The sequence below is a fragment of the Phacochoerus africanus genome, chromosome 16, assembly GCF_016906955.1.
Source record: "Phacochoerus africanus isolate WHEZ1 chromosome 16, ROS_Pafr_v1, whole genome shotgun sequence".
Lineage (NCBI taxonomy): Eukaryota > Metazoa > Chordata > Mammalia > Artiodactyla > Suidae > Phacochoerus > Phacochoerus africanus.
In genome coordinates, this window is record NC_062559.1 from 50,560,124 (window position 1) to 50,669,310 (window position 109,187).

A 109,187-nucleotide genomic window follows, 5' to 3' on the forward strand; every position below is an offset into this window, starting at 1 on the left:
CTGCTGGCAGCTACCCCCAGGTGCACACCCGGGCAGCCGAGGCTGCCATGTTGTGGGCTCAAGGCAGTCGGGCACTTGCCAAGGGAACACATGGCCTCATGAAGGCTCTGCTGGCAAGGCTGGCTCCCTCCAGAGGTGCGATGAGCTGCCTAGGCTTCCAGAGGGTGCTAGCATGCCCTAGGGCGAACCTGCCATGAGCGGGTTGGCTCAAGCCCAGACTACAGGATCCTCTCTGAGGTGGAGGGCACTGGGGGACCTGGGACAGGCGACACTCAGAAACCAGCATGCACCAGATGTCACCTGCAAAGATGACGACAGAGAGGCCAGAGGCTCAGCCACCTCTGCGCAGTCCTGCGCATGCCTGCGGGCAGAGCTTCCCAGGCAGGGTGGATGGCTGGGGAGCAGGGGGAACAGAAAGAATGACACCACACAGACGGGCCCAAGGATAACTTAGTTTATGGGTCAAGCCAAATGCAATGCCAAGTTGTTTCTATTATTTTTTTTTTAACCAAAATAAATAAATCAGATTTGTCCCTGTGACGGGTCAGGGGGGGCTGGCCCCTTGGCCCAGCGCTGCCCCTCACTCCTGCCCTTCCTCTCCCCCTTCTGACCAGCTTTGGCACAGCAGAGAGAAGAATGCTTCAGTCTCCTTCGTGTGAGAGGGAAAGAGGAAAGGAGGCGGAGCTGGAGGTGAAGGGAGAGCAGGACCTGACCAGCGACTGGCACCCTGGCCCTGGAGCCCCGGTGGGGCTTCCTGGCCATGCACAGCCCAGCCCGCCTCCCTGCCCAGCCTTAGGCGGGTGGAAGCTGCGGGGCCCCCCCCACCGCCCGGGACCCTCGAGGGGGGAGATGGACTCTGCAGAGAGCGGACCTGCCCTCTCTGTGCAAGGTCAGCCTCAGGCCCTCTCCCGCCAGCTGCCCCTCAGCAGTGCCCAGGGTTCGCTGCACGCGGGGGTCCCGCCAGAACCCGGCCCACCCCGCCAAGCCTCTGACAGCGGTGGCTCCTTTGAGAGGTCTGGGGCTGGGATGGGGGAGAGGAAGCCACCCAAGTCCAGGTGCGGGAGTCCCCCTGCTGGGTGACAAGGACGGCCAGCACCTGGGGATGCCACGTGAGGCCCGTCCTGCTGGGTGAGCTGGGGGGTGGGTGCAGATCTGACCCCCCAGGACACCTGCGGGGGCTCCCTCTCCCCTGGCTCCCCAAGGCCTCCCTGAAGCTGCTCCACTGGACAGCAGTCACGGAGCCTGGGGAGTTGCTGGCTTGGGGGTGGCCACGCACACGAGGGGGCCGGCAGCCTGATGCCTAGGTGAGCGAGGGGGAGTGTGCGGTGCAGCGGGCGGGCAGAGGTGCGGGCAGCGCCGAGGCACTATTCTTTAGTTGAGAAGCGAGGGGCAGTGGAGACGTGGAGGCGGCCCCCGCAGCCCGGGCTGCGTCTACGAGAAGTTCTTGAAGGCGTCCAGGTCGAAGGCCGTGTCCAGGAGGCGCTGAAGCTCTGTGAGGTGGGTCTTCTTGTTGCCGGTGGCCGGAGCCGCCGCTGGGTCCCGGCCCGCATACCTGAGAGGGTGACAGCAAGCGGCGACGGTGAAGGCCACTGCCCGGCTGCGCGCCCCAGGCCCCGGGGCACCGCCCGAGGGCAGGGCCGCATGCTCACCACACGGGCTTGGCGCGGCTGATGGTGGTCCGCAGCCTGGGCTTCACGTAGTCGTAGTAGCCCTGGTTCTTGTGCTCCTCCTGGCACCAGGCCAGCTCGGCGTTGGGGTACTTCTGCACCTCCTGCAGCAGGAGGTCGAAGGGGAAGGGCGACAGCTGCGGGGAGATGGGGCCCCTGTCAGGAGAGGCGCAGGAGCTGGGCGAGCCTGGCTCCAAGGGGCTGGCGTTCCGGGCGGGCAGCCCAGGGACCCCGGCTCCCGGGAGAGGGTGTGCCAGCGCCGGCCTGGGCGCCGGCTACCCTCACCTGCTCGAGCCTGGTGATGGCCACTTGCTCAGCCATGCCTCGTGCTTTGCGCTCTCGGGTGAGGTCGTAGTACACTTTGCCGGTGCAGAAGAGCAGTCTCTGGACGTTTTCTGGGTTCTGGGCTGCAGGGCCGTCTTCTGGGATCACCCTCTGGAAGTGGGTCCCTAGGAGAGAATCCCCATGGCCGGGGGCTTCGCTCGGGACTTGGCCAAGGACACCCAGGGCCCCCCTGCTGTGGCTGTGCACACGCGGGGGCCCGCAGATGGGGCTGTGACAAGGCGGCCACCAGAACACGCGGTTTCTGAGGGTTCTGGCTCCCTCCCTTCCTCCAGCCGGCCATGCCCTTGCACGAATGCACACCAAGGGAGCCTGAAGGGCACAGTAGGCAAGGCCAGCTGCGGACAGCAAGGGCTCATGCTCTAGAAGGACCTGTCTTAGACTTCGGGGATAGCCATGTCTAGAAGAGCATCCCAGGACCACTCTGCCAGACTCCTCATGAGTTTCCAAACACTAAAACTTTCCGCACAACTGCGGCAAATGTTCAGAGGCTCATGGCCAGGACCATTCCCCCAGGACGGAGGCGATTTGTGGAGGTTGTGTTCAAAATGAGGGGTTCACTCAGTGACACACAAGCAACACGCAACATGCTCACACTCATGCCACACACACAGATGCTAGGATTAGAAGGCAAGCACCTTCCCACGATAGGGCCAGATGTGAAAATCCCGCTGTAAACATCGCGCTCAGTGGTGAAAGACTGTAAACGAGGCAAGGATGCCCGTTGCCCCCCCTTCTATTCAACATAGAGCTGGAGTCTCCAGCCAGAGCAATTAGGCAGCAACAAGAAATAAAAGGCATCTAAATTGAAAGGGAAGAAGTAGGGAGTTCCTGTCGTGGCTCAGCAGTAACGAGCCCGACCAGCATCCATGAGGATGCGGGTTTGATCCCTGACTTCGCTCAGTGGGTTGGGGATCCAGTGTTGCTGTGAGCTGTGGTATAGGCTGCAGATGTGGCTCAGATCCCAGGTTGCTGTGGCCAGCAGCTCTAGCTCCAATTCGACCCCTAGTCTTGGAACTTTAATATGCTTTTTGGCCGTAAAAAGCAAAAACAAAACAAAAACAACAACAAAAAAACCCAAAACAAAGAAAAAAAAAAACAAAAGGAAGAAGTGAAATTACCAGTTTGTAGAGCTTATATGTAGAAAACCCTAAAGACTCTACATGCCAAGAAACCCTATAGAACTAGTAAATGAATTTAGCAAAATTATAGGACAGAAAATCAATACTCAGAATTAATTGTATCTCTATACAGTAACAATTAATAATTCAAAAATTAAGAAAAAATATCCCATTTAAAATAGCATCAAATAGGAGATCCCGTCTTGGCACAGAGGAAACAAATCCGACTGGGAACCATGAGGCTGCGGGTTCGATCCCTGGCCTTGCTCAGCGTGTTAAGGATCTGGCGTTGCTGTGAGCTGTGGTGTAGGTTGAAGACTCCTCTTGGATCCTGCATTGCTGTGGCTGTGGCATAGGCTGGCAGCTGTAGCTCCAATTTGACCCCTAGCCTGCAAACTTCCATATGTCATGGGTGTGGCCCGAAAAAGACAAAAAAAAAACAAAAAAAAGGCATCAAATAAAATACTTAATAATAAACTTAACCAAGAAAATGAAAAACTTGCACAATGAAAATCATAGAATGTTACTGAAAGAAATTAAAGACAGCAGTAAGTGGAAAGCCATCTGTGTTCACAGACTGGGAGACTTAGGACTGTTATGTTTTTACTAAGAAAGCAATCTATAGATTCAATGGCATCCTTATCAAAATGTCAACGACATTTTTTGCAGATAAAAAATCCATCCTAAAATCCATGGCATCCCAAAGGACCCTGAAGGGCCAAAACTATCTTGCAAAGGACAAACAAAGCTGCAGGACTCATGCTTCATGATTTCAAAACTTACTACAAAGCTACAGTATCAAAGGGTGATACTGGGACCAAGACAGACACGGAGGCCGATGGAAGAGAACGGAGAGCCCAGAAATGAACCTTCACATGCGAGGTCACGTGACTGGGACAAGGGAGCCAAGGCCACTCAATGAAGAAAGGACAATCTTGTCAACAAAAGGTGCTGGGGAAACCGGACATCCACACAGAAGTGAAGCTGACCCGCACACCACACACACACAATAACACAAAATGGATTAAAGACTTAAACATGATGGCTGGAATTATACAAATTAGAAGAAAACCCGGGGCAAAAGCTTCATGACATTGACTTTGGCAGTGGTTTCTTGGATGTGATTCCAAAGGCACAGGCAACAAAAGAAAAAACAGACAAGGTGGACTTTGTGAAAATCAAAAGACAACAAACAGAATGGGAAAAAATCATTGCAAGTCATATATCTGATAAGACATTTTTTTTTAAAAACATACATTTAAATGGATGCATCTTACTGCATGTAAGACCTATCAATATAGTTACATTTTTTTTTTTTTTTTTGGCCAGGCCTTCTGCATGCCGAAGTTCCTGAGCCAGGGATCGAACTCACACTACAGCATCGACCCAAGTTACTGCACTGACAATGGCAGATCCTTAACCCACTGAGCCACCAAGAAATCCTGATAAGGCATTACTATCTAGAATATAGAGGAGCTCCCGTTGTGGCTCAGTGATTAACGAATCCGACTAGGAACCCTGAGGTTGCGGGTTTGATCCCTGGCCTTGCTCAGCGGGTTAAGGATCTGGTGTTGCTGTGAGGTGTGGTGTAGGTTGCAGACGCGGCTCAGATCTGGTGTAGCTCCGATTCGACCCCTAGCCTGGGAACCTCCATATGCCGCGGGTATAGCCCTAAAAAGGACAACAAAAGACAAAAAAAAAAAAAAAAGGTTAGGCCGCCTAAGGCCACCTTTCATTCTAAAATGCGGAGGCAGCCAAGTGTCTACTGACAGATGAGCAGATAAACCAAAAGTGGTACATACATACAATGGAATATTACTCAGCCTTAAAAAGGGAGGACATTCTGACACCTGCTACAACATGGATGAACCTTGAGGACATTATGCTGAGTGAAATAAGGACAAATTCTATACAATTTCCCTTATATGTGGTTCTTAGAGGAGTCAAACCCGTAGAGACAGAGCAGAGTGGTGGGTGCCAGGGGTTGGGGGAGTTGTTTAATGGGTGCAGAGTTTCCGCTGGGAAAGATGAAAACGGTCTGGAGATGGATGGGGTCTGATGGTTGTGCAATGACGTGAATGTGTGTATTGATGCCACTGGACACACGTAAAAATGGCTAAGGGGGTAAACTTTCTATTATGCATACTGCACCATCGTAATAAAAAAAGGCAAAAAACCCAAACAAAGAAGGGGTTTACCTTGATGGAAGACTACAGGGAGCTCTACGGCTGGGAGCAGGTGGGCTCCCTTGGCCCCGTCAGCCTGGCGGTGTGTGGGGCTGCTGTGCGCTGTGTCAGCCACCTGCTGTCCGGGTGGAAACCTCAACACTGTGGGCCTCGCCTCACACCACAGAGCTGGCGGGTTCCTCGGCAGGGCCTGCTCACCCGGTGCCTGTCCCCCGTCCCGGGCGGCCAGCTGCCCTCAGGCTCCAGCAGCAGTGCCCAGGCAGCAGGGTGGACTCTAACCTCAGACTCACTGCCCTGCCCCTCAAGGAGACCGGGAGGGTACTGGCCAAGCCTGCGGGCCCAGGTGGCAGGCGGGACAGGCTGTTTGACCAAACCGCACACGAGCACATACGTCCAGGCTGTGACGTTCAGCGGTCTTTACCCAACGACAGACGTGTGGCAAGGATCGCGGTGAAACGGACAAGTACGAGCCCCCAAGCCCCGCAGAGTTCAGACCCCTCACGCCTACCTGGAAGCATCTCGTCGAAGCTGGTTCTGGCCTCAGGGTGCCGCAGCAGGGACTTGGGGGTGAAGATGATTAACTGAAACACAGAAGCACAGGCTCATGATGGACCAGGTTCTAAGGATCCCAGGAGGAGGACCAACAGCAAGGGGCTGCCCGGGCCTTGCCTTCTGAACGGGCACCTGCTGCTGCCCTCCCAGCTCTGTGGTCAGGAGGAGCCGAGGGTCGGGTGAAAAGAGGAGGAACCAGGTTGACGCTGTTCGCCCTTGTCCTCTCCCTGAGGGCTGGCCCGCCCCAGCCTGCTCTGAGCCCTGGGCGCCCCCCACCCTATACCTGGAAAAACCCCTGAGCCTTTCCTCGGCGTCCCTGCCTGTGGCCAGGGCCGTCCTTGCAGAGGCCTGCTTGGCTCTATACCATGACCGCCAGCAGCAGAGGGCACTGTCCCTGTGAGCGCCCCCGCCCCACACTCTCTCTCTCTCTCTCTCTCCCCTACTCACCCTTCAACACCCTTCCCAGGAACCTGCTTCCTGGGACCCTCGGCTCCCGTGGCCCCTGTGGGGCTCACCTCTCCTCAAAGCTCAATGCACCACCTACCACCACCCGCTCACACGTCCATCCTCCCACTGGGCCGGGGCTCTGGAGTCCTCAGGCCAGGGCTCTCTGAGCTGGGACACCCCCAACTGACCGGCTTCCGGAAGGGCAGGAGAATCTGGCGACGCAGCACATGGAAGAAGTTGCCGGGGGTGGAGCAGTTGACAACAACCCAATTGCAGTCATACAGCTGATTTATGTCGAAGTTGGCTTCTTTAAGGTCCTGCAGCAAAGAGGGAAAGGGCCAGAGGCCAGGGGGCACTGAGCACCTTGCTGCAGGAGGCATCAGGGCAGAGGGCCTCAGAAGGCACCACTCCTTTGGAGACCACACACCGGACACAGACGAGCCAACCCCGCCAGCCCCATGATCTGAATGGGATTCTCAGTCCCACGTAGTCCCTGCGTCTCTGTAAACCACTGCCTCTACCTGAAACCAATTCTGATTTTCCTTAGAAACTGACTTCCAGGAGTTCCCGTCGTGGCGCAGTGGTTAACGAATCCGACTAGGAACCATGAGGTTGCGGGTTCGGTCCCTGGCCTTGCTCAGTGGGTTAACGATCCGGCGTTGCCGTGAGCTGTGGTGTAGGTTGCAGACGCGGCTCGGATCCTGCGTTGCTGTGGCTCTGGCGTAGGCCGGTGGTTACAGCTCCGATTGGACCCCTAGCCTGGGAACCTCCATATGCCGCGGGAGCGTCCCAAGAAATAGCAACAACAACAATAACAACAAAAGACAAAAAGACAAAAGACAAAAGACAAAAAAAAAAAAAGAAACTGACTTCCAGTAATTTGCTTTCAGGTCTTTTTATTCTTCTGGCCATGCCCATGGAAACACAGAAGTTTCCAGGACAGGGACAGAACCCAAAGCACAGCAGAGACTCCAGCCACAGCAGTGACAATGCCGGATCCTTAACCCCCTGAGCCATCAGGGAACTCCCTCCTTTTGAATGTTCGTTTCACTCAAACCCAAGAGTTTTTTCCTCTAAACATTTGCCTGATGAGTTCCCACTGCGGCAAGGCAGGTGCATCCACTAGAGGCGAAAGTTTGATTTTTGGCCGGCACAGTGGGTTAAGCATGCGGTGTTGCCGCAGCTGTGGCTCAAATTTAATCCCTGGTGCAGCAACTTCCAGATGCCTAGGGTGCGGCCATCGAAATAAATAAATGAATAAATGAATAAATGAATAAATAAATAAATAAATAAATAAATAAATAAAATGCCGCCTGACTCCAAGTACACAGTATCACACTCCTCAACGCTTCTGCTGCAGCTCTCAGCTTCCCTGCTTCCCACGGCGGCAGGAGGCACCTGGCACTGCCGTCGGAGCTGTGAGGGAGCCTGTCTTTCAGGGAGACCAGCAGGCACAGGGCCCACCCATGACAGCCGAGAGGGACAGCGTGGTGGCATCTCAGAGGGCCCACAGATGCCCACTCACCGGCAGGACGTCTGGGTCGTCGTTGCACATCTGCAGGAACCGCTCGGGCCTGGCGGAGGAATGTTCGGGGCCCTGGAACCGGACACACAAGTTACAGGTCGGGGGCATTCCCCGTGCTGACAGCCCCAGTCAGCACTCCTCTTCCATAACCAAACTGCTCTTTTCTGGTCTGGAAAGCACCCAATTCTTTTCTGCGGGCAGTTCAGTTCCTTCTCCTCCTGCCCACGGGGCGTGGGGGAGCGTTTACATGGCAGGACCGGGCCCTGCACTCCCACTCCTCGTGGTTTCCAAAGCCGAGTCTTAAGACAGGCCCCCCGACCCGGCGCCTGGGGGAGGGAGCAGGGAGGGTCTGAGCCTGGGAGGGACCCACCCGCACCCTTACTTCTTCCAGGGGACATGGGGAGCACCAGTGGGGCCTGTACCCTGCTGTCCCTGGGCCAGGGTCCAAGGCCGGCCCTTCGGGGGCCCTGGGTGGGCGGGGAGGGGGCTCACCATGCCCTCCATGCCGTGGGGCAGCAGCAGCACGATGCCGTTCTGCCGCACCCACTTGGCTTGTCCCGGGCAGATGAACTGGTCGATGATGCACTGAGCCGTGTTGTGAAAGTCACCAAACTGCGCCTCCCAGAGGACCAGGGCGTTGGGACTGGCCATGGCAAAACCCAGCTCAAAGCCTACAGAGCAGGAAGCGGGGAGACCAGACAGCATCAGCTGGTGGGCAGGGGGGGGGCGGGGGGTTGGAGAAGGCGTGCCGGGGAAACTGTGGGCATTGGCGGCGGGGAGAGGAGGGTCTTGGGGGCGGGGGCGCTCACCCAGGACCCCGTACTCGGACAGCGAGCTGTTGCACACGGTGTAGGGGGCCTGGTTGGGCCAGAGGTGGTTCATGGGGATGCAGGTTCTCTTGTCCACGTTCTGGTCGTGCAGCACGTGGTGGCGGTGGCTGCGGCAGAACAGCACAGGTGAGCAGCAGGAGCCGGCCCTGCGCTCTGCTCAGAGGCAGACCCCACGCCGCAGCCTCGGGGAGCCCACGGCCCCTGTCTTAACAGAAGCGCCTCATCGGGGCAGGGAAAGGGTGCTCCTGGGCCCCAGATGCAGGGCTCTAAGGACTGTTTACTGGGCAGCGATCTTCTGGAAGAGCAACACCAGCGCGCTGCCTACACGTGGGAGGGCCCACGAGCCCGGCAAGACCATCACCTGAAAGTGCCCCGCTCCACGTCCTGGCCGCTCAGGCGGATGTGGATGCCCTCCTTCAGGAGGGAGCCGAAGGCCATGTACTCCGCCAGAGCCCAGTCCACGGTTCTGTTCTTCACCAGCTCCCCGCGTGTCTTCAGGATCCGGCTCAGCCCTGCGGAACCAGGGTGCTCACCAGCCGCCCCGCACGCCTTCCTTCAGTCCCAGATTCTGGGAGTCCTGACTGGCCGGGAGCAACTGGGGACCAGGCCAGGGAGGCTGGGACCTCCTAGCTGAGGACCACGCTGGGCCAGGGGACGGTGAGGAGAGGGCATCCCTCATCCACCCGCTCCTGGCTTGACTGAGGTGGGATCTGAGGTGGGTGGGGCCCGTCTCACGCTGGAGGCAGGTGGGCACTGGACCTGCCTCTTGTCCACCACTTCCAAAGGCCTGGGTGGGGTCGTTACCTCCGTGAATGGTGAAGTTCTCCACAGGCACAGAGCTGGCCACGTTCCCAATGTGCGTCAGGACGTCCTCCGTCAGGCCCGTGGAAGGGCAGGACATGCTCCTGGGCTGCCCGTCCAGCGTGAAGAAGCCTGGAGAGAAGGGCTGGCTGACGCGGGGGACCGCAGCGAGGGGGCCGGCACTGCGTTCCCCGTGGGAGCGGCTGTCGGGGGTCTGGTGCTGGCGGGCGGGGAGAAGGGGCTCCCCGGCGGCCCTCTTCACTCACCAGGCCAGGGGGAGTCCAGCCAGTGCTTGATGTGCAAGATCTTCTCGTCCTTGGACCTGGCGAAGGCCTCCTCGCAGATTCTGTCGTACTTGGAGATCTCCTCCTGGGGGGTCGGGCACGGCACAGCCGTCAGGACAGCTCTGCAAAGGGCAGGCGGCCACACGGCCGGCACACACGGCCCGCCGGCCCCAGGGCAGAGGCCCTCAGCTTCAACACGCATCACCTCTCTGAGATCTGTGGGAAGCCTACGTTTGACTGGTTTTTTTTTCTTTCTTTCTTTTTAGGGCCACACCTGCAGCGTATGCAAGTTTCCAGGCCAAGCGTCGAACGAGGGCTACATCGGAGACCCAGCCCACCGCTTATGGTTTTCATCCCCAGTAGTTCCTTCCACACAGTTGCTGGCTCAGCGCTTCCTGAAATCTGGAGCCCCTGTCCCCGCCTACCTCCCCCTATATTCTTTCTTGGGAACTGAGCCGGTTCTCACGGCTCCCAGCACAGCCCCAGGAGGACGGAGGTGCCGCCTCCGGCTCTTGCCCTTGATCTTGGCACCACCTGCACGGCTGTGCTTCCCGCTGAGCTTGCTCATCTCCCTCCATCGCCATCGCCCTTCCCGTTCACGACCGGCAGACGGCTCTTTGCCAGATCAGAGAAGGCTCCTGACCCAGTTGGACCCCGCATTGACCTCCGAGCCTCTCATCCCTGTGCAGCGGACTGTATAAAACGAGGAGGCCACCGCCTCGCGCCAAAGGCCCCCAGGCCCTGCCTCCTTCGCGGGGCTCCTCGGTAGCTCGGGCCCTCCGAGAGGTTATGCCCTGAAACACGGTAGCTGTAAAATCTCGCTTGCGCCCTTGGATCTAATTCCTCTACAACACGGAGCACTGGCCCTGTGCTGGTCTTCTCCATCTCTGCCAGCTCTGGAGAGGCCGCGTGGGACCTGAGCCCGGGGACGCACCTCGTACTCGGGCTGGTTGACCACGCCCTGCGACACCAGCAACTCGGCGTACTTCTGCAGCACGGGCTTCTGCTTGCGGATCTGCTTGTACATGAGCGGCTGCGTGAACATGGGCTCATCCATCTCGTTGTGGCCGTTGCGCCGGTAACACACCTGGACACGGCAGGGAGGTCTCAGCATCAGGGACCATGTCGGCGGGCACTCGGGACCCGCGAGGACCTGCCTGTTTCTTCCACGTGACGCCTCAGTTTACCTCCTCTAGAACTGGTGTCCTGTCTCTCCTCACACATGAGAGAGGCAGTGACAGTGACCTGGGAGTATCTGGGATAGGACCCCAACTACCTTCTTCCCCAAGTCAGCTCATCCAGGCTGAAGACGCAGGAGCTCGTGGGAGGGCGGTGAGGTGACCCCCGACCCGAGGGAGCCCCGACCCCGCTCTCCGGGCCGCGGGCTGAGGTCACTCACCAGGTCCACCACCACGTCCTTGTGGAAGGTGCTCCTCCACTCAGCGGCCACCTTGCACACGTACATGACGGCCTCCGGGTCGTCTGAGTTCACATGGAAAATGGGGGCATTCACCACTCGGGCCACATCTGTGGGGTAGGGCGAGGAGCGGGCCATGCGCGGGTCTGTGGTGAAGCCGATCTGCAAGGGACACAGAGCTTGGCCAGGGGGTGGGGGCAGGCTGCTGGGGGCAGGGGTGGAGGCCAGGGCGGAGCCGGGGGTGGGCCTGGCCAATCACAGGGCGGAGCCAAGGGCCCAGCAGGATGAAGGGGCGGGGCTTGGGGCAAGAATGGATGTGGATGAGGATGAGGGCCGGAAGAAGGGAGCCAAAGGCCGCTTGTGGGAGGTTCCTCTGCCACACTTGGCCTACTCTAAATAAACCCCAAATGGCTCTCTATATATTTTTGGCTACGCCTGCACCATGTGGAAGTTCCTAGGTCCGGGACTGAACCCATGCCACAGCAGCAACCTGAGCCGCAGTAGTGACAATTTGGGATCCTTAACCCGCTGTTTGGAAGATAGTATGAAAAATTAAACAAAGCCACCCCTAACTTCAGTGTAAATATTTAGATGTTTCCTTTCCAGACGATTTTCTTTGAATGCATACACATGTAATATATATTTAAAACATTCTAGATACTGTTATCTCTATATTTTGCGTTTTGTTCATTTAACACAAGCCTTTTTCATTTTTGTCTTTTTAGGGCCGCAGCTGCAGCATATGGAGGTTCCCAGGCTAGGGGTCGAATTGGAGCTGCAGCTGTCGACCTGCACCACAGCCACAGCCATGCCAGATCTGAGTCAAGTCTGTGACCTACACCACAGCTCACGGCAATGCCAGGTTCTTAACCCACTGAGCGGGGCCAGGAATCGAATCTGCGACCTCATGGATACTAGTTGGGTTCGTTGCTGCTGAGCCACAGTAACACAGGCGTGGGGAACGCCAAGCCTTTTTTCTTTAAAAGAAAATCTGAAGACTTCATAATACCCCTCACCGCTTAAACTTACTTGCATATTCATAATTTGATAACCTGCGTTTAAAACTTCTTTTTATGAACTACTTCAAACATGCAACAAGTATGACAACACTACAATGATGACCCATGAGCTCACAACCCAACATGAACACATCTGAAGTTTCCGGACTTTTCACACCTCTTCTAATGAGACATTTCTGCTGTGGCTGACTCTCACACAGGCAGCACGGCCCTGAAAGGAGAGGACTTAACTTCCATGTGTTGCTACATGTATCCCATGTATCCATGAACGATACACCGTATCTCTCAGGCTGATGGATCACTAATTTTAGACTTAGGAAAAGGCTGAAAGAATACAGAGAACTCCCCAGTTTACTTGGATTCACCAACTGTTTCCATTCGCCTCTTTTATTAGTCACGCTCTTTCCATTCTACATGTGCACAGACACACGTTTTTCCTAAGCCATCTACAGCTAAGCTGCGGACCGTCCTTATTTCCTCAAACACTGACGTCTCCTTACCAGCCAGAGTGCAGTTCTCAGCCCGAGCAACTCACTACGAAAGAACACGGTATCTGACCCTCAGTGTACATGCTCCAGCCACTGTCCTCATGATGGCCAGTCTTTCTCACCTGTATCCAATCCCGCACAGGAGCCTGCGTGAGCTGCCATCTCTCTCTACTCCCCGTAAATCTGGAGGGTTCCTTGCTCTTCTTGGCCTTGCAGAGCACAGAGTACTTGCATGCCTTTTATTTTTTTTTTATTTTTTTATTTTTTTGTCTTTTTGCTATTTCTTGGGCCGCTCCTGCGGCGTATGGAGGTTCCCAGGCTAGGGGTCCAATCGGAGCTGTGGCCGCCAGCCTACGCCAGAGCCACAGCAACGCAGGATCCGAGCCTCGTCTGCAACCTACACCACAGCTCACGGCAACGCCGGATCGTTAACCCACTGAGCAAGGGCAGGGACCAAACCTGCAACCTCATGGTTCCTAGTCGGATTCGTTAACCACTGCGCCACGACGGGAACTCCCTGCGTGCCTTTTAAACGCGAGAGCGGGACACTCCATGTGCCTTGTATACGGTATCGGCCTCTACCTGCTGTGCAAGTCCTTCCCAACCTGCTGTCTGTTCACCGTCTGTATTGATGCTCGACCAAGACTGAAAACATGCACCTCCTGGTCCTGCAGCAGCGCCTGGCAGTGCCGTCCGGGTACTGAATGGCATTCGGCACAGTGCACGCATGTCCTCTCCTGCTGCTGCCCTTCCCGCTCGTGATTAATGCATTGTTACTGCACACCTTCTCACACAGGTGCTCTCCTGCAAACACTGAGTTAATCTGCGGTGGACTCCTAGGAAGGGAAATCTAGGCCGCAGGGTACGGGCGCCGCACCTACCTACCATCAAACTGCCTGCAAAGTGGCTGTGCCACGCGCCCTCCTCCCAGTGGCACGAGAACCCTGCATCTCCACTCACCACGCTGTTACCCCTTCCCCGAGAGACTGCATGTTAGTGATTATACAAGACTGCTTCCTGTGCTTTGCCAAAATTTATACTAAGACTCCTCCGTATTGGGCATACGGCTTATTTCCTAACTTCATAGGAGTACAAATACAGTTTTGATAAACATTCTTCTCCAAAAATATTTAGCGTCTGAGGACTCCCTTGGGAGAGAAGGTTGGAAGGGGAAATCTTAGGTAGGTTCTGAGCCCAGGAAGGCAGGCCTTTCTTTTCCCGCTACAGATCTGACTGACCCCATATGCCGTGATCCATGGCATCAAAAACAGTAAAAAGATTAAAGAAAACATTAGCAAAACTGCAGTTCGTACAGAAGCCTGAGATTCCTTTATTTTTATTTATTTGTTTTGTCTTTTTAGGGCCGCACCTGTGGCACGTGGTAGTACCTAGGCCAGGGATCGAACCTGTGCCACAGCAGCAACCTGAGTCACAGCAGTGACAACACCGGATCCTTAACCCACTGAGCCACCAGGGAACTCCAGTCTGAGAATCCTTTATTTCTGATGAATTGCTTTCACATAATCTCTTTTATCATACATACTAAAGGAAATATTAGAAATAATCAGAAACTGATGAGAACATGAAAAAGTGATATGCCAGGGAGAACTCTGGTGAACACTTAGAGAGACCCTGAACCGTCCCATGGCCCATCGGGCTTTCTCCACGTAGGGAAACGAGGGTAGAGACCTGGTAAGACAGTGATCATGATACGCTTGGTTCAGCCAGAACCTTACGGAAAGTGCACTGCGCTTCAAGGTTTGAGACCTCAGCCTCCCATCGCCCGTCCCAGTATTCATCCTACTGTGAATGACTTCTGCATCTTTTACTGTTTTTTGGTCTTTTTAGGGCCACACCCACGGCACATGGAGGTTCCCAGGCTGGGGGTCCAATCCGGGCCCCTGCTGTGGCTCAGCAGTAATGAATCCAACTAGTATCCATGTGAAGGATCCTGTATTGCTGTGAGCTGTGGTGTGGGTCTCAGACATGGCTCAGATCTGGCGTTGCTCTGGCTGCGGTGTAAGCCGGCAGCTGCAGCTCCAATTTGACCCCTAGCCTGGCAACTGCCACATGCTGCAGATGCGGCCCTAAAAAACACAACCAAACCCAGAAAACACAATAAACAAAGATCCTTCAACTTTTGTGCTTCAAAAGACAACATCAAGAAAGTGAAAACCACACAGCCCCAGTTTCCTTCAGGGAAACACAGAGTAAGCACAAGGAACACACCACACGCCTATTACATAATCCAGCAATTCCACTTCTAGGTATCTACAAAGAGTCAGAACACCTGATGGACACACTCAAATCTGCACGTGAACACACTGGCTTTAATCATAACGGCCAAATGCTGCAAAGAATCCAAACTCCCTCTGATGGCTGAATGACTACACAAACTGGCACAGCCATATAGTGGAACACTACGCAGTCACCAGAGGGAACAAGCACAAGAGATCACGGATGAAAGTCAGCCGAGTTATGCTGGAGGAGAGCAGCCAAACTCAATGGGCCACAGGCTCTAGGGCTCCGTTTATTGGGCATTCTGGAAAATGCAAAATCATAGTGTTTGCCAGCAGGTACGCTGAGAGGAGTGTTTTCTGCAGTGATTAAACTCTAAGATATTGGAGTTCCCGTCATGGTGCAGCGGAAACGAATTGGACTACGAACTATGAGGTTGCAGGTTTGATCCCTGGCCTCGCTTAGTGGGTTAAGGAAGGATCCGGAGTTGCTGTGAGCTGTGGTATAGGTCACAGACGCGGCTTGGATCTGGCATTGCTGTGGCTGTGGTGTAGGCCGGCGGCAACAGCTCCGATTCGACCCTTAGCCTGGGAACTTCCATATACTGCAGGTGCGGCCCTAAAAGACAAAAAGACAAAAAAACCAAAAAAACCCCCCCAAAACCCCTCTTACATGACTGCATGCATTTGTTAAAACCAGGAAACTACACAACACAGCGGGTGAATTCTACTGAATGTAAAGTATAACAAAAAACGCTAATGAAAAAGTTTAATGTTTGATATAATACTTGTCTCTAGACTTAATCCTTGTTGGCTGCGCCTCAGCACCCTAAACGCTTGAATCTTGAATCCTGATTCTGAAACCCTGGCTCTGGGTCGGCTACAAACGTCATTCTCTGTGCCTCCGTGTATCACCGACCAGGTGCTGAACCTGTCAGGCCATGGGGAGAACCACGTGTTGCTGCCACCGACTCATTAAGCAGGGCTTTCTGAGTGGGCATGTGGGAATCAGGCGAGAAGCCACACGGCCGCACCACTGTCCAGATCACATTTCAGGACCGTGTGCACAAAGACGAAATGAAGGACCTGACCGAGAGCCTGGGTGGCATTTTGTGCCAGGGACACCTCAACTAGGCTGAGAATCTATTCAAGTCTTTTCTCAGGGATTAGAAGTTATACATTTGATTCCTTGAAACAAGATGTAAAAGTCTCTGGTGCCTCAGATCGGATCTGAGCCTCAGCTGCGGCCTACACCGCATCCTTTATGCAGGATGGGGACTGAATCTACGTTCTAGCGCTGCAGAGGTGCCACTGACCCTGCTGACCACAGTGGGAACTCCTAAATCTCTTAAAGAAAGCTTTCCTGTGGTGTCTGAGTAATAGCATGTGTTATAGATAACACAGCCGAGTCACTCTAAGCGAGACCCATGTGAGCACGGAAGCCTCGGGAAAGTCTTATCGATGCTGTGGGCTCCGGAGCCCAGGTTACCTGGTTGTTGACGACCACGTGGACAGTGCCGTGAGTTGTGTAGGACGGCAGGTCGCTCAGGTGGAAGGTCTCGTAGACGATGCCCTGGCCGGCAAACGCGGCGTCCCCGTGCAGAAGGATGGACATGACCTGCAGACACGCAGAGGAGACCTCAGCCCCAACGCGGTCCCGGTCATCACACGCACCAGGCACGCTGGAGATTAAGTCACAGTCTGCTTTTCCAAGAACGACGGGCTCTGAGATAATTTCAAATTACAGAAGAAAATGGCAGGAAAGCACAAAGACCCCAGGCCCCTCCCGGCCCCAGACGTACCAGGAGCCCACGTCTGCCACCTGCCACCCTGCTGTCATTTGCTGCAGGGCCAATATCCACTGCCCCTGAACCTGCCCCACAGGACCCTCGCATCTGGAAAGCAATGCTGCCCCAGACCCCAGGTGCGCGTGCTGCTAGGGCCACGTGCCCTCAGCCCCTCCAACCCGGGGTAGCCCCTTGACCCTCCTGTCTTGACACCCTGGAGGGGCCTTGGGCCCCGATGGCCTCATGACCAGGCTCTGGTGCAAGGGCACACTCCACAGCAGGAGAGGCCGGGCTGGCCTGCTCCACACGAATGGTTCTGTGGATCAGCTGGAGAGCAGGCTGTTTCTCCCTGTAAGCTCCCCCCTTCTCCTTGGTGAGGAGAACAGCGAGGAGAACTCCATTCCCTGCTGCTCACCACACCCCGCCCCCAGCAGCCTCCGGGCACCGCTGGGTGCTGCCAGGGCTCACTCCTCCCCTCTGCGCACCTGCCCGCATCCCCTAACGCCTCCTCCTCTTGCCTTTTATTAATTTGTGTTGTATGTGCTCATGGATTCCTGTTTTACTGACAGACTGTAGCTGACCAGTATCAGGGCTTGTTTTGATGCGCACATTATCCCAGACCTGGCGTGGGAGCCCCGTGCTTCATGTGGGGCCTCCTTGCTTTCTGGTGCAAGCGCTTTCAGTCTCCTGCTGCGCTTTTCCTGCCCAGCCCTGGAATCTGCCGTTTCTCTAAGGAGCCTGGTTCTGTCGGGGGAGGATGGCCTTGAGGACTACTGCTTGTGTGCTCGTTGCTCCCGGAGCTCATTGCTTCTAGGCCCTCTCGGCAGAGCAGGATGTACAGGTTCACGTGCACAGCTAGTTCTAAGGCTCTGTGCACACGCTGTGTGACTGTGACACCTCCGACTCCAGTCCTTTCCCCGTGTCTTCCTCCTTCCAAACCTATCAACCCTCCTTCACTGTGACCCACTGTGCCCACTGCCCCTCTGCTTGGTACCCCCATGTGCCTGCCGTCCCTCCTCCTTGATGTCCTCTTGCTGTGTGGGAGCGGGTCTCCGATTGTGGCTGGCCCCCTGTGGCACCGGGGGGCTGCTTTCCCACATAAATGTGGCCAGGTCAGCCTGGAGCCAAGCTGGGTCAGGCTCAGTCTTGCGCCAGGCTGTGGAGCAACCTCAGCCACCATTTATAGAAATTACATAGTTTCTCTGAAGTGCTGAAGCTTAAGTGACAAACACACCAGCTCCCTGGGTTCCAGATTTCAGAGAAATAGGATAATTGCTAGAGATGTGCGAAGAGTCGCACAGAGAGCAGGTGTGATGGGCTGGTGGGCTCTGGATCTGCTGCTGAGCACAGGCAAGGCGGGGGCTCGGATGGGGGGGGGGCTCAGAGAGGGGGTGGGGTCGGGGGCCTGGAGCAAGGCACACTCATGGACGGGGCCCCTCCTACAGACAAGTACCAGGCAACCACACAGCGCCAACCAGCCTCTCCTGGCCTCACGGGACCGACTGGTGGGTCGTCTGCTGCACGTTAGACACCCTCCACCACTTGTCTCCAGTCATTTCCCTCCCTTTCAGGATGTTTCCAGCAGGTCTCTAGGACAGGCACATGGTGGACACAAGTGTGGGGTCTGGCTGTGGAGCCTCAGCTCCTCAACTCCTGTCCCCTCCCTGGGCCTCAGCACCAGGAAGGGAAGGTCCATGTACTTTCAAGGATAAAATCTAGATTTTCTCTTTTTTAGCAGATCCCCAAATGCCCTGCCTTGGTGGGTGCGGGGACGCTTTCTCCAGGGCATTCCCAGGCCAGACGGCCTCCCCCACCTGCCTCCTCCCTGCTCTGCCCACAGCATCTCCCACCGCCTCCATCTCTGCCCATCTTTCACCTCAGGGAACTTTCTTTCCTTCCATGTTTCTTACACGACTAGCTGCTCCATCGACGGGAGCTCTGTCTTTCACTCCTCTCCCTAGGCCACACCTGTACCTCCTTCTTCTGAAGTTCTTTACCAGTTAGCCTGCAGCTTTACCCACAATGTGTATGTTCTTTTAGTGTCCTGACATTGGACCTATTTCTAGAAAGAACAAGAGATGCTTGAGAGCAGGGCGGTGACGCTGATTTCGGATACTCCCCAGCACGCACAAGCAGACACTACAAAAACCTGGTTTTTCTGATTGCTTGGCTTTGAGCGTATCAGTAAGTAATAAGAATCATGTAACTTGTTACAGACGGACTTCTATTTTGAGGTTAAAAAAGAACAAACAGTTACAACCCATCGGGGACGTCTACACACAACCGGACTGGCCGGCCAACGCTAAGCACCACCATCACTCGCCTGGAGCGGGCCGGGCCCCGGGCCCCGGGCTGTCCTCCGTCTCCAAGTGGGGCCACCCCGATATCTATTCGGCCACCTCTCCCCGCATCTGTCGGTTTTACAATTCCGCCCACGGGCTCGCCCACGCCTTTTCCGTAAGACTCTCTCCTCGTGTTTAGTGACAATGCCTCTTTGTCCGTCATGCCGTCTTGCAAGACGGGCTTCTCCACCTGTGCAGGGGCAGCGCGGGCAGACCCTGCCCACCAGCCCTGGCAGCGTGGGCGAAAGCGCCGTCTCTACCTGGGCCTATTTTACTACCCCTCCTCTTCCAAAGTCCACTCAATCTTCTGTTACCTTCCAGAAACATGAGGTCTGGGGCTGTGCGCCTGTCCTGGACCCTCTGGCCTCAGGGCCCCCGGGGCCTTACCTTCTTCCCCTCTGTGTCCCCGCAGTAAAACTGCTCCGCTTTGGTCTTGCCCATGACCACGGGGTCGGCGGCCTCGAGGTGGGACGGGTTAGCCACCAGCGACAGCGTGATGTTCCTGTCGGTTACACGGTTGATCCGCCGGTGGTACATGCCCAGGTGGTACTTGACGTCGCCAGACCCCTGGCAACACAACAGCGAGCTTTACCCTGAACAGAGAGGCTCACGCTCCACGACAGCCCAGTCCTGCATCCCGTCGGCTCCCAGAAGCCCCACTCTGGAAGGACGGGAAGGCCTTTTCCAAAACGGGTCCCAGGGGCACGTCCCCACCCCCAGCACGGAGGCCCGTGGGAGCTGCCAGGCCTCTGGCCTCTCCTGGGGGAGGTGCCCGGGGGCCGCCCTGCTCCGTGGGCAGCACGATGACCCCAGGCCCTGGTTTTCCCCGAGACCCGAGCGGAGCCAGGGTCTCACGTGGGCTGGGGCTGCACATGTTTCTAAAAGAAATCAGGGCTCTCACCTCATCCGCTGCCTCCAGCTTTGAGTCGAACTGGCAGAAGATCTGCTCCAGCTCCTTCCTGATGACATTGGCCAGTACGTTCAGCCGCCCCCTGGGGGACACGATGCGAGCAGGGCCTGAGCTGCGCCGAGGCAGTAGGCGATGCCAGTCTATCCCTGTCGCCCCCAAGGGACAGGCAGTGCCTCGGTGCGCAGCCCGAGAGCAGCTGAGGCCAGGGCTGATGGGGACTCCGGGCCGCTGCCTGCCTGGCACCCAAGGCCGCGGTGGGCGGGAGAAATCGGCAGCCTCTGCTGCCTCCCCCGAGCCGAGGCCTCTGCTCGTGTCACCAAGCAGCCTTCTCTCCAGGTTCACCTCCCTCAGTGGTGACCCTGGCAAGGGCAGGAGGACAAGGTGCCGGTCTGCAATTGCTTGTGGCTTGAGTGTGACAGTGACTGCCCGGGGGGGGGGGGGGATGGTCGTCCTGGGGCAGGGGTGCCGCTGCGGAGCTGTGGGTGCGGGAAGGGCAGCCGGGTACCTGTGGGGCATCCCCATGATGACGTAGTCCACCCCGTTCTCGCTTGACTTGTCGATGATGGTCTTGAGGGCGGGGATCAGCACCTCGCAGCCTTCCAGACCAAAGCGCTTCTCAGACGACCACTTCCGCTGCAGGAACTCCTCAAACCTGGACAGGAACCGAGCCGCCCCCAAGAGCCGGGTCACCAAGCCTGCTCTCACGGGGTGGCAGCCACACCCCACCCGCCGCGGTCCACAGGCTGTGCCACGCCACCGGTACCAGGGTGCCCCGTACCTGGTGGACCGCACGAGCCGGGCCAGCAGGGTCCGCTTCTCCTCGCTGGTGAACTGCATGACCCCAGGCGTCTCGAATTTCCGCCGGATCCACTGGCACTGCTCCAGGTCATTGATGAACATGAACTCCACCCCGATGTGCTGGCAGTAGGCCATCTGTTCTTCACACGCGCACACACACACACACACCACACACACACACGCACAATCAGGGGATGTTCATCCACGGATGTCGACGGCTCACTTAGCCAGAAATCAAGCCTGGCACCAGGTCTGGGCCCGCAACCTCCTCTCACTGGGAACCCGGCCGTGAAAAGCCTCCTGCATGTTGCACAGAGCCCATGGGGCAGGGAAGGCACGGGGAGAGCCGCGGGACCACGGCACGCTCCCTTCACAGCAGGAGGACAGACATACTGGCCCAGGGACTGGGGAGCTCTGGGGGAGGCAGCTTCTCTGACCTCAAGGTCAGACTGTGTCCAGCACCGTGAGAAAGAAGAGCCTGAGGCTGCTGGTGGTTCACAGCCACTTAGGGTTCGCAGGCTCTGAGAGGCTGAATTCTACTTTTAAGAGCTGACTCCCCTAGGAGTTTCCGTCGTGGCGCAGTGGTTAACGAATCCGACTAGGAACCATGAGGTTGCGGGTTCAGTCCCTGGCCTTGCTCAGTGGGCTAACGATCCGGCGTTGCCGTGAGCTGTGGTGTAGGTTGCAGACGCGGCTCGGATCCCGTGTTGCTGTGGCTCTGGCGTAGGCCGGTGGCTGCAGCTCCGATTTGACCCCTAGCCTGGGAACCTCCATATGCCGCGGGAGCGGCCCAAGAAATAGCAAAAAAAAAAAAAAAAAAAAAGAGCTGACTCCCCTTGAGAACCGCGGGTCCTGTGGAAGTGTGATCACGCATATACAAAAGAAAGGGCCCTGGAGAGAGCAGACACTTCCCACGCTGGGGAGGAGGTCAGGAGTCCTGCTGGAAGCCTACGGTGACCCGCGCAACGAGCTGGCCAGGTCTGTGCAGGCAGAAGCCCAGAGACGGGCAGAACTCAGTGGGAAAGGAGCTAAGAGTGAGAGAGGCAGGGAGGCCGCAGGAGAGCCCGGGGCGGGGAGGCGGCTCTCTGGAAAGCCCCCGGGCGCTCTCGATGTCTCTCCTGACTCCCACCAGGCAGAGGAGCCCGCTGGGCAGCCTTCGGCAGGGGCCCGAGCCTTCCCAAGCCAAGCGCTCACTCTCCACTCCCTCCTGCGCCTGCCAGCTGACCTGGGGGCGGAAGGAGGGGCTGCCAGCCAGCCTCACGTCCCACTGGAATTAAAGAGACGCCCTGGTGCGGCAGGACATTTGTGAGCCTCCCAAGGCCTTTCATCGTCTCCACTGCAGCCACTGAAGGTCGGGTTCTGCTCGGCGCTTCTGTCCCTGCCTTTGGTTTTCACAAGAGACATGGAAACGGCCAGCCCAGTGCTGGGTGAGGATGTGCCGGGGATCCCGCCTTCCACCCCAGGGTGGGCACCTCTGCACGTGCGCTCCAGGACGATGAAACCCTGAACTCAGAATCATGGCCGGGCTCAGGCTCTGCTGTCAGCCTAGCCGCCAGGGGACGAAGAGAGCACGGAGGCGGAGGAAACCGCTGGCCCCTATTCCCCAATGAATCCTCACACAGGCAGCTTCTAAACTGGATGACAACAAGGCAGGGATGGGGTGCGCTGGCCTCCCTGCCTGACCTCAGAGCCAGCGCGAGCATCCTCTGAGCTGCACGGTGCCCTGATCTACTGACCTGCAGAAGCTGAATCTCTGCACAGACAAATCTGGGAAAGCATGGTGTCTGCTACGTGAACCTTCACCCTTCCATCAGTTACCTTCTCTGGGACCTGAATCTGAGCTGCAAGCCTGGCCGGGGGGGGGGGGGGGGGGGGGGGGGGGGGGGAAGGGGGGGGGGAGGAGAGGGGGAGGAAGGAGGAGGAGAGGAGAGGAGGAAGGGGGAGGGGGAGGGAAGGGGGAGGAGGAGGAGGGAGGGGGGGGGGAGAGGGAGGGGGGAGGGAGGAGGGGAGGGAGGGGGGGAGGAAGGGGGGAGGGGGAGGAAGGGGGGAGGGGGAGGAAGGGGGGAGGGGGAGGGAGAGGAGCTCTCGTCTCATCTTTCCACAGGGAGGCAGGAGAAACGCAGCAGCCCGGGTTCCTTACGCCTGACCTGACAGGCAGTATTACTATTACCACTGTTACTATGCCCGACAGGGGGAGTACTACCATTACTACGGTTACTATGCCCAACAGGGGTAGCATTACTATTACCACTGTTACTGTGCCTAACAAGAGTGGTATTACCAGTACTACTATTACTACGCCTGATGGGGCAGTACTACCATTACTGTTACTATGCCCAACTTTGTCACTACTATTACTGTGCCTAACAAGAGTAGTATTACCAGTACTACTATTACCACTGCCTGATAAAGGCAGCAGTATTATTACGACTGCCTGACAAGGGCAGTATTACCATCACCATTCTTGCTATCGCTATGCCTGACAGGGGCAGTATTACTATTACTACTATTACGACTGCCTGACAAGGGCAGTATCACCATCACCATGCCCGACAGGGGGAGTATTACCATTCTTGCTATCGCTATGCCTGACAGGGGCAGTATTACTATTACTACTATTACCATGCCTGACGTGGGCAGAATCTTGTTACTATGCCTGAGAGAGGCAGTATTTCTGTTACTGAACAATTAAAAGCTCAAAAACACAGCATGAATTCAGCGATTAACTTGGACACACAGTTCCTGGGCCCCTGGATCATGTTTTGTTTTTCCTGTTCTTGGCTCAAGCCCCAGGAGAAAAGGGCAGGGAGTCTGAGGTGCTGATTCTCGGCTTCTCCGTCTAGCGAGACGAATGTTAGGAAGCCAAGAAGTTGCACGTGCTCTAACTTTCCAAAGAGCTACAAGCTGATCATGGTATGTCACAGGACCAAGGGCATACCTTAAGCCGTCAGAGGATACAGCAATTGAGTGCACGCGCATATCACGTGCAAAGGCGCATACATCTAATGTGCCATCAGATGAATTTACACAAGTATCTGTAAACCGTGAGAATGAGGTACTCCAAGCTGGCACAAGCTAGAACAGGAGGCTCCTATGGAAGAGCCCTGGACGTGGGGCCCCCTAGGGCTAAGGGGCACTATGGCTGGGGCCCCTGGAGTCCGTCAGAGCCCAACTCCTTGGCTCCGGCACGGGCCTGGCTGAAAAGAGAGCCGCACAGGGCTCTCTGTCCCTTCAAATGCTGGCTCAGGACGATCGGGGACTCAGGCAGTCACCTGCAAACACAGCCGTGTATCCCATCTCTGGGAGATTTGTAGAAACGCCTATTTGCAGGCTCCAACACCAGAACTGCCTCAGTTGGTCCTGGGTGGGCCAGGACCCTCCCTAGTTGGTCCTATTCAAGGTGGTTTGGGAACAACGGCCTTTATTTACCTAATACTTTAGGACACATTTATTTTTTTTTTAACTCTTAGAAGCAAACTCCACTTTTTTGGCGGGGGGCTGTGAAAATTCCCAGGCCAGGGATCAAACCTGAGCCACAGCAGCGACCCAGGCCACTGCAGTGACAATGCCAGGTCCTTAACCCACTGTGCCACCAGGGAACTCCCCAATTCTACTTTTTTTTAATGGCTGACTATAAGGATAAAAACGGATTTTCATCAAAAGAGCAACAACAACAAAAAGATTCCCTTCTTACATCAATATACATATATATACACACACAGGATCAGGAAAATAAACGACCTCGTTTGGCGGCCTCCCGCCAACACGAGGTTTTAGCAGGTCCACTAGAGTTTTCTGGCCATTGTGTGTTTTCTCACCTCCAGCCGCCGGATGATCTCCCGCAGAGGAAGGGCCGACTCCTGCCCCCCGATGAAGGTGGTGGTGGGCAGGTGGAAGACCTTGTCTAGGTCAGACTCGTCCAGGCCGTAGAACCCTGCGGGGGTGAGGAGAGACGGGCACAGCCACACGGGGGCCACGGTTCAGGCAAAAGGGAAGGGACGCCCCAGGGGAGAGAAAAGAGAAGAGAAAAGGCATAAAAACCTCTGCTGCATAGGAAAGTCAACACTATTGTCACAGCCAGAAACACAAACTTTAGCAACAAAGAGAAGCTGAGTATATTACTGGCATCATAGGTAAATAAGAGTAAAATTCATACTATGCATATATTAGTCCAGTGCACCAATTACTCATCATTTAGAGAAAAATGTATTCAAGGCCCCAAAGACACAAAGCAATGTAGGTTGGAAAAGGCACTGGGTGAGTCAATCAGAGAGCAGATGAAACGCAGTTAAGGAGAGAATTCGAGTGGAAAAGGAGCTGGATTAGAACAGGTCTTAGAGATCTTAATGGCCAGAGCGTCTGTACGTGGTGAGGGAAGGAAGCCAGGAGGCGAAGTGAGGGACGGACCCCAAGAGCGGTCTGCTGGGCAGAGGACCCCACGGCCATCTCTGATGAAGGGCGGCAGGACGGCGTCCTTCTAGAACACCTAGCTGCCCACGAAGACCCTCGTCCAGACGGCGCTCGGCAGTCCCAGGTCTGATTCTCGCTCTGCCCGGTGCAACCCTGACCCTCGTTCCTGACTAATCGCTAAGAACCGATCGCTGCCCCATCAATGCCATTAGCACCACGGACACGGCGCCACCTCGTCCGCCTCAGGCTGCTAAGCATGTGACGGAGGGGCTCCTTCTTGGGTATCACAGGCTTGTCCCGGGCTGCGGTAATTATCAAAGAGAAAGAGACTTGGAGGAAAATCATCAGGTGCCACCACAGGTTAGGATCCAGCCCAGCTTGAAACAAAACAGCAGCTGCAGGGAGGCAAGGTGTAGTTCATGACCCCAGGCGCCCGGATGGACGGTGAAACTCTAAACCGGGCACCCCAGGCTCCTGCACCTGATTGTGCAAGATCAGCTTTCTCCTGTTTCTTGGCCTAATTAAGTGTGTAAATAAGACCAAAGGATCAGTACGGGACTCAGGCAGCCGCTTGCTAACACAGCTGTGTATCCAAGTTCCGAGGAGGGGGGATTGGGAGATTTGTAAAAATGCACATTTTCAGGCTCCAACACCAGAACTGACTCGGCTGGTCACAGGTGGGCCCGGAACCTCCTCCCTAGCGGCTCCTACCCAAGGTTGCTTGGGAACGACAGCCTTCATCCATCTAATGCCTTAGGACACTTCATTTTTAAGTTTTAAAAGCAAATTCTACGTTTTCAACCCTTTTTGTTTTATTACAACAAAAGCAATCTGGGAGTTCCCATTGTGGCACAGTGGAAACAAATCCGACTAGGAGCCATGAGGTTGTGGGTTCGATCCCTGGCATCGCTCAGTGGGTTAAGGATCCGGTATTGCCATGAGCTGTGGGGTAGGTTGCAGACACGGCTCGGATCTGGCGATGCTGGGGCTGGGCTGGGGGCTGGGGCTGGCAGCTGTAGCTCTGATTCGACCCCTAGCCTGGGAATCTCCATATGCTGCGGGTGGGGCCCTAAAAAGCAAAATAAAATAAATAAATTAAATAAATAAATAAATAAATGAAGCAACCTGGCTTTTTTCACCTGGGGGCAGTGGCGATGGTAGCAGAGCGGCTTGGTGAAGCTCTGCACCCATGTCCTGTGGCTGTTCTATCGTCACATGGGCCTGGTAAAGCGCATGGCTCTGGCTAGTCACAGCCTGGCTCTCAGGGCTCATGAAAACAACTGAGGTTCTCTGGGGGGCACTTCTCCTTGCTGGTGGAAAGGCTCAGGTAACCAGCGTGTCCACAGAGCGCACACTCTGCTGGGAACCTTCTGAACGTTGTGACTGTGGGGTTAACTGGTGGGGTGTTTGTGGCGGGGCCGAGTGTGGGCTGATTGTGACCTTTCAGCACAAAGAGCCTCGGCCTCCCCCCGTGTGCAGTGCTTCACCCCCACCCCCCTGAACTCGAGATGCCTGGGCTGCACCACCAAACCTCACGACCAAAGCTCAGAACTGCTCGCCTTGCCTCAGTTCGCCAATCATCTGGGACCGTGAATTACAGACGGCTGCTTCTAGCAAAGGTGGTACAGACATCTCATCTCTCTGCCTATCCCCCACTGAGTGCAACTAAAAGCCCCAGAGATCATACAGAAAACAAGCATGAGACGAGGCTGAGAAGCAGAGAAAAGGCCAGACAGCCAGGGAGGTCCCTGAGGGTCCTTTTGGGCTCCGGGATCCCAGACTCAGAGTAAAGAACTCAGAAACTTCTACAGGTGTAGACAAAAAAAGCCCCAACAAAAGCTGCTCTTATTAAAGGACCGGGAGAAGGGCAGCCTCACAGGACAGAAAACTCTCAGACCATCACTGCTCTGTTCTGCCCAAACACACAGGACACACCGCAGCCCCACTGATGCCCCTGCCAGGCTGTAATGCACCCTGACTTCCAACCCTGCCCCAAGGTTTCAGAGAAGGCCCAAGAGGGAGCCAGAACTTTCACTCCCTCTGGGAAGCAAGGTCCTAGCCCACTCTCCAACCCCAACGTCAGGGGAGACCTTGGGGCCCAGGATGTCCATATCCCCACGGAGTAACCAGGTAGGACCCTCCCCACCAGAGTAGTGGTTGAGCCCTGCTATAAAAAAGATCTAAGTGAGATCCCAAGCCTGACAATTCTCCAAATGTCCTGATACATCATAACAAGAACCAGAAATATGTCAGACTGAATGAGAAAAGACAATCATTAGACACTAACACCCAAACGATACAGATGTTAAGAGTTATCTATGATTCTCGTTATTAAATGATTTCAGTGAGCAATTAAAATATCAGAGACGTGGGGGGAAAAAAAGTCTCAGCAAAGAAATAAAAACCTGCTGCAAAAACTGAAGACAGAAAAAAGGACCAAGTGAGAAATTGTGAAACTGTAAAATACAACTACAACTAGTAAAACTAGTAAACAGTCACAATGCCATTATCAGGGGACAGAGGATTAGTGATCTTGAAGACAGAACAAGAGAAATGAACCAACTTGAAGGACACAGGGAAAACAGACTAGGAAAAAAAGCGAAGAAAGTCTTCGGGACGTGATGCTCTAACACAAAACTTCACATCTGTGTTGATGAATCCCAGAATAAGAGAAAGAGGGAGGCTGAAAACGTCCCAAATAGGGCAAAAGACTTATTAACCCACAGAGTCAAGCAGCTCCGTGAACTCATAAAATAAAGCCAAAGAAATCCACGTCAAAACACGTCACAATTAAACTTCTGAATTCAAAGACAGTAAAGGAGTAAAGTGACACCTTGCTTAGACAGCCAAACAACTTAGTAACAGTTGATTTCTTTTTTTGTCTTTTTGGGGCTGTGCCTGCGGCATATGGAGATTCCCAGGCTAGGGGCTGAATTGGAGCTGTTGCCGCCGGCCTACACCACAGCCACAGCAATGCCAGATCTGAGCCGCGTCTGCGACCCATATCACAGCTCACGGCAACGCCGGATCCTTAACCCACTGAGCGAGGCCAGGGATCGAACCTGCCACCTCCTGGTTCCTAGTCAGATTCATTTCTGCTGCGCCACAACGGGAACTCCAAGAGCAGATTTCTCAACAGAAGCCATGGAGGCCAGAAGGAAGCGGCACTGCGTTTACCAAGAGCTGCAAGAAAGGAACTGTCTTCCCAGAATCCTATATGCAGTGATAATATCCTATAGCAATGAAGGCGAAATGAAATCGTCTTCAGAGGAAGGGAACTGAGCGAATCTGTCACCCTAAATGAAGGGCTGAAGGAAGCTGTTCTCTAAACAGAAAGGAAATGATATCGGAAGGAATCTCAGGAGGAAGAAAGAACATGGGAATTAAAAAATAGAGGCAAGCAGACTTTCCTTCTCTTGGGTCTTCTAAATTATGTCTGACGGCTGAAGCAAAATTTATAACACGGTCTACAGCAGTTCCATCCATACGGAGAGGAACCATTTAGGACACTCGAATATTCTAAGCGGAGAGCGTGAAGGGATGTGAAGAGAGGCCAGCACGCTCCGCCTGAACTGCTGCAACGACGACACCCGTAGATTGTGGGGAGTTCAGCATGTGCCGTCACACCCAAACAATCACTAGGAAGGCTAAAAAGCGCCAAAACACAAAGAGATCTCAACAAGACTATATCTAAAGGAAAGTGGAATTAAACCAATTGTTCACATTTTATTTATTTATTTATTTATTTTTGTCTTTTTGCTGTTTCTTGGGCCGCTCCTGCGGCATATGGAGGTTCCCAGGCTAGGGGTCTAATCGGAGCTGTAGCCACCGGTCTACGCCAGAGCCACAGCAACGCAGGATCCGAGCCGCGTCTGCGACCTACACCACAGCTCACGGCAACGCCGGATCGTTAACCCACTGAGCAAGGGCAGGGACCGAACCCGCAACCTCATGGTTCCTAGTCGGATTCGTTAACCACTGCGCCACGATGGGAACTCCCCAATTGTTTACATTTTAAAATGAAAACTTTTTAAAAGTACAGACTTAAAAATCCAAGGGAAGTAAAAATAACTAACGAAATAAAGCACAGAAATGAAAAAAAGGCCATAAAATGGCAGCCTTAAGCCCTAACATATCAATAATTACATTACATATAAATGATCTACATTTATCACTTAGAGATTGATGGAGTGGATTTTAAAAAAATGACCCAACTCCATGCGTGTCTACAGGACTGGACTTCAAATACAGTGATTTAAGCAGACCAAAAGAAAAAGGACAGAAGAAAATATGTCATGTAAACACAAACAAAAGCAGGAATAGCTGTATTATCAGATAAAGTAGACATCAGATCGAAGACAATTACCAGAGACAGAGTGGAACGTATAATCATATTATAATGTATAATAACGAAGAAACCAATCCATACAGCAGACATGGCAATCCTAACTGTGTGTGTGCATCAAACAGCAGAGATGAAAGTATGTGAGCCGAAGAATGAGGGCTGAAAAGAAACACAGAAGAAGACCTACAGTTTGTCTGGAAACTTCAAAGCCCTTCACTCAGTAATTGACTTAAAAGTAGACAGAAAATCAGCAAGGATCTAGAAGGACTCAAAACCAACAGGATTTAATGGACGTTTATAGAATACTTCACCCAATAGCAGGATATGCATTCCTTCCAAACGTTCATGGAACTTATGCCCATTCAGATAATACACTGGGCCAGAAAAACACCTCAACAAATTTAGCAGAGATGAAATTATGTGGGGAATTTCCATGGTGGCTCAGTGGTAATGAACCTGATGGGCATCCACGAGGATGTGGGTTCAATCCCTGGCCTCACTCAGTGGGTTAAGGATCTGGCATCGCCATGTGCTGTGGTGTAGGTCCCAGATGTGGTTCAGACCCCATGTTGCTGTGGCTGTGGCACAGGCTGGCAGCTGTAGCTCCAATTTGACCCCTAGCCTGGAAACTTCCACATGCCCCAAGTGTGGCCCTGCAAAGCAAGCAAGCAAGCAAGCAAACAAAATTAATTAATTAATTTACATGGAGTGTATTCTCAACAACAATGGACTCAAACTAGAAATCAGGAGGAGTTCCCCTTGTGGTGCAGTGGAAACGAATCTGAATAGGAACCATGAGGTTGCAGGTTTGATCCCTGGCCTCGCTCAGTGGGTTTAAGATGTGGTGTTGCTGTGGCTGTGGCGTAGGCTCTGATTAGACCCCTAGCCTGGGATCTTTCATATGCCACAGGTGCGGCCCTAAAAAAAAAAAAAAAAAGAAAAAAATCAGTGTGAGAGAGAGAGAGAGAGAAAAGGAGAATCTCCAAAGTCTTAGAAATTAAACAACACCTTCTAAATAATCCATGGCTCGGAGTTCCCATCGTGGCGCAGTGGTTAATGAATCCGACTAGGAACCATGAGGTTGCGGGTTCGGTCCCTGCCCTTGCTCAGTGGGTTAACGATCCGGCGTTGCCGTGAGCTGTGGTGTAGGTCACAGACGCGGCTCGGATCCTGCGTTGCTGTGGCTCTGGCGTAGACCGGTGGCTACAGCTCCGATTGGACCCCTAGCCTGGGAATCTCCATGTGCCGTGGGAGCGGCCCAAAGAAATAGCAAAAAGACAAAAAAAAAAAAAAATCCATGGCTCAAAGAGGAAATATTGAGGAGTATCAAAAAAACACACTGAACTGAAAGGAAACAAAAAATACAACCTGTCAAAAGTTTGTGGGACAGCTAAAGCGGTTCTGAGAGGGATATTTACAGCAGTTAAGTGCAAACATTAGGAAAGAGGAAAGGGCTCCAATCAGGAATTTAACCAGCATAAGAACCTAAAAAAGGAAGGAAAAACCCCACAAAGAAAGCAGAAGTAAGGAAATAACCCAGATAAAAGCAGATCAAAGAAATTGAGAACAGCAAAACAAAAGAAAAAAAAATCAATGAAAACAGGTAGCTGGTTCTTTGGAAAGATCAGTAACATCGACAACTTCCTGACAGGACTAACAAAGAAAGAGACGATATGAATTACCAGCATCAGGAACAAGATGGGCATCAATGCAGACCCTGCAGGTACCAAAAAGACGCGAAGGGACACCATGAACAGCTCTGTATGCGTACACTTGACAGCTCAAAGGAAACGAACCATTCCCAGCACAACACAAAGGGCTGTTATCCATCCAGTACCAAACAGATCATTTGAATAGCTCTCTAACTATTAAAGAAATTTGATTTATAAATAAAAAGCTTCTGAAAAAGAAATCTCTAAACCTTGACTGTTTTGATGGGGAATTCTACTGAATATATAAAGAATAATTAGTACCAATTCTACGCAATCTCTTTCGGAAAACAGGACAGGAAGAAAACTTTTCAGTGTACTATATGAAGCTAGAATTACCCTGATACCAAGAGCAGAAAAAGGCAGAAATAGAATACAGACCAATATTCCTTATGAATACTGATGCACTATCTATCTGTCTATCTAGGTGGGGGAGGAGGGAGCAAGATGCAGCAATATGCAAAAAGAATTACACACCACGACCAACTGAGGTTTATTCCAGCAACACATGTTAAATTCGGTCTGGTATTTGAAAAATCAATCAATGTAATCCACCACTGATCAGGAACAAGGCAAGGACGTTCATTCTCATGATTCTTATTCAACACAGGGCTGGAAGGTCCAATCGGGGCAATTAGGCAAGAAAAGGAAATAAAAGGCATACAGATTAGAAAGGAAGAAATAATCGGTTCTATTTTCAAATGAGATGACTGTCTACCCAGAAAATCCTCAAGAATCTACCAAAAAAAAAAAAGGCCTAGAATAAGTGAGCTTACCATGGTCACAGGACACAAGAGAAGCACTAACATTTTTTTTTTTTTAAAGGAAATACTATAAAACTCTAACAGAACATGTACAGAACTTGTATGCTGAAAACTACAAAAAGCTGATGAAAGAAATCAAAGATCTAAATAATGAGACATACTATGTTCATGGATTGGAAGGTAACACAGCAAAGATGTCGATTCTCCCTAAACGGTCCTACCAAAATGTCGCCAAGAGTTTCTGTAAACATAGACAAGCTTCTTTTAAAATTTACATGGAAAGAGACAGGCCCCAGAACAGCCAAGGCAATTCTGAAAAAGGAAAATAAAGTTCAGTAGCTACTGTCATCAAGCCAGTGTGGTACTGGCGAAGAAATATACATCCGCTAAGGGAAAGGACAGAGAACCCAGAAATAGACCAACGGATTCTTGATAAAAGTCCTTCAATGAGAGAAAGACAAACTTTACAGTTAACAGTGCTGGAGCAATTTGACGTCCACAGGCCAAAAATAAACTTTGATCTAAACTTTGTATCTTACAGAGAAATGAACTCAAAATGGACCACAGATTTAAATGTAAAATGCAAAACAATGAAACATTTAGAAAAATACAGAGGAGAAAAATCTTCAGGATCTAGAGCTAAGAAAAGAGCTCTTAAACGTGATGCCAAAAACATGATTCATAAAAGGGAAAATTGATACACTGGACTTCATCAGAGTTTAAAACTTTTGCTCTGTAAAAGACCCTATTAGCCAAAGAACAGAAACAACACAAAGGTCTTTCAATGAGTGAATGGTTAAAACAACGATGGGACAATTATGCCAAGGAATGCTACTCAGCAATCAGGAAGGGAAAAACTGGTGTTAGAAAACCATGCTGATTAAAAAAATCACAATTCCAAAATGTTACATATTGTGATTTGTATAACATTCTTGAAATGACGAAATTATAAAAGTGGAGCACAGAACAGGGGTTGCCAGGGGTCTACCACAGGGGTGAGAGGGAGGGGGGGTGAGTGTGGCACGGGGGGCAGCGGGAATGACCCCTGCAGTGATGGAGACGTCTGTGGCCTGACCGCTGACAGTGTCGGCATCCTGACGTAACGTTATCACAATTTACGTGATGGTACCACTGAGGAAACTGGCTGAGAGGCATGTGAGAATCTCCCTGTTATTTTGCACAACTGCATATGAATCTATCGTGACGTCAACATAAAACGTTTCATCCAAGCTGGAGTCTCACAGATTATCGTGCGTAAGATGGAGGAAAAAGAGGACTTTTGAGTGATGCCTGGCATGGAAGACTGGCCGCTGCGGTGAGCGACAGCAGGCAGATGACCCCCGGCACCCCACTCTGGATTCTTCGAAGAGGCTCGGCCCAGAACCAGGGGTCGTTAAATAACTTTGTGTTGATATTTTGGTTGTCCATCAAACACGGGCAGATCAAAAGGGAAATCGTGTCAAAAATGCCCAGGAAGCAGAACCTGAAAGAATCCAGAGTCGAGTCACATGTGCACAGTGCAGAATGTGCGGGAGAGAACGTGCCGACATGCAGGATGCGGCGCGGGCCTCGGGTCCCGCTGGCTGCAGCAGGAGCTGGGGACCGTCTCCGCCAAAGCCGGGAGCCCAGCAGCGGGACGGTGAGACACACGCGACGGTGAAGGTGCTCTTCTGAACACAAAGGAACAGAAACAAAAATGACAGGGCAAGGAGCTCTACCGGCTGGCTAACGGCTACGTGACAGGAACAATGTATTTCAAAACAGTGGACAAACGGCAAAAAGCACTGACGGAGCCGTGTCAACGTTCCCCACACTGCATGCTGGGGAAGGGTGCACGTCCCGCTCAAATGAAGTCCTCGGCTCCAGAAAAGGGAAAGGCTCGCGACGTTCGTACCTCCTACGGTTAGCATTCGAAGTCGTTCCTTGAAAACTGCAAGGTCTGAGAGGCAGAGTGGGAGCAAGGGCGAGCGGAGAGGGAAAAAGACAGGTGAGAGTTAGTTAACACCCCGCACGCCCACAACCCTGCACCATTCCCGCAGCCACGGGCAGCACGACACCGTCACACAGACACGGACACTGAAGGAGAACACGGTGGGTGACGTGGTCGGAGAGCTATGCGGGTGCTCATGGAAACGGCACACGGACACCTGGGAGACGGTGAACCTGACCGAGGGCAAGGCCGCTGCCTGAAACCCGGGCGCCCCCGAGGGGTGGCGGCGGCAGCTGAGACCGTCACCTCCCACCCGTCCTGCAGAAGTGGCCCCGGGAAGTCAGATCCACGCAGTCTAGACCGCCTCGGCAGGGAAAAACTGGGGGGAAGGCAATGTAAAAGCCTCATTTCTAGAGTCCTGTTCCTCAGAACTGGAGCCCCAGGCAGCAGCCTAGACCCGAAAGCTCAAGATCCTGCTGGATTCTGAAGAGTGGGAGAGGGTCCCTGGTCTCCCCTCCCAAGAAGGCAGAGCCACAACGGAGGAGCCGTGCCACGCACAGCTGCACCCGATCCTGTCCCAGGCCTAGAAGCGTCTCTGGTGCTGAAAACCAAGATGTTGATCTGGACACACAAAATCCCCTCCGACCCTGGTTCCCTGGGAGCGTGGGTCTGATGGCCGAGAGGTCAGAGCATGGTCACTGTGACTGCAGCCTGGGAGGGCAGCAGAAAGCTGGCCAGTGCATCCTTGGATGCTGGTGGCAAGAAGCCTGACCGGAGAAGATGCAGGGACTCCTGCTCTGGGTGGTAAAGCTCTCCTCACCCTCAGAGCCAGTGGCTCTTAAGACAATGGAACTTCTAGGTTCTGCGCAAGAGCATGGCTGCTTTGCTTAAGGCAGGGATGAAGAATCTTCGTTTTTCTCCTTCAATCCTTGTAATCAAAATCATGCCAAGCAACCACCAGCGCTGCCTGTGGAAACCTCCCGCTCCAGCCTCAAATGGAACTGCAGGCGCACATCTGTTCAAAAATCTAAAGGCAGTATGACAAAATGTTTACATCTGTTCACTCTGGGTACTGGGTATGAAGATGCTTTTATTTTTGTCTGCATTTTTTTTTTTTTAAACAAAATGCAAACAAAACACCCAAACCCCAGGAAAGTGGAAAGAGAAGAGAAGATATTCTGGCTGTCATTTAGAGAGAGCGCACAGGAGTCCCAGCACCGAAGCACTTTAAGCCGTCTAAACAATCACTCCTTGATGAGCACAAGATGCTCTGCTGGAGAGACAGAGCAGGTGGGATGTGGCCGTAGCCTCCAAGCCACTGCGGGCCAGAAGCAGGGATGTGACGCTAGCCTGGGTCTGCCTCAGCCTGTGGGTTCCTGGGTGCCCAGGAGGGAGGACACGCCTGCAGAGGGACTTATACCAGGACCGTGGCTAGGCCTGCCCTCCGGAGTCACCTGGGGACCCTGACCCCAGCGTTTCACTCAGTGGTCTGGGGGCACCACACCTGCACCCCCCGTAGCCAGTAATGTCAGGTCAACTGCTCTCTCTTGCTCTGAAATCATGAAAGTTGATGAAAATTCAATGCTATTTTTTAAGCTCAATCTTCCTAGCTGGCAAGGGTGCAGAACATGAACGGAAAGAATGCTCTGAAAGGTCGGAAGGGTGGGGATGCACTGCCAACGAGCCAGTTCACTTAGAGCAGCTAAACTGCTGCCTTAATTTGGACTTTGGGATTGCCCTTTGACCTATTAAACTCAGGTTCATTTCCTACCACTGACAATCTGCAAATACTAATGGTAAACAGAAGTTTCTTGCCTTCCTCCCTTTGATTTAAAGAACTTATGTTTTGAGTTCTCCTTTAATTATGTTGAAATGTCACATTCAAGTACATTTCAAACATTTTTGCCCCAGGCATAGTTACGCTACAGAATTTATACAGAAGCCACAGACGATGGCATTTTGAAGTTCAACTTGAATTCAAGCTGCACTTTCAGAGAGGAAACGGGGCAAGAACTAATGAGAACTTTCTCCAAATCTCCACGGGGCCAAGGGCAGCTTAGCTCAGGCCACAAACAAGACTGCCTGATACCCCTTCCCCACGAAGCAAGGACAGGATGCCAGCGCGGGATGGGACCTGAGAAGGCGAAAGAGGCCACAGGCTGTCGGCAGTAGATTTGTTTCAGCTTAAGAGGGCAACAACCCCAATCCCAAGGGACTGTAAAAAGCCACACCTTCTTTAGGGCCAACCAGGAGAGGCCTCGCTAGGAAACCCAATCCCGCCTGGAGCCTTCGCCCGCCTCCCTGGGGAGGAATGAGGAACGCGTGCCCAGGCATCTCAGGGTGGCCTCCCAGCCCTCCCCTCCCCAACAGGGTCAATGGCACGGCCTGGCGTACCTCAGAGGACGCGCTCTGGTTCTGCCACCTGGAACCTGGCCCCCAACAAACACTCCCTGGGAAAGGCACCCCCGTACCTAGCAATCACCCGCACAGTTAGGAAGCATGACCCAAAGCTAATGGAGAAACTGTTCTAATATTAATTTTTTAAAACTGCATTACAGGAGTTCCCATCGTGGCGCAGTGGTTAACGAATCCAACTAGGAACTGTGAGGTTGCAGGTTCAATCAGTGGGTTAAGGATCCGGTGTTGCTGTGAGCTGTGGTGTAGGCTGCAGACGCGGCTCCGATCTGGCGTTGTTGTGGCTGTGGTGTAGGCCAGCAACAACAGCTCTGATCAGACCCCTAGCCTGGAACCTCCATATGCCGTGGGAGTGGCCCTAGAAAAGGCAAAAAGACCAAAAATAAAAAATGAAATAAAATAAATTTGCATTAAAATCATCACTAAGCCCACCGCTGCCATGATATTTCTGCTGCACTTGCAGTGTGATCTGTGTGCACGTCTGATGGTGACCCTGACAAACGTTCTGGGACCATCCAGAGCTCGCAACTCTCTCTCCACCTGTTAGGCCAGGGGCTGGGGCTATTTCTAAGATGTTAGGACAGGACCTTAAGCCAGCATTTCCCAACCCTCTCTCAAAATTGGTCGGGAAAGGGCAAATTCTTTACATTTGGCACCTTAAACAATTCTGCAGGGACATCAGGACGGCTGGCAGTGCAGACACGCCCTGGCCAGCGCTGCCCTGGGATGGGCTTCCTGCCTTCTCCCAGGCTCGCAGCTGCTCCTCGGGGAACAGCAGGATGTGCTCTCAGGTGTTCGGGGAGGGAGCTGCAGCTGGGCCTAGGCTTCCCTGCAAGAGAACTGCCTGCGTCCACAAGCAAAAAGGACGGATGGCTCAGAGGCACCATGAGAGGGACGCAAGCGTGGGGAAGGCCGCTGTGCACACGGGCCACGGCTGTGGTCACATGCTCACCCCAGCCTACACGTGGGCCACGCCGACCACCCTGTTCGGGCAGGTCCCTGCGACCGAGCTCCCTGGCTTCCTCACTGCTCAGGCTGGGGCCACGTCCTCTCTACTGTCAACTCCTGTGGGTTATCTGTGGGTTATCTGCGGGTCACCTGTGGGTTACCCGCTCCCTCTCGCAGGTTCTACACATCCATCTTTACCAGGAAAACTTAGCTCAAAGCTTTTACCAGAAAGCTGCATATCTCAAGAGATTAACCACCACAGCAGCTCAAACCTTCCCGGGGCTTAGTCAGTTCCAGGCACTCTTCTAAGGCCAGGCCCTGAGGTTCGGAGGAGATGGACAGGGAAGTGCCTTAGGGACTGTCCAGTGTCCCCCTAAGCAGAGGGGTCCTGTTGGACCAGCTGTTTTCCTAAAGGCCTACATGCAAGGTCTTGAGAAAATTCAAGACTATCTCTCCTACAGATTCAAATACATGCTGGGTTTACCTTACTTCATTTATCAGGACTTTTATGTCCCGCCATTTCAAATTCTCAGGATGAAATGCACTTCTCTCCTGCAGAGGGGGGGCTGCTCCCGACCTTCTCCTGGTGCTTCTGAAGGGCTCCCAGCCAGAGGATGCCGCGTCCTCCTCACATGAGCTCCGGAAGCTCCGAGGCCACCTCTGTGTGTCTCTGGTCTATAAGGTCCCCCTGCCTGTTCACTTGCATCGTGCTGATGCCGAATCTCATAGAAGCACAAACACTCGGGAACACTGCCCCACGGTGGAACTAAGGCAAGAAAAGCACTAGACAGGACGACAGAGGCCTTGCCTCTGGCCCAGCTGACAGCTGTGAATGGACCAGCTGGGCAGTGTCAGCAGGTCTGGGGGCTCTCAGCCTTCAGCCTCTGGGTGGGATCGCCTGGGGGGGCTTCTGAGAAACCTCTGCCTGTGCCTGTTGGCCGCGGCGCTGTCCTGACCCGACCAGTCTGAAGCGGGCTGGAGAAGAACCCGAGGCTCCCCAGGTACTTCTAAGGGGTCAGGAACCACCAAGGAAGGTCCATTTTGATTCCAAGACACTGCCAACCAGAGATGCCACTGCAGAAAGGAACAGGGGCGGTGCAGTTTCGGCCAGGAGAAGGGGACCCCGCCGCCTCTGAGCGCCTTTCTTCCTTCAACGCCTTCCTGTGCACAGGACACTAGCCTCCGGGGCCCGTCGCCTCAGCAGCCAGGGCCCCTCTGGAGAGAGGGTCCCAGGGCGCAGAACCTTGTGCTCTTCACTGGGCAGCTGGTGCGGGGGAAGGGGGTCTGTCTTGCAAAGGTGGGGTCAGGCCTGAGTGCTGCAGGAGCTACGTGGGAGGGGGAGGAAGGAGGTTCCACGTGCCCGGGGGACGCAGCAACGAGAAGCCCGTCTCGGGGCTGCGCGGAGCTGTCCCTACTCAATAAAGCAGCAGGATTCAACTCGTGCAGACGATCGGACCTGGCCCTGCTCAACTGGACTCAGGAGTCGTCTTTCTCCCCCAAGGAAAGAACAACGTAGGGGCACCCTTGCGTGACCTGGGCTTGTTTCTGTAGTGAAGACAAAGCTCCAAGAGCAACCCCAGAGCCACGGCTGCCTGGGATCTAGCCTTACCTGACTAGCGCCTGGCCTACACGTCACAACTCGGAAAAGCCCACAGCGCTGGGGCGGTGCAGAGCGTTAGAGACGGTTATTCGGGGGGCGAACGGCGCCCCTCCCCGAGAGCGGCATAGGCAGAGAGGCAATCAGCAGTTTGGTTAGCATGCAGAGTGTTTCTCGTGAACGACCTGGCCGTTTTAAAATTAGTCACGTCATTTCTTTAGCACGGGTTAGCAGCCGGTGACCCGGAGCAGGTTAACTGGAGAGCGCGGCCGCAGGGGTGAGCCCAGCCGCGCCCCTGTGCTCACAGAGGAGGGTGTGGCGAGGGGGACAACCCCCGCCTGGGTGCCACCGTGTGCCTCCCTGCACGCCGGGGACGCCTTCCAAAGTTTCCTCAGCATGATCACCAGCACTTGAGCATCGAGACACCACACGGCACCTCCTGCTCTGGAGATGGCCCTGTCACAGGCAGGCCACACCGCGCCTCGGAGCGGACGGCGTGTGACAGCGGTTCTGTGCGAGGCCCCGCCTGGGCGGAGGCAGCACTGCCCTGAGATTTGGAACCAGAAGCCAGACGAGCTAGTCTCTGCAATGTCTTCTGACCCGCCTGCCCGGGTGGGTCGTCTTTTTCTCTGGGCCACACACCTTTTCCGACCCCAATTTTACTTTCCGATTTTGAGACTCAGACAACTGAGCTCATGCAATCTGGCTGCAAAGCGGAGATAAACATCACGCACCCCAAACACGCTAAGGCTGCATGACCGATAAATGTCAAGTGATCAGAATGAAGGAAACTTAAGCGCCTTTCCCTTCCGCCTGTGGACGTCCTGGCTGCCACAAGCTGGGACAGAGAGAGAGGAGCCAAGCAGCGCAGCGCTGGCTGCTCTCAGACCCTCACCAAGTTTGTCTGTGGATGAGATAATATCAGCGGGCACGGAGGAGTCCAGATCAGCATCCAAAATTCCCAGGGGGTCCAGCTGTGCTACATGATGCCCTCGTATCTACGAATGGGCCAGCGATGGAGAGGGAAGGACACACACAAAAGGACAGGAGAAAAAAAAGAGGGAAGGGGTAAAAAAAAGTAAAATTACATTAAAATTAGCGTTTACAGATTAATTCTCACCCACGTTTGAAGAAACAGTTACTGGAGCATCATCAAAATTTACACAACTAATTCCGAGAGGATCAAGTTTTGCAATGTGGTGACCCCTGACCTGGAAGCAATAACACAAGCAGTCATTAAGCAGGTCCCGCGGGCTGGGGGGGTTAAAAGTTACACTTGGTCAAAGCTTTCCCTGAGAGTACCAATGACCCCAAACAACAAAGTCAGTTCTCTGTGTGTGTGTGTGTGTGTGTGTGTGTGTGTGTGTGTGTCTGCGCCACGCATAAATTCCCAGGCCAGGGGTCGACCTGGGCCACTGCAATGACAGCGCTGGCTTCTTAACCCTCTAGGCCACAAGGGAACTCGCCAAGTTGTTCTTTAGAAGCCCCAGAATGGTTTCTGTTAAAGCACTGTTGTGCACAAGTGCACTCCTACAAAAAAGGGATAAACCTCTCAGGTTACGATGAACCTGGCGGTCTAAAAGGACCCCCTCTCGGGATCCTTACCCAGTTTTCCTGGAGAAACAGAAACAGGATACGCTGGGGACTTTCACCCCAGCACGCCTACTTGGCTTAGAACATGCGAACGTCCCTAAGGAAGAAGGGCAGGTGTGGGTGTGGGGAGGGAAGGCCAGTCCTGGCCCTGCTGAGTGAGTCAGGGCACCGTGGGAACAGCGGAAGAGAGCTGCATCGGGGGCTTCAGCATCTGAGCTACACTGTTTAAAAACCAAAGGACAAAAATACAAAAAAAAAGGAAAAAAGAAAAAAAACAATCCCCCCCCCCAAAAAAAACCCCAAAGGACAGAGAAAAATCCCTTTCAATTTTGTTTCTTCAAGTCTTGGGTATTTCACCCATAGTTTCTTGCTGGCAACCTGAGAAAGGGAGCAGCTGCTGAGAAGTCATTGAAAGACCAATAGAAATGACTGAGGCTGAAAAAGTGCAGGCCACGGTCAAACCACACCAACTGTGCCTCTTTTCTACAGAAACACCCATGGTGAACAGCACTTGCGGGCACTGATCTGCCCTGGGGAGAGCCTGACCTGCCAGGCTCCACAGGACAGATCCACCGTGTCCCCAGTGCCACCTGTGGCAACTATCCCCATGGGCAGGGAGTGGTCCATTCGCCGTCTCCAGGACCTGGAGCATCAGAGGGGGAGAACCCCGGGGGCGGCTCCCCTGCCATGGGGCAGCGATGCTGGGAGAGGCAGGAGAGCCCAGATCCTGGGAATCCCAGAAGGCTGCCCGGGGCCTGACTTCTCCTCCTTTCAACTCAGAACTACTCGCAGGCCAGGCAGTAAGGTCTGCATGCTGGGCTCTTCTCCACACAGGCAGACAGCCTGGCAGGGGCTCCTGGGCGCTGAGAAAGGCCCGGGTAGCCCCATCTACAAGACCCTCCTCGAGCAGGGCTGGTGGAACGGCAGTGCTCGTGGAGAGATGGCCCCTCTACAGGCTTCCCTGTCCCTCACCTGCTTTCGTGGGCTCTGCCTCTGTCCCCAAACCCTATAGGTCCATTTTTTCTTATTGTATTTGGGCCCTAGCAAGTGACAAGGGGCAGCCGTCCCTCGTGGTCACTACTCCCTCCTGGTGATGGGCACCTCCCCTGACGCCCAGGCACTGCCTACTCTCCCTGGCATGCATCTTGCCAACTTATGGCAAGAAATCAGGGCAGGTGCCGAAGGTGGAAGAGGATCTGCTCAAACGGGGTGCGATGGCCTTGGCACGTTCCCTCTTGTCATATTTCAGTCTTGCTGCCCTCGACCCCAGAGGAGGGAGAGAGGCCGAGTGTTTGGTGGGGCTGAAGTTACGCGACAACATCCCCTCCGCGGGTGGCGGGTCGGCCGCCACCCCCTTACCTGGTAGGCCCTGATGAGAGACTGCACCGCCAGGTGATCCTCCACCAGCTTGTCCACGTTGGGCTGGGCTCCCACCAGGGGCTGCGCTCTGGCCACTGCCGACAGGGAGCCGGGGCTCAGGGGGAGCGGGCTCTGGTAGGCGGTACCCGGGGGCGCTCCGGCATTGGTGTTTCGGAAAAAAATGTCCCATGACTGAAGACAAAGGAGGAATACCTGGGTTACTCCCCTGCTCGCTTCAGGCCTAGGACTCATTTTTAGCCAAAAGGAGCTAAATGGTTTTGGCAGGCAGGTCAAGTCTTGATTATGCACGAGCAGGCTGGCTGGGCTGACTCCTTCCACCATGGAGGGCCTGCTTCTACCCCCGCAGGGCGGGTCTCTCAGGGCTTGGGCCCCTGTTTCCATTACCCCCTCAGGATGTGCCCACCCTGCCCCATGACGCAGATGCTCTCCCATCAAACCCCAAAGGCCCGTGTGTGCGTGCCCACTGCTTCCGTGGCAGGCAGTCCAGGAGGCCGGTGAACAGAGGCCTTCCTGCCCCATCTGTGCCCTGGCCTGGTGATCTGGGAGACCAGTGCTCTTGGTGCTCCCGAGGGGCACTGAGGGATCTAGACCCTCTTTCCAGACCCCGGAAGCCTGGCAGAGCCTTTGGGGGCTGCCTGCTCATGCTTGCTCCCCAAACACAAAGCAGAATCGAGGTCTTTATAGAAGAGTCAGCGCAGGGCTCGGATCTGTGAGCCTGAAGTGTTCTCTCACGGACCGCTAGGGAAAGAGTCTTATCGAACTTCAGGAGGGCAGCTCGGGAGCTAAGAGCCCAGGGGTACAGAGGCAGAACTTCAAATCTCAGCTCTGACATCTTGGCAAATTGCCTACATTTCTGCGCTCAGTTTTTTTCCTCTGTAAGATGAGGACAAAAAAAATCGATATTCTTCACTGGTCTTCTGCAAAGACGAAAGGCACTCGGCAATCTGGTAGACAACGGGTGTAGTATACTGGTGTAACTGATACTACAATTGGTTTCAATTTCCTTTGCGCTCCTGTGAACTATCTCGTCTTCCTTCCATCTTCGGCTGTTTCACGTTTGAAATACTCAACCTCTAATTTGCATAGATACTGTGAACTACAGGAGTTTAATCACCTCATACAACAATGTGAGGTCTTTAAAAAATATATTTTAGAGGTCAGAGAAACTAAAAATTCCACAGCAAAAAAATATATATTGAAACTCGGAAAGTCTAGAAATGGGAAAACATTGTCTTTCTTCTCTGCCGTTTATTTTCCAGCGTCTAAGCTTCTCCCGTCAATAAACGGATTAGACATCTTGAAAAATCTGGCAAGGAGGAACTCCACTAGATTTGCGTCTGCCACCCCAGAAGGTGCTACCGCGATGCTATTCCAGGGCACCTGGCTGGAGCCTGGGCAGGCACTGAAAGGGTCTGTCCGTGTCTGGACAGAAACCTTGAGATGTGTCCTGAAGGTCTTCTGGCTTTTTCAGGCAGGCTCTTTGATGATGTGCTGACATGCTGACTTTGTCCTGGAGAGACTGCTGCATGCTGCCACTGGTCACAACCCCCCTGGGACGTGCACAGGCCTGGAGCGTCACACAGGGCAGTCTGGACTCACACACACAGTGTTTCTGAGCGAGCTCTGCAGCAGGCTCATATCCTTCTATAATAAGAACAGACTCCTTTCATAGTCAGAGAAATTAATTTAAAAAGCAAAGCATTAGGGTCCTAAAACTGGAATTCCTGGAGTTCCTGTCATAGCGCAGCAGAAATGACTAAGGAACCATGAGGCTGCAGGTTGGATCCCTGGCCTCACTCTGTGTGTCAAGGATCCGACGTTGCTGTGAGCTGTGGTGTAGGTCACGGCTTGGATCTGGCATTGCTATGGCTGTGGTGTAGGCCGGCGCTACAACTCTGATTAGACTTCTAGCCTGGGACCCTCCATATGCCGCAGGTGTGGCCCTAAAAGGACAAAAGACCAAAAAAAAAAGCAAAGCAATTGGGAGAGGACTATGAACACAGTGGATGGACTACAAACCAGAGCTGTACACTTCCGATGTGAATTCTATCTCAATAACCAATTTTCAATGTTTTAGCAAATTTCACCATTCAAGGTCTTACTGTTTATTCCTTGCTGGTTCATTTTTAGGGCATCAACTGAGGGTGGAAGAGAGACTTGGGGCTCTCTTCCGGCACTGGCCGTGACCCCAACTCTAGAGCGCCTCGAACTGTGCAACCTGACAACCCGGGACGTCCTGCATCTGCGGCCTGGAACCCGAGACCATTCCCTCCCGTCTCCTCCATCAAATTGGTTCCCACCGACACTTGCTCGGCCACAGGGAAAAGCACTTCGGCCAGAGAAAGCGCCCGACTTACTCTAGTCAGAGAAGGAGAGGACGATGCCTCAGATCAACAGCCTGGAGAAGGGGGGCTGGCCCTGCCGGCACCCCCGGTTAACCGCAACACCATAAGGAGCGGACACACTGGACACCCCCAAACACTGCCGGCTCTGGGGAGCTTTCAGAGCAGGCCATGCACACCCCACCATTCTGGGAGCAGCTCTGGCCCAGGGTCTCCCTAGCCCCCCTCCCGCCTCGTAACCACAGCCGAGGGCCCAACCTAAAAGGAGCCCCTGATGCGGCCGGGACCGGGGTGGGGTCCGGCACAGCCTCGCCTGGCGAGGACCGACAGCACGTGGCTCCTGCCGGAAAACCCTGCCAGGTTTGCACTCGGCCTCCCCGCCCTTGCCTGTGTCCCCCCCTAAGTCCTGCTCTGGACACGGACCCTGGGGGTCACGACCGGGATGAAGGGCAGGGCATGACCCTGAAACCAAGGAGCTGCTGGAGAGCAGCACGCAGGATCCCAACTTCCTTCGAGCCGTTTTCTACCTCACAGAACCACGAAGACGTGTCCAGAGATGCGGTGGCAGTCGCCTGACACCAAGCCCTCGGATGGAGCGTCCCCTGGCTGCACACTGAGCCCTCACCCTGATGACCTCTCACCCTGACAGGTACCAGCTGCTTAGAGACCCAGAGCCAAAAGGCACAGCAAAAACCCCAAGTTCACCTCTTTTCAGAAAAATCAACTTTGAGTAGCAGGAACTGCAGATGGCGGCGGGGGCAGAAGTTGCCCCGAAGATGCTCTGAGCACCTGGAGGCCAACGGCGCTCCCCCCACCCCCGCCCCGGGGTGGGGAGAGGGTCAGGCAGCGGGACTGACACGGGCGGTCCCCAGGCAGGGGTTCTGATCAGGTGAAGTGAGGAGGGGCAGGGCGACGCCCCCACACACAGCATCTCTCGGGCTGGCCGACCCTGGGCAAAGGGAAGAGACAGTAAGTACAGTCAGAGGGTTTCTGGGGCTGGGATCCGAGGGCGCAGGCCGGCGGCAGACAAAGGCCGCAGCACCTTCCAGGCCAGGCCCTGGGCGGGGGAATCGCAGTCATCGGGCCTCCTCTCTCTGACCTTCTTTTGTGCTTGGGATAAAACTCCAGGTGATTTTCAATTGGCTGAGGACACTGCACAGACGGAAATTCTGCTGGAGCTGGAGGCAGTCAGAAAAAACTGGTTCAGACCGGTATTGCAGAGCGCTGGGAACCACTGGGAAAGAATATGCCAGGAATGCAGCTTCCCCGCTTCCTGGAATGCACCCCCACCACACACGGGGCCCTGTGCTCAGCCAGGCCCTCCCACAAGGGCCCCCGCCAAGCCCGGCAAGCCCCCTCCCGCCAGCTCTGAGCGCTCCCCACACGCGGGTGCCAGGATGCTCCTGATGGCAGACTCTGGCCGAACCCTCGCCCTGCAACTTAAGACAGGTGCACGTCCCTGTTAGCCGGACCTCAAAAATGCCGATTCTCAAAAGAAGGCTGTGAGAGTGAGGGTCATTTCTGGGCTGGCAGGTTTCACCAGCCCAGGACGCTGAGCCGAGCCTTCCCGCCCCTCTGTGCCCACCGCCTCCCCTCGTCCTGCATCCCACCTCCCCCCACCGGGACGGGCTTCCTCGAAGCCCTCCCTGTCCACCCACTCCTGCTGCCTGGGGCGCACGCCCCCTCCAGGCCCTGACTTGCGTCATCTTTAACGTGTGGCTCCGTCACGACCAGGAGGCTTCCCTGACGGATCAGCGCAGCCCTTGTCTGCACACAGGTCGCTGGAGGTTCTGTTTACCGTGTGTCACCCGCCACCAGTTCTGGTCTCTCCCTGGCGGCCGCTTCCTTGCGGCTGGGTCCAAGTGGCTACAGTCCCGCTGCAGGGACAGGAGACCATGGGGCTGAAGGGACTGGCTGCTGGGGACCCCTGCACCTGGAGCCGCCAGGCCTTTGGGTCGTGGGACCGAGCAGTCCCGGCTCCTGGTGACGTGAGAAAGCCGCCCTGTCTGTGTGAGCCACCTGAGCGGAGCTGCCCGTTTGTCTGAGCCAAACTCTCCTACTCTCCCTTGCTGTTGTCTGGACGCCCCAGAACCTCGGGCCTGGCGTGGGCGGGGGCGACTTCTACCTCCAGGAATATTCCAAGTGTCAAAGCAGAAATAAGAAAGAGGCAGCGCTGTGCTCGGCTCGTGGGGGGATTGGGGTTAACAGCTCAGTACCTGACAGGACACGGTGTCGAAAGACTGAGGAGGTTCTGCGTAGGAGTGTGGTTTGTTTGTCACTCGTGGGAAACAAGGCAGTCGGAGCTGGGCTTCTGCGTGCGGGTGTGGCTCCTGGGCCCAGAGCACGGCCTTCTGTGTCAGGCCGGGCCAGGCCCGAGTGCCCCCCAGGCGGCCGCGCACCAGTTCGCCTCCCTCAAGTGCAACTCAAGGCGGATTTGACTATAACCTGCTTGAAGCCGCCACGAACTCACTCACGCTGAGAATCAGGGCACCAATCACGGTCACAGCCGCCAAGCTCTTCATCCGCCTCCGTCACACAACTGAGCCAGTAAAGAAATGAATGGGCTGTCCCCCTGGGTGGCCTTGAATGTACTGAGGGCTGGACACACAGGCATCCTGCCCTCTGTCGCCCGGAGGTGAGCGGGGGCCGTGGCCTGAAGGAGGTGGGACCTCGGCCCCGTGGAGGGCGAGGGAAGGCCTGTCCCCAGCGGGGCCTCAAGGGTCCGGTGAGGCTCTCGCGACACCTGCACAGCCTTCCCAAAGGCACACAGGATGCGCCCAGTGCAAAGGCGAGCGCTTCCCCCGGGCGTTCAACTCTGCGAGTTTCCACTGAGGCTCCAGACGGTGTGCTGAGGTCTGGGGACAGAAAGAGGACTGCCCCGAGCTCCTCACTCTCCGGAGCAGGAGGACAGATGGCAGAGGGCCACGTCAGAGCAGAGACAGGTGCCGAGAAATGAGAGGTGGACGGCGGCACTCGGAGAGGCGGGGCCTTGGACCACAGCTGGGTATGAGGAACCCAAGGAGGTGGCCTGGCAGCGAGCAGTGGCACGGCCAGCCTGGATTTCGGTGCTCCTTCTCAGGAAGCAGTTACTGGGAGCGGGCCCGGGCCTGGCCAGGGGCCGAGTGAGAGGCACGAGGGGTGGCGCCCAAGCAGGCAGGCGACAGCCACGAGTGGAGGTGTGGGCTGCCCCCCACTGCCCACGAGTGGCTTAAGGCCATCAACTTGTTGCCGAAATGGCTTAAACCAAAACATGACCGATTTCGAGTATCAAGAAGAGAAACATTCTGGTTAAAGTGAAACCGGAACTCTTCATTTTAGGTCACCAAAAGCACTTCGCTGTAGAACACGGAGCTGTTTCCAAAAGCCATCACCTCTCTGCTCCCCCAGAAACCTCCAGACTCCTCACAACCGCGAGGGGCTTTCCCACCGCCGCCAGTCCTCTTCTCCCCCATTAGCTGGTCCTCTTCAAAGGCTGCAAACACAGCCCTTTTCCTCTGTAAGGATCTAAGGAAGCTGGTCCCATGCTTTGCACATAGTAGGTACTCAATACACCTGCTGAGCTAAATTCAGACAGGTTCAGACCCCTTCACAGGGCAAACAGCCTGGGAGGTGGGGTGTCAGGAGCAGTACTATATGAGGTGCTATAGCAGGTGGAGTGTCAGGTGCAGTGCTAGGTGGGGTGTCAGGTGGAAAGTCAGATGTGGGGCTGGGGGGTGTCTAGTTGGTGTTAGGTGGGGTGTCAGGTGAGGTATTAGATGCGGTGCTGGGTGGAGTGTCAGGTGGGGTGTCAGGTGGAGTGCTGAGGGAAGTGTCAGGTGCGGGGCTAGGTGGGGTGTCAGGTGTGATACTAGGTGCTATGAGAGGTATGATGCTAGGTGGGGTGTCAGCTCTGAGAACGGGGAGCGTCCAGAGCCCTCCCTCAGAGAAGGTGCTGACTTCAGGGGGTGCGGGACTGCTGACCTCAGGGGGTGTGGGCCTGAGAGTTTCAGTGAAGCAAGCAGACCTCACCCTGTTTGTCGTCAGCAGATCACAGGAGTCTCAGGGCCAGGGTCCTGACTGTCAAGGTCACACAGAGACCGTTCGTGAGGGTTCAGCTGTGGAGGGGTCACAAACATGCTACCAGGTGCCCCTCCTGTCTCAAAGGCCCCAATGTGTTGAACACATAGGCCACATGGCCAAGCCCGCCAGAGTGGCCCTGCTGCTCCGGCTCATGGGGTTTGGGAGCCCCCGTCCTGCCTCCCGAAGGTGGGCAAGGGCCAGGGACATCACGTTAGCTCTCGGTGCCTGATTCCGTGCCTATGAAAGTGGGGGGGCACGGGCTACTTTAGAAGGACACCTCTGTATCTATGGAGCTTTTTGCACCTTAGAAAGTACCTGCGGGTGTACTTGTATCTGTTCAAGGGGTTGCTGAGCAAAGCTTAACCCTGGGGTAACTAATGCTTATCCTAGCTGCTAAATTCTACGGCTCTGGGCTCTGGACTGACCAGAACATTTTCTTCCGTCCAAAGTCCCCTTCAGATGCCACTCCTGCAGCCGCCCGGCTGTCCGTCTCCACCTTAGCTATGGAACAAGCAATATGTACTTTGGCCTGGCACATGACGTCACCTAACAGACACCACCACCCTCTGCCGGCACCCTGCCAAGGACTCAGATGCAAAACCACCCCGGGGACTGGGTGGGGCAGCCTCTGGCCACCTCTTGCATGGACCAAACCCCAGGGTCAAAGGCCACTGCCCCGTTGATACACAAATGACTGCCAGGTCTGGACGTCAGACCAAGCACTGTCACAAACAACTATGTTCTGAGGCTAGTGGTGCTTTCCTTCTCACTGCCACAGAACTTCAGGGCCACACGTGAGAGAGGCATGGCCATCCTGAAACGAGGCTTGGTGGGCTCAGGCTAACGCAGTCAAATAAATGGGCAGGCAGCGGCTCCCCGAGCCAAGGATGGTCACCGGAGACTTGATGGCGCTGTTCTAAGCAGCACATCTTCCCGGCTGCTCTGCACAGGGGTCCTTCCAGCTTAGAAAGCGCGCCGGCACATTGTGCATTATTTCCTAAGCGCTCAGCTTTCTGTGCACACCAGCCCTGCTGTGGCGTGATGCGCCCCACCCGTGGCAACTGCTGGGCTCCAGGGCCTCCCGGAAAACAGAAGGTGTGCTCACCCTACAGCGCGGCCGGGACAATGCTCAGGGGACACGGGGGAGAGGAGGCCCCTGCAGAAGCTTCACAAGAGGTTCCTGCTCTCAGGCTAAGCAGCCTCGAAAGTGGTGCAGTGCTGGGCTCCAGGGCCTCCATCCACAGGCTGCTGGGCAGCACCCTGGCCGGGAGACACCAGGCTCTGGGCCTCCTGACTCATCACCACAGACCTGTTCACATCGGAAGCAATAAAAACTGGGGGTTCTGCTGGGGGGATTCGTCAGCAACAGAAGCCCAAGGAATCTGCAGCCACACTGTTGTTTTTACAGCACAGGCAGGTGTCCTTTAAAAACAGCTGAGAGGACATCTCCAAACGAACTGCCTCCACGACCTTCCCTCTGCACGGATGTGCGGGCCGAGTGTCAACAACACCCACGATGAGCCAAGCAAAGCTGCCTCGGCTCGGCCCTGTGGAACCTGCTGACAGAGGAAGGGACCTCTCTGGGTCCCTGACTAAAGGTGGTGGCCCAATGGGACCACTCTTGAGAGGATGCTGGCAGGCTGTCCACAAAGGCCCCTGCGGTGGCAGTATGGCTCCCCTATTGGAGGTGAGCTCTTGGGAGCTGCTGGCCTGAGACCTGCTTGGACCCCGGCTGTGGAAGGGAGTGGCGGTGTGAGTTCTGGGGGGCACCTGAGGCCCGCAGCCTCTCCTTTCCTTTGGGAGCTACGCTGAGGCCTTGTGAGGGAGTCACTCCGGCCGCCTGGCGGATGGCAGGGCCCCGCAAGCAGCGAGCAGCCATAAGAGGGTCCTTTGTGGAGCTGCAGCCCAGCCGAATCTCAGCTGCACGCGGGCCAGGAACCATGAGGGGAAGGCCACTGGTAGTGTTTCAAGCTGCCACGTTCTGGGGTGGTATGTATACAAATGCTCTCAGAAACCAGGCTTTTACTGCAGGAAAGTATAGCCAGGACCCCTGTCAGCAATCTTCTGGGCATCCCTAAGGAAGCGAGACCCCTGCCCTCTGCCTGGCATCGTGTCAACTCAGCTGCAGCTCCTGAGGGAGGCTGTGAGGGGCCACGGCGGGCACCTGGTCTCCAGGTGCCCAGTGGGGGGCCCTACCTGGAGGATCCCTGCCGAGCTAAGCAAGGCCTGGGGCTCAGAGAGAATTCTGAGTCTGCAAGTTACGACCACTTAGAAAGGAGGCCCTAATCTCACAACCCACCCCGGCCAGCAGAGCTTCAGACCCCGCAGGGGGGCCTGGTACAGGTGGCGTGGGGAGCCAGCGGCCTGGTGGCTCTGGGCAAGGCCCTGCAGTCGCCTCCCCACTGACAAGGTGCTCCTTCTTGTCGCCAAGGGGAAGCCAGGAGGGCAGCTGGGGTAGGAGCTCGCTGTGCCTCTTCCAGGAGCTGCCCGGGCACGGGTGCAGGCACAGCCCATCCTTTCTCACTCGGTGTGCACCCAGCCCTTGAGCTTATTCTAGATCTCTTCCCAGTCTTTGCTTAAAGCACAGTAGAAGAGGGTAACTGTGCTCCCAATGGCACAGCTCCCCTCTTTCCAGATCGGCTCCTCCTGCCGTTGAGGGCTTAGCTGGCTCTTTGTCAGGGCCTGGCGCTCTTACTGCCAACCGCTTAGGGGTGTGCTCCCCCGCAGAATTTCACAAAATAGGTAAATACCCCTTGGTTTGATCTCAGGGCCTCTCCATTTACGTGGAAGCACAAACTTTTGGTTTCCACTTACTGTCTTTGCTCCCCGCGCCGAGGTCCCCATGGCCCTCCTGGGCCTGAGCGGCTCTCTGCCTGCACAGGTGCCCTTCCTGAGCACAGTGTCAGGCCACTTCCTCACCCCTCAAAGCCCTGGACACGAGGCACCTCCCTTCAGAAGCCGGCCAGGCTCCCTCCCTATGCTGACTGCTCGGCCGCCAAGGGCCTGTGTGCGGAGGGCTCTGCACGGGCCACCCCTCGGTCCTCCAGCAAAGCTGCCACGAGCTGCCAACTGCTACACACGAAAACGGAAGGCCCCGCTTGATGAGCCGTAGCCTTCTCACAGGTGTTAATTTTATCTCCCCAACTGACTGTACACACACAAATCCTTGACGAGTAAAACACAATACTGAAATTTAGGAACGGGATTCTGAGCTGCCTTTGTGGCTCTAACACAGAAAGGCACTGCAGGTGGAACTCCTCCTGAGGTAGGAAGCCGAGGGTGGAAGCGGACCTTCAAAAGGCTGTTGAAGAGCCTTGACCACTCCAATCCCAGTTGTGTGCTCTTTTCACAACCAGTTCTGTCTTTTCGGGCCAGGACCGAAGGCGGGTGAGCTGCGGCTGAGTGTTTAAAGTACAGCCAAGGCAGTTCAAAGCTGCAGAATGAAAAAGAACGGTGTCGCCCCATGCTGGGGACGACGTGTCTGTTTCTCCTCCGCTTGGCTGGTCAGTTACAGAAAATCGCCGCATTGTGTCTAATAAGCATGGAAGGAAGCCGCAGAACTGCCCAGGCCAGAAGGGCAGCATGGCCAAGCTCAGAGAGGTGGGGCCGAGAGTCTGGATCCTGCACCTCGAGTGTGGCACAGCGTGACCGCGCTGGACCAGAGAACTGTCATGACACGGAGGAGCTGGCCTGCAGAAGGCAGGAGATGAAACGGACACCGTCAGCAAGACGAGGAAGACAGGCTTTAACAGTGGGCACAGGTCACTGGGAAGGCCTGGGCACCAAGAACGGCCGGGGGGGGGCCGATGAGCAGGGGCAGAGAGGGCACCCCGGGGGTGGAGAGGGTACAGGCCCGTTCCACCAGCTCCAGCACAGGGACCAAGCCTGGGTCCTCCCCAGCAGGGGTGACCCCACGCTACACCTGTGGGTGGGCACCTGCCTCTACTGAACAAGTGGGGTCCAGTGAGGGCTCAGTAATTCTCTCTTTTGTTAAAGGCCGCGCCCACAGCTTATGGAAGTTCCCAGGCTAGGGGCTGAATGGAATCAGAGCTGTAGCCGCTGGCCTACACCACAGCCACAGCGATGCTGGATCCGAGCTGCGCCTGTGACCTACACCACAGCTCACGGCAATGCTGGATCCTTAACCCACTGGAAGAGACCAGGGATCAAACCTGCATCCTCACAGACACCATGTCGGGTTCTCAACCCGCTGAGTCACGATGGGAGCTCCCAGGCTCAGCAATTCTCAATTACCCATCTGTCTGAAACACTAACAGGGCAATCTGGCTTTGACTCTCCGTATTTTCAGGACATAAATAAAAAGAAGATGCCACCATCGGACTTTTCCCCAACATGGCCAGGACCCTAGGGAGGGAGGGCTTCGCAGGCTGACAGAACAGGTCTTGGCTGAAGGTTCCTAAAGGGGTCACGTGGGGAGCTGCACTTGACAAGGTGTTAAGACTGGAGCGCAGAGGCCAGCCTGGAGAAAACGGCAAGGAAGAGACAGTCTGTCCAGGAGAGAACCACACCGAGGGACAAGGGGGAGCGGGACAGGGAGACGGAGGGCACAGGCAAACTCTGGGCCGGCCAGGTATCTGAGCACACGGGCACCAGGAGCACGCAGGGGTCTGCACCCCGGAACTGCTTGATTACTGCAAACACAACCGTCGGTTAAACATTTAAAAATAAAGGGTTTCTATAAAAACAGGAATACAACAGGAGTTCCCGTTGTGGTGCAGCCTACATAAATCCAACTAGGAACCATGAGGTTGCAGGTTTGATCCCTGGCCTCGTTCAGTGGGTTAAGGATCTGGCGGTGCCGTGAGCTGTGGTGTAGGTCAAAGTCGAGGCTTGGATCCTGTGTTGCTCTGGCTGTAGCTCTGATTCGACCCCTAGCCTGGGAACCTCCATATGCTTCGGGTGCATCCCTAAAAAGCAAATATATGAAAAAAAATATATAGGAACAGAACCACCAGCTGTAAAGTCAAATGTGAAAAGGCAACTTTAAGGTAATCGCAAATAGCTGAATGGAGACTGAGAATTAGGTGATACTATTAGAGAATTATCTTGTTAATTTTGTTAGGTGTGGTTAAGAAACCACTCCCTGGTTAGAGCAGAAATGACAATGGTTTGGGATTTGCCTTAAAGAACCCCAGGGGTCCCCACCCAAACCAACCAATAATCAGAGACGTGGGGAAGGAAGAGATGCTTAAACACTGGCAAACCACAGAGAGCTGCTGAAGCTGGGTGACGGGTCTCCTCTACACGCCTCTCTCTACTCGATGTTTGAAAATGTCCTAAAACGTTTAAAAAACAACTGGAGACCAGAGTGCAGGAGGCGAAGACAGAGAGATGCTACGTTCATGTTTCTGCTGGATATGCAAAAGCTCAGTCCTAGTGCTCCCCCTAAGCTCTCTGCAAACAGAGGGTAGAGACTGGTGACAGAACCAGCTCTCAGGATGAGGAGCTGGACGGCCCTATCTGGTGTGGAAATGGGACATCAGAAATATGATCAATCTAAATCTGAAAATCTGATTTTCTTTTTCTCTCCCTAAACTATTTTTTCTAATACAGAGTGCAAGTGAAGAATTCTTTTTTTTTTTTTTTTGCTTTTTAGGGCCACACCTGCAAATATGGAAGTTCCCAGGCTAGGGGTTGAATTGGAGCTACAGCTGCCAGCCTATACCACAGCCATAGCAACACAGGATCCAAGCCACGTCTGTGACCTACACTTCTACAATGCTGAATCCTTAACCCACTGATCGAGGTCAGGGATCAAACCTGAAACCTCATGGATCCTAGTTGGGGTTGTTAACCATGTAGGGAACTGCCGAAGAATCCTTTTTTTTTTTAGGACAGCACCTGCAGCATATGGAGGCTCCCAGGCTAGGGGTCCAACGGGAGCTACAGCTGCCTGTCTATGCCACAGCCATGTAAGATCTGAGCCCCGTCTGTGACCTACACCACAGCTCATGGCAACGCCGGATCCTTAACCCACTGAGCGAGGCCAGGGATCGAACCCTCAACCTCATGGTTCCTAGCCAGATTCATTTCCGCTGCGCCACAATGGGAACTCTTTTTTTTTTTTTTTTGTCTTTTCTAGGGCCACTCCTGCGGCATATGGAGGTTCCCAGGCCAGGGGTCCAATTGGAGCTGCAGCCACTGACTTACGTCAGAGCCCACAGCAATGCGGGATCCGAGCCGTGTCTGCGACCTACACCACAGCTCATGGCAACGCCGGATCCTTAACCCACTGAGCGAGGCCAGGGATCGAACCCGCAACCTCATGGTTCCTAGTCGGATTCATTTCTGTTGTGCCACGACAGGAACTCCTCCTTTTTTTTTTTTTGGTCTGCCCAAAGAATTCTTAATAAAGCCAACTCTTCCCAAGGCCTTCTGCACGGCACAAACGCCTCTGAAAATGTGATGGAAGCTCTGGGCCACGTCCCTTGAAAAATGAGTGCACATCAGGTATGAGGCCTAATTCAGCCTGGACAGGCAATCGAGTCCACTTTTCTGGGATGGCGGAGCAGGGGTGCTGCCTTTGTCCATGTCCACTGACCTACACCATCCTGTCCCTCTCCCTCTAGAGGATGCTGTGGCCCCTGGAGACCCCAGGCAACAGAAACCAGCACATATAATCAGGCCGAAAGATGCTCACCTGCATGTATTCTTATTAATGAAAAGTCATTTTTCGCGATCCTTTACCCATTTTCCCAACAGAACTTCTCGAAGAGGCGCTTGCGCCAACTCAGTCCTCATTCTGGACTGTTCCCCTGCAGGCTGGGCCTGTGCCTGTCAGGTGGCCTCTCACTGTGCTGTCCTCACCCAGGGCGGATGGATGGGGGACCATCCCACCTGGCCTGAGCACCCCCAAGTGCCCCCCAGTCGTCACGTGTCACCTGCCTTGATAGCATGGGGCGAAAACACTTCTCAAGAATAAGTGGAGCACAGAGCGTTGTTGGCACAGTGAAAATACTCTGTGGGATATGACAACGGGGAAAGTGTCATTGTGTATTTGTCCAAAACCGCAGACTGCACACCACCAAGAGCGAACCCTGCTGTGGGCCGTGGTGGTGATGCCGTGTCCATGTAGGTTCATCAGCTGTACCAGACTCTGGAGGGGAGGATGCACGTGGGTTGGGGGGGCATATGGCAAATCTCTGTACCTTTCCCTCGATTTTGCTGTAAGCCTACAGCAACTCTAAAGAAGTCTTAAAAAAATTTTTTTAGGGGGGCCATGCCTGCAGCCTGTGGAAGTTCCTGGGTCAAGGATCAAACCTGTGCCACAGCAGTGATAACACCGGATCCTTAACCTGCCATGCCACAAGGGAACACCTTAAAATTTTTTTAAAGCAATAATACTAATGATAAATACTAATAATTGGAATAGTAATAAACCTAAGGAATGGAAAAATAAAACTTTTCAAGGACAACCAGCAGCATTTATGCACCACTGGTCTAGCATCAGGCCCCCATTACAAAACCCCTTCAGAAAGCTTCTAGCAGGAGCCACTGTGACAGCGTCAGTCCCACTTTTCAGAGCCCTGCACCACAGCGCCTCCCGCGCTTCGGCACCGCAACCCATTCCCCTCATCCCAGGCATTCACGCACAGACGCTCCCAGGTCCTGACACCTCGCAACAGCTCGTCCAGGCGCTATTCTCTCTAAAACCAAACAGAACCTCAGAAGACTTGGTTGGTTCCACAAACAGATTATGTTTGAGGAAATGAAAGCAGGGGACAGCCGGGATGTGCGATGAATCTGGTTCCGAAACCTCTGGGCTAGGTTTCTTCTAGAGAGAAACTTGCAGCAACTGCTCTCAGGAACCTCTAAAACCTGGCATCTCAGGGAGGGCATTTGGACAGGACATTTCTTTCTTTCCTTTTTTTTTTTTGTCTTTTTGTCTTTTCTAGGGCCGCACCCATGGCACATGGAGGTTCCCAGGCTAGGGGAATTGGAGCTGTAGCTGCCAGCCTACACCACAGCCACAGCAACACCAGATCCGAGCCGTGTCTGCGACCTACACCACAGCTCATGGCAATGCCACATCCTTAACCCACTGAGCAAGGCCAGGGATCAAACCCGGACCCTCATGGTTCCTAGTCGGATCCGTTTACCACTGAACCACGACGGGAACTCCTGGACGGGGCATTTCCTTCTGAGCAGTCCACTTGTCTACAGATGAGGGCAACACACCCTAAATCTCCTTGCACAGGGAACCAGGTCTCACGCTGCACAGGGAGCAATGGTGCTTCCAGGCTGCCATGGAAACAGGGAAGGGAAAGACCTAGCTAGATGCCTTCCTTTGCTGGGCAACGAGGCTCAGACCGAGAGATGGCATCCCTGCTGAAACAGGGCTGGTGGCCCCAGCAGTCACACAAACATATCTGATCTTAAATGGCACAGACACTCCGGGGTAGAAGGGTAAAGCTTATGCTCAGGGGCCCAACGAAAGCAGGCTGCCTTTTGAGGACAAGTCCCTAAGATTCACGAGTAAGGAAAAGGCCAGATCAACAATGATGACAGCCCCTGCCAGGTGTCTCCTCCAGGCGGGCCCTGAGCACCTCACGCATGCTCTTCCTCGCCAGATCTCCCCACAGCCTGCAGGTGCTCACAAGGAGCCGGAGCAGCTGGGGACCCACCCTCCAGCCTCTGCACTGGGCCAGCTGCCTGACCTGAAAACCAAGAAGTGGTTATCCAAACCCAGAAGCATCACTGGCCCAAATGCCATGAAGAAATGCTGCCACTCGGCAGCCCCATGTCAGGTAAGCGTGTGACACGAGAGCCCCTACGAAGGACAAGCCACGTGGAGAGATGAGCAGGAAGCCCTCCCAGAATCGCCTTGTGGACACTGGAGAAAAACACGAACACGCTGGTCTCCAAGGTCAGGTGTGGAGAAGTCCTGCGAGGCGGTTGCAAGGTGCTCTTAGGACAGTGAGCCGGCCGAGCTTCCCGCGGGGCCCTCCTTCAGAGCGCGTCCCTTCCTCGGCATCTCCATCCGGCAGAGGCCTGGGCGAGGTCCCGGGAGGGGTGCAGGCGCTTCTCCGCATCCTCGCGGGTTTAACACGTAGTCTACTCCAGGGAGCGAGGCTCTGCACGTGCCGCAGGTGGACAGAGGGGGAAACGGCCCTCCAGCGAAGGTGGATCCTGCCGGGTCTGGGCTGCTGGTCAAGCGGGGCGGATGCCGAGAACTGGGGGCAGTGCCTGCCTGCCTTCCTTCTCCAGGGTCCTCCTTGCGCACGCACTTACCTGGACGGCCAGCCTCCACCGGCTGAGCCTCCCAACACACGAAGACCCCTGCTCCTGCGAGCTTACCTTGTGTACACTTTTGGGGTTTTCCAACCAAGCGTAGTACATCTCCTCCACATAGTTGGAGCTAGTCCCGCTGAGAAAGGGCTCGGCAGCCACAGGGGCGCTATAGCACCGGACCTGCCCCAACGTCCTGGCTGCTGCTGGTCTGTTTGGGGACAATGTCTTCGCAGTCTGTGAAGCCGTCAAAGGCCTCAACTTAGCAGCACAAGTCCTTAAGTGAAACATTCTTGCCCTGCCGCCTCTCACGCCTGCCTGTGCATTAAAAAAAAAAAAGCAAGTTAGAAAGAGCATCTCAGCAGACAAGGCTATTGGGACAAAACCTCGAGGACTCTGGCTGGAGGAGCGTCTGCAGTGCACGTGTGGCAGCGTGTCCTGCTCCAGCCTGGGTCCGAGTTCGGAGAGCACAGTGTGATGCAGGCAAACCAGCCAGGCGCTTCCGTCCTGGGCTGTGCTCCCCACGGGGAGGCGAGAACCCAGCCGCAGAGGTTACAATCCTGACCACCGGGCTGCAATCCAGTGTGAGGACACGACACAACCACATATCATGATAAACATGTGACACCTTTCATATTTACACGGGGTATAAAACAATTCTAGGAAAGGCAACGAGGATTAATTACGGATTAGATTAGCATTAGCTGCAAAATGACAAAAGATATGTTCTTTTCTTTTTCTTTTCTTTTTTTTTTTTGCAATTTTCAGGGCCACACCCGCAGCATATGGAGGTTCCCAGGCAAGGGGTTGAATCGGAGCTGTAGCCGCTGGCCTACGCCAGAGCCACAGCAACACCAGATCTGAGCCACATCTGCGACCTACACCACAGCTCACGGCAATGCCAGATCCTGAACCCACTGAGTGAGGCCAGGGATCGAACCCGCAACCTCATGGTTCCTAGTCGGATTCGTTTCTGCTGCGCCACGACGGGAGCACCAAGAAAAGATATTTTCTAATCTATCTGGAGACTACTGAGCACCTGCCAGATTCAGCAGTAATCTGGAGAACAGAGACAATGGAAGAATATCTTGTCACTCGCAAATAATTTATTTTTGAGAGCAACTAAAAAAATTTTTTTTAATTACAGGGAAAGAATTTAGTGCCTAAGAGGCACAGAAAATGCCAACAAAACTTCATGGGAGAACCTGCTCCTTCTAGGTGTTTCTCTCCAGCAGCCAGGAAAGCTCTGGCAAGGGCCTAGAGGACAGGGAGGGGAAAGAGCAGGGATCCTAAATTTAAGACTCGGCAGGTGGAGAAGCGGGAGGGGCAAGAAGGTCTTGTCTGACAAGAGGAGTGGCCAGGCTGGACAGGGCCAGGGCCGGGTCCAAGGTCCCGAGGCCACGCTTCATGCAACTGGGGAGCCAGGGGAGGTGTGACCAGGGAGCGAGAGAAAAGCAAAGTACCTACAACAACTCGGACAGAAACGTCTACCCAGCCCAGCCAGCCGGGTCAGCACCCTCACGTGGCAGGCTTCTCCACAGATTCCCTAGAAGGCAGGTACCAGCTCTCCTGTTTCTGCGTTTAAGTTTGCCCCACAGCTAAAAGTGACCTTGAGCTGGGTTCTGACGTTACTAAATCTAATTATGTCACGCTATCAACACTAGCCGTTTCACAAAAGCAGCTGATGCATCTGGCAGACCATGAAAGAATTTAGACTGTTCCCGGAGGGTCCTGAGCTACTTTCAATCACCGGGAAGACTCCAGCACGCCTCTGGGTGCGGGCCAGCCAGGAGGAGCCACGGACGCTGCGCTGCTCCTCTCTTGTAAGAATCCTGGCTGCCCAGCAGCACCTGCCAGTCATAGCCAAAGGAGCCGTGGGTGGGGAGGGGCCCCAGGGCAGAGGTTAGATTCACCACCGCCCTCTGCCCCGTACAGGGCCTGCTGGCCTAAAGCGTGGTTGCCTCAAATCTGCCTCAGAGCAAGCGCCCCGGCTGTATCGCTGGAATTACACTCCACCTCCAAGCCTGCCTGAAGGAAATCCAAGCTCTGAGCACAGGCTGAGAATCACCCAGAAATAAATGTTACATAAATGCTCCTCTATACTGTTTATATGAACCCTTCCTTCCTCTTGACCCAAATCTGCTCGGAATATGCGTAGAGGACACCGACAGAGAGGGTGCCTGGTCTGCTGTGCTGCTCAGAAAAGACAGGTCAGCAAAAGGGAAAAGCAGAACAGATACCTAAAAAACTAAACAACAAACAGAACCTGCTCCTTAAAAATGAAAAAGGGGAGAATTCCCTTTGTGGCTCAGCTGTTAAACGAACCCGACTAGGATCCATGAGGAAGTGGGTCCAATCCCTGGCCTCGCTCAGTGGGTTAAGGATCTGGTGTTGCCATGAGCTGGGGTGCAGGCCAGCAGCTGTAGCTCCAATTGGACCCTTAGCCAGCGAACTTCCATATGCCGCAGATGCAGCCCTAAAAAAAGCAAAAAAATTAAAAATTAAAAAAAAAAAAGATCAAAAAGCATATACTTTGCTATAGGGTGCAAATTTAATCCCTAAATTTTTTTAAACTTAAGAAGTCAAAAGTTTTAAGTAACTTCAGTAGTTCTTGCTACTTCCAATTACACTTTCTGCTAATAAATTCAAGGCAGACAAAGAGGCATAATAGACACTGACGGCAAAAATATGACGACTGCTGTGTAGTAATTTCAACGTTAATTGATTTAAATTCAGGTCCAAAAGAAAACACTCATTTTTTCCCTCCGAAGTCATTATTATTTAGGCAGCTTGAAACACTGGAATGCCTCTGAATTGGGGTTTCCTCCAAGAACACAGCAGTATCATCACCTCCATTAACTGTCATTATTCAGCTGCTGCAATACCCAATTAACAGGCACCACACTGACAACCACAAAACAGCTCATTTCATCTGTTCTTCCCAAAAGAGCCCTTCCAATATGACATTGTAAATAAACCATGTTATCTAGCTGTCTGCAGTCAATGAATTGACAAATAGCTCTGTGCTGCTCAGCACAGTTACTGGTAATTTTCAAACTTCCCTTAAAATGACTCATCATCAGAAGACGTGCTCTTCAGCCGATAGTTCAACATCCTCCTGTCTCCACCCAGTGATGACCAAGCACAGCTGTTCTTTGTCCTCCATCTGACGGACCCACAGAACAGACATTACAGTCCAGATTTTGGTAAGTTCAGACTTCATCCTTCCAATCGCAGGGTCAATTTTAAGAATAGTGCATTATTTTCCCTAGAGACAATAAATTGTTCAAACACTTTCATGACAGCTTTGGGTTGTCCAAGAAGTCCAAGTGCTCTAATTTAGTTTAGAACAATATTTATATTTGAAAAGAGTGCCAAAAATATTCAATAAATAATAGTCTTTTCATCAGATGGTGCTGGGGCAACTGGAGTTTCACATGGGAAAAAAATCACCCAATATCTCACACCATAGACAAAGTTAACTCAAAATGGATCAAATAGCTAAAACTGGAAGACTCTTAGAAGTTTTATAACTACCAAGTTAAAATGTAGTAAATCTTAGCGGTCTCGAGCCAACCAACAGATTCTTAGGGTACCAAACATAAAACAAAAACCAAAATAGACAAATTACTTCACTGAAACAAAAACTTTTGTTCTCTAAAGGACACCACAGGAGTTCCCGTCGTGGCGCAGTGGTTAACGAATCCAACTAGGAACCATGAGGTTGTGGGTTCGGTCCCTGCCCTTGCTCAGTGGGTTAACGATCCGGCGTGGCCGTGAGCTGTGGTGTAGGTTGCAGACGCGGCTCGGATCCCGCGTTGCTGTGGCTCTGGCGTAGGCCGGTGGCTGCAGCTCCGATTGGACCCCTAGCCTGGGAACCTCCATATGCCACGGAGCGGCCCAAGAAACAGCTAGAAAGACAAAAAAAATAAAAATAAAAATAAATAAAGGACACCACAAAGAAAAAGAAGAGAAAGAATAAAAGGAATATTTGCAAATCATATAACTGATAGGGTACTTGCGTACGGAATATATAAAGAACCCCCAGAACTCACAAAAAAGAAAAATAATCCAATCAAAAATTGCCAAAGGAAGAGTTCCCATTGTGGCGCAGCAGTTAATGAACCCAACTAGTACCCACAAGGATGCGGGTTCGATCCCTGGCCTTACTCAGTGGGTTAAGGATCCAGCTTTGCTGTATGCTGTGGCGTAGGGTGGCAGCTACAGCTCCCATTCAGCTCCTAGCCTGGGAACCACCATATGCCATAGGTGCGGCCCTAAAAAAAAAAAAAAAAATTGCCAAGGGATACAAGTAGACATTTTTCCAAAGAATATACACAAATGACCAATAAACACAGTAAAAGATACTCAACATCAGAGTTCCTGTTGTGGCACAGGGGAAACAAATCTGACTAGGAACCATGAGGCTGCGGGTTTGATCCCGGGCCTCGCTAAGTGGGTTAAGGATCTGGCGTTGCCATGAGCTGTGGTTTAGGTGACAGATGTGGCTCAGATCTGGTGTTGCTGTGGCTCTGGCGTAGGCCAGCAGTAACAGCTCCGATTAGACCCCTAGCCTGGGAATCTCCATATGCTGCAGGTGCAGCCCTAAAAAGACAAAAAAAAAAAAAAAGATACTCAACATCATAGTCATTAGAGAAGTGCAAGTCAAAATCACAATTAAGATACCACTTCACACCTGCTAGAATAGATACAATCAACATAAGCAAGTGTTGGAGAGAATGTGAAGAATCAGAACTCTCATACAATTCTAGTGGGACAAAAATTCAATTAACTATTAAGAAGACAAAAAAGGGAATTTTATTTGAGCCAAACTGCAGACTAAAACCCAGGAAGCAGAGTCTCAGAAAGCTCTGAGAACTGTCCTGTCTGTTAGAAGTGACAGGCATAGTCATATGAGACAAAGGATCATACATCAAAATGACATAATGATACTTTACATAAAGCTCACCAAGGATACCAAGTCCTGGTAAACAGGTACAAAGTGAACAGCAAGTCACCATGACCCTGTACAGGACTATTCTTTTAAGAAGTTACATTGCTACTGTCAGAAGAAAGAAAAAAAAAAGATCTTTATGGTTGAGTAGGCACTCCCATCTTTGAAAAGCTCTGGTTAATGTGTAATGTAGATGCACACTGCACATTCGAGAGGGAGAAGGCTCAAATAAACACACAGAGAATTTTACACTTATTTTTTTCTTGTCCTGCCTTGAAATATAAATTTCATTTCATCATTTCCCCCTTTTGATCATTAATCTTTCAATAGACAGCATTAGTTGATCAAATATTTGGCGCCCTGATGCCAGGGTGGTTGCTTATCTGCTCTGGATCCATCATGTCCCTCAATGCCAGCTCTTAACAGCCCAGTTCTTTCTTTTCTCTTAGGGGATTCATCTAGTAGAATGCTTAGCAAGGACTGATAGTCAGTTCTAGGTTGCTCAATAGGACTAATGCCAAGTGTATTCTATATGTGCATTGTGCATGCCCATACAGAACTACAGCTATGATCAACAGTTTCCAGTAATTGAGACATCATTATTTTAGTGGGAGTTTGAACATACATTGAGAGGTACAAGAGACTGTTATTCTATAAATGATACAGAACACAATAACAACGTCAGAAGCAGAGATTTAAGCCATGAATCCCCAGAACTAAACCATTTACCCAAGATTTCATTAGACCAGAAAGGGGATCCTTCAATGAAGAAATTTGATTTTGCATGTGAGTCATTATATGGATATCTTAGAGGACACATCTAATATGAAAGCACAACATTGTTTGGACTGCAGCATAAATTTCTCCGTGTTGGAGTTCCTGTCGTGGCGCAGTGGTTAACGAATCCGACTAGGAACCATGAGGTTGCGGGTTCGGTCCCTGCCCTTGCTCAGTGGGTTAACGATCCGGCGTTGCCGTGAGCTGTGGTGTAGGTTGCAGACGCGGCTCGGATCCCGCGTTGCTGTGGCTCTGGCGTAGGCCGGTGGCTACAGCTCCGATTGGACCCCTAGCCTGGGAACCTCCATATGCCGCGGGAGCAGCCCAAGAAATAACAAAAAGACAAAAAAAAAAAAAAAAATTCTCCCTGTGAAGCAGTTTTAAAATCAAGAGCCTTTTGGTTTTGTCACTTTCTCATTGTAGAAACTTCAGAATTGGGTAGATTACCTGAATGTAATAAACACACATGGAGGTATATGCTGATGGGGAAACATTTTATAGGTTATAGGAACCTCTGAAGTCAGCAACAACAAATCTAAGGGGCTTACATTGCCCTTGTATTGACCAAGGAATATGACGACCAATCCAACAGTTAAACTGCCCCCAGTAGTTATACTTTGTGCTAGTGTTACTAAAAAGTTTTTTTTTTTTCCCCATCCTAAGCATTGGAGAAGAAACTTTGCTAGAAATATGGAGTTCCCATTGTGGCTCAGCAGTAATGAATCCGACTAGTATCTGTGAGGATGTGGGTTCAATCCCTGGCCTTGCTCAGTGGGTTAAGGGTCTGGTGTTGCTGTGAGCTGTGGTGTAGGTGACAGATGCAGTTCAGATTCTGCACTGCTGTGGCTGTGGTTTCGGTTGGCAGCTATAGCTACAACTCGACTCCTAGCCTGGGAACTTCCATATGCTACAGGTGCAGCCTTTAAAAAAGCAAAAAAAAAAAAAAAAAGCTAGAAATAAAACAATACATTTTAATTTTGATAGGGAGGCAGATATTTGGTAAACAGCACACCTCAACTGGTAGGATGGGTCTTACAGGCCTGGTCTGGACTCTTAGGTCAGCTGTCTACGTCATCTCATCTTAGCTTGGTGATGTTTGGCTTAGTTGAAGCCAGGTGCTAGAAAGAGGGGTTAAAGTCCACTCAGGTGGAGGGGTCTTTTTAAAGTGAGAATGTGGGAGTTCCCGTCGTGGCACGGTGGTTAACGAATCCGACTAGGAACCATGAGGTTGCAGGTTCGATCCCTGCCCTTGCTCAGTGGGTTAACGATCCGGCGTTGCCATGAGCTGTGGTGTACGTTGCAGACACGGCTCAGATCCCGCGTTGCTGTGGCTCTGGCGTAGGCCGGTGGCTACAGCTCCGATTCGACCCCTAGCCTGGGAACCTCCATATGCCGCGGGAGCGGCCCAAGAAATAGCAAAAAGACCAAAAAATGAAAAAATAAAAAATAAATAAAGTGAGAATGTGTGCATCCATGAATTAATGTCTTTCAACTTGGCGACACAGGGACTAGTATGTTAGTGATACCTAGTAAGTTTCTTTCCATCATGTCTGCAAAGAATTTTTTATCTGGTGTCCTTTCCAATTAACAAAACCTCTAGGTTGTAATCCATGATCCTTTCATGTCCTGAGGTCTTGCTGTAAAACCAGTTGCCACTTTTCATTATTTTTTTGCTTTTTAGGGTTGCACCCACGGTATATGGAGGTTCCCAGGCTAGAGGTCCAATCGGAGCTACAGCTGCCAGCCTACACCACAGTCACAGCAACACAGGATCCTAGCCACCTCTGCGACCTACACCACAGCTCATGGCAACGCTGGATCCTTAACCCACTGAGTGAAGCCAGGGATCGAACCTGCAACCTCATGGTTCCTAGTTGGATTTGTTTCTGCTGTGCCATGACAGGACTCCCAGTTAGCACTTTTTAAAAGTGTCTCAATAACAACCTGTCAGCAAAGTATTTCCTTTGAACCACTGTGGCTGCAAGTTTCCAAAATATTGTTTTCCCCATAAAACTATTTCCTCAGATGCCCAATGGGTTAAAGATGCTAGAGTACATGGTGGAGTAATGGCAACTGGGCTTCAAGAGTTTTGTTTGTTGTATAAGGTCTAAATATTATATTCATGTGGTGGAATCAAGATTCTCCCTTTTTGTTGCTGTTTCTCTTCTTTAGCGGTGATTTCCTGAGCCTGTAGGAAGAAATCTTTCATTAGGTTAGCAGAGTTAATGGAGATCAGTGGACATTCTCAAGACTGGCCTGAAGCTGTTTGGCTGCAGCATCAGCAAAATGATTTGGAATCATTTTGCTTCCAACATGTCAGATTTGGAATGTCTGTTGCTTTGCATTGCTAACTGTTTTGACAGTTGTATACTAATTACTAACTCTGAAATGTACTTTTTACATTTTTTTATAGGTTGTTCTAAAGAGGTTAAAAGCCTCATTGTTTTCAGAGTATTCCAAAGTTGTGTTCCACTTCAAAAGCACAGAGACAGTAGAAGTACTTGTTACTGGATCTTTAGCTAGTTGACAAGCTAGAGTTAAGGCAATTAATTTGGCTTTTTGTGCTGACTTTGTCTCTGGTAAATAAGTTTCCACTTATGTCCACTGTGGACATTATTACATATCCAGCTCGATGTCCCTACTCATCCTTTAAGTAGAATCCATCTGTAAATTAAATTAGATTAGCCTTAACAATACGGGCTGCTTCTTCCTTTTTTTTTTTTTTTTTTTGTCTTTTTAGGGCCGTACCCACTGCCTATGGAAATTCTCAGGCTAGGGGTTTAATTGGAGCTATAGCTGCTGGCCTACGCCATAGCCAGAGCAATGTGGGATCTGAGCCATGTCTTCGACCTACACCATAGCTCACAGCAATGATGGATCCTTAACCCACTAAGGGAGGCCAGGGATCGAACCTGTGTCCTCATGAATTAGTCAGGTTTGTTACTCGCTGAGCCACGATGAGAACTCCAAGAACATTTTAAAATTCGGGAATTTCATATAATTTCTAGAACACTTAAATTAGTAATACTTACCTATATAACAAGATTTATTATTATTCATTTGACAGTGTTGCCCATGTAATTTAATATACCAAAAAAGCCTAATTAGTTTACTATCTCCCTTTGGGATGTTCAAGGGACTTCTGAGGCACCCCAGCTTAGCTGAGGTCAAAATAACTTCATTTAGAATTTGATCTGAGACAGGTTGTCAAAGACAGAAAACGTTTAAACATTTGGCCAAGCAGGATCTTAAGTCACTAAAATAATACTTATTCATGTAACCAAAACAACAATAAAAGATTTCAAAGAAAAGTGCAGAAAGCTACCGGTAAAGAAATTTACAATCTGTTATCAAAAATAGATAAATATGGGAGTTCCCGTCGTGGCGCAGTGGTTAACGAATCTGACTAGGAACCATGAGGTTGCGGGTTCGGTCCCTGCCCTTGCTCAGTGGGTTAACGATCCGGCGTTGCCATAAGCTGTGGTGTAGGTTGCAGACGTGGCTCGGATCCCGCGTTGCTGTGGCTCTGGCGTAGGCCAGTGGCTATAGCTCCGATTGGACCCCTAGCCTGGGAATCTCCATATGCCGAGGGAGCGGCCCAAGAAATAGCAAAAAGACAAAAAAAAAAAAGAAAAGATAAATATTTCAAGAAAACTGTGTCCTCAGAGTTCCTGTCATGGCTCAGCAGAAACAAATCTGATCAGTATTCACAAGGACGCAGGTTCAAGGCCTGGCCTCTCTCAGTGGGTTAAGGATTCAGCATTGCCCTAAGCTGTGGTGTAGGTTGCAGACATGGCTTAGAGCCTGCGTTGCTCTGGCTGTGGTGTAGGCTGGTTGGTAGCTGTAGCTCTGATTTGACCTCTTGCCTGGGAACCTCCATATGCTACAGTGTGGCCCTAAAAAGCCAAAGAAGAGAAAAAAGAAAAAGAAAATTGTCCTCTCAACAAAGAAAAAAACAAATTCTAGTTTTAATATTAAAATTTATTTATTTAACGAAATTCAATCTGATCTTTGTCAGTCTTGACCATGCAGAAAACTCTTTCCCCAAGATTCCCTTTTTTTTCTTTTGGTCTTTTTCCCTTTTCTTGAGCCACTCCTGCGGCATATGGAGGTTCCCAGGCTAGGGTCGAATCGGAGCTGTAGCCACCGGCCTACACCAGAGCCACAGTAAAGCGGGATCCGAGCTGCGTCTGTGACCTATACCACAGCTCACGGCAATGCCAGATCCTTAACCCACTGAGCAAGGGCAGGGATTGAACCCGCAACCTCATGGTTCCTAGTCGGATTCGTTAACCACTGCCCCACATGGGAACTCCCCCCAAGATTCCCTTTTAAAAGTTATTTTCTGGAGTTCCCGTCGTGGCGCAGTGGTTAACGAATCTGACTAGGAACCATGAGGTTGCGGGTTCGGTCCCTGCCCTTGCTCAGTAGGTTAACGATCCGGCGTTGCCGTGAGCTGTGGTGTAGGTTGCAGACGTGGCTCGGATCCTGCGTTGCTGTGGCTCTGGCGTAGGCCAGTGGCTACAGCTCCGATTCGACCCCTAGTCTGGGAATCTCCATATGCCGCAGGAGCGGCCCAAAGAAATAGCAAAAAGACAAAAAAAAAAAAAGTTATTTTCTAGAAATATATACCATTTCATAGCACAATCTTTCAGTACAGCACAAAATATATTAATAGTTCCAAGTATATTTATCAGTCTTTCTGTAGTAAGAGGTCAAAGTAGGCAATCATAGATTTCTTTAGTAATTAATGTTTCAATATTTTACCTTATTAAAAATGACTTAGACATTCAATGAATTTCCATCATTTAATTCAATTTAGCAGAACTCTAAAATTTCAAGTTGTCAAAAATCTGGAGAAACTGTTTTTAGGTAGACAATATATTATTCTTAAAGAGTTAACCCAAAAGCTTTTATCCCATTTACTCTATTTCATTACTCTATTTCATAAGATATAACTTTATCTTACTGACTTTTGTAACATAATTTGAGCTTACTGATTTTCAGAAAACCTAGGTGCAACAAAAAGACTATCCTTAATGTTGATGATCCCAAAGACATGTCTACAGTAATCAAACAATCAATTTAAACTTTATTCAGTAAAGAGTACTCCTAGGTCACTCGATCCTTTAAAAACTTGAGCTAGTTGAAGCTACCTTTAGAAATGTGTGACTTGTAAGCACTTACTTTGAAATCAGTTGACTAGAGCTCTTGCATTAATTAATTTTGATAACACCGTCCAGGGGTAGAGCTACATCATGTTTGTAACACACACACGGGCATACATACACCCAGACACAGAAAAAAACTCTTAGTTTTTCTGCTTGAGTTTTAAAAAGCCTCTCCCCTCCCCACATTCCTTTCATGTTTACATTCTACTAATTAAGCTAAGGCTGTAGTCTGAGGCAATGTTTTAATATCAAGCTTTCTCCCAGGAATATTTATTTTCTCAGGGTTAGAATTTTGAAAAGGTATTTTGTCAAGCTGGGCTTTCTCTAGAATGTCTAAAGAGCCCCATCTGGGCCATTTAAGAGTTAAGGTATTTGAAGCCAGCTGGAGTTCCAGTGAGGGGCTGTCCGTCTGTCTGGGAGCTGTTTTGCCTTTGAGGCACAGTTTCCTATTGTTAATTGGGTTGCTAAATTCAGACAGGAGCTGAACAACTTTCTGAGGACAGTGTGATGGATCAAACGTGTGCTGCTTCTGAATGTGGCTCCCCAAGGAGGGACCCTTGGGTCAGCTGGATGCTCTTAGGTGTCTCAGTTTCTCCCTCCCACAAGCTAAAACCGCTGGGGATGCTCGGGCACAAGGCGATCAGCCCTGACGTCCCCTGGCAAACAGAATGTGTGCAGTGACTGCAGTGGGTCCTCTGCGGGGCCACCACTCATCACGAGCACTGATCCTCAGACAGTTCCGCTAGGTTCTCAGTCACCTGAAAACGCCTTTGGCTGGAAGGAGCGGATGTCCCTTTTTCTCTGGAGCTGAGCAGGCTCGAGTCTCTCATTTCACTAACAAATAGTCTGTTGGGACCACATATAAGAAACCTTTCCAATTTAAACCAAGTTTTATTTTATTTTTTTAATGATTTTTATTGTTTTCCATTACAGCCAGTTTACAGTGTTCTGTCAATTTTCTACTGCACAGCAAGATGACCCAGTTACACATATATATTCAGTCTCTTTTCTCACATTACCATGCTCCACCATAAGGGACTAGCTATAGTTCCCTAAACCAAATTTTAAAAAGGACAGCCAACCCAACTCACTCCAAAGTTTTCCCTAGGTCCCCACCTAGGAATTTCTCCAGGTCCCTGCCTAGGAAATCTACCAGTACCCCCTTAGGACTCCAAGTCCCAAGAAAAACAGAGCAAGTAAAATTCAAGATGTCATTTAAAGCAACGATGTCTGGATATCAGGAGAACTCACCAAAACACCTAAAGAATACCAGGAAGCAGGTGGGGCTCACAGGGCCCAGGCTGGCACCAAGCACTGGTCCAGGGGAGACGCCAAGTGTCCTCTGGTGTGTGTTTCTGATATCCTGCTGGCTATGCCAAGAAAATGCTGATGGAAATTCAATTAACTATCAAGTTAGAAGAAAAAAAGGGCATTTTATTCAAGCCAAACTGTGGACTACAACTCGGGAAGGAGATTCTCAGAAAGCTCTGAGAATTGGCCTGTTAGAAGAGGCAGGCACGGTCATGTATTTTTTTGAGACAAAGGATCATACATCAAAATGACATGAGGATACTTTACATAAAGCTCACCAAGGATACACAGTCCTGGCAAGCAGGTACAAAGTGAGCAGCAAATTATCATGACCCCTTACGGGGCTATTCTTTCAAGAAGTTACACTGCTAGTGTCAGAAGGAAAACAACCTGATCTTTATGGCTGAGCAGCCTCCCATCTTTGAGGAGCTCTGGTCCATGCGTAATGCAGATGCACCTGGCACCTTAGGGAGGCAGGAGGCCCACACAAACACACGGAGGGGATTTTATGTTTAATTTTTCTCTTGTCCTGCCTTAAAATATAACTTTCATTTCATCAGAATGTAAGCTGGTGCAGCCACTTTGGAAAACATTTTGGCAGTTCCTCAAAAAGTTAAACACAGAAGTTACCCTATGACTCAGCAATTACACTCCTAGATATACAATCAACAAGCCTCAAAACACAGGTCCACACGAGACCCTGTACACTAATGTTCACTGTGGCCTTATTCACAGGAGGCAGAAACTGGAAACAACGCAAATGTCCATCAACTGATGAGCAGGTATACGGAACGCGGCACAGCCATACAATGCCACAGTGTGGGGCAATAAAAAGGAGTGGGATGCTCATACATCCTGCACCATATAGGAAGCTTGAAAATATTAAGTGAAGGAGTCCCCACTGTGGCACAACAGGACCAGCAGTGTCCTGGGAGCACTGGGACACAGGTTCGATACCCGGCCTGATACACTGGGGTTAAGGATCCAGTGTTAACTGTGGCTCAGATCTGACCCCTGGCCTGGGAAATCCATATGCCAAGGGGCAGCCAAAAAAAAGCAAAGAAAGAAAATACTCCACAATATAGAATATGATTTCATTTATATGAGATGCTCAGGAGAGGCAAATCTAGCAAGAATAAGACATGACTACGAATGGGCATAGGTTTTTTGGGGTTTTTTTGGGGGGGGTGAAAACATTCTAAAATTAGATTATGCTGAGGGCTTTACAACCTTCTCATATGCTATTAAACATGAAATTGTAAAACTAAACCGTACAATTATATGCCATCAATTGTACGGTATGTGAATTATACCTCAATAAAGTTGGTGGGGTTTTTTGGTTGTTGTTCGTTTGTTTTTTTAGGGCTGCACCTGCAGCAAATGGAAGTTCCCAAGCTAGGGGCTGAACTGGAGCTACATTGTGACCTACACCACAGCCACAGCAACACCAGATACTTAATCCACTGAGCAAGGCCGGGGATCAAATCCACACTCTCATAGATATTAGCTGGGTTTGTTACCACTGAGGCACGACGGGAACTCCCAATACAGTTGTTTTTTTAAAAAGTCTAAGAAAAATATGACTAAGCCTATCAATATCAATAACATAGACAAAAAATGGCGCAATTTATAATGTATAAATTTCAAGATGCTAGCATAAATCTAGACATTTGAGGAAAATGATGGTTAAAAGAAAAAAAAAAGCAAAAGCAAAATTTGCTTTTAAGGGTTTGGTGACCTGCCCTTAGGAAAATAAAACAGAACTTTATCTGTGCCTGGACATTCCCCCTTGGGCAGCACACAGCTTACCCAAGGCCACCTCCCCATTTGCAGTATGGGGAGATAAGCTGACTCCTGACGTCCGCAGACATCTGGTGACGCAGAAGAGCAATTTAAGAGGCCAAAACAGCCTGGCAGTTTCTCAGGACAGGAGTCTTTGAGAGAAAAGCACATGTGTCATTAAGTGATTACCACCATTGTGTGTCGCCTGACAACCATTTTAGAAGAACAACTTTTCTCGAAAAGTTTCTGTTTGTTTCTGACTCCTTAAGAGTCTCATAATGAATCAAGAAGACAATGCTTGGAGTTCCTGTTGTGGCTCAGTGGAAATGAATCTGACTAGCAACCATGAGGACACAGGCTGGATCCCTGGACTTGCTCAGTGGGTTCAGGACCCGGCGTTGTGAGCTGTGGTGTAGGTCGCAGACACGGCTCGGATCCAGCATTGCTGTGGCTGTGGTGTAGGCCGGTGGCTACAGCTTGGATTAGACCCCTAGCCTGGGAACCTCCATATGCTGCAGGAGTGGCCCTAGAAAAGACAAAAAAGACAAAAAAAAAGGATCCTGCCATTACTGGATAGTCTGCAGTGACTCTTCCTTGTTGTATGAGCCTTAAATGTGTCACCTGATCTGTGTTTGGTTTCCTGTGCCAGAGTGAAGGGAGTGATCACCACTCTTGCTCCCTCACAATGTTTCTTGTAATTACGATACAAATGTGAAAGAACTTTGCGCACTTTAAAGGTACTTCTAGGGCTAAAGGACTACAACTTACCAGATAAACAACAGTAACAACAACAACAACAACTGATGATCTCTCTGAAAAAGCTGGAGTTCCCAAGATAAACCTAAAGAGAAGTAAATTTGGAGTGGAGAGCTGACCGGACTGTTGGGAAGCACTTGCACCTCTAAGTGGGAACCTCAAATCAGCCTCAGTGCATGAGTCTGAAGACTGACCTACCCACCAGACCAGCGCTGTGTTACCAGGGGTGCCCTGCCTGCACTGGTCTAGGGTGGAGGTTAACAGGCACTTTTTAAAGGTGTTGCTTAAAGTAGAGATTAAAATTTTACAGAAAGCAAGGCCACCTGTCAACACTTACTGAAAAGTTAAAAAGACACACAGAACTTCAGTTTCCCAGTAAGTGCAACTGAAAACATAAGATGTTCCATGTAAACAAAACAAAACACTCTGACAAGTGGAGAGAAAGAGACAGACTGGGAAGGGACCTTGGGGCCCCAAAGACTCAGCATTGAGTTCTTGGTTTTCTTTTTACCTCACATATCCCAGACTAGGTGCTGAAGAAGCTGGCAACCTAGAAACACCAACTAAAGTAGACAAAAAAAGCTGCAACTAAAGTCTCTCCACTCTGGCTAGAGGACCAGGAATGGGGCAGACTAGCAGGACAGAATATTTTTAGACAGCAACCACTCTACTGCAACCAACCACAGAAAACACTGCGGCCCACCCCCACCCCACCTGGCAGTGTCAGAGGACATGAGGGACTTCATCTCCACCGGATGACAAAGAGCCACTTCCCCCACCCCCACCAACGTTAGTGGAGGCCAGGAGGGAGCCTGGATTCCACTCTTGCCCAGCAGCGTCAGGGCAGCACCTCTCCCTTACCAGGCAGGGTGGTTCACAAAGGTCTAACTGGGAAATTATAGCCACTCAGCACTAACAAGGAGTCCCTCCCTAGAGACACCAAGGAGGCCAGGTGTGGCACCTCCACCCCCACCCAGTAGGAAGCAGACAGCACCTCCTATCCCACAGCAGTATCAAAGGAAGCCTGTTCTGTTGTGCTCACCAACAGCAAGGTGACACAGATGTCACAATTATCTGGCAAACATTTTAAAAGAGCGAGCATCAAAATATTTCCGTAAGCAACCATGAACATACCTGAAATAAATGAAAAATACCCTCAGCAAATAAACAGAAAATATAGGGAGTCCCCTGGTGGTCTAGTGGTTAGGACTCAACACTTTCACTGCTGTGGCCGAAGTTCAACCCCTGGTCTGGGAACTGGGATCCCACGTCAAGCCACTACACGCCATAACCAAAAAAATGAAGAAAAAGGAGAAGGAAGGGATATAGAAAAGAACCAGGAATTCCTGTTGTGGCTCAGCGGTAACAAACTCGACTAGTATCCATGATGACACAGATTCAACCCCTGGCCTTGCTCAGTGGGTTAAGGATACAGCATTGCCATGAGCTGTGGTGTAGGCCCACAGCTGCAGCTCTAATTAGACTCCAACCCTGAGAACTTCCATATGCTGTGAGTGCAGTCCTAAAGAGACCAAAAAAAAAAAAAAAAAAAGAAGAAGAACCAAATGGAGTTCCCATTGAGGTGCAGTGGGTTAAGGATCTAGCATTGCTGCAGTTGTGTAGGTAGCAGCTGAGGCTCAGATTTGATCCCTGGCCTGAGAATTTCCATATGCCTAGGGTTGTGCCCCCCCCAAAAAAGGAACTATCCAATGGGAACAACAAACAAAACAGACTGTAAAAAAAAGGAACAGGGTCTCAGGGACATGTGAGATTATAACGAAAGATCTAAAGTGAATATAAATGTCAACAGAATCTCAAGGAGGAGCAGAAAGAGGGAGGGGCTGAAAACACTCAAAGAAATAATGGCTGAAAATTGGCGAGAGACATAAATCTACAGATTCAAAAAGCTGAGAGAAGCCTCAAACAGAATAAATCCAAAGAAATCCACTCCAAGACACTTCATAAGCTTTTGAAAACGACAAACAGCTTGAACAGCTTATTGCTCAACTGAAACTATGGAGTCCAGGAAAAAGTAGTACAACACTTTTCAAGTGCTGAACGAAAAAACCCCGTCAATCCACAATCCTGTACCCAGCAAAAATATCCTTCAGGAATAAGACGGGAATAAAAAATTCTTAGATGAAGACAAAGTGAAAAAATGTGTTGCCAGAAGACCCTAAATGAATGGCTAAAGGAAATCCTCTAGAGTAAATGACAAAGGAAGGAATCTTGCAGAATCAAGAAGGATGAACAACAGAAAGACAGTGTACAGAAGTTCCTTTCGTGGTTCAGTGGTAATGAACTTGACTAATATCCATGAGGATGCAGGTTCGATCCCTGGCCTCAGTGGGTTAAGAATCTGGTGTTGCCATGCGCTGTGGTATAGGTTGCAGACACAGCTCAGATCTGGAGTTGCTATGTGTAGGCCAGCTGCTACAGCTCCAGTTCAACCCCTATCCTGGGAACGTCAATATGCTGCAGATGTGGCCCTAAAAAGACAAAACGAAAACAAAAACAAAACAAAACCCAAATTTTTTATTTTATTTTATTTATTTTTTTGTCTTTTCTAGGGCTGCACCCACGGCATATGGAAGTTCCCAGGCTAGGGGTCTAATTGGAGCTGTTGCTGCCGGCCTACGTCACAGCCACAGCAAAGTGGGATCCGAGCTGCGTCTGAGACCTACACCACAGCACATGGCAATGCCGGATCTTTAACCCACTGAGCAAGGCCAGGGGTTAGAACCTGCAACCTCATGGTTCCCAGTCAGATTCATTTCCACTGTGCCATGACGGGAACTCCCCAAAACACAAAATTTTTAAAAGAAAATAGTGTAATTCTAACAAAACATGCAGGATTTGTATGCTAAAAACTACAGAACACTGGATAAAGAAATAAAAAACCTAAATAAGAGAGACATACTTTATGAATTGGAAGATTAAACACAGCAGACATTACCTCCAAAATCATATACAACTTTAACACAATTCCCATCACAATCTCAGTTTTCACAAATATAGCTAAGATTAGTACTCTAAAATTTATATGGGAGACCAAAGGAACTAAATTAGCTGAAACAATTTTGAAAAAGAATAATAAAGGGGGAAGGAGAAATACACCTAGTCTGAAGATTTATTATGTAGTTCTAGTAATTAAGACTGCATGCTATTGATGGTAAGAGAGATAAAAAGACCAATGGAACAGGACAGAAAACTCTAAAGCCGACTCATCCATGCGCAACCAACTGATTTTTGACAAAGCAAAAACAATTCAATGGAGGAGGAACAGTTTTTCAACAAATGCTGCCAGCTGGATATCCACAGACGGGGAAAAAAAAAAAAAAAAGAGGAAAAGAAAAGAAAAAGAGGAGTCCCTGCTGTGACGCACTAGGTTAAGGATCCAACTGCAGTGGTTCAGGTTGCTGTGGAGGTGTGGGCTCATTCCCCAGCCCAGTCCAGTGAGTTAAAGGGTCCAGCATGGCCACAGCTGTGTCATAGGTCACTATTGTGACTCGGATTTGATCCCTGGCCCAAGAATATCCATATACCACAGGCGAAGCGATAAAAATAAATAAATTTATATTTATTTACAAACAAACTTGTATTTATTTATAAATAAATTTGCTTATAAATAAAAAATAAGGAAAGAAAAAGAATGAAAGGAAAAGAAAGAGACCACTCAAACTAGACTTTATACCTTATAGAGGAATCAACTGAAATGGATTATAGATTTAAATGTACAACACAAAACTATAAAACTGTTAGAAAAATATGTAAGATAAAAAAAAAATCTCAGGAACTAGAGCTAGGCAGAGTCCTTAACTTGATGCTAAAAGCACAAAGTATAAAAGACAAAATTCATAAACAGGACTTTGCCAAAATTAAGAACTTTTGCTCTGCAAAAGACCCTGTTACGATGAAAAGACAAGCTACAGACCGTAGAAAATATCTGCAAACCACATACCCAACCAAGGACTAGAATGTTTAAGAAATTCTCAAAAGAAAAAAAAATTTTTTTTTCTTTTTTTCTTTTTTTTTTTTTAAGGGCCGCACTTGCGGCATCGGAGGTTCCCAGGCTAGAGGTCCAATAGGAGCTACAGCTGCCCGCCTACACTACAGCCACAGCAACTCCGGATCCGAGCCATGTCTGTGACCTACACCACAGCTCACGGCAACGCTGGATCCTTAACCCACTAAGCGAGGCCAGGGATAGAACTCGCAACCTCATGGTTCCTAGTCGGATTCGGTTCCACTGCACCCTGACGGGAACGCCTCAAAAAAAAAAATTTTAAAAAGGCAAAGGATCCAATTACAAAATGGGCAAAAGATAGAGTACCTCAGTGGCCTAGCATGTAAGGACTCAGCATTGTCACTGCTGTGGTTTGGGTTCGATCCCCGGCCCAGAGGTGGCTAAAACACACACATACACACATACACACACGATCAGAACAGACATTTGACTGAAAAAGATATAGGGACTGCAAATAAACACATGAAAAGACAATCAATATCACTAGCCATCAAGAAAATGCTCTCAAAATAATCATCAGGATACTCCGATCTTCCTCCATCTTTCCAAGATCTAGTCCAGAGCTAACTTGCAAAGGTAGAACAGTATTATGTATCATCACACAGCGAAGGTCTTCCACAAAAAACTGTGGTTTGACTGTTTCACCTCCTGCCACAGTGCCAACAAGGCTTCAACCTAGGCCGTTCATCCTAACACTGCTCAGAGCACTATACCTGGAAGTGGGTCTCTAGCCCTCGCTTCAAAGTACAGGACTGCAAAACAAGGCACAAGAAACCCCAAGACATTGTTCATTCCTTAGGCCTGAGTCACCGCTCCCCTGTCCTGGGCAAAGGGCAGAGATAGCAGGTTCTTGTCTACGCAGTCTTTTCTACTGTCTCAGTACACAATCTGCACTGAGGTCAGGGAGCTTTGCCAAAGGGGAAGGGTGCACGGATTAGTATGTTCCTCCAAGAAATATCCTTCATTGAAACATGAGCTATCAAACACCTGGAAGAAGGAGTATGGTGGGGGTACTGAGTATGGTGGGGGTACTGAGTACGGTAGGGTACTGCAGGGTAGTCTACTCAAGGGTATCACCCTAAAGAGCTCACAGGGAGGTCTGGTACAAACATGAATAAGGAGGGATACTGAGTACAGCAGTGTGTTGCAGAATAATCCACTCATCCAGGGCATCAACCTGAGGAGCACAGAGAAAGAAGGTGTGGTGTGGTGCTCAACAGTGCGATACTTACTGAGTACCGTGGAGGTAACGAATACAGTGGGTGCTGCGGGTAATCACTCAAGGGTTCACCCTAAGAGTGAGCAGAGAGGATGGGTACGGTGGAGTATTGAATACTGCGGATAATGCAGGGTGATCCACTTAAGACCTCACCCCAGGAGTGCAGGGAGGAGAGTAAGAAGGGATTCTGAGTATGATAGGCTACTGAGTACGGCGTCACCCCAAAGAATACAGGGAGGCTTACAGGGGAGAGTGGGGGGCCTGCGGGGTAATCCGTCCCTCAAGGGTTCACCCCAGGAGCGTAGGGACAGCCCGGTCAGAAGCCGACCCGTGTCGTCCACGCTCTGGGAAAGGCGTACTGCCCACAATTCGCAGCCGCTTCTTCAAGGGCGCGCCACCCTTCCATCGGTCCAGGCGGGCAGAGGACACTGCCGGGTGACTCCCACGTGACGCCTCCTCGACCTTGGGGGTCACCCCGGCAGCGGTGCCCGTTCTCTCACATCCGCCGCGCGGCCCACCCCCGCCTCCGCCTCCACCAATGGGGCACCGCTCCGCGCCCCGCGCAACTTCCGCGCACGCCCGCACCCGCCAATCTCCGCCCGCCTGCAGGCGCCCAGCGCACCATTGGCTGCCACGCCCGTCCGTCCGGCCCCGTCCCACCCACCTCCCCCAGTACGCCCTGCTCCAGCCAGCTTCACTCCCTGTCATCAGGGAGCCAGCGACAACGAGAGCGCAGCGGCCTTGTCCTCAGCCGTGACCCCCGCCTCCTGCCCCACCAGCACGGAACCTCCCAAACCCAGCGGGGCCTGGCGGCAGCGCGCGCCTACCTGTCTTCGGCTCAGCTCCACCCGAATGAGGCGCCGACACCCCACTCCGGGGTACTAAACTCTCGGCCACGCCCCGGCGTGTGGCGTCAGCACGCCGCCCCGCCCTGGGAAGAAAGGGGCCGCCTCTGCCCAGTGAGCAGGGCGGGCCGGGGCTTGACGTCACAGAGTTGCGCCCGCGGCGCTCTTGTGCTCGGTTCGGGCACCTCGCTGGGCCTGGCTGTGCGTCCGGGGCCACAGCTAAGCGGTGCCTGGATTGGTCCCCACCGGCCTGAACGCCGGGTCTTTTGAAAAAGAGGGTCTTCGCGTTGCCTAGTAATGCCTCCTGCAGTGGGCTTTTAGGCGTCCTCTGATCAGAGCTAAGCTGACCTGGCCTGTGTTGTCAGACTGAAAGGAACCTTGGTCAGCACTGCATGACTGAGCGCTGCAGGGCAGCGGCCGGGCGGAGTGAGAATCAGGGGGGCCCAGCGCTGACCTAAGGGTTTCCCAAAGTGGGACTCCTGGGTCTTCACTTGGTGCATGGACGGGTGTATCATTTCATGGACTAAAAGCCGTCGTCTGCTTTAAGAGGTTATATTACTTTGCCACCTGCTCACAAGCGTGATACCGACCTGATAAGAAAGAAAGAAAAAAAAGGGTTAGGATAGCTCCATCTTAAAGTTGACCTGAAAAATACGCACAACCTGAAGGTTGAGTGTTAAGTTTTATTGCGGACGAAATGAGGACTACAACTGGGGAGGCAGCTGTTGCAGTTAGCTCTGAGATACCGCTGCAAGGAGGGAGGGGAAATGTCAGCATACATGTGGTTTTGGTGAGGAGGGAGGTACATGCTACCCAGCACACATTTTACAGAAGTCTGAGGGTTACTGCTCGACAGGAGGAGCAGACGTCACCATGAAGGATTTTAGTGCTTTTCTAGCTATGAGGAGATGCACGAACCGGGCTCATAAAATCTTTTTCTGAAAGTATCTAACCATCTGAAGACCTGTTCTGCCAGTTTTTCCAGAGCACAAAGTGCCTCATTCCTGAGCTCCACTCTGAGCTCCTCTAAGGGTCTGTGGAGGGTCAGCAGCTGCAGTGGCTCATGAGTCAAGCTCTGCAGAGGCAGACGGCAAGTGCCAATCTCCAGTTCACAGTCAGATGCAACTGTAGTTCACAACGAGAAAAAACAACTCAGAACTGATGAAGCATGGTAGGTTGTATTCAATCACATACTGAGGAAGTCCTTACTTCAGTCCTTACTCAGGATTTCTTCAGTCTTCATTACAGCAAGAAGAAAGCTTCATATCATGATAACATATTTTTAACTCTACTTTTTATTCCTTCCTTTTTTTTTTTTTTTTTTTTAATGGCTGCACTTGCATCATATGGAATTCTCCAGCTAGGAGTTGAATCAGAGCTGCAGCTGCCAGCCTAGCAATACAAGATCTGATCCGAGCAGCATCTGTGACCCAAATCTGTAATAACTAGATATTAGTATCGAAAAGTGGTAGTCAAATGGCTGATGTTTGGGAAATGCTGTTCCACACTGTCTTGAATTGTTCTTCAGTGTTTATTCCCAACAACTTGAAGACCAGGGCTGAGTCATGTGGTGTAGCAGAAGATACTGGGGTGACAAAGGGCTGCAATCTGACCATGAGAGTTACATAGAGAACACAAGTGTAGGAATCTGAGATGGGAATCAGACTGAGGAGTTTGCCACCTGCTCACAAGTGTGATACAGACTTGGAGCAGTTTCTGAAAGGGAAAGGCAAAGTGGGAGGTGTTTTTTCATTTTTCTTATAATCCTTTCACTTTTGTAGGGTTGGTAGTGATGCCACTTTTTTTCCTTCCTGATTTTTGGTAATTTGGGTTTTTTTAATTTTTTTTTTTTTGCTTTTTAGGGCCACACCATAGCATATGGAGGTTCCCAGGCTAGGGGTTGAATCTGAGCTGTAGCTGTGAGCCTATGCCACAGCAATGCAGGATCAAAGCTACGTCTGCAACCTACACCACAGATCATCGAAACACTGGATCCTTATCCCACTGAGCAAGGCCAGGGATCGAACCTGCATCCTTATGGATGCTAGTCATTTTCATTAGTCACTAAGCCATGATGGGAAATCCTCTTTTTTGTTTTTTAAGTAGGAAATATAAGGGCTTATAAGAACAAAGTTGGTCTGAAATATGGGATAAGGACCTGAAGTCTGGGAGAAAGTGAAGGAACCAAGGAACAAACCTCAGTATGTCTTTCTTCCCCCCTCCCCCTCTTTCTTTCTCTCTTTCTTTCTTGATGTGGTGGTGGGGTAAAATATATGAGAAGAAAATGTGTCATTTTAACCATTTAAAAAGACAATTTAGTAGCCTTAATCACATTCACAATGTTGTGAAACCACAACCACTGTCTTATGACTCCAAACAGAAACTCTGTAACCATTAAGCAATAACTTCCTGTTCCCCTCCCTTCTTTCTTCTTAACATCCATCATACCTTGTGTCTCTATAAATTTGATGACTCTAGCTATTTCATACAAGTGAAATCATATGGTATTTGTCTGTCCTTTTATGTCTCGCTTATTTCACTTAGCATGTTTTCACGGTTTATCCATGCTGTAGTATGTGTCAGAATTTCCTTCCTTTTCATGGCTAAATGAATTTCTGTTGTATGGGCACCTTGGATAGACATTTGTGTTGTTTGCACATTTTGGCTTTTGTGAATAGTGCTACTTGTTCCTGAACCAAACTTGGGTCCACTCACCTGACTCACAGCAAAACCAATCTACAGACACCGGGTTATGGTGTAACAAAGTACAGCATTTATTGCAAGGTTAAGCCAGGTGAGCAGGCAGCTCATGCTCAAAAATTAGAACTCCCCAATGGCTTTCAGAGAAGATTTAAAAATTTTTTTTAATTTAATTTAATTTTTTGGCCCATGGTATGAAGAAGTTCCTGGGCCAGGGATCAAACCCATACCACAGTACTGACCCAAGCCACAGCAGTGACAATGCTGGATCCTTAACCACTGAGCCACCAGGGAACTCCTTAATTTTAATGTTATTTTGGAATTTAGTTGATTTACGGTGTTATGTCAATAAAGGGTTTTTATTTTTATTTTTTTATTATTTATTTATTTATTTTGCTTTTCTAGGGCTGCACCTGGGGCATATGGAGGTTCCCAGGCTAGGGGTCGAATCGGAGCTGTAGCTGCCAGGCTTCGCCAGAGCCACAGCAATGCAGGATCTGAGCCACATCTGCGACCTACACCACAACTCACAGCAACGCTGCATCCTTAACCCACTGAGCAAGGCCAGGGATCGAACCCACAACCTCATGGCTCCTAGTTGTATTCGTTAACCACTGAGCCATGATGGGAACTCCAAGTGAAGGGTTTTTAAAGGCAACATTAGGGGAGAGGGTCGCAGTGTATCTGATTACCTAATGGACAGTCTTCTGATTGGCTGGTGGTGAGATAACCAGGTGGCATTTCGAGAGCCAACAACATCAACCTTTTGGTTTCAGCTGGTCTGGGATCTGTGTACTTGTGGGCAGAGTGCAGTTAACTTCTTCCACTTAGTGGAGGTTTTAGTATCTGTAAAACAACAGAAGGGTCTGTTGTTCAGAATATTTAAGTAGCCCTCGAGGAGGAACTAAAGATCCTTGACTTAGTTTTACAGCTAAACTATTATTATTTTGTCTTGCTTAACTCTTTTCCTTTGTTCTTGCATTTTCTCACATCTCTGAATTAATTTGCTCTTTGAAACTTGGAGAAGGCCTAAGAGGCTAAAGTTTTTCTATAAACTAGGGGCAGGGGACACTGGGGTCTGTCCCCGAGTCCTGCTTGGTTTCACTACAATGACCATTGCCTTACAACTATCTGTCGAGTACTTGTTAACAATTCTATTCTATTTTGGGTTTTTTTTTTTTTTTGGTCTTTTTAGGGCTGCACCTGTAGCATATGAAAGTTCCCAGGCCAGGGGTCGAATGAGAACTGTAGCTGCCAGCCTATGCCATAGCCACAGCAACTTGGGATCTGAGCCATGTCTGCAACCTACACCACAGATCTCAGCAATGCCAGATCCTTAACCCGCTGAGTGAGGCCACAGATCGAATCCACACCCTCATGGATACTAGTCAGTTTTGTTACCGGTGAGCCACGATGGGAACTCCTTGTTTACAATTCTTTTGTGTATTTCCTAGGAGTGGAAGCAGTTAGTAATTCTATGTCTAGCTTTTGGAGGAAATGGCTAAACTGTTTCCTGCAGTGGCTACACCGTTCTACGTTCCCACCAGCAATGAATTAGGATTCCAGTTTTGCCACATCCTCTTCAGTACTTATTTTTGGTAAGTTTTGCCACACCTGGGGCATATGGAAGTTCCCAGGCCAGGGACTGCATCCGAGCCACCAATGCGACCTATACCACAGCTGCAGCAACACTGGATCCTTAACCCAATACACCAGACTGGGGATTGAACCCACAGTGACCTATGCTGCTGGAGTTGGATTCTTAACCCACTGCACCACAGCAAGAACTCCAATACTTCTTGTTTTTTAAAAAAAACTTATTATAGCCATTTTAATATCTGTGAGGCGATCTCATTGTTGTCTTGTTTTGCATATACCCCTAATGACTGCTGATGCCGAGGAGTTTACCACGTGCTTAGTGGCCATTTGTATATCTTCTTTGGAGAAAGTCTATTGAAGTTATTTGGGCTTTTTTGAATTGGGTTTTGTATCTTTATTGAGTTTGGAGGAGTTCTTTACATACGAATCCCTTATCAGATATGTGATTTGCAAATATTTTCTCTCATTCTATGGGTTGTCTTTTTACTGTATAGTATTCTTTCATGAACAAAAATTAAAAATTTTGTTTTTTGTGTTTTCTTTTTTGGCCACACCCGCTGTGTGCAGAAGTTCCCAGGCCAGGGATCAAACCCACACCATGTAGGGAACTGAGGTGCTGCAGTGACAACGCTGGACCCTTAACCCATGGCACCACAGAACTCCCCAAATGTTTAAATTTTGAAGTCCATTTTATCCCTGTTTGTTGTTATTGTTGCATAGTGTGTTGTTACGTGTCATAGTCCAGAATCCATTGCTAAATCTAAGATCATGAAGATTTACCTGTGTGTTTCTTCTAAGAATTTTATGGCATTAGCTTTTACATCCAGGTCAATATACCGTTTCGAGTTAATTTCTGTATATGATGTGCAGTAGGAGTCCAAGTTCATCTTTTTGCATGTGGAACTCCAGTTGTCCTTGTGCTGTCTGTTGAAGAGATGATTCTCTCTCCATTGAATGGATTTGGTACTCTTTTTGAAAATCTATGGGCCATTATACATTGGGTTTATTTCTCTATTCTCAATCCGATTCCATTGGTGTATATGCTATCTTTTTGCCAGTACCACACTGTCTTGATTACTTTAATTTTGGAGTAAGTTTTTAAATCCAGAAGTGCGATTTGTACAACTCAGTTCTTTTTCAAGATTGTTTTGGCTATTCTGGGCCCATTACAATTGCCGTGTAAATTTAAGGATTGGCTTTTCCTTTTCTGCAAAAAAGCCTGTTGGAATTTTTTTGTGTCTTTTTTTTTTAGGGCAGCGTGTGTGGCAATGATGGAATTTCGATAGGGGTTTTATTGAATCTGCAGATCTCTTTGGGTAGTATTGACATCGAAACCAAGGGTATTCATCAGTCAAATCCATTAGATGGGCAACCTGCCTTCACTTATCAAGCTCACTTTAATCATGGCTACAAAAAAACTTCCATGTCCAACAACTGTCACGTGGCCCAAACAGTAAGATATTTTTTGCCTAAGTTATCTTTCAGGAACTTTGAGTCAGCTATGTCCAATTTGAGCTTGAGCTGGTAAAGACTGGTTAAGGCCACCAGGTGAGTTCCAGGGACCTTTTGACCCAAAATTCCACCTTCAGAACCTGCTGACATTGGCATTTTCTGAATGTATCCTGTGAAGCAGCCTGCAGCTTGGCTGCTCCTGTGCAGAACGATGATTCTCTCACCTTCTGATTTCCAGGCAGCTTTCCCCACACTCCTCATGCCTCAACTTTCTCCTATAAATATCCTGAACCCCTTGGCTTCAGACAGGTGGATTTGAGATTTGTTCTCCCATCTCCTCACCTGACTGCCTTGTGAATAATCCCTTTACTGCACGTCTCCGAGTACTGGCACTTGGCTTGCTACTTGTTGAGCAGATGAACCTGGTTTGGTTGAGTAAAAATATCTTAATGATAGTAAGTCCTCCAGTCCATGCACACAGGATGTCTTTCCATTTATTTCTCTCTTCTTTAATTTCTTTCAGGAATGTTTTTAGTTTTCAGTGCACAAGTCTTTTACCTTGGTTAAGTGATTCTTAGGTTTTAAAAAATGCATTTGTGGGAGTTCCCATCATGGCTCAGTGGTTAATGAATTCAACTAGGAACCATGAGGTTTCGGGTTCGATCCCTGGCCTTGCTCAATGGATTAAGGATCCGGTGTTGCTGTGGCTGTGGCATAGGCTGGCAGCAACAGCTCTGATTCGACCCCTGGCCTGGGAACCTCCATATGCCATAGGTGCGGCCCTAGAAAAGACAAAAAAATAAAAAAATAAAAATGCCTTTGTAAGTAGAATTGCTCTCTTCATTCCTTTTTCTTCCTTTCTTCCCTCCCTCCCTCCCTCCTTCCTTGCTTGCTTGCTTTTTAGGGCCACAATTGTGGCATATGGAGGTTCCCAGGCAAGGGGTTGAATCAGAGCTACAGCTGCTGGCCACGGTATTGCCAGATCCGAGCCACGTCTGTGCCTACACCACAGCTTACGGCAACGCTGGATCCTTAACCCACTGAGTGAGGCCAGGGATGGAACCCGCATCTTCAAGGATGCTTGTCAGGTTCGTTAACCACTGAGCCACGATGGGAGCCCCCATTCCTCTTTCCGATTGTTCATTACTTGTATACTGATTTTTGTGTATTGATATTGGGTCCTGCAACTTCAGTGAATTCATTTATTAGCACTGGTAGCTTTATTTTAGGTTCTTTGGGGTTTTTCCCCCATGTCTAAGATGGTGTCATCAGTAAATAGATATGTTTCTTCCTTTCCAGTTTGGATGCCCTCTTGCCTAACTGACCTGGCGAGAACATCCAGTACAGAATTGAATAGCGATGGTGAAAGTAGCCGTCCTTGTCTTATCGCTGATCTTAGGGAAAAGCTTTCAGTCTTTTCATCATCCAGTATGATGTTCGCGGTGGGACTTTCACACATGCTCGTGATCATGCTGAGGAAGTTCTTTTTTATTCCTAGTTTTCTGAGGGGTTCTTTTTTGGTGATAATACAGTGTTGGATTTTGTTGAGTCCCTTTTCTGCATCAGTTGAGGTAATCATGTGTTTTCCCCCCGTCATTCTATTAATCTGATATATTACATGGGTTGATTTTTCATATGTGGACCCACTCTTGCATTCATGGGTTAAACCCCATTCGGTCATGTGGTGTAATCTTAATATACTCTTGGATTTGGTTTGCTGTATTTAGTTGAGGATTATTGCATCTATATTCATAAGGGATGTTAGTTTAATTTTTTTTTTTAGTAGAAGATTTTTTTTTTTTTTGGTCTTTTTGCTATTTCTTGGGCCGCTCCCGCGGCATATGGAGGTTCCCAGGCTAGGGGTTGAATCGGAGCCGTAGCCACCGGCCTACGCCAGAGCCACAGCAACGCGGGATCCGAGCCTCGTCTGCAACCTACACCACAGCTCACGGCAACGCCGGATCGTTAACCCACTGAGCAAGGGCAGGGACCGAACCCGCAACCTCATGGTTCCTAGTCAGATTCGTTAACCACTGCGCCACGATGGGAACTCCAGTTTAATTTTCTTATATCTTTGTCCGGCTTTAGTATAATGCTAGCCTCATAGAATGAGTTGGGAAGTTTGTTGGAAGAGTTTAAGTAGGATTACTATTAATTCTTCTTTAAATACTTGGTAGAATTCTTGGACTTTTCCTTATTGTGGCACTTTAGGTTATTTGTGCATTTCTGGGAACTTGCCCATTTCATTTAAATTATCTTATTTGTTGGTGTTCAGCTCTTAATAGTAGTTTCTTTTTATTTTTATTTCTGTTTAGTAGTAATGTGTCTACTTTTAATTTATGATTTTTAGTGATTTGTCTTCTTTTTTTTTTCTTTGTCAGTCTAGCTAAAGTCTTGTTGATTTCGTCGATCTTTTCAAATTGATTTTTACTTTCCAGGTAGTTCCTGTCATGGCGCAGCAGAAATGAATCCGACTAGGAACCATGAGGTTGCGGGTTTGATCCCTGGCCTCACTCAGTGGGTTAAGGATCTGGTGTTGCCAAGAGCTGTGGTGTAGGTCGCAGAAGCAGCTCAGATCCCACATTGCTGTGGCTGTGGTGTAGGCCGGCAGCTGTAGCTCTGATTCGACCCCTAGCCTGGGAACCTCCATATGCCGTAGGTGTGGTGCCTAAAAGACAAGAGACTATATATATATATATATACACACACACAACGTATATATATATGTCTTTTTGCCATTTCTTGGGCCACTCCCAAGAAATATATATATATTTATGTATATATATATATGTATGTGTGTGTGTGTGCATGTGTGTGTGTGTGTGTGTATATAGTCTTTTGTCTTTTAGGCACCACACCTACGGCATATGGAGGTTCCCAGGCTAGGGGTTGAATCGGAGCTGTAGCTGCTGGCCTGCACCTCAGCCACAGCAACACCAGATCTGAGCCGAGTCTGCGACCCACAGCACAGCTCACGGCAACTCTGGATCCTTAATCCACTGAGCGAGGCCAAGGATTGAACCGGCATCTTCATGGATGCTAGTCAGGTTTGTTTCCACTGGGCCACAATGGGAACTCCCAACAAAAATATTTTTTATTCATTGATCATCCTTATGTTTTACAAGGATCATTTATTTTTTTTTTGCTTTTTATTTTATTTTTTTGTCTTTTTAGGGCCATACCCGCGGCATATGGAGCTTCCCAGGCTAGGGGTCCGATTGGAGCTGTAGCCACTGGCCTTGCCACAGCCACAGTAACACAGGATCCAAGCCGTGGATATGACCTACACCACAGCTCTCGGCAATGCTGGATCCTTAATCCACTGAGTGAGGCCAGGGATCAAACCTGCGTCCTCATGGATGCTAGTCAGATTTGTTTCTGCTGAGCCACAACAGGAACTCCGAACAGGATCATTTAAAAGTCTTAAGTTAGTTCAAGGGGCCCTGCCCCCTCCTCAGGCATCTGGGAGGGCCCTGCCCCCCATAGGTTTCACCCTTTCCTGTGGGCTCTCTCCCCGACACATTTGTTAAAAATCAAACCTGAATAAAACTACAAGTTTAAGATAAAAAAAAAAAAGTCTAAGTGAGTTCAAGTCATCCCTCACTCACAAACCCCCTGTGGGGTTCTCATTTACTTGTCAGGGTCCTCAAAGTGGTCTAAGAGCCCTGCCCGGCCCCCACTCCCATCTGGACCTTGCTTCCTCTTCCCTTCCCCTCACTCTCCTTCCTGCCACACTGGCCTTCTTGCCCTTCCTCAAATCGCCAGGCACACGCCAACCTTGGGGCTTTCACTGTTCCTCAGGTATCCATGGGACCTGTTCCCTGAGGGCCTCTCTCACAGGCCGCTTTCTCGGTGGGCCTTACTTGCTCACTCTACGGTCCCGCACCCCACCTCTGACCAGACACTCCCTCTATTCGTTTCCTGTGGTTGCCATAACAATGACCACAAACATGGTGGATTAAAACAGGAGAAATTGAATCTGCCACCATCAGAGAAGGCAAAAGTCTGAAATCGAGGTGTCAGCTGGGCGGTGCTCCCTCCACAGGTTCTAGCAGCGATTTCGCTGCTCCTCTTTTTCAGTGTCTGGAGCTTCCAGGTGTTCCTTGGCTTATGGCTGCATTACTGCAATGCCTGCCTCTGTGGTCACATGGTCACCTCTTTTTCTCTGTGTATCTCTTTTTTGAAGTGTACAGGTGTGTGGCCTTAAGTGCACTTAGAGTGTTGCGAAATGAGTTCTCCAGAATGTTCCCATCTTACAAATCTGAAACTATGTACCCATTAGGCAACTCCTCTTCCCCCCACCCCAGCTTTTTGTAACCACCCTTCTACTTTCTCTGAATTGGACTACTCTAAATAATTCATATAATTGGAATCATAGAGTATTTGTCCTTTGAGACTGGGTTATTTTACTTAGCGTAATGTCCCCAATGTCATCCATATTGTAGCATATTGCAGAATTTCCTTTTTAAGGCTGAATAACATTCCACAGTACATATATATCATATTTCGTTTCTTTCTTGTCTGTTTACCCATCAGTGGACATTTGGGTTGCTTCTGCTTCTCGGGTACTGTTAAGAGTGCTGTAGGAGTTCCCGTCATGGTGCAGTGGAAATGAATCCAACTAGGAACTATGAAGTTGCCGGTTTGGTCCCTGGCCTCACTCAGCGGGTTGAGGATCCGGCGCTGACATGAGCTGTGGTGTAGGTTGCAGACGTGGCTCAGATCTGGCATTGCTATGGCTGTGGTGTAGGCTGGCAGCTGTAGCTCTGATTGGACCCCTAGCCTAGGAACCTCTATACGCCGCGGGTGCAGCCCTAAAAAGACAAAAAGACAAAAAAAAAAAAAAGAAAGAAAAAGAGTGCTGCGAATATGGAGGTGCAGATATCTTTTCAAGATCTTGCTTTCAATTCTTTTAGAGATCTACCCGGAAGTGGAATGCTGGGATATATGGCAATTCTGTTTTTAAGTTTTCGAAGAACTTCCATACAGTTTTCCACAGTGGTTGCATCATTTTACATTTCCACCAACAGTTCACAAAGGTTCCAGTTTCTGTGTGTGTGTGTGTTTATAGTGGCAATTCAACTTATTTTCTTTTTTTCTTTTTTAAATTTTTTAACAGTAGCCATCCTGATGGCTGTAAGGTTATCTTCGTGTCTCTCACAAAGACACCTGTCACTGATTTAGGGCCCACATAGATAATCCAGGATTATTTCATCAAGATCCTTAATTACATTTGCAAGACCAGTTCTCCAAGTAAGGTCACATTCACAGGTTCCAGGGACTCAAACATTGACATATCTTTTGGGAGACCACCCTTCAACCCATTATTCTCCCTTTATTTTCCTGCTTGATACCTATTCCATCTGACGTATATTTACTCATTTATTATCTTGTTTATTGACAGACAATAATCAAAATATATCCATGAGGACAAACATTTTTGTCTGCTTTGTTTCCAGGGTTTAGAATACTGTCTGGATGGAGTTCCCATCGTGGCTCAGTGGTTAACGAATCCGACTAAGAACCATAAGGTTGAGGGTTCGGTCCCTGTCCTTGCTCAGTGGGTTAACGATCCAGTGTTGCCGTGAGCTGTGATCCTGCGTTGCTATGGCTCTGGCATAGGCTGGCGGCTATAGCTCTGATTCGACCCCTAGCCTGGGAACCTCCACATGCCACGGCGGCCCAAGAAATGGCAAAAAGACAAAAACAAAACAAAACAACAAAAAAAACACTGTCTGGCATAAATGGCTATTCAGCGGATATTGATTAAATGAAGGGTGGCTAGCCTAGGTAAATACTGGCAGAAATTCCCCCTCCCTCCTTTGAGGGGAAAAGGTTGGGATGTGGGGGATTAGATTACCTACAGCAGGTTTCTTCCTGTAGGAATGCAATCTCCTTAAGATTACCCATCAATTAGGACACACTTCAGGGTTCTCTTTAACGGAAAAAAAATTAGAAATACAAGGATTTCTCCTTGTGGCACAGCTGAAAGGAATCCGATTAGTATCCACGAGGATACAGGTTCAATCCCTGGCCTTGCTCTGTGGGTTAAGGATCCTGGGTTGCTGTGTGCTCTGGTGGTAGGTCGCAGATGTGGCTTGGATCCCAGGTTGCTATGTCTCTGGCCAGCAGCTGTAGCTCTGATTTGACCCCTAGCCTGTGAACTTTCATATGCCACAAATATGGCCCTAAAAAGCAAAAAAAAAAAAGGGGGGGGGGGAATGCAAAAACCTTGCTTCTGTTGTCAATTAGGATTCCTTGGATAAACGGCAGATTTTGCGTCTAGGGCAGGAAGTGTACAAAATGGAATGCAAGGTGGCCCCTAACGACTAACAGAATTATGTCAAAAACCCAGTGTAATGATTTTTTTTTTCTTTTTAGGGCTACACCTGCAGCACATGGAAGTTCCCAGGCTAGGAGTTGAATCGGAGCTACAGCTGCCGGCCTATGCCACAGCCACAGCCATGCCAGATCCCAGCTTCCTCTGCAACCTACATCACAGCCCGTGGCAAGGCGGGATACTTAACCCACTGAGCAAGGCCAGGGATGGAACCCGCATATGGTTACTAGTTGGGTTCTTAGCAATGAACCACAGTGGGAACTGAGGCAATTCTAAAAAAGAATTTAAAACAAAGTTGCAACCTTCTTTTGCTCTAGTTCCATGCCCAGTAAGAAAATTTCTGGTTTGGTTTTCACCTTTCTCTGTCCACCAAGAGGGGTGCTATAACCAGAAGAGCTAAACAGGCCTCATGGCCCTCCTCACTCCGAGTTTTCCTCAGTTTCCCAAGCCCAGGTCCTCAGTTTCACCTTGCACCAGTTCAAAGTCCATAGGGAGAAGGAGACAGAGAATCTTGGAGAAAGGAGGAGCTGTCAACAGCAAACCGGTTAAGTCACCGAAATGGGAAGCCTGTCCCCCATTGGATTTGGGTGAGATCACAGGCTGTCATCATGACTGACTTATGAATGTGGCCAGACTGTAACAGAAATGCTGAGCCGTACATCAATATTTAAAAGTCAGAGTTCAGGCGTTCCCGTTGTGACTCAGCGGTAACAAACCGGACTGTATCCATGAGGACTAGGGTTACATCTCTGGCCCTGCTCAGTGGGTTAGGGATGCAGCCTTGCTGTGAGCTGTGGTGTAGGCCAGTAGCTACAGCTTGGATTGGACACCTAGGCTGGGAACCTCCATATGCTGCAGGTGCAGCCCTAAAAAGGAAAAAAAAAATAAAATAAAATAAAGAGAAAAGAAAAGATTTCATAACAAAATCCACATTTCCAGCTTCTGAAAGAGATTTTTTTTGTTTTTTTTTTTGCTTTTTAGGGCTGCATCCCCGGCATATGTAAATTCCCAGGCTGGGGTCAAATCGGAGCTACAGCTGCCAGCTTACACCACAGCAACGTGGAATCTGAGCTCAATCTCTGACCTACATCACAGCTCACTGCAACGCCAGGTCCTTAACCCACTGAACGAGGCCAGGGATCGAACCCGCATCCTCATTGATACTAGTTGGATTTGTCTCCGCTATGCAACATCAGGGAACTCCTGAAAAGAGATCTTAAAAGAGGCTTTTTTTGAAGTGGTGCTGCTCAGGGAGGCTCGCCTCATAAAATTTCCTTAAAAGTACAAGCATGTTTGCCTTGGTCCACCTGCCTTAAGAGATTAAGAGCAGCATACACACCACCAAGCCCTCTAAGAGAGCTTCTGTAGGGTTTCTTTGGGTTTAGCAAGGAAGGCAGGTAGCAAAGCAAGCACTGGACCCCACGTGCACTTGGCACAGGCCCATCGCAGCCACGAGGCCAGGTTTCGTTGTACTCCACATCGCTCTCCACTCTGAGACCTAAATCACTGCGGGCCAGCGGACGAGACCCACAGCCCAAGCGACCGCAGGTCCCAAATCTTCACCCAGGGGACAGACAGTGTCCGACAAGTTGAGAGAGAACCACAGGGCTGGAGTACACACACGAGACGCCGCCGAGCCCCGCCCTTTGGGAGCACAGTCTAGTGACAATTAGACCTTCTCGCATCTTCCCTCCTGCCACACATCTCTCACTCGGACTCAATCTCCGCCTCCGCTTCCCTGAATCACACCCCAGGGTGACTACTTGTGAATACTTCAGTGTGTACCCCGAGTAGAGGAGTGTCAGAAAAACAACCACGGCAACACCGTCATCATAAGCAACAAAACCGACAAACTCCTAAAATCAGGAACACCTCGGCCTGCGAGAATTCCCACTGGCTCGGAATGTCGTCTCCGGTCGGCTGGTTTGCATCTTCGCCAAGTCCCGGCCCCCAAAGCCCGGGCAGGCCGCTCCTTCAGGCAGCTCCAGGCACTCCTGCACCCCAAACGGGCTCTCTCACGCAGGCACCTGCCCGGCGGGATCTCCGAAGGGTCCGCTGGTGCCTGGACTCCGCCCTTCCCACCTCGGGCGGACCCCGAGTCCGGCAGCCCGCGTGGACCCAACCTTCCACTAACCAACGCTCCACTCAGCGAGGGAGGTGGACCCGGAGCCCAGACGAGCGGGGCGCAACGCCGGATGTGGGGGGCGAAGGGGAGGGTGGCCGAGCGGATTAGCGCATGCGTCGTGCCCGCTCGGCCGTCCAGTGTCTACGGCGAGCGCGGCGCAAACGCGCGCAAACGCGCCCCGACAGAAAGCCCTCGAGGGCGGGTGAGCGAGCCGACAGCGCCGCGTAAAGGAGACCACGCCTGCGCGTCTCGCGCGTGCGCCCTCTCCCTTCGGCCGCGCCGCGGGGCCGAAAAGCAGGAGTTCGGCGGAGGCGGGGCGGGCGTCACTGCGCACGCGCACTCCGTGCCCGGTCTCGTTGCGTCGTCTGGGAGCGCGACGCAGGTGCACGCATGCGCACTGGTTAGCGGGCGCGCGTTGGCAGGTGTCTGGGTTGGGCGTCGGCGGGCGATGGGGCTGCCGGCGCTGCTGCTGCTTGCGCTTTGCGCGGCGGGCGCTCGGGGGCTCTACTTCCACATCGGCGAGACCGAAAAGCGTTGCTTCATCGAGGAAATCCCCGACGAGACCATGGTCATCGGTCAGGCGGGGCGAGGGTGGACTGGGCCCTGTTTGTCCCCCACACCCGGTTGGGCTCCCCACTCTAGCACTGCCCCGAAGGCGCCAGGCCTTGCCTGGCGAGCAGTGCCCCAGCGGAGTGTGGGGTGTGGGAACCCGGCGGACTAGGCGGGTTGTGACAGCTCTGTCTGCTCCGCAGGGAACTACCGCACACAGATGTGGGATAAGCAGAAGGAGGTCTTCTTGCCCTCGACCCCCGGCCTGGGCATGCACGTGGAGGTGAAGGACCCCGAAGGCAAGGTAGGGCTACCGCTGGCCGCGCTTAGGCCGTGGCACAGGCGCATTGCAGACCGCATCAGGCCGACTTTCACCAGCTCTCTGGGGGGGTACAGAGTTCTGAAGACGTGAGCTTGCACTTGGAGAGGTCAGAGTAGAAGGAGAACCTCTCACTGCTGTGTTGCAGGTGGTGCTGTCCCGGCAGTATGGCTCAGAGGGCCGCTTCACCTTCACTTCCCACACTCCGGGTGACCATCAGATCTGCCTGCACTCCAACTCTACCAGGATGACACTCTTTGCTGGTGGCAGACTGGTAAGAGTGTTTTCTCTTTAGCCGCGGCCCAGAATCTCTCACTTGGTTTCAAAGTTTTGTCTTTGTGGCACAGTCACAGTTAAGAATTAGATGCTGCCCTTGTGTCCCACAGCCAGGGACAAGAGTGGGTTCCTTAGTCTGGAACAGAGTTTCGACCCCTCAGTGTCTCTGACCTTATGACCTTAGGGTCTATCCCTGTTTCCTCCCAGCGTGTGCACCTAGACATCCAGGTTGGAGAACATGCCAACAACTACCCTGAGATTGCTGCCAAGGATAAACTGACCGAGTTGCAGCTCCGAGCCCGCCAGTTGCTTGATCAGGTGGAACAGATCCAGAAGGAGCAGGATTACCAAAGGGTAAGGGCATGTCATTGTATTTGGACATGGCAGTTGACCTTCATACCCGTTATCCCTGCTGGAAATTTCTGCTCAGGGCCTTCCCTACTTGGGAGATAAGCTGTTGGGAGAGAGATGAAGGGTATCAGTCTTAGCTAGGCATCTTTCAGCTCAGTAGGATGAAACGGAGAGAGAACAGTTCACCCTCTGGCAGTAGCCACTGCTTACCTCTTTACCTTGGGATCGTGCTTGAAATGGTAAGAGCATGGTTTCTGTCCTAACCGCCAACCCTCAGGGGCAGCATGCCACTTCCTTGGGGTACTCCCAGTGGAATCAGAGGCGGTGTTTCAAAAAGCATTTGATGGCGTACCTGTCATGGCTCAGCCATGACGAACCTGATTAGTATCCATGAGGACACAGGTTCAATCTCTGGCCTCAGTCAGTAGGTTAAGAATCTGGCGTTGCCGTGAGCTGCGGTGGAGGTCGCAGACATGGCTCGGGTCCCAAGTTGCTGTGGCTCTGCCGTAGGGGGCAGCTACAGCTCCGATTATTAGACCCCTAGCCTGGGAACTTCCATATGCTGCAGGTGCGGCCCTTAAAAAAAAAAAAAAAGAGCATTTGGTCGCACAGTCGAGGAGTCACACAGGAGGGAGGGGGCCTCAAAACAGCTGGGACTGTCTCTCCTGCACACTTAATCCCGGGTCCCCTGTTGTGCGCAGTATCGTGAAGAGCGCTTCCGTCTGACCAGCGAGAGCACCAACCAGAGAGTCCTGTGGTGGTCCATCGCGCAGACCGTCATCCTCATCCTCACGGGCATCTGGCAGATGCGTCACCTCAAGAGCTTCTTTGAGGCCAAGAAGCTGGTGTAGTGTCCTCTCCACACGACCCTCTCCTCTCACCTCAGTTATTTGGTACTTTCCCCACCCACTACCTTCTCCACCTGAATTTCGAGGGAAAAAAAAAAAAACGAAAAAAGAATATAAGCCACGTTGGTTCCGTGGCAACAAAGCATTCAGATCAGCCACTTGTTCACACTGGTTTTGGAGGACACAGGACATTCGTCCAGGCTCTCACAGATCTGTCTTCGGGTTCATGCAGAGTCAGAACTGGCCTAGGACTAAGTCTTGCTTCTTTCGCCTCCAGTGATTCCCCTCCATCGTATCACAAAATGAGCCAATGAAAAATCCCTCCTCCTTCTTTAACCTCTCTCTCCGTCTGCTCCTGCCGTAGGCGACCCAGATGCCTCACCGCGGAGGCCCCACCTCCCTGCTGCCCTGTCAGTCCTGGTTCACTCAGTGGCTTTGTGAATGTAAATAAGGGGTAGGGGCCCCAGAGGATCGAAATGTTTTTCTATATATTAGAACTATTTTTTGATAAAATTATATATTTTCCTTGCTAGTTGAAGTGTTACTGCCTTTGTGTGACTAGCTGAAAACACCAGAGCAGCCCCTTCTGCACTGCGTCATCCACCCATTTTTGATAAGTAGGGCGGCAGCGCTCAGCATTTCGGCTCTCAGGGCCTCATCAGAGGGCCAGGCAGGACCTCCCTGGGACGCCTGGGAGTTCCCCATCGCTCAGGCCCTCGGCAGACTGAGGTAGTGACAGAGCTAGCACAAGGCAGGCCACGCTCACCCCCCTTCCCTTGCCCTTATTTAAGCTGTTGTACATGTTTTCTTCATGGGAACCAGATTTGGTTCTTTCTACAGATTTTGCCAGTGAAATAAAAACGTGTTGTAGTAGTTGTGTTTGAAATGAAATCAGAAGGGAAGTGGCAGAAAGGCTCCTGCTCTGGACTCCCTGGCGGCCAACCTAGAATGGCCCTCATGTGGGCGTGGTGTGCCAGGGCTTGGCCCGACGGGGCCTCGGGGTGTGGGAACACACAGGGTGATGGCTCAGCCATTCAGAGGTCCGCCGTTAGCCCTGTCAGCAAGGAACCCTGCGAGGACAGTAAGTGTCTGCGTCTAAGCTCCCGGAAATCAATATAAACACGTCTTGGTATGTGTCCCTCATACTCTTCCTCTGTGTAAAACTTAATACCGTTAGTTGCCCATTCGTGACATTTTGTTTCACAGTTTTACTTATTATTTACTTATTATTTAAAAATACATTATTTAATTGATGTACAGAACCAAATTCTCCCTTTGTTTTTCTCTTTGTGTTCTCCACTATTCCATATATGTACCTATTTTTACTTAGAAAAGTTCATGCCATTTAGTTTTGTAGGCTTTGCCATTTCATATTTTTATAAGTATTTAAAAATTTTAAGTTCTAGATGGCCATGTTAATAGTGAGGTGAAATGCCAAAATTCTTCGGCTGTTTAAAGTGGTTCTCAGTTTTCTTCATATAAGAATTAACACAAGGAGCGTCAGATGGCTTGGCATTAGCTGTGTGGCCCTCTGGCCTGAGGCTCTCGGGGAGTATGGGACGTGTGAGGCAGGGGACACGTTCTGCTCTGTGGCTGTCCCTAGAAACCTATCCAGCAGAGCCCACACTGGAGCCTGGGATGTAGGAATACAGGAGATGCAGGGAAGTGCTGGGATGGCCTCCGGTATGTCCAGCTGTGCAACTCAGGCTCGGAGGCCAGAATCTCCTCGCTTTCTTATCAGTTTGATAGGAAGGGGGTTGGAGTGAGGACAAAGGTGGAAAAATATCACACTTTTCCACTGACGGGCAGTTGGAAGCTCCATCACCAGAGGACAGGTTGACAGGTGGTGGCTGTGTGTGGTGTTCACAGATATGCTATGGCCTAGGAGAGTTTAAAGAAAAAAGTTCAGGAGTTCCCGTTGTGGCACAGTGGAAACAAATCTGATGAGTAACCATGAGGTTGTGGGTTCGATCCCTGGCCTCGCTCAGTGGGTTAAGGAGCTGGCGTTGCTGTGGCTGTAGTGCAGGCCAGCAGCTGCAGTTCAGATCTGGCCCCTAGCCTGGGAACTTGCATATGCTGTAGGTACAGCCCTAAAAAGAAAGGAGAAGCAACAGTTCAGCTACATCCAAGGAATTCTAGTGATTTCCCATCCAGTGACACCCTAATTCCATTCTGAAATTCTTGCTTCCTTAGATCATATAACATTCTTACCAAATAGCCTTCTACCTCCTTACCATAAAAAAGGGGGTGGGGGTAGGAGCCATTTTACTCATCCCAGCATCCCTGGCCCAGTCCCCAGCTCTCAGTAGGACTGGCAGTCCCCATCTCCCATCTTTTGGTCCCAGCCCCACTTTACCTGTGGTGCATGATCTGCTCTCTGTTCTCACCCTAACAACAGCGAAAGCCTAACCCAAGGCACCCAAGCTGGGTCTATGACAGAGCAGGTGCACAGGGTCAACCGAGAAACTCATCGACATGGATTCCTTGGCAAACGCTCAGGTCCAGTCTGATTATGTAGGTTTATATTTGGGGTAGTGTGGTAGACAGAATAAGCCCCCCAAAAATGTCCAATTCAATGTACTAATTCTGGATACTTGTGACTGTTACCAAACATGGCAAAGAGGGATTAGGGCTGCTATCATCTGACTTTTAAGTGGAGAAATACCTGGATTATCTGAGTGGGCCCCACTATGGTAACAGGGGTCTTTAAACATGGAAGAGGGAGGCAAAAGAAGGCTGCAATGACATGTGAGGCCTCAACCCGCTGTTAATAGCTCTGAAAATAGAGGAAGGGGACCTCAAGCCAAGCTGGGAAAGGCAAAATCCAAATTATTCTTCTAGAATCTCCAGTGAGCCCCGCCAGCATTGTGATTTCAGCCTAGTGAGAGCTCATGAAACTTCTGACCTACAGAACTCAAAGATAATAAACTTGCATTAAACCACCAAGATTATGGGAATTTGTTAACAGCAGCAATTGGTGGGGACCAAGAATCCTTATTTTTACGTATGTATGTATGTATTTATTTTGTCTTTCGTCTTTTTAGAGCTGCACCTGCGGCATATGGAGGTTCCCAGGCTAGGGGTCGAATTGGAGCTGTAGCTGCCCACCTACGCCACAGCTCACGGCAATGCCAGATCCTTAACCTACTGAGCAAGGCCAGGGATCAAACTCGCAACCTCATGGTTCCTAGTCAGATTCGTTAACCACTGAGCCATGATGGGAACTCTGAGAATCCTTATTTTTATTTTATTTTATTTTATTTTTTTGCCTTTTGCCATTTCTTGGGCCGCTCCCTCGGCATATGGAGGTTCCCAGGCTAGGGGTCTAATCGGAGCTGTAGCCACCAGCCTATGCCAGAGCCACAGCAACGCAGGATCCGAGCCACGTCTGCAACCTACACCACAGCTCACGGCAATGCCGGATCGTTAACCCGCTGAGCAAGGGCAGGGACCAAACCCTCAACCTCATGGTTCCTAGTCGGATTTGTTAACCACTGCGCCACTACGGGAACTCCGAATCCTTATTTTTAATCAAGCTGTGCAGGCAACATTGGGGCAGCCAGGTTTGGGAACCCCAGACCAACCTACCTTCCTCGTCTCCTTCTCCCAAACATCATTCTTCTACAGTCCAATTGCTCTAGCCTGTCCTTTGGACTGCTTGTGACCCTGAATCTTAGCCAGCCTCGGTTGCCTCTATCATGTGTTGGTACACCAAGTGTCTTTCTACTCAAAGCTGTTGCCCCGGTTCAGATTCCCAAGTTCCCCGCAGTGCTACAGCCAAACAGCCCTGTAAAACATATGTTGGTGCACTTTTCCTGAGCACCGTAAGTGGCAGAGAAATTAGTGCTTACACATAAATCCGACAGATTCCCCAGATGCATAAGAAAGGGCGCGGGACTCACCAGTGTTTCTCGTACGTGGTGAGCTACCACCCGCCGCACGCCTGTTCTTAAATAGAACACAGGCGAGCACGCTAAACACTGATGTATTTGTCAATGCAAGTATAACTAACGCTGAATAAATACTAGGGTGAGGCTGTTAAAACCAACCTCGAGGTGAAGGGAAAGCCCTAAGCATGTAACCGGGGGACAACCTTGCTGGTTGTGGGTCGGCGGAAGCGGGCACAGAAGGGAATCTCACCCGCCTCCACGCAGCCCCGCCCCCGCCGCAGGCAATCCTAGCGCAGCACGCCTTTAGGAGGCAGTGTCAGCGGACCAGCGAGGACCAGACAGCTCCCAGCCGACCCTGGCCCCTCGCCCGTCCCCTCTGCCCGGAGACACCGGGCTCTGCGCACCGCCTCGGCAGCGGTCCTCTGTCAGAACATCGGAAGCCGGGGCTCCGATACTTCCGGGAGGTGACGTATCCTTTAAGATGATTGGCTGCTGCTGTGACCCGCCTACGCGGCCCCGTGTGCACTTCCTGTCGCGCATGCGCGCTGTCACTACAGAGCAGCAGCATGGAGGATCCAGAGCTATTGGGTTTTGAACACATGGGCCTAGACCCCCGGCTCCTACAGGTACTGGGGAGGGCCGAGGAGCCGGTCCGAGGTGGAGGGGAGGTGGCAGCAGGGCAGCGCGCCGCCTGAGCCGTCCCTTGTCTCTCCTAGGCCGTTACCGACCTGGGCTGGTCGCGACCCACGCTGATCCAGGAAAAAGCCATTCCTTTGGCCCTTGAGGGGAAGGACCTCCTGGCTCGGGCCCGCACGGGGTCAGGGAAGACCGCTGCTTATGCCATTCCGATGCTGCAGCTGCTGCTCCACAGGAAGGCGGTGAGTCGGGGGAGGGGCCTTTAAAGGCCGGGAAGGGAAATGCAGGCGTTTGAGTTCCGTTGTGCCCCCTTGGAAAACTGTGTCCCCCATCGCCACCCACCGAAGTCTTTCCCAAGTACCGGGTTTCCTTATGGCCTCTTACACGTGAAGGTTGGTCTGAAAGAAACTGGTGCTCTTGCTGTAAACGCTCTGGGGTGGAATTCAGGTTACTTGGGTTCTAGTCAAGGCCCTCTGACCACCATTCTTTGTACAATCCTGAGTAAATGGGGTTTCTCTTTTTCCTACTTTAAAAGGGGGCACATCTTCCCTTCCTACTTATAGATTATTGTGAAACTCTGGTTTACTAACTGATACATTTTGAGTAACTTTGTAGCTGTAAAAAGAGTTATCCTTTTTGTGGGGAGTGTCTAGGAGAAGAGTCCTCTGGTCTACATTCTGAAGTGCCTAGAAGCAAGTGGGGGGTTGGTCAGAAGACAACTAGGGAGTTCCTGTTGTGGCTCAGCGGTAACAAACCTAATATCCATGAGAAAGTGGATTCTACCTCAGGCCTCACTCAGTGGGTTAAGGATCCATCGTTGCCATGAGCTGTGGAGTAGGTCACAGACACAGCTGGGATCTGGTGTTGCCGAGGCTGCGGCTGCGGCTGGCAGCTGTATAGCTTCTGTCGGATCTCTAGCCTGGGAATTTCCATAAGCCACAGATGTGGCTCTAAAAAGACAAAAAAAAAAAAGAACACAACTAGATTGTTGTGTTGGAGTTCCCGTTGTGGCGCAGTGGTTAACGAATCCGACTAGGAACCATGAGGTTGCGGGTTCGATCCCTGCCCTCGCTCAGTGGGTTAACGATCCAGTGTTGCCGTGAGCTGTGGTGTAGGTTGCAGACGCGGCTCGGATCCCGTGTTGCTGTGGCTCTGGCGTAGGCCGGTGGCTACAGCTCCGATTAGACCCCTAACCTGGGAACCTCCATATGCCGAGGGAGCAGCCCAAGAAATGGCAAAAAAAAAAAAAAAATTGATTGTTGTGTTGAAGTCATAGCAGTTGTGTCAAATTGCCTGGAGGAGGTAGAGGAAAAGCTTCCAGTTGCCATGGTGACACGAGCTGACTGAAGCCTTGAATTCTTCTTTCGCAGATAGGCCCTGCGGTCGAGCAGGCTGTGAGAGGCCTTGTCCTTGTGCCGACCAAGGAACTGGCTCGGCAGGCCCAGTCCATGATTCAGCAGCTGGCTGCCTATTGTGCTCGAGATATCCGGGTGGCCAACGTCTCAGCGGCTGAAGACTCAGCTTCTCAGAGGTGAGTGAAAGCCGAGGGGGAGTGAATCTGCCCTGAGATGTGGGACTGGGTTTGTGTGCAGCAAGAAAGAGGGCTAGGAGTTCCCTTGTGGTGCAGCAGGTTAAGGATCCAGCATTGTCACCACAGTGGCTCGTGTTGCTGCTGTGGCGCAGGTTCAGTCTCTGGCCTGGGAGTGCCGCTCCCTGCTCCCCGCCAAAAAAAGGCTAATGTGTGGTGAGGTCCCAGCTGCTACCCTCTTCCCGATACTGAGGTGTTGCCCACCTGCAGAGCTGTGCTGATGGAGAAGCCTGATATAGTGGTGGGGACCCCATCTCGGATATTAAACCACTTGCAGCAAGACAACTTAAAACTGCGCGACTCCCTGGAGCTGCTGGTGGTGGATGAGGCTGATCTTCTTTTCTCCTTTGGCTTTGAGGAAGAACTCAAGAGTCTTCTCTGGTAAGGAAGAGGGGTTGTGAACAGATACTAGGACCTGGAGCGAGGGGGCCAGCCAGTTCAGCTGCCCCAAGTAGAGGCCTTTGGAGCTGGAGTCTGATGGGGCTCTGTTTCATTTTAGCCACTTGCCCCGGATTTACCAGGCTTTTCTGATGTCCGCCACGTTTAACGAGGACGTACAGGCACTCAAGGAGCTGGTGCTGCATAACCCGGTAAGGGCCCTGTGGAAGCCTTGTGTCAGTGAGGTGATACGCCCTTCTCCCGTCTCAAAAGAACGCTTTGGTTTTTTTGGGTGGGAAGTTATGGGTTTGGCATTCCTGGTTCTGAGGCCCTAGAAGCCGATAGTCATTGACCACCCCCGTCACTCTGCAATCTAAAGTCGCTCTGCAGTTCCAGATGTCCCCTGGTGGGGGGTTCAAACCATCTTTGCCCAAAGGCCCAAGCAGTGACCCCCAAGGGGCAGAAAGGCTGCTTGGAACAGCAGTGCCAAAGTTCGCAGGCCAAAGCTCTCACCATATGTGAACGTTACTCTTTAGAAGGGTTGCTGTTCAGAGGGTCTCTCCTCCCTGCAGCCATTTATTTCGTGTTTTTCTGGGTTCTGTGCCCCAAACGCTCTGTGTGTAGTTTCATGTCCACCGCCGGCCCTACAACAGTTGGTGTGCTTTGCGCTTATAGATGACGCAGTCTAGGGGCATCCGGATTGCCCTGCACTAACGCGTTTGCACCGTGGTTGGCCAGCCAGCGGCTTGCAGTAGCATTTCTGTCTTCTTTTCTTTCCTGACCACAGGCCTGTCCTCCCCTAGGTTACCCTCAAGTTACAGGAGTCCCAGCTGCCAGGGCCAGACCAGCTGCAGCAGTTTCAGGTGGTCTGTGAGACCGAGGAAGACAAATTTCTGCTGCTGTACGCCCTGCTCAAGCTGTCCTTGATTCGGGGAAAGTCTCTGCTCTTCGTCAACACTCTGGAGCGGAGCTACCGGCTGCGCCTCTTCCTGGAGCAGTTCAGCATCCCCGCCTGCGTGCTCAACGGAGAGCTCCCACTGCGCTCCAGGTGCGCCACCCCGTGTCTTGGTCGCAGATGGGGTGGAACAGAGGTGACACAGCTGCTCTTCCGGTGTCTCAAGCGCTTGGTCGAGGCTGGGCTGTGGGCTTGGCTGAGTTTTGCTGACTTTGTTTCTCACCACCCTGTGGTCCCTCTTGTAATTCCATCTTCCCTGAGGAGGTTGAGGTGCATGGATTGAGCACGGGAAGCGTTGAGGAGGGAAGGCTTTGGAAGAGTGATGGTTACGACCGAGCAGGGGATGGGACGGGGCTCCCCGCTTGCCCTTGGGGCTGACTTGCCATCTGCTCTTGGACCACAGGTGCCACATCATCTCCCAGTTCAACCAAGGCCTCTATGACTGCGTCATAGCCACAGATGCTGAAGTCCTGGGGCCTCCGGTCAAGGGGAAGGGCAAGCAGCGGGGCAAAGGACCCAAGGGAGACAGGCGAGTCCACGTTTCCCCCCTCCCAGCCCTCCTCAGGGAGACATGTCTTTCCGCCTTTCAGAAGACTCTGAAACTAGGGTGCAGGGGCAGCAAGCTGGGCCCCCAGAGCTTGCCATGCCTGCGGGGCCCTTGGCCGCCTTGGTCTGGAGAAGGGGAGTGAAGGGCATGCGGTCATGTGTTCCATGAGCAGCATGAAGAGCAGGACAACTTGGTCGGGTGGCGTGCCGTCTGTGAGGGGAGGTGGCCCACCTGCATCGGGCGTGCCCCTGTGACTTGCAGGAGAATATTTCTTAGGGGGAGAGGGTAGCCCCGTCTCCATCTGCCTGACAGGTTGTCTGGCCAGGAGTGGTTCTCAGAGTGCCCTGTGGCCAGTGGGTTCTGCTGTTGCCCCCGAGCTGAGGTCAGGGCAAGGCGGGGCTGCCCGCACCATCCTGGCCCCTGGAAGGCTTTCCATGTTTAAGAGGCTTGTACGTACCAGGGCCGGGTAGTTCCACACAAGGCTTTGTTTAGAGACCTTGCGGATGAACTAAACATGAGGGCGTCACCTTGGAAGAGGGGAGGTCAGTCTGAGGTGGGGATGATTTCCTGCAGGGCCTCTGATCCGGAAGCAGGCGTGGCCCGTGGCATAGACTTCCACCACGTGTGTGCTGTGCTCAACTTTGATCTCCCCCCGACCCCCGAGGCCTATATACACCGCGCTGGCAGGTAGGACTGGGGCAGGTAGGACTGGGCACCTGGGCTGCGGGCACGCGGCCACATGCGCAGCTGGAGACATCGGCTGGCCCGTCTCCCCTTGCAGGACGGCACGTGCCAACAACCCAGGCATAGTCTTGACCTTCGTGCTGCCCACAGAGCAGTCCCACCTGGGCAGGATCGAGGAGCTTCTCAGCGGAGGTAAGAGCCCAGCTCTCAGTGGCCGGGCCAGGGCCAGGCGCGGCTCTGGCGCTTAGATGCAGTGGAGGTGATGGCAGCGGGGACACTTAACACAAGCAGCAGCCACCTGCATGCTGAGCACCGCTGGGCACCATGTCCCCCCGCCTGTCCCTGTCCTGCCCTGGCTGGCAGGCACTGTCCCTTGTCACAGCCAAGCCAGCTGAGGCCCGGAGCTGTCAGGTAGTCGGCCAAAGTCACATTTACTCTCTCTCTCATGGGGCAGAAGGGCCAAGGGAGGGCTTCTGCCCGGCGCCTTCAGGAGCTTATGCTGTCGTGGGACAGCCAGGCTGCATTGCAGCTGCGAGAAGAGGACAGTGGGGGGTGCAGGCCTGCTCCGCCAGGAGGATGTGGGCGGAGGGTCCAGGCAGGGCTCCCCCTGGGGCCCCACTCCTGCACGCCAGGTGGGTGTGAAAGCATGTGTTCCCTGTGTAGCCTGCAATCTCTAGGCTCATGCGGAAGGGGGCACGGGGCACTGCCTGGCAGGGCAGTGAGGGGACAACTCTAGGCTTCACGTCTGTGTGCCCTGGTTTCCTTACTTGAAACGGGTGATGACCCCATCGCTGCTTGTTGTGCACATTGAGTGACCCGGTGTGTTGCCATGACGGTGCCTAGACCAGTACCCGAGTCTGCGAGGGGCTGGTGCTCCTCACTGCCCCGCAGATGTCGTCCCGGGTACCTCGAGGCCACAGTGGCCTCAGAGGAGGAAAGTGGGCGAGTGGACAGGTCCTCCGAGAGCTGTGACAGGAATCCAGGACTTGGGGACACCAAGCTGCCCCAGCCACAGCCCAGCGGATCGCCCACCGCTGTCCACGAGACCCAGGTTTTCAGCTGCTCATGTGCATTGCGGGGCAGGAGCGCTGGGCCCCTGGCTGCTTCACCTGGGCGGTGGGCCCAGGAGGCACCGGGCGTAGACCCCACCTAAGCCTCAGCCAAGGGGCCCTCAGTGCCGCCTTCTCCGCAGAGAACGGGGCGCCCGCCCTGCTTCCCTACCAGTTCCGCATGGAGGAGATCGAGGGCTTCCGCTACCGCTGCAGGGTGAGTGGGGCGCCACGGGGACGGGAGACCTGCGGCTCCTCCTGGACCCGGGGTCAGGCCTTTGCCGCTGAGCACCCAGGCCAGAGCGGGTGCTTGACCCTCGCCGTCTGCCCCCAGGACGCCATGCGCTCTGTGACCAAACAAGCCATCCGCGAGGCGCGGCTGAAGGAGATCAAGGAGGAGCTGCTGCACTCAGAGAAGCTCAAGGTGAGGGCCGTGGGGAGGGCGGGAGCGCAGTGCCCTTCCTAGAGGCCGGCCACGCTGAGTGTGACCTGGGTGGCGAGCTCTGCCTTCAACAGCCGGGCGGGGAGGACAGCCAGGAGCAGGTGCAGGAAGCCAGCTGTCCGGCTAGGAGGTGGACAGCGGCCGCGGTCAGAGTTTATTCTCTTTCTTTTCTTTTTTTTGTCTTTTGTCTTTTTAGGGCCACACCCGCGGCACATAGAGGTTCCCAGGCCAGGGGTCGATTTAATCGGAGCTGTTGCTACTGGCCCACACCAAAGCCACAGCAACGCCAGATCAGAGCTGCCCCTGTGACCTACACCACAGCTCACGGCAACACTGGATCCTTAACCCACTGAGGAGGCCAGGGATCGGACCCTCAACTTCACGATTCCTAGTCGGATTCGTTTCTGCTGCGCCACGACGGGAACTCCCGGTGTTTTTTCTCTTGGTGCACTTCTGAGGTGCATGATGGCTCACGCGCGTGTTCCTTGTGATTCCAAAGGCGGAAACGCCTGCGCGTCTGCCCCAGGAACGTGGCGAACCCCAGGGGGGTGCATCCGTGCAGCGCGTGTTACATGAAAAAGGAGACGCGGCTGTTGTGTGTCAGTGCAGAGTGGCCCATGGGGTGGACACCCAGGGAGGAGGGTGCGGCCTGCTCCTGTCCCCCTCACAGCAAGGGCAGCGGGACCAGGACTCACCCCCTCAAACGTGCACTGGGCACCTGCAGGGAAACCAGAACGGGATCCACCCTGGGAGGGGCCTGGCTGACCCCAGATGAAGGCAGTGGCAGGAAAGCTCAGCCACCCGGTCAAACACTGCCCTGTGAGCAGTTCCTGTTGTGTGTGGCTCGGTGGGTTATAGACCCGACTAGTATCCCTGAGGACGCGGGTTCAGTCCCTAGCCTCGCTCAGCGGGTTGGGGATCTGGCGTTGCCGTGAGCTGTGGTGTAGGTCACAGATGCAGCTCCAATTGAACTCCCAGCCTGGAACTTCCATGTGCTGCAGGAACGGCCCTAACAGAAAAACAAACAAACCGAAAAGCCAAACTGCCCTGGGAAGCCACATGAGGACACTGACTGTGCAGGGCCCGCTTCTCCCCCTGCAGACGTACTTCGAGGACAACCCGCGGGACCTCCAGCTGCTGCGGCACGACCTGCCCCTGCACCCGGCCGTGGTGAAGCCTCACCTGGGCAACGTCCCCGACTACCTGGGTGAGCAGCGCCTGGGGCAGGGTGGCTTTTGTTCCTTGGCTGTCACCAGACAGGACCACGGGGACGAGGCGGCATGCACTTGCTTAAACTAGGAGACAGGAAACCTGGGCACGTATGGAGGCCCGGGCCTCGCGGGGCGGCAGACCCAGCACTGGAGGCCAGGGGGTCTCGCCCCAGAGTCCAGCCCGATGGAAGAGAGCCAGTCCCTGGCCAAGCAGCTGCCTGTGTGGACGGTGTGTGTGTGTGTGGGGGTCACACGGGGGAGGCAGTGCTGCTCATGCTGGAGGAGACACGGGCTGTGACCAGGCCACGCTGAGGTGGGGTGGCTGGCGTCTCTAGGACAGCTGGCCATGGGGCTAGAGAGCGGGCCTGCCTGAGCCTTGTGGGCATGGGATGTCCTGGTTGCAGCTGTGGGGTCAAGAATGGCCCGGAGGATGGTTTCTGTGGTGTGGACGAGGCCAAAGCCAACTGGGGTGTTCAGGAGCCTGGCCCGCTTTACACCTGGGTATCCATGTCCCTTGTGCGACGCCTGTGACTTTGATGCTGAAGATGCTGAAAGTGGGTTAAGGGAGAAAGGTGGTGAGTGCCAGCCTCCTTCCCCGCATCGCCTTGGGCTGGCATAGCTGGCAGGTGTGGCAGGAGAGGCCTGAGTAAGCGGAAGGGAGGGATCCCGAAGAGATAGGAAAATGCCAGAGGGCTTGGCGGGGGCGCCAGTTTCCCCCAGGACAGTGAGCTGGAGGGGACAGCTGCACCGCCGCGAGGGTCCAGGTCTGAGGAGGGAGACGGGGAAGGGGGGTGGGAGGGACCTCCATCTCCCTGGGAGCAAAGTCGTTGCCAAGAGCGAGTGGCCGGAAGGCCTGAAGGGGTCAAGGTGAGGTGGGAGGGTCCGTTGGTGTGGTGCTGGGAGGCCTGTCAGGACCTCGGCCTGGCCGGATGGGACCCTGTGCCGGGTGGGTGAGGGGGCAGAGGCCAGGGGCCCTGTGCAGGTCATAAGCAGTGATGGTGGCGCCCAGCAAGCGGAGAAAGGGTAGGGGGAGGGGCTGCAGAGGAAGAAATTACATGTAGACCTTTTTTAGCAGCATTTTCTTTCTTGAATGTTACTTTCTTTCTCCTGTTACACACTTATTGTGACAGATTTAAGCCCTGTAGAGAAGTGTTATAGACAACTGACGTCCTAGAGTTCCCGTCGTGGCTCAGTGGCTAACGAATCCGACTAGGAACCATGAGGTTTCAGGTTCAATCCCTGGCCTTGCTCAGTGGGTTAAGGATCTGGCATTGCCATGAGCTATGGTGTGGGTCCCAGACGCAGCTCGGATCTGGCATTGCTGTGGCTGTGATGTAGGCCAGCGGCTACAGCTCCGATTTGACCCCTAGCCTGAGAACCTCCATATGCCACGGGAGCAGCCCTAGAAAAGGCAAAAAGACTTAAAAAGAAATTAAAATAGACAACTGACGTCCCCATAATCCCACCCCTGGGGCCAGCTGTGTGTCCTTAGGTGTTTTGAGCGAGGACTGGAGTGCTGAGCACGAGGTCGGAGTGGGAGCGTGCGCTGGGGGCCGCCGCAGGGTGGCGCTGGTGGGCTTTGCCACAGGCAGGCTGAGGGGTAGGGGGACCAGGCCGAAAGCTGAGCCCAACGTCTCTTCCAGTTCCTCCTGCTCTTCGCGGTGTCGTCCGCCCACACAAGAAGCGGAAGAAGCCCCTGTCCGCTAAGAAGGCCAAGGTATGTCTCCGGGGGCCTTGGCAATGGCTGCAGGGCTCTCTTCCCACCTCATTCCATTGTCACCAGGGTGTGCTTGCCCCCGGGAGGGAGTAGTGAGGTCCCAAGAACCGGCCCCCAGCTCCTGGCCACAGATCAGAGTCGTGGGGCCTGAGGGTCTCCCTTGGCCACCCATGGGCAGCTTCAGGAGCAAAGGAGGACCTGCTGGCCCGTCTCTACTGCCCTCCTGACCCTCCAGGCTGCAGGAGGAGGAAGATGGGCCTCTGCAGCGCCCGAAGCAGCGTCTGTCCTTGGCGTGGGGCCTGTAGGATGTGCCAGGTGGCAGCACCACCTGCTCATCCGAGTCTGTCTTGTCTTGTGTGGATGGACCGGCCCCCCAGCTAAGCTACCCCTTCCCCCCGCAGAAGGCGAAGACCCAGAACCCACTGCGCAGCTTCAAGCATCGAGGAGAGAAACGCAGAGCCGAGCCCTCCTGAGGTGGTTGGGTGGCCTCAGCTACCGTCTCGGGCCTCTCCCGGGGCTGAGGACAGGGTGGAGCAGGTTCCCGAGCCTGGAGGGCGCTTGACTCCCAACCTGGGCGGACTGCATTCGGGGCAGGCAGAACTGTGGCCTCCCACATCCTGGCCTGATGGCACCTTGCCTTTAACAGAATAAAGGTTCTAGCTGCCCTGGTTTGTACCTCCTGCCTGGAGGAAGGGACCATCCCTGGAAACCGTGGGAGTCTGAAACTGCTTCCTGGAAGCCGTGTCTGGCTTTCTGCCTGTTCTGCACAGTGCCTCCTTGGTCAGAAGGGGTCAGCCGTGCAGTGCTGCGACCTGGTGCCTCTTAGCCCTGGCCTGGGTCCCTGGCCTGGCTGCTCCGTGGCCTTCTGTCTGGGGCTGCGCTGACCACCTCCCTTCCCTGAGGCCTGGAAACGAGTTCATCAGCGGGGAAGGCGGGGTCTCCTGATGAGACCTACGGGGCGGGGTGCTGGCAGGTCGGCCTTGCCCTCCCTCAGGCTGCTCGGTGCACCTGTGTGTGCTGTGATGCCCTGGCGACAGCGTGACATGCCCCTGCCCTGTTCTTTGCCCTCCGTTCAGCTGCCAGGCTGATGGGAGAGGGTCCCAGCCCGCAGGAGGAGGGGGCTGTCTGCAGGAGGGGGACACTGATGACTCAGTGCCCTTGACTGTGCCCGTGAATCACAGTGTCACCATCACCT

General features: G+C 51.9%; 3 protein-coding genes across 6 annotated transcripts; 2 read left to right on the forward strand and 1 right to left on the reverse strand.

Moving 5' to 3' along the window:
* Window positions 1-439: 439 nt before the first annotated feature.
* OGDH (oxoglutarate dehydrogenase) lies at window positions 440-78,405 on the reverse strand. 4 transcript variants are annotated; one of them, XM_047763508.1, is made up of 24 exons: window positions 78,319-78,405; window positions 57,564-57,812; window positions 41,824-42,015; window positions 39,767-39,869; window positions 33,876-33,920; window positions 24,572-24,687; window positions 20,734-20,888; window positions 20,461-20,607; window positions 19,947-20,037; window positions 19,433-19,612; window positions 16,406-16,534; window positions 11,155-11,334; window positions 10,690-10,842; window positions 9,738-9,840; window positions 9,475-9,603; window positions 9,032-9,182; window positions 8,650-8,777; window positions 8,333-8,511; window positions 7,841-7,912; window positions 6,504-6,632; window positions 5,825-5,897; window positions 1,953-2,116; window positions 1,650-1,804; window positions 440-1,552 (listed from the first exon to the last, which is right to left on the reverse strand). In XM_047763508.1, the coding sequence occupies exons 2-24, from the start codon at window positions 57,783-57,785 to the stop codon at window positions 1,432-1,434; spliced, it is 3,117 nt and encodes a 1,038-aa protein (XP_047619464.1). In that variant the 5' UTR covers window positions 57,786-57,812; window positions 78,319-78,405; the 3' UTR covers window positions 440-1,431. The 4 variants fall into 4 exon arrangements, with proteins under 4 accessions (XP_047619464.1, XP_047619465.1, XP_047619466.1 ...); XM_047763509.1 differs by lacking the exon at window positions 39,767-39,869 and adding an exon at window positions 39,992-40,082; XM_047763510.1 differs by lacking the exon at window positions 33,876-33,920.
* A 14,507-nt stretch (window positions 78,406-92,912) lies between these two features.
* Window positions 92,913-95,768, forward strand: TMED4 (transmembrane p24 trafficking protein 4). Its single transcript, XM_047763557.1, has 5 exons — window positions 92,913-93,127; window positions 93,305-93,405; window positions 93,569-93,694; window positions 93,904-94,050; window positions 94,749-95,768. The coding sequence occupies exons 1-5, from the start codon at window positions 93,001-93,003 to the stop codon at window positions 94,896-94,898; spliced, it is 651 nt and encodes a 216-aa protein (XP_047619513.1). The 5' UTR covers window positions 92,913-93,000; the 3' UTR covers window positions 94,899-95,768.
* Window positions 95,769-99,312: 3,544 nt separating this feature from the next.
* DDX56 (DEAD-box helicase 56) lies at window positions 99,313-108,667 on the forward strand. The gene is made up of 14 exons (XM_047763481.1): window positions 99,313-99,411; window positions 99,502-99,663; window positions 100,792-100,952; window positions 101,220-101,390; window positions 101,509-101,599; window positions 102,191-102,435; window positions 102,746-102,871; window positions 103,463-103,576; window positions 103,671-103,765; window positions 104,766-104,839; window positions 104,957-105,046; window positions 106,166-106,271; window positions 107,919-107,992; window positions 108,394-108,667. The coding sequence occupies exons 1-14, from the start codon at window positions 99,352-99,354 to the stop codon at window positions 108,463-108,465; spliced, it is 1,641 nt and encodes a 546-aa protein (XP_047619437.1). The 5' UTR covers window positions 99,313-99,351; the 3' UTR covers window positions 108,466-108,667.
* Window positions 108,668-109,187: the final 520 nt, after the last annotated feature.

Coding starts and splice junctions, on each gene's coding strand:
- OGDH (XM_047763508.1), bottom strand. CDS start 57,785: ATGTTTCACTTAAGGACTTGTGCTGCTAAGTTGAGGCCTTTGACGGCT. Junction 9,604..9,737: donor GCTGGACTCCCCCTGGCCTG/GTGAGTGAAGAG, acceptor CCTTCTCTCCAG/GCTTCTTCACGCTGGACGGG. Junction 8,778..9,031: donor GTGGAGCGGGGCACTTTCAG/GTGATGGTCTTG, acceptor GTTCTGCCGCAG/CCACCGCCACCACGTGCTGC.
- DDX56 (XM_047763481.1), top strand. CDS start 99,352: ATGGAGGATCCAGAGCTATTGGGTTTTGAACACATGGGCCTAGACCCC. Junction 99,412..99,501: donor TAGACCCCCGGCTCCTACAG/GTACTGGGGAGG, acceptor TGTCTCTCCTAG/GCCGTTACCGACCTGGGCTG. Junction 107,993..108,393: donor TGTCCGCTAAGAAGGCCAAG/GTATGTCTCCGG, acceptor TTCCCCCCGCAG/AAGGCGAAGACCCAGAACCC.
- TMED4 (XM_047763557.1), top strand. CDS start 93,001: ATGGGGCTGCCGGCGCTGCTGCTGCTTGCGCTTTGCGCGGCGGGCGCT. Junction 93,406..93,568: donor TGAAGGACCCCGAAGGCAAG/GTAGGGCTACCG, acceptor GCTGTGTTGCAG/GTGGTGCTGTCCCGGCAGTA. Junction 93,695..93,903: donor TCTTTGCTGGTGGCAGACTG/GTAAGAGTGTTT, acceptor GTTTCCTCCCAG/CGTGTGCACCTAGACATCCA.